General features: G+C 40.4%; 2 protein-coding genes across 4 annotated transcripts; one reads left to right on the top strand and one right to left on the bottom strand.

Annotated features, from left to right (window-relative positions):
• Window positions 1-20,694: 20,694 nt before the first annotated feature.
• On the bottom strand, window positions 20,695-68,483 carry nagpa (N-acetylglucosamine-1-phosphodiester alpha-N-acetylglucosaminidase). Of its 2 annotated transcripts, none has more exons than XM_060823691.1 (11): window positions 68,346-68,483; window positions 64,068-64,547; window positions 55,879-56,018; window positions 48,706-48,814; window positions 43,544-43,672; window positions 33,051-33,256; window positions 30,868-30,915; window positions 28,260-28,388; window positions 26,613-26,744; window positions 25,142-25,202; window positions 20,695-23,322 (listed from the first exon to the last, which is right to left on the bottom strand). In XM_060823691.1, exons 1-11 carry the CDS (start codon window positions 68,390-68,392, stop codon window positions 23,082-23,084), a joined length of 1,722 nt encoding a protein of 573 aa, XP_060679674.1. In that variant the 5' UTR covers window positions 68,393-68,483; the 3' UTR covers window positions 20,695-23,081. The 2 variants fall into 2 exon arrangements, with proteins under 2 accessions (XP_060679674.1, XP_060679672.1); XM_060823689.1 differs by having other exon boundaries at window positions 68,283-68,482.
• Window positions 68,484-68,695: 212 nt separating this feature from the next.
• Window positions 68,696-98,644, top strand: ndufaf6 (NADH:ubiquinone oxidoreductase complex assembly factor 6). Of its 2 annotated transcripts, XM_060824427.1 has the most exons (9): window positions 68,696-68,854; window positions 73,689-73,788; window positions 74,853-74,975; window positions 81,424-81,480; window positions 82,829-82,931; window positions 86,123-86,256; window positions 95,101-95,202; window positions 95,475-95,531; window positions 95,615-98,398. In XM_060824427.1, exons 3-9 carry the CDS (start codon window positions 74,889-74,891, stop codon window positions 95,741-95,743), a joined length of 669 nt encoding a protein of 222 aa, XP_060680410.1. In that variant the 5' UTR covers window positions 68,696-68,854; window positions 73,689-73,788; window positions 74,853-74,888; the 3' UTR covers window positions 95,744-98,398. The 2 variants fall into 2 exon arrangements, with proteins under 2 accessions (XP_060680410.1, XP_060680409.1); XM_060824426.1 differs by lacking the exons at window positions 68,696-68,854; window positions 95,615-98,398 and adding an exon at window positions 98,570-98,644 and having other exon boundaries at window positions 73,717-73,788.
• Window positions 98,645-144,179: the final 45,535 nt, after the last annotated feature.

Genomic DNA, 144,179 nt, shown 5'->3' on the forward strand with positions numbered 1-144,179 from the left:
AAGATTTGGATTTCATACTCTTAAGATTAAAAAACAGTTTGTAGTGCTCAGGGGTGTCTTCATCTTTATTGTATGGATGTCTGTGTAATGCTGTTACCCTTCAAAGGACCTCACATCACTTGGAACTGAAGCCCCACCACCCTCATTGAATGAAACACTTATCCTACCCACTCCCATTTTCAGCTCCATTGTACATTTGCTATTTACATCACGGTGGAAGGAAACACTACTTGCTTCTCATGCAGTGAGCCTCAGGTATAGACTCTTACTGCTGGTGAACCCCAAATGTATACATTCCCACTTGGTAGCCTATCCAATCAGCCTCTTCAGCCTTCAACTTCCCTAGTTCCCACTCAAGCCAGAAATATAACTGTTCACCTGCCCAGTTAACTCACGGCTTATTGAAAATACCACAAATAGACTTGCTCTGTCTATCTAGTGAAGACAAGGTTGTGCTGATGTCAGTCCCTTTCTCTCCCATATTCTATTGTCTTGCCCCTTATATGTGGAGTTACCCTGCCCAACACAATTGTAATCCTCTCTGCACCCCAGCCTCCAATCCCCAAAATTGAGTTTCTCAGCTTGCCTCTGATAGCAGCGGCCCACAATAAACCCCTTAACTTTTAATGGGACAGACCCCCTAAACTGACCATGGCTCACTCCATTGATCAACTTGGGATGGACATCCCCACCTGATGACAGACTAGACCCTGACTGATCTTTAAATCTCTCCAATAAAAACAAAATATTTTAGATGGTGGAATTCTGAAACAAATTTAGAGAATGCTGGAGAAACTCAACAGGTCTGACAGCACCTGTGGAGAAAGACACAGAGTTAATGTTCCGAGTTCAGTATGACTCTTCTTTAGAAGAGACTTGAAATATTCACGCTGTCGATCTCCCCATACTTACTGAATTTCTCTCTGCAGCACTCCGACTGATTTCCTGTGACTCCCTGGACTAGTTTCAGGTTTGACCATGGACTGCCGTGATATGCAGTCCCTGATCCTGATCATCCCAAGTGGTGAGTGACCACGTCCAAGCTTCTGGACTGATATCAGAAGCTGTGCTTAAGATACCGTGGACTGTAGGGTTCTGGTTTGTGATCAGTAATTTGCTGATTTTTAAGTGGTTCAAATCACCACCAGATCTCTAGTTCTAGACACTGGACTTATTTAGGGAATGTGATTTGAAGAAGACAGTCGACAGATATTTTAGGGCAAAAGAATGTCTGCATTAATTTACAATACAGAAAGCATGATATAAACAATAAAGGTAAATACAATAAAACAGTGAAATTGTCATAATCAACTGTACAGAGGACAATAATTGAACACACTATTAAACTAAATACAGGCTAAACATTATTAGAAACTAAATGCAGTTTTAGTCACATAAACTTTAATCAAGATTCCTACCCTTGGGGTCCCTGCAATGTCACCACCTGCCTTTCCCTCCCTGCTGGCTAAGTTGGAAACTTTGGGGTCTTGAGAGTTTCAGCTCACCACTGGGGAAAAATATAGGTTTAAAGTGCATCCTGAGGATCTTGCAATCGGTCCTCTTGGCTCAGAACAGGCCTTTGTCTGGAAGCTGTTGTTTGGATAGCACTTGGTTGGCATCCCCCCTCACAGATGTCTGTTGTTGCAATGATGCTCTTGATTTGTCCTCCTGATTCATCGTTTCTATTTGGCCTCTGTGGTTCTTGGTTCCAAAGCGGCTTGTTGAGGCTGGACTCTGGGGAAGCTGTTTCTATAGAAGCTTGTTGTTAACAGACTGTGTGCCCCATTATTTCCTCTCAAATCTGTGTTGTCTTTGTATTTCTGGTGTTCCCTTTGAGGTCAATTGGTGTCTTGATAGTTAAGAGTACATGTAAATGGATTCTGATTGAAATTGATTGCCCGATATTTTTGTGAATGAGATGGAGGTGCTGGTGTTGGACTGGGGTGGACAAGGTCAGAAGTCACACAGACACCAGGTTATAGTCCAACAGGTTTATTTGAAATCTTAAGCTTTCGGAGTACTTCATCAGGTATTTGAAGTTGAATGTCACACAGACACTAGGTTATAGTCCAACAGGTTTATTTGAAATCTTAAGCTTCCAGAGTGTTCATCAGGTATTTGAAGTTAAATGTCCGGCATTATTCGAAAATGTCTGTGTTGGGTAGCCTGAGGTGTAAAAGTTAAGTTTCAGTCTAACGTGTTAGGTCTGGTTGATTGTTTTCTTGGAATGGAGGTGTATATTAGAATTCCAGGGCAAACAATAGTCCAAGACCGAAATCATTCTGGCTATTTGTTATAGCCTGAGCTCAGGCTTTTGTCCAGTATTTTGGATATTAGGAAAGTCCCAGGTTCTGTCTAGTATTTTAGATGATGAAGATGTTTGCTCAATCTTGCAGACCTTTTGACTGAAAGGTGGCTTGACTGAGGACTACTCCCATTGACACATACAGTATCTTTGAGCAAACATGGCAGGCACAAGGTGCAGGTGAGAGATTGATATAGCCCAGTAGTGTACAGCAACATGTCTATCCCTTGACAGTTGACTACTGAAAACCATGACAAGCTGCCTGGCTTTGTGACTGTGCTAAAAGGCATGACTAGACAGAAAAATTGTGAGCTGTGAGACCTGGCTGAGGGGGCAAAATGCAAAAAGGCAAGATAAGGAGTGGATGCTGTGAGCAAAATGTGAGTAAGTGCTAAGTGAACAAATGAGGATCATAGAGATGCAGTCTGTTCCAATCCATGAGTTGGTTGTTAACCCAGCAAGTCCTGTCCTGGTAGTAGCACTTCAACGAAAAGTGCCAATGCATTCCAAAGTATAGCATTGAATTTGCAGAACAATCTTGCAAATAGATTGGACATGTGTCATGGGATACATTGAGACTGGTGCATGTGAGATGACAAGATATACAGATGTGTGCATCACAAGAACACTAATAAGCTTTTGTACTCTGCAAGAATAAGTGTCATCTTTCTACTTCACACTCACTATAACTCTGGGGTGTGGGGGCAGTGGCTGAAAGTGCATACACTCATGTTCTATGGAATATGTCCTGAGATGTTTCTGACCAGCGTCCAAGGGTGAAGTCTGGAGGAGCTAGTTGTGAGCTGCAGGCACCATTTTCATGATGGGAATTCTTGGTGTCTACCTTCTCTCTGGCTAATGGGAGAATGGGAAATTGCCAATAAATGAGGCAGGATTAACTAATAATAAAATATTGATGCTAATGCATGCAAATACGTCTGTTGCTGCTCACTAGTGAAAATCTTGTGGTTCTGTTCGCCGAGCTGGGAATTTGTTTTGCAGATGTTTTGTCCCCTGTCTAGGTGACATCCTCAGTGCTTGGGAGCCTCCTGTGAAGCACTTCTGTGTTGTTTCCTCCAGCGTTTATAGTGGTTTGTCTCTGTCGCTTCCGGTTGTCAGTTCCAGCTGTCCGCTGCAGTGGCCGGTATATTGGGTCCAGGTCGATGTGTTTGTTGATAGCATCTGTGGATGAGTGCCATGCCTCTAGGAATTCCCTGGCTGTTCTCTGTTTGGCTTGTCCTATAATAGTAATGTCCCAGTCGAACTCATGTTGCCTGTCATCTGTATGTGTGGCTACTAAGGATAACTGGTCGTGTTGTTTCGCTGTCTTATTTTGCTGTTCAACATTTGGTTTCTGTTAATCTCAAGAAGGTCCTCATGAACCTTCTCATGTGATTTCCCAACTTTCTTATCAGCTGTTCAGTTCCTGGGATGATTCCGCCCGTTTTGTTGAAAATCTTGCAATTACACAGCTGAACTCAATATTCTTAAATAAGAACATTTACATATAAAGCATAAGGTGCAAATTCAATGTTAATAATATATATCATTGTCTAAAACTCTAGTTTCCAGTAATCTGCACGATACATCAATAAATATGTTTCGTATTATGCACACTACCTGGCTACCTCAGAATAGCAAAATTTTATTGAATCGAAAGAAATTGTGAAACAGATGCTTATCCACACAGGCATTTCTCTTTGTGCAAAATATTGCACCTTGATTTCAAGTAAGTCGACATACAGGTTTTATTTGAAATTATCCATTGTTCCAAACAAGTGTTGAAATTTTCCAAAAATTTAGTTAAGTGTCAATTTTAGGGAGTTGCCTCTGTGAGGCCCAGCGACTTTTCCCATACAATTTTACACTGCTCATTGCAGTAAGTATGTACAATGCCACCACAATACGACTCTTTCACAATCTTGCACTAGGCAGTGACATCAGTATATGTTGGTATCAGGGCCTCTTGGTGTTTATGCTGCAGATGCCATATTTAAACTAAGCACCATTTTGAAAGCTGCCAGCCTGGTCTTAAGTAGTCACCCAGTTCAGTGCAGGATCCATGCTCTGACCAATTATGTTACAATTTTAATAAGCTTTTGCACTCTACAAGGGTAAGTGCCACCATTTTCTTTCTGCCTCACGGTCACTAACTCTGCTATTGCACCGAGCTTCTAAGACTCATGGTCCACCAGTCTCAACATTGTATGCAGTTGGATCAGTTCAGCTCAGTTGGCTGGATTGTTGGTTTACAGAGCAGTATGATGCCAACAGTGTAGGTTCAATTCCCATCACCAGTTTGAGGTTACCACGAAGGACTCTCCTTCTCAACCTCTTCCCTCGCCTGAGGTTTGGTGGCCCTCAGGTTTAAATCATTACCAGTTATAAAGCATAAGGTGAGACTATGGCAACACAACAATTGTGTGCAGAATCTTCCCTCAATGACTCTTATCCACCCCATTTCCTAAAACCATTAATCCTTCCTGCCTTTTGCGCCTCTAATTCACTCACTTGGGATACCTCACCTCCTTTTCTGACTGAGGACAGACCAGCTCCCTGACTGGCAATAATCCTCCTTGATTGGACTAAGGACTACTACGTTTAGACTTTCAGACATAGCCATTTTGTAGAAGCACATAAGACCATAAGACGTGAGAGCAGAAGTAGACCATTCAGCCTATAATCCTCAACTGTAGTTTCCAGCCTTTTTCCTTGATTCCCCATGTCTCTACGATCTGAGAAAAAAAATCCTCAACATTTCTGTTTTAAAAAGGTAGTACCTTGTTCTGAGGTTATCCCCATTGGTCCTGGACTCTCCTAATGGAGGAAACAAGCTCTCCACATCTGCCCTGTCAAGTCCCCTAAGACTCTTTAAGTACCTGTCCAAGGCCCCAGACAAACCTTCCAGGTGAGGCAGCCATTTCTCTGCACTTCATTCAATCTAGTCTACTGTATTTGCTGCTCACGGTATAGTCTCCTCCACGATGGAAGACAAAGCACAGACTAGGTTTGCCAATCACCTATGCTTTTTCTGTAAATATGACCCCAAACTTCCACTTGCTTGCCACTTCAACACATTATGCCAACATTTCTGTCTCAGGCATACTACAGTGCTTCACTGAGACTTAATGAAAACTGGAGGAACACCAATTCATCTTCCTAGCTACCTTGTAGCCTTCAGGATGCAACATTATGTTCAACAAATTAAAAATGTGAATACCTTTGTCTATATTGGTTATCTACTGCCATACTCCTAGGTTTGTTTTATATAGGTTGCTTCTTGTACAGCCAATCTATTTTCAATGATTTACATTTCTTGTTAGCCCTCCTCCCAGTATATCTCTCTCTTTTGGCTTCTTATCAGTAATTTCTTTATTTGCCTCTCTCTTTTTCTCTCAGTCTGGTTCTCTCTCTGGGCACTAACTACTCGATTCACTAATACCCCACTCCATCATCAGCATAAATACCACCCCTACCCAGCTATTTTCAGTTCTCTAATGCTTTCTGTTTTTGATTCAGGTTTCCAATATCCACAGTTCTGTTTTTATTCCTCTACAAATCAAGCATCATTCAACAAGGTTGCATTTCATTCTTCCAAACTCTAAAAAATACAGTCCCAATCCACTCAACCTCTCCTTATAAAGCAATCCCTCTATATCCAGGATCAGTCTGGTAAACCTTCTCTGGACTACCTTCAATACCAGTATATCCTACCTCCAATGAGGGGACTAAAACTGTTCACAGCATTCCAGCTGTGGATTCTGACTAGTACCTTGTATAGTTTGATCAAGACATCCTTATTTTTATATTCCATTCCCTTTGAAATAAAGGCCAACATTCCATTTATCTTCCCTATTACCTTCTGAACATAGATTCTAAATGTTTGTGATTTATACACGAGGACTCCTAAAGCCATCTGTTCTGCATATTTCATAGTTTAAATATTGTTCAGCACCTCTATTCTTCCTGACAAAATGTATCATCTCACAATTTCCCACATTATATTCCATCCAAAAAAAATTTCTGCACTTGCTTAACCTGCCGATATCCCTTTGCAGACTTGGTGACATCCTCACTAGTTGCCCTCCCTCCTATTTTTATATCATCAGCAAAGTGTAGATTTTCTGCCTGCAAGCTGCTGCCACCTACTGTTGGTGTGGCATTAAGGTATCTCAGAGTCAGAGAGCAACATATCCATCCCTTTGACTGTCCATTACTGGCAAACATGACAAACTTTCTGTCTGCGCTAATAGGCAAAGCAGACATGCTGTGAGCATCCAAGTAATTTGCAAATTGAGCGAGTGCTAAGAAAACAAGCTAAGAGCCCAAAAATGTATCCTATTCCATGTATGAGATGCATGCCTGTTCGATAGTGCAGCAATGAAGTGCTGATCTGTATCATTCCTTTGTCTGATGTGTGCCATGCTAATGCTGGTGCTTTGCCAATAATAATCTCTGTGGATGGAAAGTGCAAGTGTTCATTGCCCTTAGATGTTGAGGAATGCTGGCCAAGACAGATTTCTGGAGAAGATGCCAGTGAACTGCAGCCGCCAGGTAACCATTCTGACTCTCAAGCCACGAGTTGTTGTCATCTAGTTTTTCATGCATATCTGGAAAAATAGCAACCTGTGTATAAATGAGGTTAGAAATAATAAGATGTTAATGTATTCAAATTGGCAGCTTGCTGATCACTAGCAATATTGTCATCTAACCCTTGAAACCTTAAGCAGAATATCAGACATTTGTCTCTCCACAGAGAAAATCATTTCTCATTCTTGCCAATTTTTACCAACTGTTGCACCATTGCCCATATCATTCAGAGGCTTCAAAAATTCAGTCCATAGATATATTCAATAAATCAAGAGTTAACATTTGGAGTGTAGTGACTCTTCATCAGATCAGCAATTCTGATGAAGAGTAACCTGACTCAAAAAGTTAATTCTGCTTTCTTCCTATGAATGCTGCCAGACCTGCTGAGTCTCTCCAGCAATTTGTTTAATTATTAGGACATTGACTTGGAGAGCTATTTGAAGCCATATGAGAAAGTTACAAATCTACGTGCCATAAGTCTCCAGCTCACACAAATGAATCGAACTCAGAAATTATTCATTAATGGGCAGCATGGTGGCTCAGTGGTTAGCACTGCTGCCTCACAGTGCCAGGAACCCTGGTTCGATTCCAGTCTCGGGTGACTGTCTGGGTGGAGTTTGCACATTCTCACCGTGAGTATGCGTCTGAGTGGGTTTCCTCCGGGTGCCCCGGTTTCCTCCCACAGTCCAAAGATGTGCAAGTCAGGTGAATTGGCCATGCTAAATTGCCCATTGTGATAGGTGCATTAACCGGGGAATGGGTCTGGGTGGGTTACTCTTCGGAGGGCTGGTGTGGACTTGTTGGGCCAAAAGGGCCTGTTTCCGCACCGTAGGGAATCTAATCTAAAAAAGTGCCCTGACACTGAGTTCTAATTTTCCAGTGTCAGTCATACAATATTGTTTAAAAGCCAAAAGAACAGTGGATGCTGCAAATCAGAAATATAAACAGAAATGGCTGGAAAATCTCACCAGTTAACATTTCTCCATGATGCTACCGGATGTGCTGAGCTTTTCCAGCCATTTCTGTTTTCGATACAATCTTGTCTACTTGATCCACATTAGGACTTTCTTATCCCTTTCTGTCTCTAAAATAGGTAGTTGTTGGTTGATCACAATCCATGACTTTTATATAAGCTATGGTATATGTGCAGTAGAACAGAAAGCATAATAAAAGTTCACACATGCTGTATAATCCTTAAAATATGGCAGTGGTAAATATCCATTAAAACTCGCCTCAGCAAATTGCTTTAGTTCAAGCTCCCACCATGACACTATAAAGCTCTTAATTATTAGTTATACAATTGTGGTTCTCAGGTGTGGTCCATGGATTATGTTGAGGCTCCTCAAGATTTGGTTGAACAATGCCAAGATCGAAGCCTTCCATGAGAACAGATAGAAGTCTCACACCCACTATTTGCATGACACTACTCAATTTGACTGGTTCCATTGTGTGCTGCATGTGATCTTAAAAAAAAAGGTCTATGGGGTCTTCTAGGCAAACTAAATGGTCTGTGGTTGAAAAAGTGCCCTGAAATATGATGTGAAGACCTCAGTCTACTGAGCCAAAATTAAAGTTGAACTTCTGTTAAAGATTTTCTTGTTCTTAGTTAAAGGTTCAGTATGCCTTAAAGAAAGAAAAATCCGACATATTTACATGGCATCTTTCACACTTACTGGACATCTCCAAGCACTTTACAGTCAATTTAGTACTTCTGAAATATAGTCATTGCTGTAATGGAGGGAACATGCACACAATCAAACTGTACAGCAAACTCTCACAAACACCAATGCCATAAAAATAAATCAGACAATGTGCTTTTCAAAGGTTGATCTACAAATGAATATTGATCAGAGCACCAGAAATAACTCCCCTGCTTACTTGTATACATTTTAAAATTTATTTTTTGTAGGTCACTTCATTTCTAATTTTAAGAATTCAATATTTTGGAAATCATTCTGTAACCTAGGCAGATCCATATTTTTCCATGCTGTTTCTGAGTCAGTTCAGTAATATGTGTCAATGAACGCATACCATTGCAGCTCATGAGTCAATGTCAAAATGCCATTGAACAATCAGTCTTTCTACCTTCAAAAAGAGGTTTTTTTTTTACTCAGGAGACTCTGGTACTAACATGCCAAATTATAACTAAAACTCAAAATATTCTACCAAAGAAACAATGGTGAAAATACCAACAAATGGTGAAACAACAAATACAATGGCGTTGTTGTTATGAAAACCAGTTTGAAGTCAACACTTTATACCATTTTATGATCAAATCTAATCACTACAAATGTGGTGCAGTGTAACCACTTCCACTATCGAGAGTAGCCAGACCTAATCATATAATTTTTAATAACTTTGACTATCTTTCCCATTTGGTGAAAAATAAATAAATTTTCTCAAGTCAAAAACTTGTTTGATCAGTGTTATTCAGGCCCTGATCTTGTGTGTTACAAAACCAACCTTCCTTATGGTATCACAATGATTTGCCCTTATACCATCTGCTACAAGATAATACTGGGCCAAAGTATACTGCAAAAATAGTGGTGAAGCTTTCTGTATCTTATCGGCGCATTGAATATAATCCAACTTATGGTTGCTGGTTCAGTCACTGTGCAGTTTGCTGTTAGTTCTTCAATCTGATTGATTAGGGAGTGACAATATTTGAATGACACATGTGGTCTGCTCCACACTGGGGAGACGAAACGGAGGCTGAGCAACCACTTTGTAGAAACCGATGTTCTGTCTGCAAAAATGAATTTCTGGTCGCCTGCCATTTCAATATACCACCCTGTTCCCTGGCCAACATTTCTGTCTCAGACTCGCTACAGTGTTCCAGTGAAGCTCAGCACAAGCTGGAAGAACAACACCTAATTTTCTGCTTGGGAACCTACAGCCTTCAGGACTCAATATTGAGTTCAATAATTTTAGGGCCTGAGCACATTTTCCCATGTTCTTACCTCAACCCCCAAAACACGACTTTGCCACACATGGGCTGCCGTCACAGACAACCAATAGTCAGCCACAGCCAGTCCCCATTAGCAGCTATTAATTCTCCCAGACTGACCTTTAGCCATGCCTTTTTCTGCCCAATTGTTTTTTCTTTTTCCCTGGACTCCATTTCCACCTACCATTTACTCCTCTCCCCCAATTCTGCCCCAAGTTCAGAAAAAGGGTCAACGGATCCTAAATGAGAATTCTTTCTCTCCACAGATGCTGCCAGACCTGCTGGGTTTTTCCATCAATTTCTGTCTTTGAACACATTTGTTTGCACTGTTCACATTGGATACAGATGCTCTAAAGGGGATACTGTGTCATTTATATCACATGCTGCACTTCCTTAGCCTTCTGAAGAAGTAGTGGCACTGTTATGTTTTCTTGACTGTAGTGTTAGCATGGATAGACCACAATAGGTTGTTCGTGATATTTACTGCTTGGAACTTGAAGCTCTCGACCACCTCCACCGTCAGCACCGTTGATAGGGCCATGTCCTTTATTGCACTTCCTGAATCTGATGACCAGCTGTTTTATTTTGTCAACATTCAGGGAGAGATTGTTGTCTTTACACCATGCCACTAAGCTCTCTATCTCTTTCATGTAGTCTGTCTTGTCGTTGTTTAAGATCCGAGCCACTGCAGTGGTGCAATCAATAAATTTGTCAATGAAGTTACAGCAGAATTTGGCCATACAGTTGTGAGTGTATATGGAGTAAGGGCAGAGTATGCAGCCTTGCGAGGCACTGGTGTTGAACATTAGTGTGGAGGTGGTGTTGTCACCTATACTGACTGATTGCAGTCTGTGGATCAGGAAATTGAGGATCAAGTTACATGGAGGGAGCGGAGTCCTAGGTCTTGAGGTTTGGAGATGAGTATTTTGGAATTACGATGGTGAAAGCTGAGTTAAGGTCAATAAATAGAAGTCTGATGCAGGTGTCCTAGTTATCCAGATGTTACAGGGATGAGTGTAGGGCCAGGGAGGTGGCATCTGCCATGGACCTGTCGTGACAGTAGGCAAATTGTAGTAGATCAAGGCAATCTGGGTGGCTGCAGTTATACCAGACTAATGCCATTTACAAGTTCGCTGGTGACACCACCATAGTCAGCTGAATCTCAGATGGGGACAAAACACACTACAGACAGAAAATGGAAGACCTTGAAAAATGATGCACTGAGAACAACCTAGCTCTCAATGCTAGCAAAACCAAGGAACTCATTATTGACTTTTGGCGGGATGTTACTCATGCTCCCCTACACATTAACAGCAGAGGTGGAATGAGTGGAGAATATCAAGCTCCTGGGAGTAGTCATCCACAACAAGCTTTCTTGGACTCTGCATTTGTATGCACTGGTTAAAAAGGTCCAATATCTCTTCTTCCTGAGGCAGCTGCGGAAATTTGGCATGACAGCGAATACCCTTGCCAACTTTTATAGGTGCACTATCAAGAGCATCCTGTCTAGATGTATCACTACCTGGTACGGCAACTGTATCATTCAAGGTCAGAGACAGAGAGTGGTGAACTCGGCACAGACAATCACAAAGGCCAACCTCCCATCTGTAGAATCCATCTAACAGGCCTGTTGTGAAGGAAAGGCCACCAGCATTCTTAAAGATCCATCCATCCCATTCTGGCATTGTTTTTCTACAACCTCTACCATCGGGGAGAAGGTACAGAAGCCTGAACACACGCACCAGCCAGTTTCGTAACAGTTTCCACCCTACTGTTGTTAGAATACTGAATGGACTCACAAACTCTTAATACTCCCCTGTAGCTGTGTTTTTATTTTTGCTGCTGTTTATCTATTATTTACTTATCTACGCTACTTAACTATGTGATCTGTCTGTATTGCTCACAGGACAAAGCTTTTCACTGTGCCTTGGCATACGTGACAATAAATTAAATTTAATTCAATACAATTCAAGCCAGTGGGGAACCTTACATTGTAGTGGGAAGACATTGAAGAAGTCTGCAAATACGTCTATCAGCTGGTCCGCTGGGACTCCAAACAGGCCAGTCGCTTCCCGTGATTTCTCTCATGAGAAGGCCAATCTAACATCTAAGGCAGTGACTGTGGATACAATTGCACCCGAGGCTGTTGGGACAAGTTACATTGTTTCACTGACCTTCTGTTCAAAATGAGCATTGAATGCATTGAGCTCATCGGAGAGCATTGCAACAGTGAACAAACGTTTGGGGTTAGTCTGGGAGTCTAGTTTAGTCGGTGTTGTCTCTTGGCTTCCCTGATGGCTTTGTAAACATCATACCTAGATCTCCTGTATAGGTCAGGATCATCCAACTTGGGAGCGTCAGACCTCGGGGAACACTCACTTTCTTTGGCAAGCAGTCCTCTACCCATTTACTGATGAAGTCTGTGGTGGTATTGGCAGACTCATCTAATTTGGCCTCTGAGTTCCTGAATGTGGACCAGTCCATCAACTCCAAGCAGTCATATCGGAGATCATCCATTACCTCAGAATATCACTGTACAATTTTCTACATCAGATCATATGCTACATATGCTTCAGTTTCTGCTTGTAAGCCAGGAGAAGGAGCACAGCCTTATGGTATGATTTACCAAAATAAAGGCGGATAATGGAGAGGTAGGCATCTTTGTTGGTTATATTGCAATAGTTCAGGGTGATTGGGCCGCTGGTGGGACAGGAAACATGTCAATGATATTTTGGTAGTACATTTTTGAATTTGACCTGGTTGAAGTCACTGGCTATGATGAACAAGGCCTCAGGGTATTCCATCTCAAGGCTATTTATAGCGGTGCATATTTAATCAAGTACTCTCTTCACTTCCTCATGGAGTAGGACGTAAACTGCTGTCACGATAGCAGAAGCAAACTCCTGCGCAAGTAGTAGGGATAGCTCTTCACTGATATTGTAGATCTGCGGAGCAGTAAAAAAATACTAGGATCGTCATTTCCGAGCACCGAGAGGTGTTGATCAAAAGGCAGATTCCTCTGCCCTTTGACTTGCCCGAGGATGTTGTGTAGCCCTTACATGGATTGAGGAGCCTTCAGGTTGTAAAGCAGGAGTGAGCTATATCTCACAGAGTACACAGCAATCTCTTAATTCCCTTTGCTAAATGATTAGATTAGATTAGGATTCCCTACAGTGTGGAAACAGGCCCTTTGGCCCAACCAGTCCACACCGACTCCTCCGAAGAGTAACCCACCCACACCTATTTCCCTCTGACTAATGCACCTAGCACTATGGGCAACTTAGTATGGCCAATTCACCTGTGGGAGGAAACCGGAGACCCGGAGGAAACCCATGCAGACATGGGGAGAATGTGCAAACTCCACACGGACAGTCGCCCGAGGCTGGAATCGAACCTGGGACCCTGGTGCTGTGAGGCAGTACTGCTAACCAGGTCAGACGAGCTTTAAATTTGTCTGGCTTGTTTTCAATAGCTTGGACGTTGCCAGGAGAAGCTGCGAGGTGTCATCAACAGTACTTTTAGGCAGCACATTTTCAGTGGTTACTTGTTCACTGAGCCTTGGTTTGGATTCCACCAGGGCCACTCATTTCCTGACCTCATTACAGACTCAGTCCAAAGATAAACAAAAGAGCTGAACTGCAGTTGTCAATGACAATGACTACTCTTGACATCAAGGATATATTTAACTGATTGTGGCATCAAGGAGCGTGGCAAAACTGGATTCAATGGGAATCATATGGAAACTCTCTAATTGTTGGAGTTGTACCTAAAACAAAAGATCTTTGGAGGCCAATCAACTCATTCACAGGTTATTTATGTAGGAGTTCCTCAGGATGATGTCATAAGCCTAACCATCAGAACTAAGCTCAGAAATGGAGATGTTCAGTGATAACTGCACAACACTCAGCATCATTCACAATTTGTTGACTACTTCAGTATCTGACATCTATTTACAGCAAGACATGAACAACATTCCAGTTTTATGATTTGGAGATGCCGGTGTTGGACTGGGGTCTACCAAGTTAAAAATCACACAACACCAGGTTATAGTCCAACAGGTTTAATTGGAAGTACACTAGCTTTTGGAATGTCGCTCCTTCATCAGGTGATAGCGACGCTCCGAAAGCTAGTGTGCTTCCAATTAAACCTGTTAGACTATAACCTGGTGTTGTATAATTTTTAACTAATTCCAGTTTTAGGTCACTAAGTCACAAGTAACATTCACATCACACAAATTTCAGGCAATGGTCATCTCCATCAACAGACAAACCACCCATTCCCCCTTGACGTTCAATAAACTCCCATGCTAAATCTACTATTATCACCAACAGTGTTAACAGTAATCAAAAACTGAACTGAATCAGTCATATAAATGCTGTGGTTACAACAGCAGATCAAATACAAGAAATTCTAAGCCAGTAACTCACCTCCTGGCTCCACGAACTACAAGTAATGATCATGAGTGTGACTGAGTACTTTACAATTGCCTGGATGAGTGTAGCGCCAATAACATTCATAATACTTGACACCATTCAGGACAAATCAGCCCATTTAATTGTCACTCCATCTACCACTGACAGCATCAGCAGTGTGTACTATCTACAATATGCAGTGTAGTATCTCAGCAAGACGCTTTCAACAGCATTTTATAGACTCGTAGGGAAAGTTGAACAGGAGGAGCACTCAACAGATGGAGGGTGAGGCTGGGGTTTAGGAGTCATTAAGTATGTTGCGGCTCTATGCTTGGGGAATGTAAGGTGGAATATGAGAGGTGGATAAATGAAGATTTGGAGGAAGAATGTTGGTGAGATTATAGGAAGACAAGATCAGTTTGGAAGTACTTGCATGTTGCCCTCGATGGAGCCAAAGATACATTACTAAGCCCTAAATGCTGTCTAGTTCCAAAGAAATCACGTGGCAAATCAGGAAATTGGAAAAGATTAAAATGGGTGGCTTATTCAATAGCTATGGTGCAAGTCAAATTGATCCTCATAGAAATGAGTTTTGAATGTACAATCTGACACACAAGAATACTTACAATGTATAATTTCTTTTTTTACCAATTTTATAACAGCCATTGCTAAACGTTGCTTTTTTCAGTCCAAAACTCTTGTTTTTGAGTATTATCTATATTATATTGAACTTAATTACTTTATTGTTAATATTTACTGATTTTCTCCCACACATCAATTATTTCACTTTGTCAATATATTACTGCACAGGCGAAGGAATATTGAAAACTGCTGTAATTTGTAGTTTGTTTTCATTTGCAATATATTTCTACAATTCTTGATTAAGTTTTTTTTCTATGGCAGATGTTAAAGTGTTTAGTTGTCAATAACAATAATAGAGGGATAGCCAAAAGAATTTTTGTCCCTGCGATGGTTGATCATTTGCTGCTACCTGTGATGGCTTTGGCATATAGTATTGCTTCCTGGTCACAGCCAAAACGAGGATGCTTATGCTCATGTAGCTGTTTGGATGAAGTGGAGATGGAAATGGAGCAAACAATACTGGAGCACCAAAACATATCTGAAATAAATTACTCATATAATACTTGACTGTTAAAAAGGGTTTTAATGTTTCAACTAATTGATAATGTATAATGTAGTGAAGGAATATTAATAAATGAGAGGATTAACTCTACTGGTAGAAATACCTTGCAACCAGGAAGTGTGTAGGGGTTGATATGTTAATGTAATTTGTATATGGATGTGGGTTTATACTAATTAAAATTAATTCTGGGTCAGGTGGATAAAACAGGTGACAAAGAAGGAAATTTAACATTTTTAACTAAAAAAAAATGTCGTTAATCGCATTGGAAAGTCTGCTGCACTTTATGCAAATTCTTTCCCAGTTGCAATGCAAAACTAATGTGTACACACAAGATTGGTAAATATTCAGCACCTGTTCATTTTCCTGTTGATAGAATATGCTTTCCAGAACAATATTTTTAAGGGACATGTTAGAACGTATTATGGCTTGTTTCTATAACATGCTGTGACATGACAGGGACATGAGTTAAATCCAGCATGGTCTATACTTTTTAATGTGTCCCAGGATAGTTGTTGAGTGGGGATGGTTACTTTGTGAATCTATTTGGTAATGACACTCAAGAAAAACGACACCAGAAAAATTAAAGGATTGTACTAGGAAATTCATTGTCAATTTTAATTTTGATCCATTGTCATTTAATAAGCCAAAATGTTTGGTGACCTACACTTTCCAAGAAGGCACTGTAATATAAACTCTGCTGCTCTGTGCTAGGGACCTTGAAGAGTTTAATGTCAGTATTCATTGAGCAGCAGCTACAATTTCTCATGGGTGAATACAACTTTTGGTTCAATGTACGTATAGGTGTTGAGACGTTATGTTGCAGCTGTACAAGATATTGGTGAGGCTCCTTTTGGAATACTGCATACAATTCTGGTTGCCCTCCTATACAAAGAATGTTGTTCAACTGGAAAGGGTGCAGAAAAAAATGACAAGGATGTTGCCTGGACTGGAAGGTTTGAGTTATAAGGAGAGACTGGATAGGCTGGGATGTTTTTCTCTGGAACATCGGAGGCTGAGGACTGACCTTATAGGGGTTTATAAAAATTACCATACATACTCACATATAGGTAGAGTTTTGAAGACCTTTTCTTTTAAGGCTGAAATTAGAGGGTCGACTTATACACGAGGTATTGTTTTCAAGGGCATGAAATTCATATTTGGCGTGAGTCAAAAATGGAGAAACAAGAGCCAAATCTCTTTCTAAAATAAGAAACAAAAGGAAAAATAATTATGGCCATTATTTATTAAATACTTATCTACAGAATAACTGTCTCCATTCTGCCTGCTGTGGTAGAACAGTAGTTGTATTTCAGTTACCTGTACCATAAAGTGCATGTAAGACTACATATATGTAGAAAAGTTAATAGGCATACTAACAGGTGGTCAGGCCATCTACCGACACACTATTTATACAACACACAATTCACAAAATACACCAGAGGAGCAGTAAAAACAAAAAAAAAGCTTGATAGTATTTTATTAAGAAAAAAAGACTGCATAAAACTGTTAATAATACACGATAAACCCTTTACATTAAAAAACTGATATTCACAGCAAAAAACTCTTCTCACTGTATATCATAAATATTACGGGATAGCTACTTCAAAGAAAACTTACCGGTACATGCAAAAGTCCATTAGAATCCTTCAAATTCACTGCCCTCATCAGTTGCACCACTGGATAATTCATTCTAGTCGTCTGGGTCAAGCATATCATCGTATGGATCATCTTCAACTGCACTCTCAAAGGTGATCATCAATTGATTTGTCATCACTTCCATCTAACCACAAATAGTCATCCTCTGTACCATCTAAAGCATCAGAAATTTCACAATTTTTTAAGGCTTTCACAATTTAATTTTTCATTCCTTCCAGGACTCAACAATCCACTCACATACAGTTGCAAGTACAGGAGCATGTATGAAGCGTTTTTCCCCTTCTTGCATCTATGTATCCCATTTCTTCTGTACTAAGTCCTTAAAGGGTTTACTTATGCTAATATCCAGTGGCTGCACCATGCTTGTAAGGCCCCCCATGAATCATTGCAATGTCAGTCTTGTTCGTTCAAAATCACTTTTCACTCTGTGTGATTAGATTTCCTACAGTGCAGAAACAGGCCCTTTAGCCCAGCCAGTCCACATCGACCCTTCGAAGAGTAACCCACCCAGACCCATTTCCCTCCGACTAATATACCTAACACGATGGGCATTTTGGCATGGCCAATTCACCTGACCCACGTATCTTTGGACTGTGGGAGGAAACTGGAGCACCCGAAGGAAACCCATGCAGGCACAGGGAGAATGTGCAAACTCCACACAGACAGTCACCCGAGGCTGAAATTGAACCTGGGACCCTGGTGCTGTGAGGCGGCAGTGCTAACCACTGAGCCACCCCCTAAACTAAGAATACCAATCATTTATGAACAACAATTCCACACCGACCCGCCGAACAGCAACCCACCCAGACCCATTCCCCCCTTTACCTAACACTACAGGCAATTTAGCATGGCCAATTCACCTAACTTGCACATTTTTGGATTGTGGGAGGAAACCAGAGCATCCGGAGGAAACCCACACAGACACGAGAGAATGTGCAAACTCCACACAGACAACTGCCTGAGGCGTGAATCGAACCCGGGTCTCTGGCGCTGTGAGGCAGCAGTGCTAACCGCTGTGCCATCGTGCCGCCCTTAAACGTGATCTGAACATATCCCAAACCAGTAAGCTTTTTCCCTTTCTAAGTCTACCTGGTCGCATATTCCAGACCACCCTAATCCAAGTCTTGCAGCCACCTTCATCCATCTACCCTTTTTCATGGATAAGGACAACAACGCCTTTTGGAAATTTCTGTTTGGGCAGAGTGTTTTTCACATAAAAATCACCATAGGTTTTAACTTTGTTCCTTCTACCATACAACCAAGTACCACAGTGAATCAACTCTTTTCATGGCCATTATCCACAGTTCTGTTCCCTGGCATATCAAAGTTCATTGGGGTTTCGTCCAAATTGCTGATGCATAATAGCCTGTACCCGTTTTTCTTCCAGCTTCTAATTACAAAGCCATGGAACCCCAAGGGATCTCTATACTGCTGACAGTGAAGAGATGGTGATATGGTTCTGAGTCAGGATGGTATGTAGTTTGGAAGACAGCTTATAGGGGTTCCCATCTATCTGCTGTCTTTGTTCTTCTTGGTGGAAAAAGGCTGCACATTGGAAAGGTGGTATATTGAAGCCTTAGCGAGTTGCTGCAGTGCATTTTGTAGAAGTGTACACTGCTGCCACTAATGGCGGAGGGAGAGAGTTTTGAAAATGATGGTTGGGATGCCAATGACGTAGGCTGCCTTGTCTTGGGTGCTGTTAAGTGTGAGTATTGTCAGAACTGCACTAATCCAAGCAAGAAGGGAAACATTTCATCACACACCTGATTTATAGATGGAGATAAGCTTTGGGGAAGGAGGTGATGAATTATTTGCCACAGGATCCCTAACCTCTGACGTTCTCTTATGGCCACAATATTTAAGTGGCTGATCCTGTTCAGTTTCTGGTCAATAGTAACCCCACAATACTTTTAAGCAGTCAATTCAGCCATGGTAATAGCAATAAATTACCATCACTAGTTAGATTCCCTCTTGTTGGAAAAATGGTCATTGCTTGACACTTGTGACATGAATTCTAGCAGAATAGGTCTGGTGTGATTTGTCTAACAATTTTTCTAAAATGAGGAAATATCCATCATGTTATTGCATGATGTAAAACAGTAAAAGTAATTTTTGCGAAGGTTTGTAGCTCAGGTTGAGGTTTAGGGTGTAGGTTTGCTCACTGAGTTGTAGGTTTGATATCCAGGCATTTCATTACCTGGCTAGATAACATCATCAGTGGCAACCTCCAAGTGAAGTGAAGCTGTTGTCTCCTGCTTTCTATTTATAGGTTTGTCCTGGATGGGATTTCTGGGGTTTGCGGCGATGTCATTTCCAGTTCATTTTCTGAGGGGTTGATAGATGGTATCTAGATCTGTGTGTTTGTTTATGGCGTTGTGTTTGGAGTGCCAGGCCTCTAGGAATTCTCTGGCATGTCTTTGCTTAGCCTGTCCCAGGATAGATGTGTTCTCCCAGTCAAAATGGTGGGTTTTTTTCCTCGGTGTGTAGGGCTATGAGGGAGAGAGAGGGTCGTGTCTTTTTGTGGCTAGCTGGTGTTCGTGTATCCTGGTGGCTAACTTTCTTCCTGTTTGTCCTATGTAGTGTTTGTGGCAGTCCTTGCATGGAATTTTGTAGACGACATTGGTTTTGTCCATGTGTTGCACTGGGTCTTTTAAGTTTGTTAGTTTTTGTATAAGAGTGTTGGTGGGTTTCTGTGCTACTAGGATTCCAAAGGGTCTTAGTAGTCTGGCTGTCATTTCTGAAACCTCTTTGATGTATGGTAAGTTGGTTAGGGTTTCTGGCTGTGTTTGGTCTGCTTGTCGTGGTTTGTTCTTGAGGAATCTGCGGACTGTATTTTTTGAGTATTCGTTCTTCTTGAATAGGTTGCATAGGTGGTTCTCCTCTGTTTTCCGAAGTTCGTCTGTGCTGCAGTGTGAGGTTGGAATAGTGTTCTGATACAGCTTTGTTTGTGTGTGATGGGATGGTTGCTGGTGTAGTTAAGCATTTGGTCAGTGTTTGTCGGTTTTCTGTATACGCAGGCTTGTAGGTCTCCGTTGTCCTTTCTTTTGACTGTGACGTCCAGGAATGCGACTTTGTTGTCGGTTTCTACCTCCTTGGTGAACTTTATGCCTGTGAGGGTGTTGTTGATGATGTTAAATGTCTATCTTGTTTCGTTTTGTGATGACAAAGGTGTCATCTACGTAGCAGACCCAGATTTTTGGTTTGATGGTTGGTAGAGCTGTTTGTTCTAGTCTTTGCTTTACCGCTTCTGCTATGAATCCTGATAGCAGAGATCCATTGGGTGTCCCGTTGGTTTGTTTGTAGATTATGTTGTTGAAGGTGAAGTGGGTGGTGAGGCACAGGTCCACTAGCTTCATGATGTTTTCGTTGATAATGTGATTGATGGTTAGGGTGCGCGTGATGGTCTCTTCTAAAAGTGTGGTAAGTGATGGAGGTGAACAGTGCTGTTACGTTGAATGAGATCATTGTTTCACTGAGATCAAAGCAATATCTTTATTCGGGCATCTGGTAGATAACTTGCCAGATATTGCTTTAACTACAGAGCACACATCATCGTTTTAGTATTTAAACAAAATGCATTGAATATATGCTAAACAACATTTAAAGTTCAATATATTTTAATAAGTCTTTTGTAAGGAAGGTGTTTTGTGATCTTGTAATCTCAGTGGAGAGTGGTAAAGATTGGAATTTTAAAAGTAGAAATCAAGGACACGATCTCCTAATTTAAACAAATATTGTATTTGGGTATCTTTAAGAATAAAAAGAATCCACAACAATTCAAGTGGATAGGTTAACAAATTGGCTGAGTTGTGGATGTTATGAAAGCAAGATGGAGAATTTATGCCATCCATTCCATTAGATAAAAGTAGACAACCACGTTCCAAGTCAAATTCACCATGATTAGATTGCAGTTACAGCAATAATGTAAATTTCTCAACAGGCTCTATGAAACAGTCAGAACTTAGCACAAGAATTATTTAACAACATTTGAAAAAAATTACATTCCAGTCTGACAGATGAAAATCTAACATTTTAAAATTAAAACCAATAACTTGATAAATCCCAGCTGAGAACAATACTAAAGTGCATTATGAAATGCAGATCGATAGAAGACTTTTGTCATTCATAATCTGATACAAGGGCAACATCTTTTCAACCAACACATTGTTAATTTGACTTTTAAATCTATGCTGCCTCTCTACAGCTGACTCTAAAATTTATATAGCTGACTCAGCCAAAATGGCTCCATGATTTCACCTTAATCTCAATTAAGGCATAATTTAAGAAAAACTTCATTGGCATCCAGAGGAAGATTTAAATGGCAGTTAAATATTTGGCACTCTCAATCATCCATTGGCAACAAAATAATAGAATTTGAAGTGATGCCCACAATTGTGTGTGTAAATGTTACTCTCATGCAGCATCATAAGCCAAAGAACTGATGAGGTGATTCTTTGCAAAATGACAAGCACACCCAGCTTTGTTAGTCTCATTTATGGCATTATCATTTACAGAGCAGAACTAATGGAATCTTGGGAACCACTTATGCCAAGAATGCTGTACAATGTAAGAATATGCAATTAGCAGATAAAAATATTTTGAAAGCAAATGGACATGCAATGGTAAATATCAATTTTATTGTACCTTGTCCCATTGCATAGCCCAAGAACATTCAGTGTGAAGGAATTGTGTTTTGCAAAGAACAGTGTAAACATCTGGAAGCAAAGCAAGGGCACTGCATTTTGTTGACTCCAATCAGCAATACTTTGAGCAAGTTCTTAGATTGATGCCAATTGATCAGTTTTAAGTTGCCTTAAACTGCTGGAAGTCAAGACCCCATTCATCAGTACGTTCCAAGAACAGGCAATATAGAAAGAAGTTTAAACTTAATTTTAACGGTAATAAATATACAGTAAATACACCACAGAATCACAGATTCCTACAGCACGAAAATAGGCCCGTTGGCCCAAACTGCTCCATGCCAACCAAAATGTCCAGCCAGCTAACCCCACTTCCCTGCACTTAGCCCATATCCTTCCAAACCTTTTCCATCTATGTATTTCTCCAAACGCTTTTTAAAATGTTGTTAATGTGGGAATTTAGCTGTCCTTTGAGATGAAGAACAAATGCTGATGTAGAATTTGCCCAAACCACCAGTTTGGCAAATTGCATTCAGAATCAGCTGACATGCACGAGCAGTAGTCAAACCATACATTTAATTCTGATCCTCATGTCACAAGTACAGTATTGATTTAACAGGTAAAGCATCTCATTAATGTATGAATACCTGCGATTTATTAAAAACACTAAGAGGAGTAAGCCAGTTAATCCCTTTAATTTGTTCCAGTGAAATCAAAGGCTGATTTGTAATCTAACTCCATATACTCAAAATTTCCCTATATCCTTTTCTTAACAAAAATCAATTCAGACTTAAAATTAACAATTGATCTTGTATCAATTGTTATTTGTAGGCAAGACTTCCAAACCACAAGCATGGCATATGGAAATGCTTCCTAAATTTACCTGAAAGGTTTAGTTCTAAATTTTAGGCTATGCTCTCCTTGTTGGAGACGTCCCAATCAGCAGAAATAGTTTCTACTAATTAACCTGAACAATTCACCATATTATCTTGAAAAATTAGATCAAATCACCCTGAATATTTAACGTTTATGGAATATAAGTTAAGTTTGTGTATTTGGTCACATGAAACAAAATTAGGGTACAAAATAAAAGATGTGAAAGGAAACCATCTTGCCAAAAATATATCTTCAGATTTTATGACTGGAAACGTGGCAAATGAATTCTAGTGTGTTTTGATATTATTTCAAGTTACTCTCACATGCAGAAGTACATTTCTTTCACGGTGTTGCAATTCCTGAGGATGATGTCTAGATGACAACTGGCTGTAGATACAGTTCACAGGAAACCCATTCAGGTTCTCCTTATTCAAAACAAATTCAGCTGCTCTTTGTTAGAAACAAAACAAGGCAGCAGTAGAGATTGTATTCACATGCAAATATAAAGTTGTTAAAAATTCATAGGTTCTGAGCTTCTGTCTTCTTCAATAGATGTATTAGTCTGTTTCAATGGAATAATTTCAGGGAAGTCCATACAAGTTAATTGTCCATTAGATGCATTCAATCGTTGATAGGAGTACTCACTGCGGAATCCAGAACAACCATTTTTTTGACAATATTGAAAAATATTTCCTGCCATGCTCAGGATTAAAAGGACGAGAAAGGTGATCAATATGATTATCCAAGCTTTCCTATCAAAAGATTAGAGATATCATTTTAATGTTTCCTTAATCACCATGTAGTTGGTATAATTTCTCAAATACAATACAGAACAATATTAATCTGCAACAAGCAATAGTTCCCATGCTACATATTTGCTTGGTTAAAGGAAACTTTATTTTCATATATCTGACTTTCTACTGTTTGAAAGAATTCTTAAAAACAAGGCATCTAGTTTCAAACCATAAAGGGAAAGAAACTTTTCAAAGGTCCAAAACAGTGTAACATTCAGATCACTCAATAGCTACTTCAGTCACCAATGGGGCAGCTTTTGGCAGTCATTATGAAAAAAAGTTGCTAAAATAAGTGACTTAAATTTTTTGTATTCGGAGATAAGATGAAGACACTCAACTGAAATAGGAATATTTTATTAATTCAAAGCCTTGAATTAGATTTGTATCAATGATATTGAGGTTGACATAAGATTTGACCAATAATTTCTCTGCATTTGTAGCGAACATCCTAAACAAAAGAAGAGAAATATAACTAGCCACTCATCTAGGAAGCAAAATCTGTTCTGCTAAGTGCAAAGAGAAGGGAAGTCATTTGGCAAAAAAAAATCAGAGCATTGTTGAAATGGTATTTGAAGCTACCTGAAACAAAGGCTACTGAGCAAACAGGTTATGATACTGCTTGTCACAAGATAAATGAACCAAGATCAGTAGCTTAACTAATCAGCAAAGATACTCACTTTTCTGTTAGCACAATTTTGTCATCAGTCATCAAAATGGACTAATAAACCAGTTTAATGATGGAAGAGGATTCTATGCTCCATCTTCTAATAGTAGAGAAGCAGGTAATGACAATTCAATTCCAAATTCATTCCATTTATATACGAAAGTGGACACAATAGGTGTTTAGGAGAATGGCTCCAAGAATGATGGGCTCATTTCAGATTTGCCCTTTTCAGGTTGGACATATTTTGTCCATTTCCACCAAATTAGCACAAAATAGTACTGATGAATCTTGCTTGGACTAGTGGCTGAGGATCAAAGTTTGTAACTAATAGACATAATAGTTTTAATTTCAGATTTCCAGCATCTGCATGATTTTGCTATTATACACTTAGCTTAACTGGCCCACTAATCTCAGTGGCCCCTCTGGTCCTGGCCCATTGATTTATCACAGATGCAAATTTTACCTATATCATGATTTGGAGATGCCGGTGTTGGATTGGGGTGTACAAAATTAAAAATCACACAACACCAGGTTATAGTCCAACGGGTCTAATTGGAAGCACTAGCTTTTGGAGCACCAGTCAGATGGTTGATGAAGGAGCGGTGCTCCGAAAGCTAGTGCTTCCAATTAAACCTGTGTTGTGAGATTTTTAACTTTACCTATATCAATTTAGTTAATCTAGTTAAATAGTGCATTAACTTTGCTGAAGCAAGATTGACCTGCTCAGGAATTAGATAAATGGAATATGGCTCTATAGTCAGAGGCTATGTAAATCATAGTGGATATTTCTTAGCAGTTTGGAGATTTAAATGTAGTGATCAGACTTTGATCAAAAACCTTGGTTGGCTAAATGTACAAACACCAATCCAATTATCATGATATATTTTATACTAAATGAACAACTTAAAATGGCATGTTTTTAAGATGATCAGATTATATTCCTGGAACCTTTTTTTGCCATTTGAAAATATTGTGGAATTATGAACAAAAATGAAAAAGTAATCAGCTTGCTCAAACGAGAGATGCATTTCAATCATACATTGGTTATTGTTACAGATTAACGTCAATTCAAATCTGCATATTATGAGTTACACAAAACAAAAATATACAAACTCTTTAACTTCATGCTGGTTCTTCCACACTTCAGACATCTGTGATCTGAGGCACTGACGCACTGTAGAACAAATAATATGTTTTGTTTTCAGGACAGTGCCTAGATTTAAGCTGATATTTAAAGATTCCAAATTATTTAAAAAACACAAACCTACAAAAAGCATAACAGTGATATATAATCGATCGATCAGGCATGACTGCCTTCCTATGTATTTACATTTACAGATTCTTTCCAAAATTTATTCCTACTGGCAGTTTGCTTTAGTGTCAACATGTTCTACTAGTAATTTTTATGCACAAATTTATGATGGAAACTAAGTAAACATATCACAACACATACATTTTTCTCAGTGGTAGCACTGTATTGGTCGAGTTTTGCATTGCTAGCTTCCCAACTTTTAGTGCAGAGAAGCTCAATCCCAAATGTCTTAATGGCTGTTTTTGTATAAATATTCTAACTTAAGTATTATAAAAACTTAAGGGTCAAATGTGTTATTTTAAAATCGTGAATAAATAAACACTGTGGTTCAATTATTGTATAAAGCACAAGCCCTTCCCTTAATTTTACAGTTAACATGGACTGCTTAAAGGGTTGTGGTAGGTTTGAAGCAGAATACAGAGATATGGAAGGGTGAGAACACAGAGGGGCTGAGTAATATTACTTAACGAGTGATCCTGATGACCAATAATCTGAAGACATGTTCAAATACTGAGGTATTTGGGAAGTCAAATTAAATTATATCTGGATACACAATGTGGCAGATTCCAGGACAGCGGTCGAGTAGGACACGTCAGTTGGAGCTTGACTGCTTCACCCATTTCCTTTTAGTTTTCTTCTTGTGCTTTTTCCCTTCTTCTCCCAGCCTCGGATGCCTGACATGACAGGACGGCCTTCCGGGCCAGCTGGAATTGTGGACCAGAGGTGATTCCTCAAGTGTGGTCCTACTATAGCTAAGCGCTTCAGACATAGTGCGAACGTTTGAACTTTCAGCTTTATTTCTTTATTTTCTACTTAAAACCAGGAAGCGTAACTTTCAATTTTATTTTGTTTGTTTTATGCTATACTATAATTACCGCAAAATTTAACTTTTAATTTTATTCTTTCTATCTACACTGCTCTTAAGATTCTTGTATCTAGGTACCCTGTGTCGCGACATTATTATATACTTTTCACTGTACTCCTGTGTTACTTCAGTATGTGACAAAATAAAATCAAATAATATTTAATAAATAATGGTAAAGATATGCTTGAAGGAGGTATGAGCTAGACAGGAGGGAAACTGGAAAAACCAATGATTTCCAGACTATGAGGGGTAAACGTTTGAGGAACTTCGGCCTATTGCTGTGGAAGGGAGAAATTGAGCACAATCCACGTGCTGACAGCCCCATCTTGATTTGAACAGAAATGGAAACAAATTCTTTGATAGAATATTGGGTGTTTTGAAGAAAATAGTAACATTACTTTGAATACCTCTGTATAAGGTGTTACTAAACTTGGAGTCCTGTGTAACGTTACAACTTCCAGTCACTGGATGGCAGGAGCAAATCTTTGGACAATGACAAGCCTGTTGACAGCTCAATCCATACCGGCCCATGGGACACACTGTTGAGAATGAAATAACATTTAGAATAATGTAAACATATGTGCACATAAAGACATCTCATTTCTTCCAACAATTTATGTCCAACAATGTCAGTAAAATGAAAAGAGAGGATCCAATAAATCACGGTACTACTGATAATAGAAGAAACTTTGTATTTAAGTTTGCAATCACTTTGTATCTAAAGCCTTTGTATCCAAATGCACAAAGTAATCAGAATAAGGTCTCTTGTGGAACAACAGTAGTAGCTTACCCTGGACAAGGGAGTACGGGTTCAAGCCCACCTGCTCCAGTGGTGTGTAATAGCATCTCTGAAAAAGGCTGATTAGAAACATAGTAACATTTTTTAAAAAAGGGAGGTGAACTGATGGGAAATCAAGGTTACAAGGCCTTTAAACTGAGGGAGGGGAAGCGGTTGCAGTCAGGTCATATTCTTGAAGTTTCCAGAACAAAGGGAAACACTCAGGAATCTAACTGCAGAAACGGCAGATAAGGGCTAACAATCAGACAATGGTGGTATGCGATCAACATGGGACTGAGGTTGTTGTACTTAAAATGTAAACAGTATAAACAACAAGTTAACTGAGCACAGAATGTAACTAGCAGTTACAATGGTGTGGGCATCAGTAAGACATGGCTGCATGGGATCAGAGTTGGAAACTAAATACTCAAGGATATGCATCCTATCAAAATAACAGACAAATGGGCAGAGAGAGCTGGGTTGCCTTGTTAGTAAGAAATTGCAAATAAAAATCAATAGGAAGTGATACAAGATCCGAAGGTGCAGAATCTGTGTGGATAGTGTTGGGAACTGCAAAGGAATAAAGACCCTGACAGGAATTATGAACAGGTATACTAGCATAGTCAGGATGTGGAACAGAATATAAATCAGAAAGTGCACATAAGAAAGGCACTATTAAAATAATCATAGGGGACTTCAATATGCATGTGCAGAGGGAAAAAATAATAATAAAAATCAGGATGGTAGCAGATTCTAAGAAAAGGAAATTGTGGAAAGTTCACAAGATTTTTTTGAGTAGCTTGTGGAAGAGCCCATTAGCTCTATTTCTGGATTAGGTGATGTGAAGTAATGTGTATTAGGGAGTTAAGACAAAGATAGTCTCAGGGTGCAGTGACAATAACATGATAGGATTCACTGAAATTGAATTTGTAGTGATTACAACAAGGTCAGCCAGGTGGGTCTCATTGAATGAATTTCCCGATGGGAGCTGTTAATCTGGTCCAATCAAGAAGCCCTGGCTAACTGATAAAAAACAGGATTATCACCTGGGCTGAGAATAAAATGAGCAAAAGCGGATCAGAAACTTCCTCTGTGCACTCCTGATGAGGGCAAGGGATCTCTGCACCCTTCCCCCGTCCTCCCAGTAAGTGTATAAATTTTAATTGTAATCGTGGTGGTTGCAGAGCTGGCAGTTCATTCCACAAACAAACCACTCTGTGGTAACTATAGATTCCCGTAGTTGCATGCAGTTTCATTTTCAATTCTATAAAATCACCTTGTTCACAGAAGTCTCCATAATAACCAGATGGACAGGTACAAGTACCATGTATAGAATCACAAATCCCACCATTTATGCAGTGACATTTTTGGCTACACCCATCGCCATAGAAACGATCAGGACATACTGTTGAGAAAAGAAATCAACAAATGTGCTAGAAGTTCAATCAATGGTATTACAGGGAAATGTAAGAGATTTAGTATAAACTATACAGATATTGACATCTTGATATAGATACCTTTTAGTACATGGAACAATTTAGAAAAAGTTTCAGTAATACATAAAAATGAAACAAATTTAAATTGAATTGTCTGGGAATGAAATGAAAACTAGTTCATCCAATTCAAAATATTGTACCGATGTTAATGTAATGTATGTTCTAGTTCACGGTGTTTCAAAACAAGATTTCCAACATTTAGGCCTCAAATACTAGGAACATAGCCTTCCAAAAAAAAATTCACATTCAGTCTCAGTTGTACTTGCATCTGCTTTCTGAATTTACTTTTTATTTAGTGGGTCTACAGGACTGGACAAGTTGTTTCAGAGTTTCAAAATGGCTTCTTGGTAGCTGGTAGGGATACTGTTTATTTGGAGATCTCTCTGTAGCTATCTATTGATATTTCCCATCCCAAATTCTCTTTGCAAAGGTTTACATTTTGCAGATCTTGTATTTGGGCCCAAACTTTCAAGATAACTATTAGTTTTAACAGGTCTGTCCAGTAGTTCAAACCCAGTCCCAATCTTACCTTGAGCGCTTTCGATAAAAGATCTGAATTTACATATTTTTTGGCAAGCTTGCTTCAAATTCCTGGACCTCAAGGCACAAAGGCCATGTTTTGGTGCTGAACTCCACTGGAATAAAGCATAACTCCACAGCTGTCTCTAATCTGCACTTTTTCTTTGCTATGGGCGGCACGGTGGCACAGTGGTTAACACTGCTACCTCACAGCGCCAGAGACCTGGGTTCAATTCCTGCCTCAGGCGAGTGACTGTGTCGAGTTTGCGCATTCTCCCCGTGTCTGCATGGGTTTCCTCTGGGTGTTCCGGTTTCCTCCGGGTGCTCCGGTTTCCTCCCACAGTCCAAAGATGTGCAGGTCAGATGAACTGGCCATGCTAAATTGCCCGTAGTGTTAGGTGAAGGGGTATGGGTGGGTTGCGCTTCAGCGGGTTGGTGTGGACTTGTTGGGCTGAAGGGCCTGTTTCCACACTGTAGGTAGTCTAATCTAATCTAATCTATCAATTGTGGAGAAAATCTGGATTTTCTTGACATCAAATAAAGTTCTGCTTTAGTCTACTTTGGCTACCCTAAGGTCCAACTTCTGTCTTTGACCTGCTGGTCATCAGTATATATTTAAATAAAGTTTTAGTTTATATCCCTTTCTCAACCACTGCTGAATTTGGAGACATTGATTTTCACTGTGTCTATGCCTAATGATTCTAATCATTTTCAACTTCAGTCTGTTCCCTACCAGAAAATCATCAGTCCTTGCTGTGTGCCCCCATGAAAATACTACCAAGAATGCATCTTATGCACTACCCTCAAACAGGTTCTTGATTCCACCATTTTTATCCATCTTAAAACTGAATTTCTTGACGTTATGCTATCTCCAGTCTACCAAAATTACCTTTATTACCAGACTTCTGACCAACTATGAACTTCTTCCAACTGTCTCTTGTTTCCTATATTCTATTTACACAAGAATGAGATGAATGCACTTTATATTTTGAGTCCACTATCATTTAAGAAATGGCTCCCTTTAAAAACTTATTTTCCTTTCATCTTCTTAGACATCTCTTTTCCATCATTATGCCTCCTTTTACTACTACCCTCTCAATTAATTTGCCCACAACTCCTTTACCCAGTCTTTCAATCTTTTCAAACTGTACAGCTTTCTGCCTTCCTAGACTTTATTCTCTCGTAGTTACTCATTCAGGTGTTCATTGTAAGCAGCAGTCAATTCTCAAAATCAGTTCTGAAGAAGGGTCACTGGATCAGAAGCATTAATTTTGATTTCTCTCTGCAGATGCTGCCAAATTTGAACTTTTCTAGCAATTTCTGTTTTTGTTTCTGATTTCCAGCATCCGCAGTCTTTCAGTTTTCACTCAAAAATTCTTGTAAAGCAAGCCTGCCAACTCTGTGAGCACGGTTAGGTCAGCTTGTCAGAATGCCTGTTCTCATTTGTTTCGATTCAAAGTATTCCATGATACTGCCTCAAATGGTGGAGACAGAGTTCCAAAATTGAAAAATACTCAAATTTTCTTCCACCTCTTTTCTGTCCTGAAAGGATGATTACTAATTTTAAAATAGAGTGCCCTAATTCTAGACACACCTACTAGAGTAAATGTCCTTTCCACATCCATTTGGTCAAGGCCACTTAGGATCTTAGAAACTTCAATTAAATCATTCAGTCTTATAAACTCTAGTACCCTAATATACAATTATTGCTGAACTGCAAATGTGTCGTATGATAACATGCATTTTAATGCAACTTCTGCAGATTCTAAGTTTTAAAATTAAAAAAAGGAACTTCGTAACAAATATTAATGAAAATAAAATTTAAGCATATCCAGAATATGGAACATGCAAAAATAAAAATATGCTCACCATCACTACAATTGGGTCCCATCCACCCAGCATCACAAAGGCACCCATCTATATGATAAACAGCAAAGCCATGTAAATAACTAGCTTTCAAAATTTAAGTACTTCAAACATATTTAATATGTTTTTATATGCCAATATAAATTACATCATGCAACATTTATAATAGAACTATATTCACCTTCAACCTGATGAACAGATTTAGAAAATACAATGATGATAAAAATGTAGATCATTGAAAATATACCAGATATTATGAAGTTCTGGAAGTGAACATCAGAAAAGAAAAATCACAACATAGCTGTGAAAAACAAAATTGTGTGCTATTTAAGTGGTGATCATTTACATTCCACAAGTAATCTAGTTGATCTATTGTCTAGAGTATTTGGCTAGTGAAAACAGCATTAAGACCTTAACTAAAAAGGCACAAAATGAAACAATTAGGTAAAAGAATTGTTTTAAGGTAGATCAATTCAGAAAACCTTGTAGGGGACATAAAGAAACAGTAACTATAAAAATAAATTTTGAAAAGAAAGAGGAAAATGCTAATCAGTGAGCAGTGCAACATCTCAAACATTTAACTTTTGTGAATCTTTAATTGTAACAAAGAAACTTTAAAAACCATAAGATGGAAAGAAGAAATCATCACAAATTAAAGAAACAATTACAAAGTAAGAGTTAAAAAAATTCTGTGGACAATAAAGACTGCAGAGGGAGATCTTGTTATTTTGCACGTGAAAAAAAGAAATTGTGAGACAAATTGTATGATTTATGTTTCACTATCATTTATCTTGGAATTTTGAATTTTTTTATAAGTGACAATTTGTTTACAGAATGTTTATGAAAACAAATTAGAAGGTTTTGCATTAGGTCAAGATTAATGTTTTCTGTTGATTAGGGGCAACACCTATAGCTTGGAAAGAAAGCTTTTGTTTTAGTTTACACAATTTGCAAATGTCCTGGCTGAAGACGAATGTGCAGAGCTATTTGAGAGCTAAAGAGGTGGTTACTTCAGTGTAAGGAGTTTAATTTAAAAGTTCCAGACCTGAAGTGTTTGGTTAAAATACTGAAGGAGTTAATTCAAGCTGAAAAAGTCCAAGCTCAGCTGTATGAAAGCTCCAGGGACAGGATCAGATTCACAAGGCAAAAAAATTCAAACGACAATTAAATTATATCCAATAAAGATGATAAAGGAGGGAGTTCTTTTTGGTGTGTCCCCTCTAATGGGATTCTGTTGCAATTAATGGAATTATGTTTTTGTGCTTCAAAATCTTTAAGTTTGTGTTATAGGCAAACAGTTTGGTTTATTCTATTTCTAATTTCTTTTGAATAATAAATTTGCTGAAATGTCAAGCCGAAATATGAAGCACTGCATGCTCATGTTTCAGTGAGAAACCACCAACAAAAACAAAGTTCAGTCTGGGGTCTGACTTGTCTAGTAATAAAAGAATATTCTGTTATAATTTGAACTGATTAATCAAATCAAAGAAACAGATTGGGTGAAGAGATCAGGTGAGAACTAAAATGATAAATTATCACAATGACTTTCAATACACAGAATCATCGTTCTTAGTACTGTCGGTCACGTAGTCCATTATGGAGCAATTCATTCACCCTACCAACTCTACTCCTGGATCCTGACAAGTTAATTCGCTCAAGTGTTCATCTAATTATCCTTTGAAATCATGGGTCATCTTTGTTTCCATCACTCTTGTAAGTCAAGTGTTCCAGGTGATTACCAGTTGAGCCACAAAAATATTTTTTCTCTCATCCCCATTGTACCTCCTGTTCCAAATCTGTGTCTCATAGTTCTACTGTAATCAGCTAACGGGAAGATTTTTAAAAAAAAACCTTATTGAAACCCACTGGCTAAGCTGTTGAACTGAGGCCCCACTTGCCCTCTCATGCATGCAAAAGATTCTATTGCACCATTCTAACAAATAGGGAACTTATCCCTTGTGTCCTAAACAAAACTAACCTCAATCTTAAAACCAATCTAGTCATCAACAGATGCAGCTTGAGAAGCAATTTGTAACTCAGTTTCTGTGACTACGGCAACTATACTTCAGTAGTACTTCATTAGCTATAAAGTATATGGGAAGTCTCATGGTCATGAAAAGCAATTTATATTTGCAAGTGTTTATTTTTATCAATTTAAATCAACAAAAATAAAAATCAACACATACGCTCAGAACAGATTCCACGTTGTGAACAATTTGAAGGCCCACAGTTAAGGAGGTTACAAGCTGGGCCAGACCAAAAGCCTCTACAGTAACAATCTCCGAGTAAACAATCTCCATGGCTACTGCAGTCTGGAGGTGCACATTCAGGTTCATGAACACACATCACCGTGGAAACAGCCCGAGGGCAGCGCCACATTGGATCAGATGAACTGTTGAAGAAAATAATTGATTTGGAAGATGATCGTAATTAATTGACAGAAACAAGACATTAACATTCACTGGAACTTAATTTAGGTGTGCACAAATTGATTAAACTATAAAATTCAGAGTTTATAATTTAGAAAAAAACTTAAGATTATTTTTTATCGCACGCTTGCACTTACCAATTCCTACAGAGTAACTTGGCCTCCAGAGTTTTCTGTGGTCGAGAATTCCACAGGTTCACACCACCCTGTTATAATGGTGCCTCCTTTGGAACCAGAAGTTATATAGCAGGTAGGCAAATGGTGAATCTGAACAGGAATGCTTTATTGATGATGCACTGAAATTGTGCCACTTGCTTTGGTACATCTGATTTGCACAATATTTATGACTAAAGTGGAGTCACAGGTAGATAGGATAGTGAAGGCGGCATTTGGTATACCTTCCTTTATTGGTCAGAGCATTTCTGGAAGGAAGTTGTGAAACTTGAAAAGGGTTCAGAGAAGATTTACAAGGATGTTGCCAAAATTGCCAGGGTTTGAACTATAGAGAGGCTGAATAGGCTGGGGCTATTGTCCCTGGACCGTCGTAGGCTAAGGGATGACCTTATCGAGGTTTTTAAAATCATGTGGGGCGTGGATAGGGTAAATATACGAGGTCTTTTCCTTGGGGTGGGGGAGTCCAGAACAAGAGGGCATAGATTTAAGGTGAGAGGGGAATGATTTAAAAGTGGCCATCAGGGGCAACTTTTTCATGCAGAGGGTGGAACGTGCATAGAACGAGCTGCCAGAGGAAGTGGTGGAGATTGTTACAATTACAACATTTAAAAGGCATCTGGATAGGTATGTGAATTGTAAGGGTTTAGAGGGATATGGGCCAAGTGCTGGCAAATGGGACTAGATTAATTTAGGATAAATGGTCAGCATGGATGAGTTGGACTGAAGAGTCTGTTTCCTGCACTACCTTGCTGTGATTCCAAAAATCAAATATCCTTTTTTTATTGAAGATTATATGAGGTATTATTCTCTACTGCATTCCATCACCACAAACCAACCTCTCACAAAACATAATTTGTAATTTTTTAGTTTCCTCATCAGATGGCCTGGATGAGCTGACCCGTTAAACAATATTGTGGATAATTTCACCTACACATTGTCATCTCATCAGGCACCATGACGGGTATTTCTTCTACATAGCACCATGACTATTGACATATTTTATGTACTTTGGGCTACATTTCCATTCATCTTCACAGATCAACCCTGTAGATCCTGTTTACATAACAAGGGATCCTGGAGGCCTGAGTGACAGTGATCAGGATGCTACTCTACATGTAATTAAATGCACACCTTTTTAAAATAGATTATCTTTAGTGTTAGCTTCTACAGTCAACATTGTTGCTTTGCCTTATGGCAGACAATAAAGTGGTGATCAGGCATTAGATTCTTTACTACTCTATGTAAACAGCCTCACGACTGAGACAATAGTTGACTTTTGCGTAGCTTACAGAAAATGATAATTGGGAGTGTTTGCTTGCCATCAGTCTTGTTCCCAACTTAGGCCTCGTAGATCTGAAAAATTGTCTCAAATTTTAGACCATGCCATTTAGTTAAAAGGAAGCAGGAGAAATCTGGCAAGGCATAGAAATATGGTGGACCAATCACATGTAGATACTAGTTGTAGACTTTCTACCTATTGACAGGGGATCCCAACCTTAAAACCGATACCCTCTTTCTTCACCCTGATATACAGAGGCTGATGTATTGCATCATCAGCACTTGTCAACAAAGAAGATGGCAGTAACAAAACCAAACTGCCAGAAAAGCTCTGCAGGTCTGGCAGCATCTCAGAGTCATAGAGATGTATAGCATGGAAACAGACCCTTCAGTCCAACCCGACCAGATATCCCAACCCAATCTAGTCCCACCTGCCAGCACCTGACCCGTATCCCTCCAAACCCTTCCTATTCATGTACCCATCCAAATGCCTTTAAAATGTTGCAATTGTACCAGCCTCCACCACTTCCTCTGGCAGCTCATTCCATACACATACCACCCTCTGCCCTTACGTTTCTTTTATATCTTTCCACTCTCAGCCTAAACCTATGCTCTCTAGTTCTGGACTCCCTCACCTCAGGGAAAAGACTTTGTCTATTAATCCTATCCATGCCCCTCATGATTTTGTAAACCTGTAAGGTCACCCCTAAGCCTCTGACGCTCCAGGGAAAACAGCCCTAACCCATTCAACCTCTCCCTGTAGCTCAAATCCTCCAACCTTTGTAACAGCCTTGTAAATCTTTTCTGAATCCTTTCAAGTTTCACAACATCTTTCCAATAAGAAGGAGATCAGAATTGCACGCAATATGCCAAGTGTCCTTATAGCCGTAACATGACCTCCCATCTCCTGTAGTCAATACTCTGACCAATAAAGGAAAGCATACCAAATGCTGCCTTCACTATGCTATCTACCTGCGACTCCACCTTCAAGGAGCTATGAAACCTGCTTTCCAAGGTGTCTTTTATCAGCAACAATCCCTAGAACCTGACCATTAAGTATCCACTCCACCTCCACCCTCCCCCCCCCACCCCCCCGACCTATCACCTTCATCCCCTCCCCCACTCACCTATTGTACTCTATGCTACTTTCTCCCCACCCCACCCTCCTCTCACTTATCTCTCCACCCTTCATGCTCTCTGCCTGTATTCCTGATGAAGGGCTTTTGCCTGAAACGTCGATTTTACTGCTCCTTGGATGCTGCCTGAACTGCTGTGCTCTTCCAGAACCACTAATCCAGAATCTGGTTTCTAGCATCTGCAGTCATTGTTTTTACCCATTAAGTATACCGGTCCTGCTAACATTTGCTTTCCTAAAATGCAGCACCTCACATTTATTTAAATTAAACTCCATTTGCCACTTCTCAGCCCACTGGCCCATCTGATCAAGATCCCGTTTGCAATCTGAGACAACCTTCTTCGCTATCCACTACACCTCCAATTTTGGTGCCATATGCAAACTTACTAACTATACCTCTTATGCTCACATCCAAATCATTTATATAAATGACAAAAACTAGTGGACCCAGCACCGATCCTTGTGGCACTCCACTGGTGACAGGCCTCCAGTTTGAAAACCAACCCTCCACCACCAACCTCTGTCTTCTACCTTTAAGCCAGTTCTATATCCAAATGGCTAGTTCTCCCTGTATTCCATGAGATCTAACCTTGCTAACCAGTCTCCCATGGGGAATCTTGATGTACGCCTTACTGAAATCCATATAGATCACATCTACTGCTCTGCCCTCATAAATCCTCTGTTACTTTTTCAAAAAACTCAATCAAGTTTGAGAGACACGATTTCCCACACACAAAGCCATTTTGACTATCCCTAATCAGTCCTTACCTTTCCAAATACATGTATATCCTGTCCGTCAGGATTCCCTCCAACAACTTGCCCATCATCGACATCAGGCACACCAGTCTACAGTTCCCTGGCTTGTCCTTATCATCTTTCTTAAACAGTGGCACCAGGTTAGCCAACCTCCCATCTTCCGGCACCTCACCTGTGACCATTGATGATACAAATATCTCAGCAAGAAGCCCAGCAATCACTTCCCTAGCTTCCTAGACTTCTAGGGTACACCTGATCAGGTCATGGGGATTTATCCACCCGTTTCAAGACATCCAGCACTTTCTCCTCTGTAATATGACATTTTTCAAGATGTCACCATCTATTTCCCCACATTCTATATCTTTCATATCTTTTTCCACAGTAAATGCTGGTGCAAAATACTTGTTTCGTATCTCTCCACATCTCCTGCAGCTCCACACAAAGGTCACCTTGCTGATCTTTGAGAGGTCTTATTCTCTCCCTAATTACCCTTTTGTCCTTAATATATTTTAAAAAAACCCTTTGGATTCTCCTTAACTCTATTTCCCAAAGCTATCTCATGCCCCCTTTTTGCTCTCCTGATTTCCCTCTTAAATATACTCCTACTGCCCTTATACTCTTCCAAGGATTTCTCAATCTATCCTGTCTATACCTGACATATGCTTCCTTCTTTTTCCTAACCAAACTTTCAATTTCTTCAGTCATCCAGCATTCCCTATACCTACCAGCCTTTCCTTTCACCCTAACAGGAATACACTTTCTCTGGATTCTTGTTATCTTATTTCTGAAGGCTTCCCATTTTCCGGCCGTCCCTTTACCTGTGAACATCCGCCCCCAGCTTTTGAAAGTTCTTGCCTAATACCATCAAAATTGGCCTTCCTCCAATTTAGAACTTTAACTTTTAGATCTGGTCTATCATTTCCATCACTATTTTAAAACTAATAGAATAATGGTCGCTGGACCAAAGTGCTCCCCCACTGACATCTCAGTCACCTGCTCTGCCTTATTTCCTAAGTGTAGGTCAAGTTTTGCATGTTCTCTAGTAGGTACACCTGTGGAGAAAATTCAGAGTTAACGTTTCAGGTTGAGCCACCCTTCGTCAGAACCGTGTTCACCCGGAAACATTAACTGTAATTTCTCTCCACAAATGTTGCAGACCTGCTAAGCATTTCCAGCAATTTGTTTTTGTTGCTATTTTCACTGTCGACAGGTGCTGATGATATAATGTATCAGCCTCTGCTTTTGTTGTTTTTGTTTCTGATTTCCAGCATCCACAGTTCTTTCAGTTTTTTTTAAAAAAAGGTACATTGGTCAAAAGCCTTAAGTTTTTAAACTCTGGTTCAAGTACGGAAGGCTATAAAATTCTGGTACCAAAAATGTTGTTCCTTGAGTTTTCACTAGAACAGTGTAGGAAGATCAGGGTGGGAAGGGAATAAAGTAATTAACACTACAGATCCTCACTGCATCATCTATTTTTAAGATCAGTACAATGGGCATGGAACATTCACTGGTGGTTACTCATTTCAGTGCTCCCAGGCTTACCAGCCATTCCATGTCCATCTCCACTTTGGGCCAGATGACAGATGGTGTGATGTGCCTTCAGACTTCTACAAGATGCCTCTGGCTTCAGGTGTAATTTAGTTTCAACTCGTTTAGTTCCCCCCAGGGTACCTCTGAAGACATCTTTGTACTTGTCCAGGATCACTTGAAAATTCGCATTTGAGTCTGCCAGCCTATTAGCCACCCCCAGTTTAACCAAGAGTGTCCAAATAATGCCTTTTACTCTTTGGTAACAATCCTGCACTTTGGTCCCTTAATGGTACTTTCACCAGCGGCACCACTTGTTCCATGTGTGTCCGAAGTATAATCTTGGCAGGCTTCAAATGGTAGTACCTTCAACTTCTCTCTATAGACAGATTCAGAAATCAGGGACGCTGCTGTGTCCATACAAACTTCCATTTTTACTAATGTACATCCCCCCAAGTCTAATGGCTCGAGTTCCCTCAGTGAATGCTCCCAACGTAGTATGCTGCCTTACTGGCTACACTAGCATACTGTTCTTCCCTGGCGTCACCCATAGCCCAGGTCCCCTTGTGATTTCTCAGTGATGACTTTGGTAGATCCTGGTACATACTCTCTTTAGCCATTGGTAAGAAACTCCCATGACTGCCACTTTTGGCCCACTCCTCAGCGAGTACCTTCTTTCCTGGCGTTGACTACTTCCATCAACATTATCTCCTGATCCTGTGTCATTTTTGAAGGTAGGGAGACATCTCCTTGGAGAGAAAGAAGGCTTTTGCACTAAGTTCATGAACTGAATCTCATCTTTATGCTAGTGCTTCCTTGGAAACCAAGAATTATAAACAAATGACGAATCTGAAAAGAAACACTTTATCGCCGATGGTCACACCTCTATAACCAGTTCGAGACTGGACCCAAACTCTGTCCCCACAGGGTCACCTGACCAGCTCTCTTAAAAGGGCAGCACCCCCCGACTACATACATAACACTTCCAAATGAAGAAATTTCTCATTTCAGTTCAAAATGGCATAGTCTACATTCTGAGCTGACCACCTCATTATACTGGATTGTCAGCCAGTGAAAACATCATTATTGCATCCAGACTGTCCAGCCCTATCAAAATGTCATAACTTTCAGAGTCAGAATCAGAATCAGAATCAGACAGCATGGAAACAGACTCTTTTTGGTCCAACTAGTCCATGCCAACCTTGTTCCCAAACTGAACTTGTCCCAGTTGCCAGATTTTGCTCCATTTCTTTCCAAATCTTTTCTATTAATGTACTTATCCAAAGTTAGTTGAGAACTCACTTGGAGTTGGCTTGTGAATTCTGCCCGCCGTGGATATGGAAATTAATTAGCATTCAGTTTCTAAGAAAATGAGAGAAATAAGTGGGGGTATGAATTGAAATGGAGAGAGAGGGGAGTGAAGGACTGCATCAGGTTCAACTGCTTTCATCACAATTGGGACAAAGGCTCGGAACTGAGGGCTGCCTTCTAACCAGGCTGCTTCAGCACTCTTTTCCCTATTAGCTTAAGATCTGCTTTTGGGGTTGTCACCCCTCTCATTTTAAACAGCAGGTAGATTTTGGGAAATTTCCCAACTCAAACTACCTGCCTTAATAGTGAAAAGCTGACCCAGAGAAATTAGGAAGATGGAAGTTTGTTTACAGGAAACAGCATTTGATCAAGTTTTAAGCTCTAGGCACTGTCAAGGAAGCTTTGGGAAATAGCAGGCTTATAATTGGTCTTTAGACTTCTTACAGTGTGGAAACAGGCCCTTCGGCCCAACAGGTCTACACTGACCCTGTGATGAGTAACCCATCCCAGACCCATTTCCCTCTGACTAATGCACCTAACACTATGGGCAATTTAGCATGGCCAATTCACCTGACCTGCACATCTTTGGACCGTGGGAGGAAATTGGAGCATCCGTAGAAAACCCGCACAGACACGGAGAATATGCAAACTCCACACAGACAGTCACCCAAGGCTGGAATCGAACCTGGCTTCCTGGCGCTGTGAGGCAGCAGTGCTAATCACTGAGCCACCGTGCTGCCCCACATGATCTTATTGGACACCATGTGATGAAGCTTACTGCAGCCAGAAGTCTAAAGCATTGCTTGATGGAGGCTACTTTTCTACATATTTTCTGATCTTCACAATCAAAAGTTCAATAAACAGGACTAAAATTGCAGACAACTAGCTTGTGGACACAACTGCTAGCAACTTAAATTGAGTCATTGAACACATTCAAGTACAGTGCCTAATACTCAACGAAGAGCATTTAAACTTAGTAACCTGCTACTTTTGGACTCATGAAATAGGATGATGATTTCAAGGCAGGGATGAGGCAATGGAAGAGAAGGCTAGATGGTGTGAAGTTAATTTCTGTTGAAGAAGGCAAGAAAGTAAATTATTGGGAGCCAAACGTGAGCGAACAAGGGTGGTAATGGATGTGGCAAAACAAAAAGAGGGAAGTAAAAATAAATAATTGAAGAGTAGATTAGATTAGATTCCCTAGTGTGGAAACAGGCCCTTCAGCCCAACAAGTCAACATCGACCCTCCGAAGAGTAACCCACCCAGACCCATTTCCCTCTCACTAATGCATCTTACACGATGGCCAATTTAGCATGGCCAATTCATCTGAACTGCACAACTATGGACTGTAGAAGTACACCGAAGCACCTGGAGGAAATCCATGCAGACACGGGGAGAATGTGGAAACTCCACACAGACAATCACCAGAGGTTGGAATCGATCCTGGGTCCATGGTGCTGTGAGCTAAAAATGTGTTGCTGGAAAAGCGCAGCAGATCAGGCAGCATCCAAGGAGTAAACGTTTCGGGCATGAGCCCTTCTTCAGTAATAAATAAAGTGTGTCCAGCAGGCTAAGATAAAAGGTAGGGAGGAGGGACTTGGGGGAGGGGCATTGGAAATGCAATAGGTGGAAGGTGGTCAAGGTGAGGGTGATAGGCCAGAGTGGGGGGTGGGGGCGGAGAGGTCAGGAAGAAGATTGAAGGTTAAGAAGGCGGTGCTGAGTTCGAGGGATTTGACTCAGACATGGTGGGGGGAGGGGAAATGAGGAAACTGGAGAAATCTGGGTTCATCCCTTGTGGTTGGAGGGTTCCTAGGCGGCAGATGAGGCGCTCTTCCTCTAGCCGTCGTGTTGCTATGGTCTGGCGATGGAGGAGTCCAAGGACCTGCACATCCTTGGTGGAGTGGGAGGGGGAGTTGAGCCACGGGATGGTTGGGTTGGTTGGTCCGGGTGTCCCAGAGGTGTTCCCTGAAACGTTCCGCAAGTAGGCGGCCTGTCTCCCCAACATAGGGGAGGCCACATTAGGTGCAGCGGCTACAGTAAGTGATGTCTGTGGAGGTGCAGGTGAATTTGTGGCAGATATGGAAGGATCTCTTGGGGCCTTGGAGGTCAGTAAGGGGGGAGGTGTGGGCGCAAGTTTTGCATTTCTTGCGGTTGCAGGGGAAGGTGCCGGGAGTGGAGGTTGGGTTGGTGGGGGGTGTGGACCTGATGAGGGAGCGGTCATTTCAGAATGCTGATAGGGGAGGGGAGGGAAATATATTTCTGGTGGTGGGGTCCGTTTGGAGGTGGCAGAAATGACGACGGATGATATGATGTATGTGGAGGTTGGTGGGGTGGTAGGTGAGGACCTGTGGGGTTCTGTCCTGGTCCTCACCTACCACCCCACCAACCTCCACATACATCGTATCATCCGTTGTCATTTCTGCCACCTCCAAATGGACCCCACCACCAGAGATATATTTCCCTCCCCTCCCCTATCAGCGTTCCGAAATGACCATTCTCTCCGTGACTCCCTCGTCAGGTCCACATCCCCCACCAACCCAACCTCCACTCCCGGCACCTTCCCCTGCAACCGCAAGAAATGCAAAACTTGCGCCCATGCATCCACCCTTACTTACCTCCAAGGTCCCAAGGGATCCTTCCATATCCGCCACAAATTCACCTGCACCTCCACACACATCATTTACTGCATCCGCTGCATGCGATGTGGCCACCTCTATATTGGGGAGACAGGCTGCCTACTTGTGGAACGTTTCAGGGAACACCTCTAGGACACCCGGACCAACCAACCCAATCACTCCGTGGCTCAACACTTCAACTCCCCCTCCCACTCCACTAAGGATGTGCAGGTCCTTGGACTCCTCCATCACCAGACCATAGCAACACGACGGCTAGAGGAAGAGCGCCTCATCTTCCGCCTAGGAACCCTCCAACCACAAGGGATGAACCTAGATTTCTCCAGTTTCCTCATTTCTTCTCCCCCTACCTTGTCTCAGTCAAATCCTTCGAACTCAGCACCGCCTTCCTAACCTGCAATCTTCCTCCTGACCTCTCCGCCCCTGCCACCACCCCACTCCGGCCTATCACCCCTACCTTGACCTCCTTCCACCTATCGCATTTCCAATGCCCCTCCCCCAAGTCCCTCCTCCCTACCTTTTATCTTAGCCTGCTGACACACTTTCCTCATTCCTGAAGAAGGGCTCATGCCCGAAACATCGACTCTGCTGCTCCTTGGATGCTGCCTGACCTGCTGCGCTTTTCCAGCAACACATTTTCAGCTCTGATCTCCAGCATCTGCAGTCCTCACTTTCTCCATGGTGCTGTGAGGCAGCAATGCTAACCACTGAGCCACCGTGCCACCCTAATTGAGTAAATTGAGTGAAGTATCAAAGATATTAACAATTAAATAAAGAAGCCAGAGAAGGTATATTCTAAAGAGAGAATGGCTGAATGAGATGGCAGGTTTGTCTACATAAGTCACAATTACTTATGATTTATGAAGAACATTGAAACATCTAGACAAGATACATGCACATTCTCAATTTATGGTGTAAATTTTACTTCGGCTACTTTTTCTTCCCATGCTGGGCATTTGGAAATTAAATTCCTGATAAGAAAGCTGCTCTCTTGGTTCCTGTTTTAATGGCACATTTCCAATATCCACTTTTTCATGGGAGTCAAACCACTGAGTGAATTCTAACAGACTTAAAAAAGATACAGTACCAGAAAATAATTATTATTGATCAGTCAGTATCATCAATTACTTCAGGTCTTCCCAAATATAGGCATAAGTTGAAGAAAAATAATTATTTCACTGATCACAGTGTAAGCATTTTCAGTAACTTTGGTCCATTGACAGATAAAATTATTTAAAAATTTACATGATCAACATAATCCAAATAAAACAAAGCAAATAAAAATAAACTGCTACAGAAACACAGCAAGTCTGACAGCATCTGTGGACAGAAACCATAATCAAAATCCCAGGTCCAGTGACACTATCCAAATCATATTCTCCACAAACAAGTTCAACATTAGTTATATTACTTTACATGCTTAGCAATTTACATACCAGTGATCTGATGGATAATTTGCAAGTGATCCATTGAGTACCAAAGTAGCTGACCCTCCTCCATCCAAATTAATGGCATTAATAACTCCATGGTCCTTTAAAAACCTTGCAACCTCCCACAAACTCAGTCTGTAATGAAATTTTACTTCTATTAATTCAAACCTTTTTTTAAAATTGTACTACCAAATTTAATACAAATCATTATGTACAGGACTATCAATGAGGCTGGATCAACTTAAAATTCAAAATAGCAAAGGCCTGGGACTACATCAGCATCACCCTTTTTCATGATGGAATCCAAGCATATTTAATTAAGCTTGCCAAATAGAACGACTGCCTTCATACATGCTATACACTGTTGCTAAACATTTATCATCAGATTTTAGTCAGATTTCAAGGTTTGTGTTAAAAAAATTGATAAGGAATTGATCCTGTTTATTAGAAATCATGTATTTGACTAAATAATTTCACATTCTGTATTTTACATCTCACTGAGGTAAAGTGCTAGAAATCAAGCTCCATCCACTATTTCAGGAGTCATCAATAAAGTTCAAGATTTTTTAAAGAAGTGTACAGAACCCCTCCTAGTTTACCTAACTTCCAGACCCAGGTTGACAAAAAGCATTGGCCACGATTCTTACTTAAAAAAGCTATTTATTACAAATTGACTGTAGCTACAGGCAAGCAATTAAAAACTATCAGTATTTAACTCTACGAGATAAAATTTTTGAACCATTATAAATTCGCCTTTACACATTCAAACAAACAGGAAGAAATGGGTACTATGGCAGACGGAAAGACTGGCAACGCAACTCAATGGTTCCTTTTGCAGGATTTGCTGAGACAATTCTTGTGCTAATCAGAATACTCCTTCTCAATCTTATTTCTCTGAATATTTAACTTATTTGAAGTGGTTCACATTTATAATAAGTCTCTAACTCATTTCTTAAAAGTTACAGCTTACAGAAACTGTTGCAAGAAAAATAAAGTGGTTTTGTTCAAGTTTTAAGTTTTCTTTTACGACAGGTAACTGAGACAATGTCTGACCTAGTAGAGGTCTGATGGCTCCTCCTGCTCTTGTTCGCTGCCCCTCAGCTGTCCATTTAGCTGGGACCAAGCATACGGTTGTTGTTGGCAGGCAGAAGACCTTTGTCAACTATAACTGGTCATTAGCTCACAGACCAATCAGCTACTTGCTGCCACTAGATTCTCCATTTGCACACATCACTTGGTTCCAGTTCATCTGCAAATCATCTGCTTGAACCAGCAGCTAGCAAATTGTACTTCTATCAAGTGTCAAGTATTTTGCTTTCCAAAAATCTTTTTCAATTCCTCAATAATTCTTGGTTTTTAAACAGTTCTTACCCATTTCAGTCCACTGTTTCAAAAAAGACAAAATTAAGAAGTCTTTACAACGATTAATGTATTTTTTGGAAAAGCTGTAAGTTATATTTCTAAAAGGCAGCGAGGAATTAAGGGAACAGTGGCTTGGAAAAGCAGAATTTAATTCCTCTGGATCAAGGTGTTTACACAGTGTGCCACAAACTTCAGTCACCTCGCCCTCATTTTTTATTTACATGCTTAAACATTCAAAGTGGCATTTTTGACCAAAGTAGCAGTTTTATTTAATGCTTCGTTCCCCAAATTCATCTGTGCAAGCTTCAAATAGAAGCAATAAAGCTGCAGTGAACAAGAATGCGGAAGATGAATAGCAGCTGAAGTCAGGAAAGTATGTGTGAAGTACCAGCCACCAAAGAAATGGTAAAAAGTATCAACCACTGCTTGGTTACATTAAAATCAGATTGCTAATCAATGATTACTTTTGTTTTTATTTTGGTTGTCAATTAGAAATACTGTGTTTATTGAGATTCTTTCAATTTACTAAAGTTTAATTTATTTAATTTGTGAGAAATATAAATTTAGCTTAAGACTTGCGGGCATCTCTTGCATGTATCATATATACTTAAAGCCTTAAAGATTTATAACTGTAAAGTTAAACAGGTGAATGAATACTTCTGTTCTAAAGGGCAAAATGGAACCATTTAACCATGGCAAAGTCATGTTTATACCACAAAACAGTTTTATAGGGTTTCAAAGTAGAATATTGTTGAACATAGTGCATAATAATTACTGGATGAGATAGGATTAAATATACACAAGAATGACCTATTAGACAGCGGTGTGACAAGGTTATAGAGTCATAGGGATGTACAGCTTGGAAACAGACCCTTCGGTCCAACCCGTCCATGCCGACCAGATATCCAACCGTCCATGCTGACCAGATATCCTAACCCAATCTAGTCCCACCTGCCAGTACCCGGCCCATATCCCTCCAAACCCTTCCTATTCATATAACAATCCAAATGCCGCTTAAATGTTGTGATTGTACCAGCCACCATTTCCTCTGGCAGCTCGTTCCATACACGTACCACCCTCTGCATAAAAAGGTTGCCCTTAGGTCTCTTTTATATCTTTCCCCTCTCACTCTAAACCTATGCCCTCTAGTTCTGGACTTCCTGACCCCATGGAAAAGACTTTGTCTATTTATCCTATCCTTGCCCCTCATAATTTTGTAAACCTCTATAAGGTCACCCCTCAACCTCCGATGCTCCAGGAAAACAGCCCCAGCCTATTCAACTTCTCCCTATAGCTCAAAACCTCCAACCCTGGCAACATCCTTGCAAATCTTTTCTGAACCCTTTCAAGTTTTACAACATCTTTCCGATAGGAAGACCAGAATTGCACGCAATATTCCAAAAGCGGCCTAACCAGTGTCCTGTACAGCCGCAACATGACCTCCCAACTCCTGTACTCAATACTCTGAACAATAAAGGAAAGCATACCAAACACCTTCTTCATTATCCTATCTACCTGCGACTCCACTTTCGAGGAGCTATGAACCTGCACTCCAAAGTCTCTCTGTTCAGCAAAACTCCCTAAGACCTCACCATTAAGCGTATAAGTCCTGCTAAGATTTGCTTTCCCAATGCAGCACCTCACATTTATCGGAGTTAAACTTCATCTGCATGGATCAGACTTTGATCTTAAAAAAGTGTCAAGCAAGCCAATACCTAAAGCTGCAAGATGATAACTTTAAACTTCTAATACATTGACCAGAACACCCAAAACTCTTGCCTTTACAAGGTGCTTATAAGGGAACCATGTAGACCATATCTAAATTAAAATTCAATATTCTTGCCAGTTCGCTTATGTTTGGATGCTGAGCAATCTTTAGTGGACAAACCAAAATGAGAATTTGTTCCAAACCAGCTCTTGTGCCAAACCAAATAAAACGAAACCAAAAAAAAAAGCAAGAGAAACAAACAGGTTGAATTGAGTTGTTTGGACAAGTTTTGTAAAACGTGCAATACAATTTGAACACACTACCTTTAGAAAATTTATGACTACGTTAAACTGTCTACTTATTTTTCCATGTTTGGAAGTACCCCATTTTTGTGAATATTTGTTGCCTTTCTCAAGCTTCTGACTGACATTTCTGTAGCCAAGAAAAGGATTCATTGTTTTGAATATTTCTGAAGCCCACTGGTAGATTCAAAATAACTTACGATTCCCTCCCCAACAAAGAGTTGCTAAAATCAAAGCTGCAGAACCTTGGTCAGTATCTCCTCTCGCATTGCATTTCAGTTCAGAGCGTAAACTGAAGGAACAACATTCTTTGAAAGTCTTTTCTGAGGGTCGGAGTGAAGGGAAAGACAGAACTTTAACAGGCCTTGAAATTCGGAAATGCTAATGAGTAAAGCCTGTCCTTTAAGAGGTAGAAAATCAGACACCAAAGTCAACAATAAGATACTAATTCATAACTTCAACAATGAATCTTAGAAATGAAGATACCAGTTTCATTTCTTTTTTCATGCTCTTCATAAAGGAAATATGAAATTTGTTTCACATTTGGATTATAAGAATCAAAATCATAGCAATTGTTACTATGTAAACACTAGAATTTGGAGAGGCCAGCAATTTGGCCCATCAAGCCTGCTCCTTTATTCAACATCATAGTCAGCCCAATTGTAGTCTCACCTCCTGGCAACCCAACATAACCTTTGACTTATAGAGTCATAGAGATGTACAGCACGGAAACAGACCCTTCCGTCTAACCTGTTCATGCCGACCAGCTATCCCAACCCAATCTAGTCCCACCTGCCAGCACCTGGCCCATATCCCTCCAAACCCTTCCTATTCATGTACCCATCCAAATGCCTCTTAAATGTTGCAATTGTATCAGCCTCCACCACTTCCTCTGGCAGCTCATTCCACACACGTACCATCCTCTGTGTGAAAAAGTTGCCCTGTAGGTCTCTTTTATATCCTTCCCCTCTCACCCTAAACCTAAGCCGTCTAGTTCTGGACTCCCTGACCCCAGTGAAAAGACTTTGCCTATTTATCCTATACATGCCCCTCATAATTTTGTAAACCTCTATAAGGTCACCCCTCAACCTCCGACGCTCCAGGGAAAACAGCCCCAGCCTGTTCAGCCTCTCCCGATAGCTCAAATTCTCCAACCCTGGCAACATCCTTGTAAATCTTTTCTGAACCCTTTCAAGTTTCACAACATATTTCCGATAGGAAGGAGACCAAAATTGCACACGATATTCCAACAGAGGCCTAACCAATGTCCTGTACAGCCGCAACATGACCTCCCAACTCCTGTACTCTATACTCTGACCAATAAAGGAAAGCATACCAAAAGCCTTCTTCACTATCCTGTCTACCTGCGACTCCAAGGTCTCTTTGTTCAGCAACACTCCCCGGACCTTACCATTAAGTGTTTAAGTCCAGCTAAGTTTTGCTTTCCCAAAATGGAGCACCTCGCATTTATCTGAATTAAACTCCATCTGCCACTTCTCAGCCCATTTGCCCATCTGGTCAAGATCCCTTCCTTGATCAAAAATCTAACTCAGTGTTGAATATGTTTATGGAACCAAATAAACCTGTAGTGTATTTTTAATTGAATCAAGATTACTTTTTGATCTTCTATTGGAATACATTTACATACAAGATTTGAACAATGCCAAGAAAATCTAATATTTCAAAAAAGTGAAGAAATTTCTAATAATTAGTTAATCTATTCATCTTGATTACAAATGTAATTTATATAGCTGTATTAGGACAAGAGAATCATTAATCTGAAGCTTTTATCTTACCCTCTGAGGTCAGTTTGTCCATCGATTTGCAACAAAACAAGCCTCCCATATTTATCATGTCCTATAGAAGTTCGGGCAGACACCACATTAACAAATCTTTCAAAAGATCCTATTTAAAATAGAAGGCTTAGTAACTACTTTGCTTTATATTATATAATTGCAAACTGCATAAATTAATGTATTTTACTGTAAAATGGCCTAAGATACACAGGACAGTATTGGACAAATTTACATCAGATCAAAGGACAACACCATTGAGCAGGTGATCAAAGGTTTGCTTGAACAGCCAACTTAAAAGCATCTTACAGCAAGGAAAAAAGTTAGAAAACGTACATGGTGAGTTTCAGAGTTTAGGACTCAGGCAACTACAGAAACAACCATCAGCAGTAGGGTGAAGTAAATGGCCAGAAATAGAGGAACAGGGTTCTCAGTGTCAGCATTACTTTTACATTTCTAGATCTGCTTTGTGTTACAAATTCAATGTCTGCAGACTATTATTTTGCATGAGATTCAACAGTTACAACCTCCCAAAGTGCACTTCAAGCAAGGTATTCGGGACCAATTCTTCAATCTGAAAAGGTGGATGTGTCAAAAAAAAAATCAGTGTTCCTACCACTGGTCTAGTTGAGATGAATCAACTAAATTGAAAACCCGAGACCTTCTAATCTGCATCATTCAGCCATTGGAAGAACTCATTAACTCAAGTTATTCGACAAATTATAAAAAAAATTCAGGAATATTTTAGGATAATGGTTGAAGGATGTTTCAATATTTTAATTGTTTTATTGCATGTTTTATTTTTCTTTACTACTTTCACATTATGATGGGGAAGGGGAGTGACAATGCCAGGAGCGAAATCCAGAATTGATCCACAACCGCTGTTGAAGTCACTCTCCATTCATGGAGGATCAATATTGGTTTTCCCCTTGAACTGGTCACCTTGTACGCATCAAGGCAATTTGCAAGACAAAGCTTTGACAAAGTTATCTTTTGAAAGCAATATTTAAATTAACCATTGCATTCATTTCAAACAAGGAAACATTGCCAACAAACATTACTGAATCATCAAGAGTATATATACTTTATACAAAGAAAGAATGCCAAAAACATCAAAATAGAAAGGTTTCTGCAAGAACACATGCTTTAAATACTGGTGTTGATCCATCATATGCAAAATACAACTTACATTAATATCGAAGTTCACATAAAAACAGATTATTTACTGGGGGAACGTGATGTTAAGAATAAGGATAAAGGAGGTTTGAGATTTTAGAATAGGGAACGAATAGATGGGCAAAGAGGATAGTTTTAAAAAGATTTCTAAAAGCAGAAAAAGATGGATGGCAGCCATTCAAGGCAGCAGCTCACTACCACAGAATAACGAGGGATGGATAATAAATGGTGGCCCAGCTGTATTCGGTGAGTAAATAAAGTAAAATGGAGCAAGGCAGAGGGGAAAAAGGATAAGGGTGAGTTTATTGCCAACGCCTAACTGCACATGAGAAGGTAATGGTGGTGAGTTGCCTTCTTGAATTGCTTCATTCCAGTTACAGCCAGTAGAGAGGGAATTCCAGACTTTGACCCATGACAACGATGGAACAGCAATATATCTCCAAGTCAGGATGGTGAGTAGCTTGGAGGGGAACATCAATGTAGTGGTGTTCCCATGTATTTGTTGCCCTTGTCCTAATAGAAGGAGTCTAGATTAGAGTGGTGCTGGAAAAGCACAGCATCCGAGGAGCAGGAAAATCGACGTTTCGGGCAAAAGCCCTTCATCAGGAATGGAGGCAGGGAGCCTGCAGTGTGGAGAGATAAATGGGTGGGGGATATGGTCATCGGTTTGTAAGGTGCTATCTAAGCAATTGCCAACGGTGGAATTGGCAGAACAAAGGACGAGTGGTCTGTTACAAAATTACAGAAACCAGGTGGAGTTTTATAACTAGATAAGATGGAATATGATATACATAGAAACAGGCCATTTGCCCAATTCGTGCATGCCCCACTTGACCCTCCTCCCATCTTTCCGCAAATTGCTACCAACATAAGCCATTATAAATGGTTAAAATATAACTGAATAAACCCTTCTACATGTTCACTTGAATAAATCAATATTTGCTTCAGCTACTCTTTACTGGCAAGTTTGACATTTGCACCAATCTGGGTCATGTGTTAGGCATTTAGTCTTGAGGTCCTAGTATTTGACTGAATTGAATTTGGATTTGATGTTGAAATTGAATAGATTCTTTTCTTCGGTACAACATTTAGAAAACTCTAAGCTATGCACATGAATAGGAAAGGCATGGAGGGATGTGGGTCAGGCACAGGCAGGTGGAAGTAGTTTAGTTTCATACGTTCAGCATGGACTGACTGGATTGAAGGATGTGTTTCCATGCTGTATGACTTTATGATTATGACTATAATAAGATTTTTCTGCAGTTCCTATTTATTTCTGGTGTCTTTTTTAGGTTAATAGCCTCTGTACATTTGCTCTTCCCACAAGTGTAAAGACCTCTCTCTTTTTTAAAAAAATACAAATAAAATTCCTTTTAACTTTGAAGACCCCGACATGGTCACCCCTAAGCCTACTTTCATGAAAGCATCCCCCAGCTGTTCATCCTCTGATACATGACTTCCACAGTTTTGATTTTATTCTTGTCAATATTGTTAGCATCCTCTCCAGTACCACCACATTCTAAACAGGAAGAACCATCACAGACTCCTACTTATTCCATGTTGATTCCAACCAAAATTTTATCCTGTTCACTTTGGATCCAAATACAGATACAAATAAGTGTCCTCGAAACTCAGCTTAGCGACTCACTGTTTGTCAGATGCGAAGTCGTCAATCAGTTGAACTCCACTCACTTCCTCCAAATGAAAAAGGTATTCTTATGGGCCCTTGTATGACCCAGATATTGTGGGAGGTAAAGAACATTTCATTGTACCATTCCTGCACACTCATTAAGTTGCATTTTAACAGTATTTGATTGCAATCAGGGCTATTTTGTGCATTCTTCCTGAACTGGATATAGGTGAGTTTGTTTCTAACTTCCAACCTTTTTCCATTTATATGGTTGACTGCAGAATGTCCCATTTGCAGAAACATACTATTAACAAGTATTCATTACAAGCCTGCTGACTCCCATAGCAATCGTGACTGTGCTATCCAGCATTCTGTTTTGAAAGGATGTTATTCTTAGCCTGAATTTCTTTAAAATACTTTCAGATAATGTAACCTTACATACTAACACAAGCCAAAATGTATTTCTACTTCCTCAAAAAAGGATTCAAATCATCAGCCAACCCCTCTTGACTCAGCATGGTTGCTGGAGCTCATGAAAATACTACTTCTATTTCATGTACCTGCACTCACCACTTTCTCCACACCTTCTATCCAAACAGACTTCATGCTCAATGAACTATTTTCAACATCTTGTTCGAGAAATTGATGGGATTGAAGGCTGATAATCTACATTTCAGACTGCTCAAGGCAATGGCCCGAGAAATGATAGCTGTATTGATAGTCATCTTCCAAGATTCTTTAAACTCTGGAACAGTTCCTACAGAATGGAAATGTAATCCTAATTTACAAGAGAAGGTCGAAAGAAAACAGAGAAACTGTGGACCAGTGAGTCCGATGTCAATAGTGGGCAAGATGCTAAAGTCCATCAAGGATTTTATAGCAGAGCACTTAGAAAACAATGGCAGAATCAGACAAAGTTGGCATGAATTTACAGAAGGGAAATCATGCTTGACAAATTACTGGAACTCTTCCAGCGTGTAACTAGAAGAATTACTGGAGCCAGTAGATGTAGTTTAATTGGACTTTCAGTAGGCTTTTGACAAAATGCCACATAAAAGATTATGATGCAAAGTATATAGGTTTAGAGGTAATGTATTGAATTTTCTATCCATTTCATCAACAAACAGGGAAGAGTGTCAGAATAAATGCATCTTTTCTGAACAGCAGCTAGTGGGATACTGCAGGGATCAGTCTTAGAACCTCAGCTATTACAATATATTAATGATTTAGATGAGAGAATTAAATTTCTCAAAACTTTCAGATGACCCAAAGCTAGGTTAAAGGGTGAGCTGCAGAGAGGATTTTTATTTTCTTTATGCATGGGGTGAGGGAGTGACTGGCTAAGCAGCATTTATTATCCATCCCTAACTGTCCAAAGGTGAATAAAGAGTCAACCACATTGCTGTGGGTCTGTATTAACATGTAGGCAAGACAAGATAGGGATGGCGGTTTCCTTCCCTAAAGGACACTAGTGAATCAGATATATTTTTTCAACGATCAACAATGGAAGCATGGTCATTATTAACCTCTTAATTCCAGATTTTAAAAAGAATTGAATTCAACTTCCTTCGTTTGCCATGGCAGGATTGGAACCAGGGTCCCCAGAACATGACCCGGGTCTCTGGAATAAAAGTCCAGCAATAATACCACAAGGCCGTCAGACTGAGTGTGTGGACAAATGCATGGCAAATGCAGTATCATGTGAATAAGGTGAGATTTTTGCTATTTTTATGGTTCTACATAAGATGCTGTGCACAAATTCATCTCAGCTCCTGAGGTGACACCTTTCACACCCTGTCTTATGTAAAATGTCCATACTACAAAGGAGGAAGTGCTGGATGCCTTGAAATGCATAAAGGTTGATAAATTCCCTGGACCTGATCAGGTGTACCCTAGAACTCTGTGGGAAGCTAGGGAGGGGATTGCTCGGCCTCTTGCGGAGATATTTGTATCATTGATAGTCACAGGTGATGTGTCAGCAGACTGGAGGTTGGCTAACGTGGTGCCACTGTTCAAGAAAAGTGGTAAGGACAAGCCAGGGAACTATAGACCAGTGAGCCTGATGTCAATGATGGGCAAGTGGTTGGAGGGAATCCGGAGGGACAGGATGTACACTTATTTGGAAAGACAAGGACTGATTAGGGATAGTCAACATGGCTTTGTGCGTGGGAAATCATGTCTCACAAACGTGATTGAGTTTTTTGAAGTAACAAAGAGGATTGATGAAGGCAGAGCATAGATGTGATCTATATGGACTGCAGTAAGGCATTCAACAAGGTTCCCCATGGGAGACTGATTAGCAAGGTTAGATCTCATGGAATATAGGGAGAACTAGCCATTTGGATACAGAACTGGCTCAAAGGTAGAAGACAGAAGGTGGTGGTGTGGAGGGTTGTTTTTCATACTGGAGACCTGTGACCAGTGGAGTGCCACAAGGATCGGTGCTGGGTCCTCAACTTTTTGTCATTTACATAAATGATTTGGATGCGAGCATAGGAGGTACAGTTAGTAAATTTGCAGATGACACCAAAGTTAGAGGTGTAGTGGACAGTGAGGAGGGTTACCTCAGATTACAACAGGATCTTGACCAGACGGGCCAATGCGCTAAGAAGTGGCAGATGGAGTTTAATTCAGATAAATGCAATGTGCTGTATTTTGGGAAAGCAAATCTTAGCAGGACATATACACTTAATGATGAGTTCCTAGGAAGTTTTGCTGAACAAAGAGACTTGGATTGCAGGTTCATAGCTCCTTCAAAGTGGAGTCACAGGTAGATAGGATAGTGAAGTATGCTTTCCTTTATTGGTCAGAGTATTGAGTACAGGAGTTGGGAGGTCATGTTGTGGCTGTACAGGACATTGGTTAGGCTACTGTTGGAATATTGCGTGCAATTCTGATCTCCTTCCTATTGGAAAGATGTTGCGAAACTTGAAAAGGTTCAGAAAAGACTTACAGGGATGTTGCCAGGGTTGGAGGATTTGAGCGATAGGGAGAGGCTGAACAGGCTGGGGCTGTTTTCCCTGGAGCATCAGAGACTGAGGGGTGACCTTATAGAGGTTTACAAAATTATGAGGTGCATGGATAGGGTAGATAGACAAAGTCTTTTCCCTGGGGTCGGGGAGTCCAGAGCTAGAGGGCATAGGTTTAGGGCGAGAGGGAAAAGATATAAGAGAGACGTAAGGGCAACCTCTTTATGCAGAGGGTGGTACATGTATGGAATGAGCTGCCAGAGGAAGTGGTGGAGGCTGGTACAATTTCAACATTTAAACAGCATTTGGATGGGTATATGAATAGGAAGGGTTTGGAGGGATGGGGGGGGGGGGGGGGTGTGTGTGCTGGCAAGTGGTACTAGATTGGGTTGAGATATCTGGTCAGCATGGACGGGTTAGACTGAAGGATCTGTTTCCATGTCGTACATCTCTATGACTCTATAACTGCTTCCATATAGGACAAAAGCAAAAAATACCAACACCGGCAAATTCTCTTCTAAGTTACTCACCAGTTCTAACTTGTGATTTTTGTTAATAAGTCATCCCTTGTTGCTTTCTAAATTTTCTCACCTATCCAGAATCTTTACAGCAGTGCACGCAGAATCAAATTGTTACAGCAATGGAGATGGTTTTTTTTGGTATGTCACATCTGCACCAGTTTTGAAGAAGCAATTTGCCTAGTATCTTACCCATTTCCTCCTGCTGTCTCCTTTACAGAAAATACCTTTAAATTCTTTATTTGATTTCCTTCCACCACACTCAGCAATTTCAAATCCATACCATTCACTGCTCAAAAAAGTTCCTTTTCCTATCTTCTGCAAAATGCCTTAGATTTTGTCATCTTGTTCTGAATCATTGTATGAAGGAGAAGTTCCAATTTATTTACTCTTAAAATACTGAAGTCTTTTCTGTTCTCAACTGATATCAGCACAGACATCAATAAAGTTTTCAATTTTTGATTTCTTTTGCTCTGTGGACAGCAATTGACATGGACATCTCTGCTTATGATGAGAAACAGATGTGGCTGTAAAAACGGTTTTCAATAATTTTTGAAATAGAGACAATTTTCATCTTTAACACATACTTCTACTTGATCAATTGCAGCACCAGAATACTTGTATGTCATAACCCTGGTTAGAATGCATATTCTAAAAGCAAACAAATATTCTTTCAAAAATAAATAGTTAACAGTGCTTTGAAACTTGTACACATGAACAACATACAAAATGCTTGTAGGAAACAAAAACCAATCTGTACACATTTTTTGGCTTTTGGAACGAGAGAGAAAATTTGGATTTCAAAACACATTTTAAATACAGTTTTTAAATACTTCTGTAGCCTTTTCTTACTGAGTCACATGTTTTGGCTTTTGGACAGTACCTGTTTCCTGTGTCTCCGAACACTCAGCTGATTTGCTCTCATTAATATAAATAGTGCCATTTCGCAGAAGCCATATTACTCCAGTCACTAGTTGAACAAAGGGATTTTCCTTATTCATGACATCATCTTCTGACAGATATCTATCAATATTTAAGAATTATAATTATATTTCTAATTTTGCATAGTATATATCTTACTTAATCACGATTAATTAGGAAAAGTTTACTATCAAACAACTGTACTGGGATAACAGCAAAATGAAGTTTGACACAAGCACAGAAATAGGTTTCTGTAGCATGAGGGCATCAATAAAAGTATTGAAAGGTAATACATGCATTTTCAGATGGATGCAAAAGATCCCCTGGCACTACTCTGAAGGAGAGCAAAGGTGTAATGCCTAATGTCTTGACATATGTTTATTCTTCAATCATAAGTGCATTGAGACATTTGTGTCCCTGCATTGTGTTCTGTAATTTGATTAGACTTACAGTGTGGAAACAGGCCCTTCGGCCCAACAAGTCCACACCGACCCGCCGAAGCGAAACCCACCCATACCCCTACATTACCCCTTACCTAACACTACGGGCAATTTAGCATGGCCAATTCACCTGACCCGCACATCTTTGGACTGTGGGAGGAAACCGGAGCACCCGGAGGAAACCCACGCAGACACGGGGAGAACGTGCAAACTCCACACAGTCAGTCGCCTGAGTCGGGAATTGAACCCGGGTCTTCAGGCGCTGTGAGGCAGCAGTGCTAACCACTGTGCCACCGTGCCGCCCCGAATTTCACTCCTTTTTAAAAAACTACCTTTAAAAATGCCTTTGGCAATAATGTATTTATCTTTGCATTAATCTTGGCAAATTGAAGCAGAATATAATCTTATAACAACAGAGAACTAGGAAATGAATTAGGCATGAACGTGTGTGTGGAAGTAATGGTGAGGATAACAACATTCACTGTTCAAATCTAGACCAGCAACCACACAGGCACAGAAAACAAAACAAGACAATTAACAAATTTGAGTTCTTCTGCTCCCTGAGGAGTTGTGCAAGACTGTTAGCTCATTAATAATGGAGTTTTCAGTACTGTTGAAAAGAGAAATAAATGTTATTCAAACAATAATTGTGCCGAGCAGTCAGAATGATGTTTGGTAATGCTACTCCTTTTGGGGACAGTGCAACAATGTAGTACTGGGGAGAATGTTTCAGGCGTTCAGATGGCATATTTTCTGACATATTTAGAGGTGTGTCTCCAAACGTAGGTGTTTGCCTTTGGGATCTTGGAAATTGCAGTTTATCTGGGAAACAAAAATTGAAGATTGTCCCCCTCAGATTGTTCCCCATCTGGGAAGAAACAGATTTTAAAGTCATTTTCCAGAAGTTGGAGAACAGGTGAGTGAGGCAGGTCTTTCACAACAGATTCTTTCTCCTAACTGAAAATACAAACCATCTAGAAGCTTGCAAAACACTATTCAAACAGAACAGTAATAAAATCCAGTTGCAAAAAATGATCAGATATTTTCAGTAAAGTGATTTCAAGCAACCAAGACGCTCAGTTATCTGAATCCAGGTAGTTTCCAACTAATGCTAAAAACATTTTGAATACATCGTTTCATTGACCTCTTTAAAAAAAAAGTATCGCCCCAATTACTTCGTGCCCTGTTCACAGATTCATCAACATGAAGACAAGTGTTCTTAATTGCTTTACAGCATCCTGTTATCGCTTGGTGAGCCCAGATGTCCCTATCTTCTGCATTCCTTGAGATTCCCCCTTTTTCTGAGCCTTCCTGCCTGCCTATTTACTGCATTGGAAAATGTGTTCCATAATTCAGCATTACATTTTAGTCTAAATGTTTAAAGACAAGTTTTAAGGCTATAGACTCTCTCAATAAAGCCCAATCAGAGAGAGAGAAAAAAGTTGGACAAAGAAGTGGATAATGGTCAGCCGAGAAGAATGAATAGCTGCTAACAGGGATTATTAGGAGCTGACAATGGGTTGTGGGTGATATCTTCCCCTGCAACTGCAGGAAATGCAAAACTTGCGCCCACACCTCCTCCCTTACCTCTCTCCAAGGCCCCAAGGGATCCTTCCATATCCGCCACAAATTCACCTGCACCTCCACAAACATCATCTATTGCATCTGCTGCACCCGATGTGGCCTCCTCTATATTGGGGAGATGGGCCGCCTACTTGCGGAACGCTTCAGGGAACACCTCTGGGACGCCCGGACCAACCAACCCAACCACCCCGTGGCTCAACACTTTAACTCTCCCTCCCACTCCACCGAAGACATGCAGGTCCTTGGACTCCTCCATCGCCAGAACATACGACGGTTGGAGGAAGAGCGCCTCATCTTCCGCCTGGGAACCCTCCAACCACAAGGGATGAACTCAGATTTCTCCAGTTTCCTCATTTCCCCTCCCCCCACCTTGTCTCAGTCGATTCCCTTGAACTCAGCACCACCCTCCTAACCTGCAATCTTCTTCCTGACCTCTCCGCCCCTACCCTACTCCGGCCTATCACCCTCACCTTGACCTCCTTCCACCTATCACATCTCCATTGCCCCTCCCCCAAGTCCCTCCTCCCTACCTTTTATCTTAGCCTGCCTGGCACCCTCTCCTCATTCCCAATGAAGGGCTCTGGCCCGAAATGTCGAATTTCCTGTTCCTTGGATGCTGCCTGACCTGCTGTGCTTTAACCAGCAACACATTTTCAGCTGTGGGTGATATCAGCCCATGTGATAACTAGTATGTGGGGTTGAGAGAAGAGATGGGGAAAAGTGTTTAATATTGTTCAACAACTTTAGGGCTTAAATCTAGAAAGCTGCGGAGTTCGCAAAGTGCATATGAGGTGCACTGAATTTGCACTGAACTTCACTGGAGAACTATAGCAAGGCTGGGCCAGATGTTGGACAGGGAACATTGTGGTAATGAAGTGACAGGCAACTGGAAGCTCAGGACCTTTTTTGCAAACAAAACATAAAATGTTCTGCAATCTGGTCGCCCTATCTCTGCTTTGTTTCAATACTAGCATTGCCAGCAGCGAATACAGTAGACTGGATTAAGCTAAGTGCAGGTAAAAGGCGCTGTCTCACCTGGAAGCCATGTTTGGGACTTTGGATTCATAGGAAGGAAGTAAACGGGCAGGTATTATACCTTTAGTGACTGTAGGTGAAGGTGTCATAAGGATGTATTGAGAGTAAAGGAGGAGTGGATCAGGGTGTGCCAGAAGGAACGGCTGACAAGGAGGTGGTGGAAATGGCAACTAACGATCGCATGGATGTGGATGTTGGTGGGGTAGTAGGAGATAACAAGAGTGAACCCTAACACCGTTGTGGGAGGGAAGGGAGGGGGAGATGGCCAATGTGCAGAAGACGGGTTGGATCTATCATTTACAGTGCTCGGGACTCATCGTTTGAGGAAGGTGTACATTTTGGAGGCCCACTTGCTGAAGTTGAAAGTTAAAAAAAATCACAACACCAGGTTATAGTCCAACAAGTTTATTTGGAACCACTAACTTTCGGAGCGCTGCTCCTTAATTAGGGGTTGTGGAGAACACAACAACCTGAAGGAGCATCACTCTGAAAGCTAGTGCTTCCAAATAAACCTATTGGATTATAACCTGGTGTAGTGTGATTTTTGACTTTGTACTCCCCAGTCCAACACCGATGTCTACAAATCATGATTGTCAGAACAGATGCAACAGAGACGGTGGAACTTGGGAGAATGGAATAGTCTTTACAAGAAGCAGAGTGGAGGATGTATAGTCACTTAACTATGGGAGGTAGTGGGTTTATAGTGGATATTGCTGGTGGGCCTATCCCCAGAAATAGAAAGAGAGATGTCAAGGAAGGGAAAGGTGGAGTCAAAGATGGATCAGGTGAAGGTGAGACCTGGATGGAAATTAGAAGTGAAATAGATAACTTTTCCAATTCCAAACTAGAGGGGGAAGTAGCACCAATTTCATTATCGCTATGTGAAAAAATTTGAGAGTGGGGGTTGTAATAGTACTGGAACAAGGAACATACCACACACCCCACAAAAAGAGGCATTACTGAAGCCCATATGGATACCCACAGACACACCTTTGATCTGAAATTGGCATTTTACTGTGGTTAAAGGAAGTGAATACTCAAGATAATGGATGAAGTCCCAAGATAGGCTGAGATTAACCTTCAAGGACTCCTTGAAAGACTAACTTAATGGAGCATATCCACCATAGATAGGAAGAATAACGTAAGAGATAGAGCCATCACTGCACCATTAAGTGTGTTTAACTGTCACTTGCCCACGTGTATCTCGGATTATTGTGGGTGATAAAGTAGACAAGGGTTTCACAACTTGAGTGGCAAATCTAACATTGGTATTGCACCGGTTTAAAAGCAAGAGGTCCTGGAGTTGCTCAAAGGCTTGCTCACCAAAAAGGATACACCGATCACTAACTACCTCCACATCTAGAGGATAACCATTTATCTACATGATTATCTTAATTAGGGCTACGTTTGGAGCATTAATGCAATTTAAGAATCAATTTCACATTCATAGGCTGATTTATTTGCAACATCAGATCTTGAGGTGGCAGTGTTTTGGACTAGGTAATATGCATTTCGCTGGTTTCAGTAGCCTTATCTGTGGTGAACTTTATGATTGTAGTGCAGCACAGATATTCATGTTCCTCACTGCATTGTGGAGAAACTTCTTGTCCAGTTGTGGAATCTTACAGCCTCAAACTCCAATCATTCTTCCATGGCAACAAACCAGATCTGAGTATTATGCACTGAGACCTTGGATCTGTGGTTCAGGGAGCATCCAAGGCCACAATCTATGGATCCTTGAAGTACCCAAGCGACTTTTTTTTGTGTTTTTGTGGTAAAGTGTTTTTGTGGTAAAGGGTTTTCTTGAGGTTCAGATTTGGTTGAATTGGTAGATTCCTTTGGGTTGCAATATTATGAATTCTACAAACTAAGCAGTCCTTTAACATGCTGAAATGTGACCTGTATTATGTTCCACCGATTTATGGAGTCATACAGATGTACAGACCCTTTGATCCAACTCGTCCATGCCGAGCAGCTGTCCTAAATTAATCTAGTCCCATTTGGCAACACTTGGCCTATATCTCTCAATGTTTCCTATTCATATATCCATCCAGATGCCCTGTAAATGTTGTAATTATACCAGTCTCCACTACTTTCTCTAGCAGCTCATTCCATACACTCACCATCCTCTGTGTGAAAACATTGAAATGGGAGCTAAGGAGCAATCATTACCTGCTATTCTGGACTCCGCCATCCCAGGGAGAAAAAAAACTTGTCTGTTTATCCAATCCATGCCCTTCATGATTTTATATTTCTGTCAATCTGTTGAAAATTCAGCAACTGGATCCCCAGAAAGTCTATTGACAATGTCAAACAATTCTGCAGTATAACAGATGGCTTGATGCTCTTATGGTCCACTACCAAATCAGGGATTTTTGCTATAAAGAAAGGTTGGATAGCTTGAGTCATTTTCACTGGAAGGCAAGAAGTTGAACCTATTAGAAGTTTAAATGATTGCAAATAGCACGGATAGAGTGGAAAATATGAGGCTTTTCCCTAGGGTGGAGTCGTCGTTTACTCGGGGAAACAGGTTAAGGGGGTGTTTAAAAGGAGATGTGTGAGGCAAGGTTTTCACACACAGGTGAGAGTAGCTGAAACATGTTGGCAGGGGTGGTGGTAGAAGTACACAATAGCAGCATCCTAGAAACACTTGGATGAATACATGAATAGGATGGGAATAGAGGAATGTGGATCCCTACAAGTGAAAGCAGTTTTAATACAGATGAGCAAAATGTATCGGCACATTGGAGGACTTCTTTGTCCTATAAGTTCATCAGATGATTTTGGCTCCAGGCCTGCTGGGTAGGTTAAACAGGTTATGATGCAAAAGTCACTGCCACCCCACAAGTGGTCAACACAATGACTTTTTGTCAGTAATCCTCTTCTAATACTTCGGTAATGGTACTTAATTCCTTTCCTGTATTCTTTACTATTACGAGATATTCAAAATTTTCCCATCCATAAAACATGAAAAACATGTTTAACTCCTCTGTTTCTTTAAAATCTCAATTGTGATTAAAGGCACTTAAGCAGAATTAAAGTGTTACATAAAATTAGTTTGAATTAAAAGGAGTTCCACTCATTTTTCATATTTCATAATGAAAAATTACAGGCAATTCACATTTATTCTCCATAGCAAATCGGTTCAGAAGGATTCTCAGGCTTCAAAAGTCGTCTTAAAAGTCAACATCTATAGTATTATCTTTTTTGTGTAGCAAAAAACAATGGTCCAAAGGATGAACTTTGATAATTGGGAACTTTACAGCAAAACAACTAAACATATTTGACGATACAAATGGGCAGTTATGTTTCAGGTTACAAATGCCATTCATTGTCGTGTTTAGCTCTTCAGCATGCTCAAATGTACTTTCAGAAATGGATTAATACATGCAACAAGGAAACTATGCTCAGTGATGAGATGAAATATTAAGTGATGCTGCTGGTCAATGCAAGTTTGAGAAATTACACCAACAGAAATGTGAATAACAGCATTTAAAATCGAGCTCAGGTGGCTGCTTGGCAGCGTAAAACATTGAGACACAAACCTTCTCACAATGATGGAACAGTTATTGAAAGTCATCATGTTAGATTCTTGATCCAACTGCATTCTCTACCCCTAACTCCCCACCCTCCCGTTATCCCAAAGTGAATCTCTGCAGAGAGAAATATTTTCCTTTATTATACACACCCTTAGCAAAGGCAAGTTCAGCAAAACAGTTTCTCATGTATTACCTCCAGTCCCAAGGAGACCAAAATAAAACAAGTCTAAACAAACAGACATTTCAGCACCACTGACAACACCTCTCCACAAGAGAAATGGCACAGAACAAATCCCTTTAAAGCACAGTGCTATCACAATTTAATCACACGTGCCAGAGGCTTAATGACATTCCTGTCCTTTTACTTCTGAAGTTATTGAAGTAGATTTTATGATAAAAATAAAGTAAGCCAAATCATTCATTGTTACCTGTAAAAGCTAAAGTCAATGTTTTCATTACAAATATCTGTAAAACAATCAATTTTAAAAGATTTTATTTATTTCTGAGACTGGATGGTTTGACGGCCATAAAATAAATTAAAGCATATGCAGTTAGCTTCAATACCAAGACACTGGCATACAATCTGCCATGTCAGTTGCACACAAGAAAGAAAATTAGCATGGAAAGATTTTAACGGCAGTAAAGCTCTTTCACGTATATAAAGATTGCCCAATGTACTTAAATTCAGTTTATTGATAAGCATATTTAAGTACATAATATTAAACATAAAATTGTGTTGAAAAAGGCAGAATATCCTCTGTGCCACATTCAGGTGATCTTCAAAGCAGAAATAAAGCTGACACATCAACAAGAGATGGGAAACAACTGTCTAATGCCAGTGCAGGATTCAAAATTATATCCCAACCCAATTCAGCCATTGCCCCTTTTGAGCCAGGTTTCCAACTTCACCTCACTTCCCTGGTTCTCTCAGCAGTGGCACGTGCACTGGTGATGTTACTTCTCACTGAATGTGTCAGCACATACAGACACTTGGTGCAGCCTGTATTGATATTGCCAGGTGATATCTTCATAGAATCAGAATCCCTATAATGAGGGAGCAGGCCATTTGGCCCAGAGTCCACACCAACCCTCTGAAAAGCACTTCACCAGACCCACCCCATCCCTATAACACTGCATTTCCCATAGCTAATCACCCGGCCTACACATCCCTGGACATAACAGGCAATTTAGCCTGGCCAATCCACCTAACCTGTAGGAGGAAACCCACAAAGACAGGGAAAACGTGCAAACTCCACAGAGATAGTTGTCCAAGGGTAGAATCAAATCCACGTCCCTGGTGCTGTGAGCAGCAGTGCTAACCACTGAGCCATTATGCTACCCTAATGGTGTGGCAGCCATGTTGCATTATAGCTAATTACTGCATTAAAGAAATGCAAGAAGCTTGTAAGCAAGCCAGACATTCTAAATTGAATTTTAATTAGTTTACAAATGGGAAAGTCAAGTAAATTTTAATTCCACAAATTAGGACTAATTTCTTAGATATAATCATCACTGCAATATCACCAAGTATATATATTTATTTAGGTTCTTACCCAAATACTAATGTGCCATCCTTCTTAATCCCAAATTGTGCGTTTTGAATGCCTTTTCCATCTTGTACCAGTTTTCCATTACTCACTACTGCACCCAAGCAACGTCCTGTGTCCATGTCAAAAAATCCACCATTCTGAGCCACCAAACACGTTTTGGATTTTATAGTTTCCTGTACTGTTGCTCTATAAGACTCACTGCATCCACCTGATTTTAATGGTTCTAAAACTGAGACAGTTCTCAAAGGATTATTCACAAATGTGAGGTGGCCAGTAACAGCTTTAAGCTTTCCTCCATCAATTGGAAAGTTTGAAACAAACACAGTAGTTCTACTTATAGGGAGGTTTGTAGATTTATCAGCAGGCCAAGTTTCATGTGTCACATTTCCAAAAACTATAGGCTGACAATCTCTGACATATCTGTGAGTATGTTGAGATCCATGCTCCAAGGGATGGTATGGAAATAGATCATTTAAAGGTGGCCTGCAAAAGGAGCATACAAGATTGTCAAAAACCAGGAACAAAAACAAAATTAATTGAAAACAAATAAAGAGAAAAAGATAAAACACTACAACCTGTTATATTTTTAAAACAAGACATTTAGCATATAATGAAAAGATTTTTATTCCTGACTGGGTAAAGGGGCTCAAAACTTTGACAATGAGAAACTCTCAAACTTCCAATTTTATGAAAGATAGACAACTTTGCTAATCAGAGGCAGATTGGTGACAAACATTTTAAGGAGGCTCACATGCATAGTTTTCTTGGGCCTCAGGAAACAGGCAAACAGAATTAATTGTGTCTGAATGCTTCCAGAAAAATCTGTTTTCAGCATGGTTTTTGGGCCAGCATAAATAGGAATGCTACCCAGGAGCGCTAGCCAAACACATTCACCCACATAAGACCATCAGTTCAAAGTTTGGAGATTGCAAACATTTTGAACCCACATCCGAAAACTTGAAAGCCAGAATCTTTCCTGAGAAAGGCTCTGAATACTCTCAACATTTTCCATTTGACAGCAAGCCTCGTCTGTGGCCAATTGACAGACAGGAACCTGTTTGGAAGAAAATGGCAAAACATGCTGAGTTTGATACAGAACAATACTTCCAGTTTTCCTGTCTGCACATCCTCTAACCACATTCTTCTGACTTTGTTATTAGGCTCACCAAACTAGTAGTCATAGTAGCTCTTGAGTTATAAATTTTGATGTGGGAGGAAACCCATGCAGAAACAGAAAGAATATGCGAACTCCATACAGTCACCCAAGACTGGAATTGAACCTGGGTCCCTGACATTGAGAGGCAGCAGTGCTAAGCACTGAGCCACCATGCCATCCCAAAGGGATAGCTGGAAAATGGGAAACCTTTAGAAATCAGATAACGAGAGTCCAGAGAAAGCATATTCCTTAGGGTGAATTGAAAGGCTGGTAGATATAGGGAATGCTGGATGACTAAAGAAATGGAGTGTTTGGTTAAGAAAAAGAAGAAAGCAGATGTCAGGTATAAACAGGATAGATCGAGTGAATCCTTGGAAGAGTATAAAGTTAGTAGGAGTATACTTGAGAGAAATCAGGAGAACAAAAAAGGGACATGAGATCGCCTTGGCAAATAAGAGTTAAGGAAAATCCAAAGGGGTTTTACAAATACATTAAGAACAAAAGGGTAACATGTACACCCTGTCCCTCAGGATTACCCCTCAACAACGGTGAACCAGACTTCTGGTGAGAAGTTGTTGGGGGGTAATCCTGAGGGACAGGGTGTACATGTATTTGGAAAGGCAAGGACTAATTAGAACTAATCAACATGGCTTTGTGCGTGAGAAATCATGTCTCTCAAACTTGATTGAGTTTTTTGAAGAAATAAAGAATTGATGAGGGCGGGGGGTAGACATGATCCAGTTCTGGATATGGAACTGGCTCAAAGGTAGAAGACAGAGTGTGATAGTGGAGGGTTGTTTTTCAGACTGCAGGCCTGTGACCAGTGGAGTGCCACAAGGATCGGTGCTGGGTCCACTACTTTACATCATTTATATAAAGGATTTGGATGTAAGCATAAAAAAGTATAGTTAGTAAGTTTACAGTTGACACCAAAATTGGAGGTATAGTGGACAGTGAAGGTTGCCTCAGATTACAACAGGATCTTGTGGGCCAACGAGCTAAGTGGCAGATGGAGTTTTAATTTAGGTAGATGGGAGGTGCTGCATTTTGGGAAAGCAAATCTAGCAGAACTTATACACTTAATGGTAAGATCCGAGGGAGTGTTGCTGAACAAAGAGACCTTGGAGTGCAGGTTCATACTTCCTTGAAAGTGGAGTCGCAGGTAGATAGGATAGTGAAGGCAGCATTTGGTATGCTTTCCTTTATTGGTCAGAGTATTGAGTACAGGAGTTGGGAGGTCATGTTGCAGCTGTACAGGACATTGGAATATTGCATGCAATTCTGGTCTCCTTTCTATCAGAAGGATGTTGTGAAACTCAAAAGGGTTCAGAAATGATTTCCAAGGGTGTTGCTAGGGTTGGAGGATTTGAGCGATGGGGAGAGATTGAATAGGCTAGGACTGTTTTCCACAGAGCGTCAGAGGCTGAGTGGTGACGTTATAGAAGTTATGAAATCATGAGGCGTATGGATAGGATAAATAGACAAAGTCTTTTCCCAAGGGTGGGGGAGTCCAGAACTGGAGAGGTTTAGGATGAGAGGGGAAAGATAAGAGAGACCCAAGGGGCAACTTTTTCACACAGAGGGTGGTACATGTATGGAATGAGCTGTCAGAGGAAGTAAAAGCAACAGTTAAGCATCTGGATTGTTAAGAATAGGAAGAGTTTGGAGGGATATGGGCCAGATATTGGTAGGTGGGACTGGATTGGGTTCAGATATCTGGTCAGAATGGACAAGTTGGACTGAAGGGTCTGTTTCCGTGCTGTACATCTGACTCTAAAAATTATAAACACGCTTTTCAGCTGAGTACAGCCAGAACTCACAGGAACTCCAAAGAAACAAACAACCCAACTCACCATTAAGGTTTAAGAGTTGTACAACTGAGCGCAGCTTGTATGCGAATGGGATATAATTAGTTTTGAGATACTTAAGACCGTATAGGCACTAGCAAGTAATATCACCTTTTAAAGGGATCAAGCCTCAAGTATCAAGCCCCAAGAGATCCTTCCATATCCGCCACAAATTCACCTGCACCTCCACACACATCATTTACTGCATCCGCTGCACCCGATGTGGCCTCCTCTATATTGGGGATACAGGCCGCCTACTTGCGGAACGTTTCAGGGAACACCTCTGGGACACCCGGACCAACCAACCCAACCACCCTGTGGCTCAACTCCCCCTCCCACTCCACCAAGGATATGAAGGTCCTTGGACTCCTCCATCGCCAGACCATAGCAACACGACAGCTGGAGGAAGAACACCTCATCTTCTACCTAGGAACCCTCCAACCACAAGGGATGAACTAAGACTTCTCCAGTTTCTTCATTTCCCCTCCCCCCCAACCTTGTCTCAGTCTGAAACCTCAAACTCAGCACCATCTTCCTAACCTGCAATCTTCTTCCTGACCTCTCCACCCCCCCCCCACTCCGGCCTATCACACTCACCTTAACCTCCTTCCACCTATCGCATTTCCAATACCCCTCCCCCAAGTCCCTCCTCCCTACCTTTTAGCTTAGCCTGCTGGACACACTTTCCTCATTTGTGAAGATGGGCTCATGCCCAAAACATCGATTCTCCTGTTCCTTGGATGCTGCCTAACCTGCTGTGCTTTAACCAGCAACACATTTTCAGCTCTGATCTCCAGCATCTGCAGACCTCACTTTTTACTCACTTTCTCCTATCAAAGACTTGTAGAGGTACATGTCTCTGAACTAGTTGCTCAGGAAAAAAATTGAAGATTTCTCCAATCGCATCACGGACATTTGTACATCTGCCTTCCGTATAAGGAAGAATTTACCATCAGTTTTCAGCCCCTCCCAACTCGATACTCCAAAATGCCCCATTGCCCATGTTTATTATCTCAGAATCAGCATTTTCCCCGCCCCCCTCCCATACTTTTTCAACTTGAGCCAAAATATTAAATTTGAAGAAGCGAACTACTCGTTGTGGAACCGACTACCCCTCCGGGAACTTCAGCCGCAAAATGCAGCACTGACCCTTCCACTTCAGAAAAGTTAAAGAGATTAAGAAGGATCAAACAAAAAAGGCGGATAAGAACGTACCTACTACTAACAACCCCGCTGGACTGAAAAAACAACAGAAAACCGACAGTTAGCCTCACAGACCAGCCATAAATCCAGCGCCAGGCAACGCTGCGGCCACCAACCGCCATTCGCACGCCTCATGACCCCATCACCATCGTCCCCATGGTCACGTGAAACTAACCGTCCTCTCGCCTCACGGTCATGTGATCTCAACGCCCTGAAATCGAATTTAAAATCCTCCCTAAAACTTGACAGAAGAAAACCCAACGACCATTTCGTTTATAATACTAACTTTCAAAATCCGGGTGACGCTTTAAAAGCACCGATACTCTGGAAGGATTGGTCGTCAGGGTCGACTGGAGGGGACCGATTTCATTGGTGCACTCCTCCTAGCAGGAAGCGATGGGCGCATGCGCGGCTTTGGACATGGTGTCAGCTGCGGTGGCGGGTGCTCGATGCACGCGCGCCTTGAGGAATGCTTTACTCATAAAGGGTCACAATGTGCTTCTGGCGGAGAGGGTGCGCGCGGCTAACACTGGGATAACGGCCCCCGGCCATCACCATCAACAGTACTGCATACAGCTTGTCAGGTTAGTGTGTTAGGTGAAAGTGAGGACTGCAGATCAGAGTCAAGAGTGAGGTGCTGGAAAAGCACAGCAGGTCAGGCAGCATCCGAGGAGCAGGAGAGTCGACGTTTCGGGCAAAAGCCCGAAATGTTTGGACAGCTGCTGTCAACACTGCTGTGATTCAAATAGGATGGTGAATCACCGCCACCTTCTCAAGGGCAATTCAGAGTGGTAATGAATGGTAGCATATATATTGTACTACAACAACAAGAAACTCATCTGTAGTCTCCTTATCCACACTGCCCTGACAAATATCTTCATTACAGCCACACCTGCACTGCACTTGTGTATTGAGGTGTAAATGTGCTGAGGAAGTGTTGCCGGACCAAAAATGTTAACACTGATTTCTGTTCAGAGTGCTGCCAGACCTGCTGAGCTTTCCCAGCAACTTCTGTTTTTATTTGTAGTTGTAAATGTACTGGGACTGAGTGATCTGGCAAAACCTTTGTCAAAATGATGCTGCCACTTTTTAATTCATTTGCCATTTTAATGCTTACCCCTGATTGTCCAGAGGGCAGTTAAGAGTCACCCATATTGTTGTAGGTCTGGAGTCATGTGTAGGATAGGTGGGTGAACCCAGATTTTTTTTTTCTCTGATAATCAACAACAAATCTTAATTTTATTGAGGTCAAATTCTATCATCTGCAGTGGTAGGAACCAAAGCCAGGCCAATAGAACATTACCTAATCTCTGGATTAATAATTAAGAGGGTTGTTGCCTCTCCTGCATCCTGATTGTCTGTCTGTTTTAAACTCAACCCAGTATACATTACTTGAAACAGGTCTTTGTTATCTAGATTCACAACAAAATTCAGCACAAGAGATTGTTTAATCTACCTTCCTTTGCCCCTCCAGTGGAAACAGTTCCTGAAGACTTTACACGGTGATAGTATCTTTGCTATTGTAAGTGCTATCACCCAATGTTGTATCTTTCCATGTGTCCCCTGATTCTGCTCCACCATGCAATAGTGTCTGTTGATTTTTCATCTCAATCCTGCTTTCTTGACAGCTGTCCTGATCTCTTGATTCCTAGAAAGCTTAAAAACAATCTGTCTCGATGTTGACATCCTCAACAGTGAAGGGTCCACAACCTTTTGATAGAAAATTCCAAACATTTACTCTGTCAGTGAATACATCTGTTCTCATCTGCATTCTAAATGATTAGCCCCCTACACTGAGGCAGTGATTCTATGTTCAAGATTTCCCACCCTGTGGAAATAAGTTTTCAGACTCGATCTTGTCAAACCTCTTCAGAATCTTGGAAAGAAAAGTCATATTGCACTCAAAATGATCACTGTTTTTCCCCTATCCACAGATGCTGCCAAACATTCAGAATTTTGCATCTTTCAATAAGATCGCCTTTCGTTTTTCTAAAGTCCTCACAATATAGGCCCACAGGATAGAAAGTTGGAACAAAAAAATCAGTAGCTTCCTAGTGATGAAACAGACAGAGAGTAACATGAAAGCAAGGAAAGTGTATATGACAGATTGCAAATGCTTATACAATTGAGAACAAAGCTAAATAAAGAAGATTTGGAGGAAATAATTCACATCTTTGGATAATGTAAGAGACAGCAAATTGTTATATTTTTGGGATTGTGTGTATGTAGAGTTTAAATTTTCAAATATTGAGTGACAAACATTTGGCCTGTTTTGACAGACTGGAGCATAGAGGTGTTTGCAAGGCTGTAGTTTTTCCAGTGACAAATATGATTGTCAATCTTTTGCATGGATCCTTTTAAATTAACAGCTTAAAGGATCTTTAATGTATAAATAGGATACAATTTCAAAGCTTCCAGACAACAGTCTTGAAAATTTGGTTGAAGGATGAGGTAGATAGTATAACAAACCTTGTTTTGACTGCCACCTAATGACCGGCAGTTTTGATAAACCATCAAAAATTATATACCTGAAACACCAGAAGTTTACTGTATTATCATGATCTCCATGATGTTCAAGTAGTCAGCTGATGGTGGAGTGCGAAAGGTCTCTGCCAGCAAGTATTATTTAAGGCAAAGTTGCACTATTATTTAAATAATTTATGCTGTAAATAAAGTGTAACAGTGATGTATATACCCCCTGCATTATCTTTCTATTACTGATATGGTTTTTTAACATTGATTGTGTGGGCCTCTAGATCAACCAGAATATTTGATTAACCGGCCCACTGCTGGTCCCATAGGTGTCAGTATATTAAAGTTTTGCTGGAATGGATTCGAGAGACATAGAAGGCAGGCGTATGGCAGATGACATTTATTGCAAGGAATTGAGAAGCATTAGTACTGCATATTTATCAGGAAGATTGAAAGATGCAATACTAAATGGTAAAGTATGAGACTTGAATATATATGTGCATAAATCTTTGAGAATAGCATTCAAATTAAGGAGACTTTTAAAAATAAATACTGGATCCTTGTCCTTTAACAGTAAGTTTGAAGTGTCCAATGGGGTAATGTATTCAGTCTGTGCACTGCACTTTAGGAAGGATGCTGAATTGTTAAAATAGGTTTGTCATAAACTGCTTCAGAATGATGATCTTCACTTATGTGGAAAAACTGGAGAAGTTGAGATTGCCCTATTTGGAACTGGGAAAGTTAAAGGGACATTTGTTGCAGATGTTCAAAACTATGCAGGGTTTTTACAGAGTAAATAAGAAACCTGCTTCCAAGGGTGATGTTGATTAGCAGAGAGCACAATTACATGGTGATTGGCAAATTTAAAAAAAGAGACCCTTTGATGTTGAAAAGTTTCACCACTGCAGTCTTTTTCCCACTGAATCGCTGAGTTTATAACACTAAGCACGCACATTACAACTAACATTCACTAGTCATTCAATATCTACCTTTTTCTCATCAAATAAGAATGTGCTTGCATATGTACTTTGCACAGTGTTGTGAATAAATTTTATGTCACCAGTGTCACAGTTAAAGGATAATCATATGTGGAAACCTATGATTTCAGAGATCTATGTTTGCTATCTGGTACAGATTGTCAGGAATTGTTCAGAATGCAAAAAATGTCCAGGGCAAGATGGTGAAGCTTTAAGATAGCTTTAAAGGCAGTTTAGACTGGCAGAATAAATAACAGAAAATGGTTTAGTAATAATTGAAAACGCTGGAAATAACAGCTGAGTGAAAAGATATATGCTAAAATGTAATTAGTTATTTTGTTCTTTACTGCCACTGTCATGCAATCTCTATAGTGTGGAAACAAGTCCACACCAACCCTCCGAAGAGTAACCCACCCACACCCATTATTCGACATTTTACCCCTGACTAATGCACCTAACCTACACATCCTTGAACACTATAGGCAATTCAGCATGGCCAATTCACCTAACCTGCATACCTTTGGATTGTGGGAGGAAACCGGAGCACCCAGAGGAAACCCATGCAGACACGGGAAGAAAATGCAAACTCCACACAGACAATCACCCAAGGCTGGAATTGAACCCAGGTCTCTAGTGCAGTGAGGCAGTAGTGAGCTACTGTGCCACCATGGATTCATAATTTTGCTTAAATATTAAAATCTAGGCATTATGTGCAATTGATGATTGCCTGCTTCACTGTGCTACATGAGAGAAGTGTGAGAGATCCTTGAAATTTTAATTATATTGAAACAGATCTCCCAGTGAACAGGTGGCCAACTGAGGTTAGGATGCACAATTTACTTTTACAAATAAAATTGGTTCTTGGACAGTATAATTAATTATAGTCTGCATTTGATGAATAATTGCTCGAAAGTTGTTAATTGTCATTATTAATTTACTGGCTTATTTTTGTTCTGATCTGATTTACTTTTGAAGAAATTCTGAGAAACTTCATCAAATTGTAATTTTTTTCCCCACTTCTTGGATTTCGTAGAGAGAAAGATTGGGTTTGGAAATTTCAGTATTGTTTTGAAATGGAATAGCAGGTATGATCTTGATGACATTTTCTCATCCAAAGCCATAACATGATGTTCTCTTTAAATACTGTAGAGTATTTCAACTCTAGTATCGTTTTGTTTAGAATTTTCTGGCTTAGGATTTCTTAAATTGAATTTACATCTTATTGTAATATGAGCTGAGTTTTGCTCTGAAGCGTACAGAAATAGCCTGACCGGTGACAGTTTGGAACTTTTGGATATATTATTTCTCACTAGCAAATCTTGCGATCACATCATTAAAATTGACGACAGACTTAGACTTCTGGTCAAGTTAGTTCTGAAGAAGACTTCCATTTACTTGCAAGATAATGCATGGCTTAGAAAGGGTGGATGCTGGGAATTTCTTTCCATTCAGTGAGGAGACTAGGATCCATGGGCACAGCCTTAGAATTAGAGAGGGTCAAGTTAGAACGGAAATGAGCAGTCATTTCTTCAGCCAAAGAGTAATGGGCCTGTGGAATTCGTTGCATGGAGCGCAGTAGAGGCTGGGACGTTAAATGTCTTCAAGGCAGAGATTGATAAATTCTAGATCTCACAAGGAATTAAGGTTTATCTGGAGAGTGAGAGTAAGTGGAGTTGAAATGCCCATCAGCCATGATTAAATGGCGGAGTGAACTTGATGGGCCAAATGGCCTTACTTTCACTCCTCTGTCTTATGAACTTTATTTCTCTCTATTCAGATCTTACCAGACCTGCTACGTTTCTCCAGTACGTTCTGTTAATATTTCAAATTTCCAGAAGTTGCAGTACTTTGCTTTAATTTTATTCATCTCCTCAGGTATCTTGCTATGTTTTGGTGCAGCCAGTATTTATATTCTGAACGAAAATAAGCAAAGCCTGTCCTTATATGTCAGTGCTCTTCTTCCACACAGAAATCGAGATTATGAAGGTTTCCTGTCTTCTCTGCTGCTTCCTGCAGAATTCCGTAGCTCAGTGTTTGCATTAAGAGCATTCAATGTGGAATTGGCTCAGGTAAGTATTCTCATCGACAACTTACAAGTGTGGTTTGTAAATTAATGATTCTCACCTTTTTTTATTCACATTATGACATGAATTAGAAAATTCTGTCGTCATGTAAGCTGAATATCTCCAGATAATATGAAGTGCAACATATCTAAATATCCAACACTTCTGTTTTGAAATGATTATTGTGCATAAGTAAGGTTAACACCATTTTAACATTGACTATGCTTCAGATGTTCTTCTTAGATTGTATTGTGCTTTGGATAAGATATGGTCATGAAAGGCATTTTTCTTTATTTTCTTATATGAAGAATTTATCAGCAAATCGTCAGATTTTTGCCTACTTAACCAATCTATAACCTTCTGAAAACTCCTCTTTTCTTCCCAACATACTTTCCTACCTTTCTTGCTTTGTGATGACTTCAAATTTAACAACCATACCTTTTACCCCTCTTGATGTAAATTGTAAAGTTGTGACCCCAGCACAGATTCCTGTCGGACTCAACACAGCACATTCAGCTCATCAGAAAAATAATTTTCGATGTATTTCCCCCTATTTTCTGCTCACCAGCTAATTTTCTAACCATGCTAATATGTACTCCCTATACCATGAGCTTCTATTTTGTGCATTAACCTTTTATGTGGAACCTGATCAAGTGCCTTCTAGAAATCTAAGTTCAATGTAAGAATGTTATTGTAATTGAATGGTGCAGTTCAGAAATGAAATCGCCTTGCGAATTCAGATTAGAGCTATCCATTTTTTAAAATCTGAGCTGATTGTCAAATCATGCTTCAAGATCTCAACAACTTTTTCCATTTATTCACAGAAGTTAACTCTTTGTCCAGGCTGAGCTATTTTGTATGGACTTCGCATACCCATCCCTCTGCTTCAGCTTAATTATTCCTCGTCATCTTAGCTTTTTGAAGTGGATTGTACTTGATCTTGATATTGTGTGCAAAAGTATAGGAAATTATAATTCATTATAGTATGAGTCAAGAACATGGTTATTTTAGCTAATACATAATCTTAATTCTATTTTCTCTCTTTGTGCATTGGTTTTTTTTTATATAAGGTTCAAGATTTAGTATCTCAGAAGACAATAGGTCTGATGAGGATGCAGTTTTGGAGGCAAGTGATTGAAGATATTTACAGTGATAACCCTCCTCATCAACCCATTGCCATTGAACTGTGGAAGGTAAATCAGCTTTAAAAGATTACTTGATCTTCAGGCATCTGAATTATAATGTGGAAGTCATGAAAGTAAAGTTTCATGTAAAAATGTTCTTGCTAAATTCCACTGGAATCTGTGGCAGAGATTTTGGAGCAGGTTGTTCAGGAAATAAGCCATAAAGAAAGAAGAGTACTGAAGTATTCTCAGCAATATTGTTCCATGGGTACTGCTTATTCTTTGGCACCTTATTCAAATGGCCATTATCAATATGGTAACCTTAATGAATCAAATACTGGCAGAACTTTATATAATAGAAATTATCACTATTGAGTTCTTGTCCTCTACTGTCTTTGGCTATTCATATGCATATTTCCAACAGAAATCCCTTGGTACTGATCAAGAGTGGAAATCAAGATAACTTTTACCCCTCATTTTCCTTAATTTTGACACCAACTCTGCTATTGTGTTCTGCCAGCCAAGCTAAGAAACTGCTTAACAGCAGAGGTTGTCTTGGATTTTTTGAATTGGCTACTTGCTGGATACTCGCTGAACTTACTGAGTGGTTATTCTCAGTACAGTATTGACTTTAGAGAGTGCCAATAAGTGGGTTAAGCGTGACTTCATCCTCACTAGTCTATATGTTACAGATGCATTTGACCGTCATGCTAATCTTGTCACATTAAGGATACCCTTCATCATTCTATGTGATATTACACTCTGCTCCATTGCATAGATGTCAAATGAATCTAACAGCTCAAAACTGGGCATGCATGAGGTGCTGTGGGCCATCAGCTGTAGCAGAATTGCATTTAACACAATCTGTAGCCTCACATACATCCCTCACTTTGCCATTGCTATCGTCTGACAGAATTAATCATTGTTCCATGAAATGTATAGGAGGGCATACCAGGAGCATTAATAGGCATACCTAAAAATGAATTGTCAGCCTGGTAAAGTTACCAAATAGGAATATTTGCATGGCAAACAGCAAAAGGCAGCATGCAACAAACAGCTAAGATACACTCCACCAGTGAATGAAATCTAAACTCTACAGTTCTGTCTCATCCATTTGTGAATGGTGATGGACAATAAACAACTAAATAGAGGAAGTGATATCAAATAACCGCATCATAAATGATGGGAAGTCGACCTCTTCATTGCAAAACAGAAGGTTGAAGCATTGGAAACTGTATCCAGCCAGATGTGCCATGTGAGTGATCTATCTCAACATCCAAGGATGTCCCCAGCATTTCAGTTACCACAGTTCAATCACCACAGTTCAGCCATTCATTTCACACCATGTAAAGAAATAGCTGAAGGCACTGGATATCACAGACTATGGGCACTGACAACATTCTGACCATAATACTGAAAATGTCTGCTCAAGAATTAGCTGTGTCATTCACCAGGCTGTTCCAGTTCAGCTACCACATTGGAATCTACCTGATAATATGCAAACTTGCCCAGGAATGTCCAGTGCCTTCTCAGTCTGCTCTTAAATTATAAGCAAATTGATAGGACATTCTATTAAGTGAAACTTATTGATTAGTAAATTGCTTACTCACTTTTTTTTATTTGGTTCCCCCAGAGGAACACCACTTTGACCTCCATTGCAACCTCATTCCAAACATGGACAAAACATCTAAACTACAGAGTTGAGATAAAAATGACCACACTTGACCTCAAGGCATTAATTGTCTGGTTGGGCATCAAGGTTAGCAGCACTGAATTTGGTGAGAATCAGTGCAGGAATTTGAAATCATACCTAGCAGTGGACAAGAAGCTTGAGGTTATTGGAAGTCAATCACCTCAATCATTTTCAGCAGCTTCAGCAACAACTGTAAGGGCAAAAGTGAGAGCATTGGCTGATTCCTCTGTGTTTAATACAATTCAGTAACATTCATAACTCTCAGATATTGAAGGAGTTCATGTACATGTGCAGTCGCGATCAGTGTGCAGATATTATGGTTTGAACTGATAAATCATAAGTAACATTAGCTCTCAGGTGTCAGGCTATGATCAAAACCCATCAAACACTGATTGGGCACAAGTCAAGACTGTGTTAGGATATCCAGCACCTACCTGATAATAAGTGAGGCTGAGCAACATTGGTAACCTGCAACATTCACTCCCTTCACCATAGAAGTACAGTGACAGCATTTCCAAGATGTACTGCAGCAACTCACCAAGGTTCTTTCAACATCATTTTTCAAACTTTCACCTTTTCTAGCTGAAAAAGACGACAGCAGCAGCTGAATGGGAATATTGCTACATGAATGTTTCTGTTCTCGCTACTCATCATCCTCTTTTTTTTTTCTTTACTGTCACTGGGACAAAATACTGCAAATCATTTCCTATCAGTACTGTTGTATCTAACCAGCAATATGTGTGTATTTTCTGTTATTACTATAACAAGTGCATGCAGTGGATCAATTAACTCAGTTGATGGATGGATGGTTTGTGAGACAGTGATGCCAACACTGTAGGTTCAATTACTACACTGAGATCACCATGAAGGTCCAAGCTTTCTCAATCTCACCCCTGGTCTAAGACTTCTAAACTCAGCACCAGGAATTTCTCTCTAATTAGACAGCAGCTCTTTGGTCCCCTGGAACTATGGCAACTTTAGCTTTACATTATCATGCTGTGAATTACTACACTGCACATATTTCAGATTCATCTGAAATTTGAGCTGCTCTGCTTCAACACCACTTGTTGTTTTGCAAAAAAAAATGAACAGAACTTTAACCATTTATATTTCTTGTCGGACCAAAATGTGTTTTTTTTTGTGTATGGGTTAGCTAGAACTTAACATTAGAACATAAAAGATGGGAGCATTCTGTCAAACCTGCTTTGTCATTGAGTTGGATTATAGCTGATCTTGGGCTTTGACTGAACTTTTTCCTCTTGCTTTTCATTCCTTTGACTCCCTAAATCAAAGATGGATTAATCTCAGTTCAGTACGCTGACAGATCCAAAACATTCAGGGGTTGAATCCCACTTATCCTGGGCATCAAGAAACGCCGGTTCCAAGTTCAAAGTTTTCCAGTCATACTGGAAATACTATTGCTACTTGCTACTAAGGGGATAATGTTAATTTTCTGCTTCATTTCCCCTTGTTTTAACATTTTAACTTCAGCCTCGTTTATTTTCCACATTAATGATAAGAGGGATAAAACAAGCACTGGTAATAAGTTGACAGAAACTGTAGTGGGAAGTAGAAAAGCTGGTGAGTAAATGCTAGAATTTAGGCAAGTAGAAAGATAGTGCTTTAAACTTGAAACCACAAAACTTGACAGGATAAAAGCTTGTGAATATTACAGTCACAAAATTACTTCTGCAGTATTATCACTTTATGTGAATAAGCAGTGAACAAACAAGAAGTGTTGAAAATATATGGTTCGTTTTTCCAGTTCATTTACCCAGTGGGTAAATTGTGTCATTGTAGTGTGACAAATTAAATGTGTACAAAACATGTCAGCTGGAAAACAAATATACAACCTATTGGATTTAAACCAATTAAAATGGAATGAACAGAAGGAGGCATTTGGCTTTTTATGTCTGAGACAGCTCTCTGCAAGAGCAATTCAGCTCATACTATCCCTGCTTTTTCCCTGTATCCTTGCAATTGTTCTTTCCAAACGCAATCATCAAATTCCACTTTGAAAGTGACAATCAAATCCATATCCGTCACTTTATCTGAGAGTGTATTCCAGATCCTTAACCAACAGTTATCCTCATGAATTTTTAGCCTTTTACCAAATGCCTTCAATTATTGCCTCTGGTTCTTGAATTTTCTACCAAAGCAAACAGTTTCTCCCTATCTACTCTGTCCAGATCCCTTGTGATTTTGAAAACTTCAATCAAATCACTTCTTGACCTACTCTAGAGCAAATACTGACTTTTACAATCTATCCAAGTCCTTTTGATACCTCCACAGGCTACGTCCATTGACCAGAAACTGAACTGGACAAGCCATATAAATAATGTGACTACAAGAGCAGGTCAGAGGCTGAGAATTCAATGCTAGGAAACTCAGGTCCTAATTCCCCAATGCCTGTCTACCATCTATCTGGTACAAGTCAGAAGTGTGATGGAATACTGTTCGCTTGTCTAAATAGGTTCAGCTCCAGCAATGTTCAAGAAGCTTGAAACCATCCAGGACAAAACAGCCTACTTGATTAGCATGACATCTAATCCTTTCGCCGTTCACTCCCTTCATCACCAGCATAAATGACAACAGTGTGCACTTTCTACAAGATGCACAACATTAATATGTGATGGCATCTTTGACAGCACCTTCAAAACCTGTGACCTTTATAATCAAGAAGATCAAGTGCAGCAGGTGCACAGAAACATCACCAATGCAACTTCCCTTTCGAACCACACACCACCATTATTTGGGACTAAACTTCTGTTCCTTCACTTTCGCTGAGTGTAAATACTAGAACTGAACAACGCTGAGTATGCCTTCACCCTAAGGACTGCAATGGGTCAAGAAGGCAGCTTGCTACCACTTAGGAACATAGAGGAGTAGGACATTCAGCCCCTTGAGCATGTTCTACCATTCAATGAGATCATGGCTGCCTTTGGGCCTTAGCCCTTAATAACTTTGCTTAACAGAAGTTTATTTATCTTAAATTTAAATCTAAGAACGAATCTAGCAAATATTGCCATTTGAGGAACAGAGTTCTAAACCTCTGCCACACTTTGTATGCAGGAATGCTTTCCAACATTACTCCTAAATAGTTTGACCCCAATTTTTACATTAGTAATTCTCAAATCCCCAACTAGTGGAAATAATTTATCTTCATCAAGCATGACTTCTCCTTTTAATATCTTGAATATTTTAATCAGATCACCCCGTAACCTTCTAAATTCTAGAGAAAACAGGCCTAATCTGTATAATCTCCTTAAACCCCTGAAATCCAGGTATCATTCTTGTAAACCTATGTTGTGCTTCCACCAAGGTCGGAATATCCTTCCTAAGGTGTGGTAGCTAGATCTGCTCACCAAGTGGGGTCTAACCAGGGTTTTATATAACTGCAGCATAACTTCTGCATCCTTGTACTCCAGTCCTTTAGATGTAAAGGCAAGCATTCCATCAGATTTCTTGATTATTTTCTGCACTTGTTTATAGCATTTTAAAAATCTATGATCCTGCCCCCCCCAAAAAAAATGTCTGTTTGGACATCAATAGTATTTAACTTCATAGCATCTACAAAGTACCCTGATCTATCTTTTTTCAGTCCAAAATAGATAACCTCACATTTACATACATTGAACACCAACTGCCACAGATTTTCCCATTTAATTAGTCAATATCTCTTTGTAATTTTGTGCTATGATCTACATTGTCTACAATGCCACCTAACTTTGTGTCATCAGCAAGTTTGGATTTCTGACTTCTTGTGCTTTTATCCAAGTCATTAATAAATAATGTGAATAATTGAGGTCCTAACACAGATCAACTAAACACATCCAGCCAGTTCAAATATTGGCCATTATCCTTATTTTCTGTCACCTGCTACTCAACCAATTTCTCAGTCATGTCAGTAATTATGCATCCAGGGCAATAAGATATAGGTAATAAGTTTTGGCCTAGTTACTGATACCCAGTTCCCATGACCAAATGTTTTCAAAGTCCCTCATTCCAGCAACCATTCCTTTTAATCTTTTCCACATCCTCTGTAATGCTTTAATGTTCTTCTTAAAGTATAGTGTTCAGCACTGGGCACAATATTTCACTTGAGGCTAAATCAGCATCTTTTATATTTTTGCCATAACTTCCTTATATATGTTGTCTATTTTTAAAGTCTAGAATTATTTGTGATCCATGAACCACTTTCTTAACCTGCCTTACTAATCATTTGTATACATATATATATGCCCAGATCCCTCTGTTCCATCTTGCCTTTTAGAATCATATCTTTTACTTAATGTTGCCTCTCCTCATTCTGTCAAATTGTATCATTTTGCCCATCATTACATTTTATTTGCCACATGACCATACAGACCACACTAGCCTGTTTTATGATGTCTTGAAATCCATCACTATCCTGTTTGCAATTTACAATACAGTTTTGTGCAATCTACAAATTTTGAAATGGTGTTCTGAATGTCCAAGAGTTGGATATTACTGTAAATGTACATTAAGTAAAATAGTAGTCCTTATACTGACCCTGGAAAATTCCACAGTATTCCAGCCTGAAAAACAAGTGTTCCTTATTAATTTGTCACTCACCCAACTTTGTATCCATGCTGTGATTGTTGCTTTTACAGCAAGAGCTTTAATATTTTGTCAAATTCTTCAATTTTTTCGCACCAATTTAGTACCAATGCATAAGTTGCTTTTACAAAACTCTCAATCTTGTGCATGTATTTAAGTTGCAGTAGAACTTTCGGAAAATTTAAGTGAGCAAACAATTGTCTTTTTTTAATAATTTTTGTGAAATTCTGTTTCATCTAATAGGCAGTAAGAAAGTACAAGCTGACTAAGAGATGGTTTCTGCGTATTATTGAGGAACGGGTAAATATACTTTATTTAAGTATGTTGAAGCTAAGTTAATCCAAGACTGACCTTAGATAGTAACAGACCATTAGTTAGGCCCCTCCACGTTTGATTACATCTGTTTGATATGCCCATACACAGATCCTTTCTGCTTGCAGATAATCACAGCTGATGATGAAGAGACAAGCCCTATTTTGACATCAAGATTGCATGGTGCCTTGGGCACTACTTTCCAGGTTGCTGATACGGCAAATACTTTTGAATATGGAGCTATAGGAGGTCCAATATATTGACCAGTGAAGATAGGCTTGCAATAGATAGTAGTAGAGAATCCATTAGCAGAATGCACAACTAGCACATTCCAAAAAAAAGGGACCTTGCTAACTTATTTTCAAACAAGAATTTGAGTGCATGATGGAGGCCATTAAAGGCACATTAGTGCTAAACCATTCAGAACATCTCGCTATATATTAAGTAAGCTCACAAATGGGCCAAAGGGTAGCAGTTTCAGTGCTGAAAAGTTCCCAGTATACCTAAAATTCCCTTAGAAGGGAAAGCTGTATTTAAAATATAATGAACCACGAAAAATGAAGATAGTTGTTTTACGTTGCTACTATGCAGATGGGATGCTGCCAACAAGTCCAATTTGCATTCTGCCTACTGCATAAGTGAGTAATGTGGTGTATGAATTTCATTGCCAGTGAAATGCCAGGTATGTCAGCAACAATCCCAACAATTGGTGGATCCATTGTATGTCCCATTGGCTGTTTACAAAGAGGACTATCTGTATTCACCCTTGAAAACATGAAAACTTGACATTAGACATGATTCCTTGATTGAACAGTACTTATCGAACAGTGTTGAGCATGCTAAGAAATGCACGAACTATCTGTTTGATGTTATCAGTCAGGTTCCCAGTGTGAATGACCTACGTATTTTCAAATGCAAAACCCCATCCTATCCAAACAAAAATAAAATGTCCAGGCATTATGCCTCTTTCAGTTAAACAAAAGCTTAGGGGCAACTGTTTCCTACTCCATTCTACATGGCAACCAGTCAGAATATACTTACCAAACAATCTTTTTTTTTCTAATATAGTATAATTTCTTTTGATATTCTGAATGTCACAAGTTTGTATTACCAAGTGACAAAGCATAAAATAGTTTAGCAAAGCAATTTCCTTGTCACTGCAAATGGCTGATGCACCAAACTCCGAAGACTGACCGTAGAAACATATGGCATCAATATGCATCTTGTGTACATTAGAAAAATGTTTTTAAATTATTGCATTTTGCAGCAGTGTACTTTTCATTAAGACCAGCCAGAATTAACCAACTTGCGTCTATGCTAATATAATGAATTCCAGGAAAGGAATTTGAATGAGAAAGCATTTAGAAATATCCAAGAGCTGGAAGCTTACGCGGAAAATGCTCAGTCATCATTCATCTATCTCGTATTGGAAGTTTTAGGTAAGATTTATTTTCATAAATCATATATTTTATTTTTAATTGAAGAGTTGTTTCTTAAACTGAAGCAATCTAGATTGAATAGTTTGATTTTTCAGATGTTTTCCCATCAACACAAAATTGTCTTCTGCAACCTGATGAGATTTAGTTAGCTGAAGTACTCCACCTATATAAGCGCGAATAAGATTTTGTCAGCATACAATGTACAGTTTTGGGTTCCACATTTTGTGTTCAGCACATGTTCAATAAAATTGTACATATTGAGAAGAAAAACAAGAACAAAAATGAGGCTGCATTTTTGTTCAAGTATAGGAGGTTGAGAAATTTCATAGAAGCATATCAGTTATCAGAGGGTGAAATGACAATCTAAAATGGACTGTTCCCACTGATTGAAGGCTCTACAATATGTAGACATCGTTGATTAAACACAATATTTAAACAAGAAGATAAATGTTTTCAACAAAGGGTATGAAGCAGTGGATTGCACTTTGAGTTCATCAATTCAAAGTAGACATAATGTCAAAATTTTAAGATTAGGCTAAACACAAGATTAGGTGTTCCAGATTATACTGTGGCAACAAGAGCAGGTTAGAGGCGAGAAGTTCTGCAGAAGGTAACTCAACTCTTGATTCCCATAATGTCCACCATCTACAAGCCAGAAATGAATTAATTTTGACTTGCCCACATGAGTGCAATTCCAGCAACAGGTAGGAAGTTCAACACCATCCAGGACATGATTGGCCCCTCATCCACCTCCGAATATTCACTCTGTCCGCCATTAATGTGTAGCAGCTACAAAATGAACTGCAGCCACTCATTATAGTTTATTCAAGAGCAATTTCTAACCCCCCCCCCCCCCCCCCCCGGACTGCAATGGATCAAGAAAGCACTCTGTATTATTTCAAACTGTTAGGGGTGTTTATAAATTTTATATCTGCCTTGGTTATGTTGACACACAATTAGCTCGTGACATTCATGTCCTGTGAAAGAATGAAAAACGGGTAGACAGTTGAATGTGAAGGGAATAAAAGAATATTTTTAGAGTATATGTGTCTGGAATTGTGTTTACTGCTTCTGCAGAGGATGAATATTGATATGAAAACAACAAATTGCTGGAGATCACAGTGGGGTATGCAGCATCCATAAAGAGAGACAGCAAGCTAACATTTTGAGTCCAGATGACTCTTTAGAGCTGGAGATGTTAGAGTCGGTGAGAGGAGCAGAGAAATTGAGACGGCCGATGTCATGTTGGCAGTTTTTAATGAAGAGATTGGGAGCATGTGAGAGGCCAGGCGAGGGCGTCTAAGTGGAGGGTGAATACTGGAGGTGGGGACGAGGGGAGGATTCCTGCCCAAAGAAGTGAGTCTGGAGACGGAAGCAGCAGAGAAACAGCTCAACATTATGATGAGGCTGAAATTCATTAAGTGGGAGGTGTACAGATATGAAGTTGAGTCCTTTGAGAGTAATCGAGATATCGAAAACATGGCAAGGGCTGGGTTTGGGGTTAGTGCCCTCAAGGGGACAAAGTGACGGCATCTGAGGGCACTAACCCCAGGTGTTAGGGTGTGGGTGCTAAGGAACTGTCTGTGGGAGGGATGTTGGACTCGTTAAGTTGCTGGAGCTTGCATGCTTTGATGTTTGCAAGAAAGAGGAAAATGTCTTGTTGTGGTAAAGGATGAAGTGAAGCTGGGGAATGCTACTAGAATTGAAATGTTAGCTTGGTGTCTCTCCATGGATGCTGTTTGACCTATTATGATCTCCAGCATTTGTTTCCAGTACAGGTTCCAACATCTATAGTAATTTGCTTCTGAATATTGATGTGGATAGTTTGGCTGCAAAGTCTCTGATACAATTTTGATGTAATTCTTTTCACTGTCTTCACCTCCTTTCCATCAACAATCGGGCTGACTCAGACCATCCTTTGTTCAAAATGTTCTTTCCCTCCTCAAAAGTATATGTCTTGGTTCCTTTTTCAACTTGTATTGTAACCCTTATCTATGGCTTTGTCACTCCAGAGTTGGACATTTGAACTTGATTTGTTGATCTTCATCACCTGCCTTACATAAATCCTAGGTCATCCAACTGTTTTGGTGTTGATTGCTTTATTTGAAGTATTTTGAAAAAAATGTAACCGTCTTCAGTAACTCTTCATCTCAACATTATCAATGTTAATGTTCTTTATTTTGAGGAATATAACAATTTTATTTGAAAATGAGACAATCTTCGTTATTAGGAATGTAGTAAAATCGAACTTAGCTGTAGGCTTTGAGAAAGATGGACAGATTTTCAGTATTGAGATTGTTTAAGACCAATATCCATGTCATATTTCAATATGCTATTTCTATTATGATGCTAGATGAGAATGATTAACATCTCCATTTAAGAGGACAGTAAAAATTAATGTAGAGTGAAGTAAACTTGAATTGGTCTGGTTTTCCAGTGTGGAGATCTGTTGGACTTCATCCTGTGAATAAACCTACTAACAAAGAATTGTATATTTCTTTGTATTTCAACATCTCCACCTTGGATCAATTTCGCATAAGGCACTTCACAGCAATGTAATCATACACAAGTCAATGACAATCTATAAAAGACATCAGGAGGGAGCATTAATACCTTGATCAGGCAGGTCGGCTTTAAGGATCATTTGAAGGTGAACAAGCATTAAAGAGGTAATTCTCAAGTGTAGGATGAAGATAGTTGATAGCACAGCTAATTATGATGAGATAGAAAGTGTCAGTTCACAAGGAGCCAGAATGGGAGGTGAATTGAATTGTAGATCTGCACAAAATTACAAGGCTAGGCAAAGTCATGGCCAACAAGGGATTTGAGCACAAAGATTAAAATTTTGAGTCATTGGGAAATTTTGGTAATTTTAGTCAAAATTAAATTGTTTTCCATTGAACACATGCTGATTGCTAAGCAGGATGTGGTATTGGATAGGATATGGTAGCAAAGTTTTGCATGAATTGATATTAAGTGATTGGAAAGCTGGCTTGACAAGGAGTAGAAAATGCAGATCTGGGGGTGACTAAAACATGGATGAGACGTTCGTCTGAGAAAGCCATGCAGTGTAATTCACTATTTCTTTTATGTTCTGCTTGCACGTTGGTATATAACTGTCCATTATAATCTTTTTAACCTGTAATCCAAATTACTGTCTCTTATTAATATGTCATTGTTATTTTTAATAGGTGTAAAGGATATCCACGCAGATCATGCAGCAAGTCATATTGGAAAAGCTCAAGGAATAGTGACATGTCTACGTTCAACACCTTATCATTGTATGCGACGGAAGGTTTACCTTCCACTGGACCTCTGTGTACTGGTAATTTCAAATGATACACTTCACTCTTTGAAAAGTATTCACCACTGAAGTATGTTGCGAAAACTGATTAGGTGATGAATGTAACATTGAACACCCATGGAGCAGACTGAGCAGCAACCAGTAAATCAAAGTTTTGGAACAACACTAGGCAGGATGCTGTAGAAATCAAGTGTACTGGGAGACCGTACGAGTGATGCTTGGTATAGATGTATCTGATGGTGTGTGAAATTTTCTGTGGGAAAAGACTCCTCTGTGCAAAAGCAGTATTTTACATTTGTATTGTGCTTTTATGGCTCTTCAGAGCAGTGCCAAGGGTTCTTATTGCAGACAAGGCCTCTGTTTACTGTCTCATTAGAAAATAGATATCTCTGATGTTCAGACTTCTTTCTCAGTACTACACTGAATTGTCAGCCTTTATTTTTGTGCTCACGTCGTGGAGTGGGAGTTGAAGTCACAACCGTGCCAAGGATGTTATTGACTGAGCTGAGGCTGACATTTGAGTTCTGGATTAATCTAACTGAGTAAAGAATAGGAAACTGCTGACAAGTTAATTCAATAAATCAATTCTGGGCATGATTAGGTTTTTTGCTGCTTAGAAAGATGATTGGAGACAAAAAAAACTGCGGATGCTGGAATCCAACGTAGACATAGACACGCAGGAGGCTGGAAGAAAACATTACTTGAATGCCCCAAACTCACCACTCTTTATTTTGATGTCTCATTCTCTCTGTAACTTACAATAGTATAAACCTGAATTGTTTGGATTGGCATTTTCTTTCCACAGAAATTTTATATCTGCCTTGGTTATGTTGACACACAGACTAACATCTTCATTCCACCAATATGTGTGTGGTTAATCCTCGCTAAACCAGGCTTGACCTGATATTGAAAAAAAAACTTGTAAATGGCAATAATCCAGAAGTGAATGTTGAAAATTTCAAGTGATGGGGTTAAATTACTATTTACCTTTGCAACTTGTTCCATGGTAACATTGTCCTTGGGAAATATTGTTGATATGGTCTGAGAAGCTAGTGTTCTTTGTAGTTGTGTGTGGATGACTACCTCAAGTTTTGTCATTGCTTGAGGGGGAAAGAGGAAAAGATGCGTGTGGACAATGGTATAATTTTTTTATTTTGTTTCTTTGTTCTTTTCCCTTTTGTGGTCTCAGGCCTTATAGGCTTGGTATTGGTTTGGTATAAAAGCTGCTTTGTTTTATATTATATCCATTTGGTAGTTATCTGTTATTTTACAGTTCTGTTTTTCTAAGTGAGAGGTGGTTACTTCTTTGGTGTAAAAATGTGTGGCGTTGAGATGTGGAGGGGGAGGCGAGAGCATCCATTGTTAACTTGCAGGAGTGTAAACAACATGTTTTTTTTTCTATTGCTTGGGTTTGGGTCATGGCCTTAAGGAAGGTGCCAGGCCGGCTGTAAGATTGGGAGTGAATACCCAGTATGGGCGAGGGGGGAAATCTCTGGAGATTTGTGGTTTGTGTTTTTGAGCAAGTTAGGAGTAGTGGTTAGTTTCTTAGTTTTAGTGTTTGTAGGAACAGTTTTTAGATTTGATACCACGGGCACACATTGCATGAGCTTCTTCCACTCAGGGAACCATGGGCTGGAGTGTGCGTTCATCGCTAGCAATCTGTTCAGGTGGAGCACCTGGAATAAAAGGGTGACCATTCCCCCATTAAAACAAAAAAGGTGCTTTCAAATCTTAAGGGAAAGGTTGACATTGCTCTGTAGCAAGAGACACATTTAACCGATAGGGAACATCTGAAGTTACAGCAGGGGGGATATGATAGGGTATTCTTCTCCTCCTTCAACTCCAAAAGCAGAGGAATGGCCATACTGGTACGAAGGAACCTCCCAGTTCAGGTGATAGATCAAAGCAAGGATAAGTATGGACGGTTCATCATTCTTGAGGCTCAGGTACACTGAGAAGAGTATGGCCTCCAGAATGTTTACTGTCTCCCGGCATACCCTCTCAAGTTTTTAGTTGACACTTTCTCTAAATTAATGGCTGTTGAGATGCACCATACAATTATAGGAGGAGACCTTAATCATCCCATGGACCCTGGGGTAGACATGATGCCAAGGAGTCTGTTGGATGCACCTCTGCAGTCTAGACAGTTAGTTGTCATGTGCAAGGAGTTGGGGCTAGTGGATGTGTGGAGGTGAGTCCACTCTAATGGGAGGGATTTTACCTTTTACTCCAACTTGCAGAAGTGCTACACAAGAATTGATGTGTTCTTTATTCTGTCAGTTTGTTTGGACTTGGTGTTGGCCTGCAGGATTGGGAACATAACTATTTTGGACCATGTGGCAGTATTTTTGGCTGTTAAGACCAAGGGTAGTGGAATGGACACGCAGCACTGGCATCTGGATCATTTCTATTGAGGGATGGCAACTTTGTACAGTACATTACAAGGAGGCTCAGAGCTTTTTGGGACATCAGTTAGGGTATGGCCAGTAATCCATCAATGCTTTGGGAGACCACCAAGGTGCATTTAAGCGGTCTGATTATTTCATACTCAACAACAAGAAAAAGGCAAGAGAGGAGAACAGCAGCTGATGCTTGAGGCCCGGCTGAAAGCAGCTGAGTTGGCATATTATACCAGACCATCTGTGGTTAAGTTACAGCGGGTCACGGCTCTCCGGGCTGCTCCGGACTCAATGCTCAAAAGGGTCTCCTTTGCAAAGCAAAGGCTGTTCGAATATTGGGATATGCCAGGTAGATACTTGGCTTACCTGGCTAGGAAGAAAAGTGCTCCGCAGTCCAATATGTCTTTTAGGAAAAGAACTGGCAACATCACTTGTGAGCTAAAAAAGTTTAATGCCAGACTTCAGGAATTCCTATGCAGAGTTATATCGGTCGGAGCGCTGTGGGGATGGCGTAGCCAGAATAGAATCCTTTTTTGAAAACCTGGACTTCCCTGCTATAAATGCTGAGCAGGTCTCCCTTTTAAATGCACCTCTGACAGTACCAGAAGCGCAAGAAGTGGTAAGGCAGCACCAAGGTGGTAAGGCAACCGGTCCAGACAGGTTCCTGAGTAACTTTTACAAGGAATTTATACCTACATTAGCTGAACCACTCCTGGAGATGTATAGTCATTGGCATAGCCAGGACGTCCTTCTGCCTTCTCTTAGGGAGGTCAATATCTCCCTTATTTTAAAGAAAGTTAAAGACCCTGAGGATTGAGAGTTGTATAGACTTATCTCGTTATCTCTTTAAAAAATCTTATCAAAGGTGCTGGCTGTGAGGTTGGAAAAGATGTTGCCCGTTATTATAAAAGAGGACCAGACTGGTTTTATCAAGGGCCGCAGCTCTTCCAATAATATTAGGAAGGTATTGAATAAAGTGCAAGTATGTTAGCAGAGATTGATTCCAGGCTTGGTGGTCTTCCTAGATGCAGAAAAGGCTTTTGATTGGGTGGAATGATTGTATCTCTTTGATGTTCTAGATCGCTTTGGTCTAATGGGGGCCTTTGCCAGGTGAGTGGCAGTGTCATATAGAGACCCCAAGTTGGCGGTTATCACAAATGGTGTCAAATTGAGCAATTTTAGTGTGGGGAGAGGCAGCCGACAGGGATATCCTCTCTCACCACTGCTACTTACCTTGGTAATTGGGCCATTGGTGGAGGCCATCTGAAAGGACCCTGAAATAGTGGCACCAAAGTGGGAATCGGGGAACTCAAAGTTACTCTTTATGCGGATGATGTCCTTCTGTTTTTGGCTAACCTGGAAAAGTCCATACCCTGGCTAATGCAAAATATTAAATTACTTGGCAATTTCCGGCATACAGGAAAAATATTGCAAATTCGGAAGTCATTTCCATGGGAGGATTGGAAGTACCGAAGCTGGAGGACGGAATGGGATTTCCTTTTAGGTGGTTACAGAAGGGTTTTCTCTATCTTCCGTTACCTCAGTTAATTTAGTGCAATTCTGTGAGAGAATAAAGCAGGACTTGCAGCAGTGGAAGGGGCTACCTATATCATGACTAGGCTGTACAGCCTTGATTAAAATTAATGTTCTTCTTCGGTTATTATATCCTATGAGGGTGCTCCTGTTGTTACCCAGACAGGTGTTGCGGAGGTTGCCAGTTAGCTTGGATCATTTATCTGCCCCCTAATTAAATTTACTGAGCTACAACCTCTGTGGGATATAAGGAAGGGGTGAGGTGGACTTCCCAGATCTGAGGAGATACCAAATAGGTGCTCTGCTGTCATATGTGGGTGAATGGGTGCGTTAAGGACTCTAGGTCGATATGGCTTGATGCTGAGGCCTAGCAGGCAAAATGTCCCCTAACCTCTTATTGCTTACGGACAAGAAGAGATCTGTGACTCAGCACTGAGAGCCCGATTATCATAAATACAGTGAAGGCATGGAGGATAATGCAGCAGGGTGAAGGCAATTTGCTTAAGACTTTGCCGTTCACCCCGTTAGTGGGAGCCACAGGATTTAAACTGGGGTCAATGGACTCCGGCTTTAGAGCATGGGAGGGTAAGGGAATCTCCTGTTTGGGAGATTTTTCAAGGCAGAGATCTTGACGTCTATCAAATAATTAAATCAGAAATACCAGATTCCTAATACTTCCAGGTTACGGATTATATACAGAAGAAGATCACACTCTTGGCTCAGCCCTACAGGTCAGATATAGAAAGAAGAGTGTTCTGATGTGAGGGCACTCTCTCGGTTATATCATTTGCAGAGAGGGAGCACCTTGGGGGATATGGAGAGACTCCATAGGATCTGGAATAAGGAAGTAGGGGAAGAATACTCCTCGGAACATGGAAGGATATATGGGGGAATGTAAAGAAAATTTAAATATGCAATAAAGCACAAGCTATGCAATTGAGATCCTTCACTGGGCCCATGTGGCACCAGCGAGGTCAGCAAAGTTTAAGAAAGGGTCTTCTCTGAAGTGTCCCAAATGTAAAATCAGCATAGGAACCCTCACACATTGCTTTTGATCCTGCTACAAGGTTTGTGGATAATGGGGTGCCACAGACAATGAGCTGGAGAAGGTTCTGGGAATTGAAGTTAAGGAGGATTTGATATCCCTCCTTTTGGAACTACTGCATCTGCCCTGTCTGGGTGAGCACAGGAAGAGGTTATTTAACATTCTTACACACTGAGGAAGAACATTCTAATGAATTGGATATTAGAAAAACCTCCAGGTCTTGTGGGGTTGCACGGACTTGTGATGGAGCAAGATTATCTGACAAGTATGGTGTGCCATGGAACAGAGCAATTTTATGAAACATGGTGGCCCTTTCTAAATTATGTAGACATGGACCTATCGGCGGTACTGTTTAGGGCCTTTATATTGCCACAAGGGCCATTTATGGTGGTCCAGGGAGCCGAGTAAATATTAATATAACAACTTTGCTCCCATGGATGGGAGCTTCGGCGGAGGTGCAGTCAGTGGAGTAATAATTTGAGTTTATTTTAATCTAGTTTAAGTAAATATGAGACAATTGTATCTTGAAGAGTAGTAGGTAGTTTATTGTAAACATTACTGTAATATAATGTGGTGTGATATTATTTCTAACTTTCTGTACTTTTATAAGTTTTCATTTTTTTGTAACAGTAAAAATTGTTAAATGTATATTTTTTTAAAAAGTCAACCACATTGCTGTGGGTCTGGAGTCACAGGTATGGATGGTAGTTTTTTTTCCATAAAGGGCATTAGTGAAATAGATGGGTTTTTTCAAACAATTGACAGTGGATTGATGGTTCTCAGTAGATTCTTAATTCCAGATTTCTTTTTTCCCCTTTTGAATCCAGTTCCACCATTGCCATGGCAGGATTTGAACCCTGGTTCAAATTATCTGGGTCTCTAGATTAACAGTCCAAGCAATAATACCACGAGGCCATTGCCTCCCCATCTGTGCAGTGCAGTTGAAGTTTTAGCCCAAATACTTGTTCAGTCATTTGTTGTTTGATTATAACACTAGATGGCAGCAATATTAAATAAATTCGAGCAAATCACATTGGATGTGTGAAAAGCAGAACATTTAAGTCGGTTTTTGCTGTGCAGAAGTTTAAAGTTTCTCTCTATAATACAATTTTCTTTGAAGAAATTAATCTACTTTTGAGTGGCCTAAAATATATGACCAAATGCCAGGGAGAATTAAAAAACTGGTGAGACTATGTCACCGCCATTGTTATACAGGATCGTTTCATGAGTTTAGCCAAGGTGACCTCTGATATGACATGGTAGAAACCAGACTGCAGACGTTTGAATAGGGAGCTTCAGGATATATGGGCATAAAGTTAGAAAGTCAAAATGTAGGACTTGGGCCAAAGGAAATGGGACATTAGAAGAGGATAGACTAAAGGGGGCCAATGTTGCTAAAATGATAATGCTACTTTTAAATGAAAGTATGATGATTCTGACATCATCAAAGCAAGAGATGTTTTACCAGGGCAGAAATGGCAATCACAAGATGATTGGAGGAAAGTTTAGGAGAAATGTCAGAGGTAGGTCCTTCACACAGAAAATGGTGGGCGCAAGGAATGCACTGCCGGCAGTGGTCGTAGAGTCAGATACATTGGGGACATTTAAGCGACTCTTGGATAGGCACATGGAAGATAGTACAAGGAAGGATATGTAGGTTAGTCTGATCTTAGAGTAAGATAAAAGGCCGGCACAACATCGCAGGCCGAAGGGCCTGTGCTGTGCTGTACTGTTCTGTGTTCTCTGGGGACTGACAGCATCTGTTTATCTTTGCAGCAATTTATGGCATGTTACAGTTGCTGACATTTATCATCCTTAAATAGCTGATGGTGAGTTGTCCAATTGAAATTGTAGTCTACGTGGAGTAGATACTCTTGTATTGCCATTAGTTAGGGCTTTTCATGACTACCAATCAACCACAGTGAAAAAAACTGTTATATTTCTAAGTCAGGAATGATCCATGACTTGGAGGGGAGCTTTCAGATGGTAGTGTTCCTATGTTCCTTTTGCTCTTGTTCTTGGTGGTTGAGCTTACAAAGTTAGAATGAACAGGTGAAGAAGCCTTGGTGAAATACAAAATCCCTGTTCTTGATGGTCAGTAAAGCACAGGTGGCAGAGGTGATGCCAATTGAGTGGGTTGCTTTGTTCTGCATGTGTCAAACATTGAGTTTTATTCAAGTTTACTCAACAAGGTAAATGTATCATATTTTATCACACTCTTGACCTGTGCTTTGGAAATGCTGGAAAGACTATAGGAATCTGGAAATGAGATACTCCCCTTAGAGTACACAGTCCATGACCTGTTCTTGTTGACATAATTTTGAAATGGCATTCTCTTCTTGGAGAATGATAGACCTTGCCATTTATCAGCCTAAGCCTGAATATGATGCACGCCTTGCTATATGTAATTTGGATCAGGAATTGAGTGGGTTAGAATTTAGGGAACTGGAAATAAGAGAAGTAAAGACAAACCGCATAGTGAGCAACCAGTGAAGAAATGGGCGGCACGATAGCACAGTGGTTAGCACTGCTGCCTCGCAGCGCCAGAGACCTGGGTTCAATTCCCGCCTCAGGCGACTGTGTGGAGTTTGCATGTTCTCCCTGTGTCTGCGTGGGTTTCCGCCGGGTGCTCCGGTTTCCTCCCACAGTCCAAAGATGTGGGGGTCAGGTGAATTGGCCATGCTAAATTGCCCACCGTGTTAAATATGGGGTAAATGTAGGGGTATGGGTGGGTTGTGCTTTGGCGGATCAGTGTGGACTTGTTGGGCCAAAGGGCCTATTTCCACACAGTAAGTAATCTTAAAAAAAAAATGGTTGGAGTGAGATCTCAGAGTTGATAACTCTTAGAAGAGAAAACATTCTCTGGTTTCTTTGCATTTGCTATTGGAGGCAGGAGAAAGGTTTTTGAGGAGACAGTTACTCATTTGGAAGAGGAGATTATTCTTGCCCGTCATATGTATGTGAAACATAGGAATTGTGAAAACTATGCGTGGGTTTCCTCCCACAGTCCAAAGATGTGCAGGTTAGGTGAATTGGCTGTACTAAATTGCCCATAGTGTTAAGTGTATTGGGGAAAGGACATTCTGGCTATTGAGGGAGTGCAGCGTAGGTTCATGAGGTGAATTCCTGGAATGGTGGGACTATCATATGTTGAAAGATTGGAGTGACTGGGCTTGTATACACTTGAGTTTAGAAGGATGAGAGGGATTCTGGTTGAAACTTATAAGATTATTAAATGAGTGAACACTCTGGAGGCAGGAAGCATGTTTCTGCTGATGGGTGAGTCCAGAACCAGAGGGCACCCTTTAAAAGTAAGGGATAGGCCATTTAGAACAGAGTTGAGAAGAAACTTCTTCATCCAGAGAGTATTGGGTGTATGGAATGCTCTGCCCCAGAAGGCAGTGGAGGCCAAGTCTCTGGATACTTTCAAGAAAGAGATGCATAGAGCTTTTAAAGATCGTGGAATCAAGGGTTATGGGTTTAAGACAGGAACAGGTTACTGATTGTGGCTGATCAGCCATGATCATAATGAATGGTGGTGCTGGCTCAAAGGGCCGAATGGCTTATTTGTGTACCTATTGTCTATTGTGTATTAGTCAGAGGGTAATGGGTGTGGGTGGGTTACTCTTTGGAGGGTTGGTGTGGACGTCTTGGGCTGAAGGGCCTGTTTCACGCTGGAGGGAATCTAATCTAAAAGAGAGATATGAAAAATCATACTATAAATTCAGAATGTGGAAATGTACACCTCTTACCTGTGAGTAGAACAGTATTACTACTCTGTAACTTAATATTCTGTGCTATTAGTTAATGATTCATTCTATAGTTTGACTTCATTTGAAGTGAGTTGCATTGGTTGAAGTTAATTTACTGTGTTTTTATCGTTTTTAGCATGGTGTGTCACAAGAAGATTTTATTCGAGCAAATCATGGAAAAAACGTGAGGGATGTCGTTTTTGATGTAGCAAGTCAGGCACATGTTCATCTTGAGCATGTATGTATTTCTGCTTTCAACAGAATTAGCAATATGTCTGTGGCCTCATTTTTCTCTCAATCTCTGATTCTGAGGTAATATTACCACCTGAATCTTTCTGGCTCTGTCACCTGACTCCTATATTTCCCCCAGTCAGGTTTGACTCCCACCATTTTTTTTTTCTTCATACTACTCCTCTCTGTTTTCTTTCCGTACTTTTATTACTCATTTGTTTTCATGAATCTAATTGTTATTACCAGATGAAGTGTGCTACCTACTATGTTTTTCCCTAGGCCCGATCATTCTGTGGAAATGTTCCTTCAAAAGCCTACCCAGCTTTTTTGCAAACGGTAAGCTTCTATTCTATTCTTTTTGTTTTTTGAAACGTTGCGTTGTTTTATTTTTAACCTTTGTTGAACTTGTTTACTTGTAGGTTGTTCTTGATGACTATTTGGGCAGAATCCGTAAAGTTGATTTCGATGTGTTTCATCCTAGTCTGCAGAAGAGAAATACCATGCTTCCTTTCTACTTGTATATACGTTCTTGGAGGAAAATCTATTAAAAGTCAATCAGGGTTACAGTAGCAAAGTTTAATAATAGTGCTTGATTCTTTAAAAAGTAAATATTATATAAGATTGATAAGGACAGTGTTCTGTCCTTTTTATCCTTCATGAACTGGGCTCAAATTTAGAGCGGACTGACGGTTTGGAAGTCCATTCAATGACAACTTGATGGGTCCCACAAGAAACGATTTGGAATAGACAATCATTTCTATTGAAAAGCATAAAATGGCTTGCAGTTCAGCACCAATGTGCTATAAGGTGATCGAAGATTTTTGACCAAGAAATGTTGAAAATACTTACTATATTTTACCAGAATTGCATCTCGTCTGGAAGTACATTGATGATAGAGGTAGAGGAACATGTTCCACTCTTAGGTGGAGAATGGAACATTAATACCAGTTAGCTTTAACATCTATGACACGAACACAAATCCTTAAGTTTTTTTTTACAGTTCTGGTTAAAGCAAATAATAGTAACTTTAAATAACACTTTTTTAATGTGGCTTGACATTATAAGGCACTTCACAAGAGTGTTAGAATATTTGACATGAGTCACATACTGCAATACTAGGGTAGATGACCAAAAGCTTGGTGCAAGAACTAGATTTTACAAGAATATCTTAAAAGCTATTTGGAGAGGAGTAAAGTGGGATTTTCAAAGCTTTGGAGCTTGGCAGTTGAATACACAGCCAGCAGTGATTGAAGAATTAAAATTGGAAATGCGCAAGAGGCCAGAATTAGAGGCATACAGATGTCTTGGGAGTTGGAAGCGTTGTGGAGTTGACGAAAATTTTAGAACTAAGGTGGTGACATGCTGGGATTTGAAAACAATATGAGCCTTAATGTGTAGGTGTTGCTTAATCTGGACTTCATATGGTCACTAGGATCAGGATGATGGTGAATGGGATGCACTGGGAGCTAAGGACACAAGCAGCAGAGTTTTTGATTTCCTCAAGTTTTCAAAAATAGGACATGGGAGGCTGACCTAGGGTACGTTGAAAGAGTCAAGTCAAGATGTAACAAAGGCATGAATAAGGGTTTTAGCATCAATTAAGATGAGGTGGGGGACAGAGTTGAGTGTTGTTGCTGAAGGGAAATCAGCATTCTTGATGATGGCAGGGAAATGTGATTGGAAGCTCACTTCATGGTTCACTAATAACAGGAATTTGTGAATTAATATTATTTATTCAACCACCTGTATTTATTTTTCTGTCTTCCTTTCAAGTGAGTTCTTCCATCTAAAACTAATCAGAGTTTCCATGAATTATGCTTATCTGGAGGTCTTCAAGGAGGGTATTAAAATTATGCTGTTTTTATTTTGGGTATAAGACCACTAATAGGAAAGTTCTAGAGGCTTTTGAATGTAACCTTTTGAATTTTCTAAAAAACTGACTACTGTACACCGATATAACTACCAGATGGTTCCGCATAGTTTTCTCAAGTTATTGTCATTTTAAAAGAGCAATGCTCAGATGGTGGAGTGCACTGATTTTTAAAACCTTAATTTCGTAGTACATTCCGTTGTTTAATTAAACTGTGAACGTTACTATACTTAAGAATATAAAGGAATACTTGTCAAACAAAACATTTTTTAGAATCATGGTTATGGAACTGGAGGAGAAAGTGAGGTCTGCAGATGCTGGAAATCAGAGCTGAAAATGTGTTGCTGGAAAAGCGCAGCAGGTCAGGCAGCATCCAAGGAACAGGAGATTTGACGTTTTGGGCATGAGCCCTTCTATGGAAGTGGAGACAGCCATTCAGCTCATCACATACACACTGGTCAAAAGTTCTAAAGTGCTGTTCAGCCATCCTGGTTTATGGTAGATTTTATAGCCCATGTATAGTCTTATTACAATTTAACAGGACAAAGTTAAAAATCACACAACACCAGGTTATTTGAAAATCTGGTAGGAAAGTAACTCTACCATAATTACCCGGTCTCACTTGCAGATTACCCCAGATCCACAGCAATGTGGTTGAGCTTTGACATCTTCAACTTTGAAACACTGCTTTAGTGTTCTAACCAAACACATCTGGTCTGGAACTTTCATATTAAAATCCCTACACTAAGGGAGCCTATTTCCTAACACTTCTCATCTATCCCCTTTCTTCAGGAGAAAGTGGTTCACACTAAACTCTGTGAACTGAACCATAAGCTTTCTAAGTAATAAATATTTCCCCGAAGTAAATTTAAAAAAGTGACCAATCCTTCTAAACTGAAAGCAAACAATTGTTCCTTAATATTTACTCTGACTGCACATTAAACCCTGTAACTGCAAACAAATTCCTGTTATCATTCCAGGAAATCACTGGTTCAAAGAACATCATGACTCCAGACATACTTACAAATTAATTATAAAATCTCCTCATAGTCACAGAACAAAACTCACATTCCAAGAGTTTGAAGTAAAAATTTTAAAGCAAAAGATCAGTCTATAAATATATGTAAATCATACATGTTCCAGAACACCGATAGTGCCTGTCCAACGAAAGATATTTCAGAGATGTGGTGATGCATGTATTAAGGATTAGTTTATTGCTAGTTATCTGAATGGATAGACTAAGTTGAGGTTTACCATTTTGGCAAACTGGTTCAGATGTGCTAATTTGAGATTGGTTAAATTACTGTTTTGGTGATAATAAAATGGCATTGTTTTCTTCCTCCTGATTTTTGCTTTCTTCCTTTCAATAAAGTTATGTTTCTTATTTCCTTTTATATTATCACTCATATTACTTACAATAATTTTATCACACTTATAAAGTATTCAATGATTGTTGCTTTAACACATTATCTCGTATTGCTACTCATTTCTGTTCCATCCACAGTACCATTCCAAAAGTAAATGAGACTTCACAGAGATAAAATTGTTGCAAACTTGCTGAAGCCAAAATCAACTAGCCAATCAGCATCTTATTGATCTCATGTTGTGTCTGTACTATTAACTGTTGTGTCATAATCTGCAGCAGCGAATGTGATTAAAATAAATTTCAGTAAGGCATTAAAGAATGCTCTGCTTGGTAGACTGGTTTGCAAGGTTAGATCACGTGGAATGTAAGGAGAACTAGCTATTTGGATACAGAACTGGCTCAAAGGTAGGAGATAGAGGGGGAGGTAGAGGGTTGTTTTTCAGACTGGAGGCCTATTACCAGTAGTGTGCTGCAAAGATTGATGTTGGGTCTACTATTTTTTATCATTTATATAATTGATTTGGATATGAATGTAGGAGGTGTGGTTGGTAAGTTTGCAAAAGACATGTAAATTGGACGTTTAGTGGACAGCAAAGAAGATTACCTCAGAGTACAAAAACGTCTTGAACAAATGGGCTGATGAGCTAAGCTGTGGTAGAAGGAGTTTAGACAAATGTGAGATGCTGCAGTTTGGAAAGGCAAATGAGAGCAGGACTTATACACTTAACGCTAAAGTCCTGTGAAATGTTGCTGAACAAAGATCTTAGAGTGCACTTCCATAGTTCCTTTAAAGTGGAGTGGCAAGTAGATAGGATAGTGAAGAAGGTATTTATGCTTGCCTTTATTGGACAGGAGCACTGAGAATAGGAGTTGGGAGGTCATGTTGAGGCTATACAAGACATTGGTTAGGCCATTTTTGGAATACTGCATTCAGTTCTGGTCTCCTTGCCATAGGAAGAATGTTGTGAAACTTGAAAGGGTTCAGAAAATATTTACAAGGACGTTGCCTAGGTTGGAGGGTTTGAACTAGCAAGAGGCTGAATAGACTAGGGCTATTTTCCCTTGAACATCGGAGACTGAAGGGTGTCATTATGAAGGTTTATAAGATAATGGGCATGAATAGGGTGAATAGCCAAATTACTTTCCCCAGGGTAGCGGAGTCCAAAACTAGAGGCATAGGTTTAAGGTGAGTGGGAAAGATCTAAAAGGAACCTAAATGGCAACTTTTTTCAAAAGAGGGTGGTATGTGTATGGAATGAGCTGCTAGAGGAAGTAATGGAGGCTGGTACAATTACAACATTTAAAGGGCATCTGGATGGGTACATGAATGGGAAGGGTTTAAGGGGATATGGCCAAATGTTAGAAAATGGTTCTAGATTAATTTAGGATATCTGGTCAGCATAGATGACTTGGATTGAAGGGTATGTTTCCATATCATACAGCTCTATGACTCTGTGACGCTATGACACAACAACAGGGGTCTTTAAGGGGAAAAAAATCCTGATGAGAACTATTGCCATCCTGTAAGAAAATGGTGGAAGAGCTGAATGTTCCAGAGCACAAGATAAGGCTGAAGTATTCACAGCAATCTTCAGCCAGACATGCTGAGTGGATGATCCATTTTGGCATCCTCCAGTGGTCCGTCAAATTACAGATACCAATCTTCAGCCAATTCAATTCATTTGTGATATCAGGATATTGCAAAGGCTAGGGCCCTGACAACATTCTATCAATAGTATTGAAGACTTGTTCCAGAACTTGCAGCTCTCCTAGCCAAGTTCTTCCAATACAGTTACAATACTGGCATGTAGCCACCTGGACATAAATAGCAGGATAAATCCACCCCATCCAATTATTGCTCCATCAGTCTACTCTCAATCATCAATAAAGTGATGAAAGGTGTCTTCAGCAGTGCTATCAAACGACACCTGCTCAGTGAGACAGTTTGGGTTCTGCCAGAGCCACTCAGCTCCTGCCCTCATTATGACCTTGGCACAAATATGGATGAAGGAATTTCATTTTCGAGGTGAGATGAGAGTGACAACCCGCACGATAAAGGCTGCATTCGACCAAATGTGGCATCAAGGAGCCTGAGCAAAACTGGAATAAATGGATATCAAGGCAAATGTTCCACAGGTTGGTGTTATACTGGCACATAGGAAAATAGTCATGGTTGTTGGAGGTCAGTCGTCTCAGCTCCAGGGCATCTCTGAAGGAGTTCCTCATGGTAGCATCCTAGGCCCAACCATCCTCAGCTGCTTCATCAATGATCTTCCTTCCATCGTAAGGTCAGAAGTGGAGATGTTCACTGATGAATGCACATGTTCAGCACCATTTGTGACTCCTCAGATGCTGAAGCAATCCATGTTCAAATGCAACAATATCCAGGCTTGGGCTGACAAGTGGCAAGTAACATGCCACACAAATGCCAGGCAATGACCATCACTAATGAGAGATAATCTAACCACCACCCTTGACATCCAATGGTGTTACCATCACTGAATCCTCCATTATCAACATCCTGTGTGGGGAGGGGAGGGGAGATGATGTTTACCATTGATCAGAAACTCATTTGGACTCTCCACACAAACACAGTTGCTATGAGAACAGGTCAGAGGCTGTGAATACTGCAGAGATTTACTTACTTCCTGACTCCCCAGAATCTGTCCACAAGTAAGGAGTGTAATGGAATACTCCACACGTTTCTGGATGAGTGCAACTCCAACAATACTCAAGAAGCTTGATATCATCCAGCGTGAAGCAGCCCACGTGATTGGCAAAATATCCACAAGCATCCACGCCTTCCAGCACTGACACTCAGTAGCAGCAGTGTGTCCTTTCTACTGGATGCTCTGCAGAAATTCACCGAAGATGCTCAGTCAGCACCTTTCCAAACCTATGACTACTTCCATCTAGAATGACAAGGGTAGCAGATACATGGGAACACAACCACCTGTAAGTTCCCCTCCAAGCCACTCATCATCCAGTCTTAGAAATCTATCAAAATCTCATCACTGTCGCCTGACCAAAATCCTGGAGTTCCCTCCCTAAGGGCATTGTGTATCGACTCACAGCAGGTGAACTACCGCAGTTCAAGAAAGCAGCTCATCACCATCATCTCAAGGGCATCTGGGATGGACAATAAATGCTGGCCAGCCAATGATGTCCACATCATACAAATAAATTTTAAAGAAGTTAATGAATTTATACTTGCCCTCTGACAATGTCATTGTCAATTTGTTATCCACAATGTAAGTCCTTATCTTGATAGTTACTATTTCACCCTGCCTCCCAGGACGATTATTCACATGATTCCCACAATACCAAACCCAAATTTTTTTTACATTACAACATGTTTCAATGTTTGAAATAGTGGCTAGTTAATAAGACAAAGCTGTTCCAAATAACATCAACAAATGACATCAGAAGTCCTGGCTATGGACCACAAAAAAGAGCCTTTGGCCTGTAAAACTAACCAACAATCTGTAATTAAAGAAATTTCTAGAGAAACTCAGAAAGTCTGGTGCCATCACTTCTTGATGTGTGTTAGTGCTTTCTGCACAGATCTTCACAAATACTTCAAACAGACCTTTAAAGAGTGAAATGGTCTCTAAGGAAATGCTCTCAGAAAGGAATTCCAAACTATTACCTCCAAATTTGAGCTTTTGGACTCCATCTTAATAGAGAGAACCGTGTTAGGGAACTGGAGCTGGTTTGTTGCCTGTGCCATGTGCTAGTGAAGTGAGGAACAGGAGAGAGCAGAGCTGAACACATGGCTGCAGGAATGATACAGGAGGGAAGGCTTTGGATTCTTGGATAACTGGAGCTCTTTCTGGGGAAGGTAGAACCTCTACAAACAGGATGGTCTTCACCTACACCAGAGGAGTACCAATATACCAATATCCTTGGGGTGGGATGTTTGCTAATGTTCTTCGGGAGGGGTTTGAACTAATGCAGCAGGGGATGGGAACCTGAATTGTAGTTCCAGTGTACAAAAAGTTGAGGGTAGTGAGGTCAGGGATAGGTTTACAAGGTTGCCAGAGGGCACCAGCAATCAGGTTTCCAATGTGTGTACTTCAATGCTAGGACCATCTGGAATAAGGTGGATGAACTTGCAGCTTGGGTTGGTACCTGAGATTTTGATGCTTTGGCCATTTCAGAGACATGGCTAGAGGAGGGACAGGAATGGTTGTTGCAGATTCCGGGATTTAGATGTTTCCAGAAATTCAGAGAAGATGGTAAAAGAGGCAGGGGTGGCATTGTTAACCAAGAGTAGTATTACAGAAGCTGAGATAGCATTTGACGACTCATCCACTGAAGTAGTTTGGGCTGAGGTTAGAAACAGGAAAGAAGAGGTCACCATGTTGAGAGTTTTCTCTAGGCCTCCGAATTGTTCCAGGGATGTAGAGGAAAGGATAGCAAAGATGATTCTCAATAGGAGCGAGAGTAACAAAATAGTTGTTATGAGGAACTTTAACTTATCCAATATTGACAGGGAATGCTATAGTTTAAGTAGTTTAGATGGGTCAGTTTTGTTCACAGTATGTAGACAGGCCAATAAGGGGAAATGCCATATTGGATTTGGTACTGGGGAATGAACCCGGCCAGCTGTTAGATTTGGAGGTTGGTGAGCACTTTGCCGATAGTGACCATAATTTGGTGATGTTTACAATAGCAATGGGCAGGGATAGGTATACACCACAGGGTACGTAACTGGGGGAAAGGCAATTATGATGTGATTAGGCAAGATTTAGGATGCAGAGGATGGGGAAAGAAACTGCAGGATATGGACACTCTTGAAACATGGAGCTTATTCAAGGAATATCGACTGTGGACCCTGGATAAGTACAGAGGAAACTCAATTATACGAATACCAATTATCCGAAAATCAGATTATCCGAAGGAGATCTCGAGGTCCCGATAGAAACTTTACATCAAAGACGTGTTTCTAACAGTGACCATGTCTTTTGTTTACAGTGATTAAATAGGTACCATCTCCAAATGACTGATCTCCCGTGCCCTCTCTCTCTCTCTCTCTCTCCCCACACGTTCCCTGGTGTTCTATAGAGGAGTGTACCCTAAACCCACCGCCTCCTTCCTTTTCCCAGATAGTCTGACCAACATTGTCCTGTACAGGGCAGAGGTGGAACCTATCAAAACATTACAGTAAAAAGTGTGTCTCTCTATGTGCGCACTATTTGGAGACTTACCCCATGAAGGCAGCTGCAGCAGCAGTCTTGTTTTTGGTGTCCAGTCCAGCTGACCCGGAGATGGGCGGGATCAGTGTTGGACAGTGATGGGGGGGCAGGAGCCGTGTTGGAAGGGGATGGGGAGGGTGGGGCAGTGCTGGACCGGGGTGGGATTCGGGGGCAGTGTTGGGTGGGAATGGGGGCAGGGGGGTGGTGGGCCGTGTTGGGGACGGGGTGTCAGTGTTGCTGCAGTCTCCTGAAGGGGGAGCAGACTTTAAAAACTCCAAGCCCCAGAGCAAAGGCGTTTAATCGATTAACCAAATAATCGATTATCCGAAAGAAATAGTGCCCGCCCATCACATTTAGATGATTGAGGTTCCGCTGTATACCTATCAGGCAGGGAGGTAGTTGTCAAGAGAGGGAGCCATGGTTTACTGAAAAAGTTGAAGCTTTTGTCAAGAGGAAGAGGAAGGTTTATGCGAGGATGAGGCATGAGGGCTTAGTTAGGGTGCTTTAGAGTTATAAGTTAGCCAGAAAAGATCTAAAGAGAGGGCTAAGAAGAGCCAGGAAGGGACATGAGAAGTTGTTGATAGATAGGATCAAGGAAAACCCTAAAGCCTCATATAGGTATATCTGGAATAAAAGAATGACTAGCATAAGATTCAAAGATAGTTGTGTGGAATCTGAGGACATCGGGGAAGCACTTAATGAACACTTTTCATCAGTATTTACAATGGAAAAAGGGCAATGTTAGTGAGAATCCAGAGATACAGGCTACAAGATTAGATGGGATTGAAGTTGACAAAGAGGAGATTTTAGCAATTTTGGAAGATCTGAAAATAGATAAGATCCCAGGGCCGGATGGGATTTATTCTTGGATTCTCTGGGAAGCCAGGGAGGAGATTGCAGAGCCTTTGGCTTTGTTCTTTATGTCTTCATTGTCGATAGGAATAGTGCCAGAAGACTGGAGGATAACAAATGTTGTTCTCTTGTTTAAGAGGGGAGTCAGGACAACCCTAGTAATTATAGACCAGTGAGCTTTACTTCGGTTGTGGGTAAGGTGTTGGAAAAGGTTATAAGGCATAGGATTCATAATCATCTGGAAAGGAATAATTTGATTAGGGATAGTCAACATGGCTTCGTGAAGGGCAGGTCGTGCCTCACTAACTATTGAGTTCTTCGAGAGGTGACAAAGCAGGTCTATAAAGATAAGGCAGTTGATGTGGTGTATATGGACTTCAGTAAGGTGTTTGATTAGGTTCCACGTGGTACATTATTGCACAAAATAAGGAGTTTTGGGATTGAAGGTGATTTAGCAGTTTGGATTGGAAATTGGCTAGCTGAAAGAAGACAGAGGGTGGTGGCAGATGGAAATGTTTATCCCGGAGCACATGATTTGGAGATGCTGATGTTGGACTGGTGTGTACAAAGTTAAAAATCACACAACACTAGGTTATAGTCCAACAGGTTTATTTGGAAGCACTAGCTTTCGGACCGCTGGTCATTCATCAGGTGGTTGTGGAGTATAAGATTGTAAGACACAGAATTTATAGCAAGTTTAGTGTGATGTAACTGAAATTAAATATTGAAAAAGACCTGGATTGTTTGTTAAATCTCTCATCTTTTAGAATGAACACATTGGTTTCAGTTTTTCATATGTAAATCGCAGCACTTTAACAATTGGTGTCATGTCGGCCCAGATAAGGTGTGAGGTGCCCTGTGTCACGCTATCTGTGCCACAATGTTCAGACTGATTCTAATCTAAAAAACAGATTTACAGAATCTTACATGGATTCATGCAGTTCTTGAGCAAAGTAAAATGTAATTCTGCAAGTACAAATTCACCCCACAAACTTATATGTGTGTGTATGTGTGCATGTGGGTGTGTGTTTGTGGGGGGGTATGAGTGTCTGTTAGAGAGTGTGTGTGAGCATGAGTGTAAAGCAGTATAAGTCTGTGAGAGGGTGTGAGTGTAGGAATGTATGTCGAGTGTGTATTGCTAGAAAAGCACAGCAGGTCAGGCTGATTCCTGATAAAGGGCTCCAGTTGAAAATGTCGATTTTCCTGCACCTCGAATGCTGCCTGACCTGCTGTGCTTTTCCAGCAACACATTCTCAACTCTGATCTCCAGCATCTGCAGGCCTCACTTTCTCCCTGTGTAGGAGTGTACGTCTGAGCGTATAGGAGAGACCTTGTATATGAGAAAGGGTCTGCATGAGTGTATGGGTCTGTAGGAATATGTGTGTGTCTGTAGGAGTGTGTGTGTAGGAGTTTCTGTGTGTAAGAGTGTTTGTGTGTCTGTCTGTGAGTGTGCACCTGCCTGTGTGTGTATGTCTGTCTGTGTGTGTTCATCTGTGTGTGTGTGTGTGTGTGTGTGTGTGTGTGTGTGTAGTGCAGTGGGGTCACCTGTAGTGTGAGCTTGAACCCAAGGTCCTGCTAGAGGCTATCCCCACGGGTACTGAACTTGGCTATCAGCCTCTGCTTGTCCACTTTGCATTGTTGTATGTCCCGAAGTCCGCCTTGGAGGACGGTCACCTGAAAGCCCACGGTCGAATGTCTCAGACAGCTGATGTGTTCTCCGACTGGGAGGGAACACTCCTGTCTGTTGATTGTTATGTGGTGTCCATTCATCCATTGCCATAGCCTCTGCTCAGTCTCGCCAATGTACCATGCCTCAGGGCATCCTTGCTTGCAACAAATGAGATAGACAACGTTGGCTGAGTCACATGAATACACAGTATCACCACGTGTAATGGTGGTATCCGTGTCCACACTCTGACACGTCTTGCAGCATCTTCTGTGACATGGTTGTTTGGTATTGTCCGTAAAGCCGAGCGGTTTGCTACTAACAATGGTCTGGTTGAGGTTTAGTGGTTGTTTAAAGACAAGAAGTGGAGGCGTGGGGAAGGTCTTGGCGAGGTGCTCATCCTCATTGATAATGTGTTGCAGGCCGTGAAGAACATGGCATAGTTTTCAGCTCCTGGAAAGTACTGGACAACGAAGGGTACCCTGTCGGTTGCAGCTCGTGTCTGTCTCCTGAAGAGGTCATTACAGTTTCTCGCTGTGGCACGTCGGAACTGGCGGCCGATGAGTTGAACATCATACTCCATTCTTATGAGGGCATTCCTGAGTACTTTCAAGTGCCCGTCATATTCCTCCTCATCTGAACAGATCCTGTGTATGTGTAAGGCTTGTCCATAGCAGATGGCTGTTTTCATATGTCTTGGGTGGAAGCTGGAGAAATGTAGCATCGTGAGTTTGTCTGTGGGTTTGCAGTTGAGTGAGGTGCTGAGGTGCCCATCCTTGATGGAGATGCATGTGTCCAAGAATGAGACAGATAGTAGGGAGTTGTCCATAGTGAGATGGTGGGATGAAACTTGTTGACATCACTGTATAGTTTTTTCAGTGACTCCTCGCCATGGGTCCAAAGGAAGATTATGCGACCCAGCCAATGTTGTCTATCTCATACACTGCAGGCAAGGATGCCCTGAGATATGGTGCATTGATGAGACCAAGCACAGGCTACAGCAACTGATGAATGGACACTGCACAATAATCAACAAACGGGAGTGTTCCCTCCCAGTCAGAGAACACTTCAGCGCCATTCAACCTTGGACTTTCGTGTGACCATCCTCCAAGGCAGACTTTGGGGCAGACAACGACGCAAAGTGGCTGAGCAGAGGCTGATACCAAGTTCGGCACCCATGGGAATGGCCTCAACTGGGACCTTAGGTTCATGTCACACGACAGGTAATCCCACTGCACTACACACATACACACACACACTCCTACAGACACACACTCCTACAGACCCATGCACTCACGTAGACCCTCCCTCATACACAAGCTCTCTATCTAAGGCTCACCCGTACACTCCCAAATTAACACCCACACATGCACCCTCTCACAGACTTATACCCCTTTACACTCTCACAGATACTCATAACCCCACCAACACACACACACACACACACACACACGTTTGTGGGGTGAACTTGAACTTGCAGAATTACATTTTATTTTGCTCAAAAACTGCATGAATCCATGTAAGGTTCTGTAAATCCCTTTTTAAGATTAGAATCAGTTTGAACATTGTGGCACAGACATCGTCACACTGGGCACCACACACCTTAAATGCATTACCTGGGCCAACATGACACCCATTGTTAAAGTTCATTGAGATTGTAACTTTTAAAAAGTGCTGCGATTTACATCTGAAAAAACTGAAACCAACATGTTCATTCTAAAAGATGAGAGACTTAACAAACAATCCAGGTCTTTTTCAATATATAATTTCAGTTCCATCACACTGTAAAATTATGCTATAAATTCTGTGTCTTACGATCTTATACTCCCCAACCATCTGATGAAAGAGCAGCGCTCCGAAAGCTAGTGCTGCCAAATAAAACTGTTAGACTATAACCTGGTGTTGTGTAATTTTTAATCCTGGAGCTCAGTTACTAGTGGTGTGCCGCAAGGATCTGCTTTGGGACCATTTTTATAAATGATCTGGAGGTATGCATTGAAGGATGACTTAGTAAATTTGCGGATGACACTAAGGTAGGTAGAGTTGTGAATAGTGCTGAAGGATTTGTGGGTTTCAGAGGGACATGGATGAGATGCAGAGCGGGGCTGAGAAGTGGCAAATGGAGTTTAATGCGGAAGAGTGTGAAGTGGTTCACTTTGGAAGAAGTAACAGGAATGCAGAGTACTGAGCTAATGGTAAAATTCTTGGCAGTGTAGATGAACAGAGAGATCTTGGTATCCAGGTGCATAAATACCCGAATGTTGCTGCCCAGGTTGATGGGATTGTTAAGAAGGCATATGATGTGTTGCCGTTTATTGGTAGGGGGATTAAGTTTCAGAGCCACGGGGTCATGCTTCAGCTGTACGAGACACTGGTAAGACCGCACCTGAAGTATTGCGTGCAGTTCTGGTCACTATTATTGGAAGAATGAGGAAGCTTTGGAAAGGATTCAGAGAAGATTTACTAGGATGTTGCCTGGTATGGAAGGAAGGTCTTACAGGGAAAGGCTGAGGGAACTGAGGCTGTTTTTGTTGAGAGACAAAGGTTGAGAGGTGACTTAATCGAGACGTATGAAATAATTATAAAGTTAGATAGGGTGGACCATGAGAGCCGTTTTCCCCCGATGGTCAAGGCTAACACGAGAGGACATAGCTTTTAATCGGTGGTGGTGGGGGGGGGGTGATAGATTTAGGATAGATATCAGGGTAGTTTCTTTACTCGGAGAATAGTAGGGGCATGGAACAGCCTGCCTGCAACAGTAGTAGACTAGCCAACATTAAGGGCATTTAAATGGGCATTGGACATACATATGGATAATAATGGAACAGTGTAGGTTAGATGGGCATCAAATTAATTTCGCAGGTCGGTGCAACTTTGAGGGCTGGAGGGCCTGTACTGTGCTGTAGCATTCTATGTTCTATGTTCTATAAGCAGGGACACTGGTATCCCTCAGTTGTTCTGGACTTTCATTCCTCATTCTATTACCTCTGTACCCTTTCCAATTCTATTGCTTTCCTTCTATATTTGTGAGCATACCTTGCCTCCACACCTAAGAGTGTGAAACAAACCGTCGTTCTAGTTTACTTATACAACATTCTTGACACGGTTCTTACAAGGTCCAGAGTTCAGAAGCAGACAACATGGTGGAAATACACCCACACTGTTTAAAATAAGCAAACTTAAATTATAATCTGCTTATGGATAGGTGGTGAGAAGAGAGGGAGGGATTGATTTTAAAACTAGCAAGTTGTCCATAACAACAGTGTTTGATTTTCTTCTCCCTGCATACTTATATACCTTTACCTTAAATACATAATCCTTGTCAGCCATTTCTCTCCTGGATTCATGATTTGGTTTATCAGTCTTATTTTATTATGCCTCTTCTAGAATTCCCTGCAAGTGGAAACATCCTCTTTGCCTCTACTCTATGAAATACTTTCATAATATTGAAGGACTCTATTACGTCACCCCTCAATATTTTCTTTTATAGACTTAGGAGCCCCACTATGATCAATCTTTGCTCCTAATCTGTATGAGAACTGAGGCTGTGGTTCTCTATTCTCCATCTCTCTTCTTTCTTTTTACATTGACAGTTGGCGTTTTCAGGATCCAATCGGTATATCAATGTTTGGTGATTAAAGTAAGATAGCTCTGTTTTCATCCTTGTTCGTATAGGGGCATTGTTGGTCATATATTGAACCAAATCCTTTTCACCTCAATCTTTTTCCTAAAACTAAAAGTACTAATTTGAACATCTAGACATGTTTGACAGGAAATTTGAAAGTGTATATTTACATGGATTTCTGCACATAATACTCAGACACTGAAATTGCTGCCCTCTCTAACTTCAGATCTATTCACATTATATTCCTTCTGCCAGACTCTAGCCTATTCACTTAACCAATTTAAACCCACATGAAGCTTTCTTGTATTGTACTTATAACTATGTTCAGACCCATGTAATGTTGTCAGTGAATTTCGAAATATTACAACTGGTCTTCACATTCATTTATGCAGGTTGTGAACATTTGTTGAACTAGCTCTGATCCTTCCTGTACCCTGCTGGTCACAGCTTTCCATCCTGAGAATGATCCATTTATTTCTACTTCCTGCCTGTTAACCAATTTGTAATCCATGCAAAGATATTATCCCAAATTCAATGTGTTCTAATTTAAATTACTAAGTGCCTATGAAAAATCTTATCAAAAGCCTTCTGAAAATTGTAATAAGCCACACGTACTGATTCTCATTTATCAATGTTACAAGTAATATCCTGGAACAAACTCTAGGTTTGTCAAAACTGATTTCCTTTCTTATTAATTCATGTTGACTCTGCCTAATTTTACAATTCTTTTCTCAACATCCAGTCAATACTTCTTTTGTCAGTTTCAAACATTTACCATAATACTGACGTCCTACTAACAGGCTAATAGAGAAACAGAAATTATTGGAGAAGCTTAGTCTGGCAGCATTTGTGGAGAGAAAGAATCAACATTTCAGATCCAGTGACTCTTTTTCAGGTCACTCTGCTCTCTTTCCACGAGGCTGACAAAGTGGCTGAGTTTCTCCAACAATTTCTGTCTTTGTTTCAGATTTTCAGCAGCTGGAGTTATTGGCTTCATATTAACAGGGCTGTAGTTCTCTATTCTCCATCTCCCTTCTTTCTTAAATCATGGGGTAACATTTTCTGTTTTCCAGGAACATTTCCAGAATGTATTGAATTTTGAGAGATATTCACCGTTACCTCTTTAGCCATCCCTTTTAATACTCTGGGATGAAGCTTATCAGACACAACATAACTGTTTAGTTTGTCTGCCATGTTTCTGTTCTCTACTCGAAAATTCTCCTATTACCACCTGCAATGGGCCCACATTTGTCAGAGCTAATGTTTTCCTTTTCATTTTCTGAAATAAACTTTTATAGTCCACCTTGATGTTCCCTGCTAGTTTGTATTTGCCTTCTCCTTTCCCTTTCATTACCCTCCTTTGCTGGGTTCCAAATTGCTCCCAATCCTCAAGGTTAACACCTTATCAGGCTTACTTATAATCCACTTTCTGTCGTCTAATGGAATCTTTAACTTATTTTCTTTGCTACAGTTCATTTTCCTTTTCTGTTTGTGCCCTCAATGAACATATATATGTCATTTCCTTAAGCATTAACCATCACTTATCTTTTATAAAATCTTTAACATATAGAACATAGAATAGTACAGCACAGGAGCGGCCCTTCAGTCAACGATGTTGTGCCGAACATGATATCAAATTAGACAACACTAATTCCTTCTGCATGCACTTCATCCTTATCCCTCCATTCCTTGTATTTTCATGTGCCTATCTAAAAGTCCCTTAAAGGCCTCTGCGTATCTGCCTCCACCACTACCCCTGGCAGCACGCTCCAGACTCCTACCACTCTCTGTGTAAAAAAACTTGCTCTTCACATCTCCTTTAAACTTCCCCCCACCTTAAATGCATTTATTTGAATAATTTTAATGATATGTAAATATATTTAAATTAAATAATATTTAATAATATGGTGGCACAGTGCCAGTGATTAACACTGCTGCCTCACAGTGCCAGGGACCTGTGTCCAATTCCAGCCTCAGGCAACTGTTTGTGTGGAGTTTGCACATTCTCCATGTGTCTGCATGGGTTTCCTCCAGGTGCTCCAGTTTCCTTCCACAGTCCAAAGATGTGCAAGTTAGGCCATACCAAATTGCCCATAGTATCCAGGGATGTGCAAGCTAGGTGGATTAGTGATGAGAAATGCAGGGTTGCAGGGATGTGTCTGAGTGGGATACTGTTTGGAGGGTCAGTGTGGACTCAATGGGCAAATGGCTACTTCCACACTGTAGGGATTCATCCATAGTCAACTTTCCCCTCATATCTTTGTCATGAGATGGAATTTGACAGCTTCTGTCATGTCAAGAACACAATAGCCATCAAGAGAAATGTTGATAGTAAGCTGATGAGTGTTTCTTCATTGAATCCATTTAGGATTTGGTCAAAGTGTTCACACTATTTTTTTGAGAAAGTAGGCTTTTTTTCTGTGAGTAGTATCGGCACCAGGAATTATGGTTGAAACCCTGTAGACTGGGATCTGTTCAGCACTGGTTCTACTGGAGTTAATGAAGAGGAGAGTGAAGGAGGTAGAAGCTGAATATGGTGCTGTCAGGTGGGTGAAAGTGACTGCTATCCTTAATTGACAGAAGGTTTGGGAGAAAGTATGTCAGCATCAGTTAATTGGAAAGTATTTGAAATAATAAAAGAATGGAATAACTTTCATTTATATGTCCATCCATAACCTGAGGACATCCCAAATTGTTTCATAGCAACTTAAGAATCCTTGAAGATCCTTGAATACAACAGCAAATATTCACCCAGTAAGATCCCTTACTGTGATATGATGATGGTTTAATTTGTTTTAGTAATTTTGGTTGACAGTAAGATAAAGGTCATGACATTGTGAGAATATGTGAGAAGGTAAATTAATCTCAAGCTGGTGATAAAGACACAAGGTTACATCTGTGAATAGAGTTCCTGGATAAATTATGAAAAAGTGCAATTTTAATTGCAAAATGAAGTGCATAGGCATTTCATTGTGGGTGAAAGGCTTCCATGTAAAAGAGTGGTTAGTAATGCAACATTTGAGAACATGATGATATAGTTAATGTGTTGAAGATTCAAGGTATTTATTTTCCACATTTATCACAAAAGTTGTCACTTTTAAAATTAAGACAAATTTCAACATAAAAATTTAACATTTTTCAAAGGAGCATATGTGCACGAAAAGTATAAAATTTTATGACTTCAACATTTAAAGTTCTTTATTAGACATTCATATACTTGCCCTCCAATGCAGGCAAGGCAATGTTGTGTATATTTAAAACACCTGTGTTTGTTTTCACTTTCCATAAGCTTACAATGGAGGCTGTTGTCAAATTTTAAGGTGTGGTGACAGCTATTTTGACCGTTTGTTCGCTTAGTTTGTGAGATTAAGTGACATTTGGATTTATTTATTTTCAACAGATACACCAAACTATCTCCTCTCATAAAGTTTCTGAAACAAAACACTCCTATCACAGAATTGTCAACTTCACTGAACCATTTGATATAATTTTACCATGCCTTTGTGGTCCCAGTTACAGTTCTCCCTGGTGCTGCTGTTTTATTCTAGAAACAAACTACTGCCGGCAATCTATTGTGAAAGTTGTAACCCCTCAGCTGCATACCACTGGACAGACAGGACCCCAAAGCAGCAAATGAACATAAGTTTGAGAAATTTATTATCCCAGTAATAGACAAAGTATTGGATTTGAAACTACTGGGCACACCTGGTTACATTCCTGTTTATAAATAAATTAAATGAGTTGTGAATACTGTAGGCAAGAGATTTATTTTCGTAGAGATTAGCCGCATCCCTCTTGAAAATTTGATTTTTTAAAATGTTATTTGATAGAATTTCTACTGTTTTAACTTGTCTTATTGAGCATCATGAATTAAGGGAGGATTATCAACACTTTAAGCAGTAAAGTTAGGACTATAACATTACTTTATCTCACCCAAAATTTTAATTGGGAAGTTCAGACAAATGATGTGTGCCAGAAAAATTGATTACTTGTGAAAGTAATATTTCCAGTCCACGTCAGATCAAGTTTCAAAGATAGAGCAAGTACAGCTCTGAGGAAAGCTGTGCCCATGTATAATTAAACCTGAGAGATCATGCAACAGTGAAGCTGCAGTCAGTAGCACTGTTCATAGCAGGTGGGGTTCACAATGCCTCTGCACAATCCAGCACAAAGAGAATCAAGCAAATGATTGCCTAGGTTGAGAGAATATTGATTTATTTATTTTACAGTTTTAGAACAAGGTTATAATAGTAGGGGATTTAACTTTCCTAGCATCAAATAGGACTACTATAGTGTTAAGGGCTTGGATGAAGAGAAATTTGTTAAGTGTGTTCAGGAAGAGTTTCTCATATATTATGTAGCTGGCCCTACTAAAGAAGGGGCAAAACGACCTCCTCTTGGGAAATTAGACAAGCCCATGTGACAAAAGTGCTAGCACTGTGTGATCGATAACTATAATTCCATTAGTTTGAAAATAGGTATGGAAAAGGATAGATCTGGTTTACAAGTTAAAGTTCCAAATTTGGGTAAGGCCAATTTTGATGCTCTCAGATAGGAATTTTCAAAAGTTGACTAGGGAGGCTATTTATTGGCAAAGGGACATCTGGTAAGTGGAAGCTCTTATAAGTGAGTTAATGAGGGTTCAGAGTCAGCATGTTCCATTAGAGTGAACAGTAAGGCTGGCAGGAGTAGGGATCCCTGGATGTCTCGAGTTATTGAGGCCATGGTCTTGAGAAAGGAGGTATATGACACACATAGGCAGCTGGGATCAAGTGAATTCCTTGAGGAGTGTCAGAGTACACTTAAGAGGGAAATTAGGACACCTAAAAGGGGACACGAGATGACATTTGCAGATAAGGTAAAGGAGAATCCAAACAGATTCTGCAAGTACATGAAGGGCAAAATATTAACTAGGTAGAGAATAGGGTTTCTTCAAGATCCACAAGGTCATCAAGTTGAGGAGCCACAAGCGATGGATGAGATTCTAAATGAATATTTCTCGTCAGCAATAATCATTGAGAAAGGTGTAGATTCTAAGGAACATGGGAAAATAAATTGTGACGTCTTGAAAAGTGTCCATAATACAGAGGAGGAGGTGCTGCAAGTCTTAAATGGCATTAAGACTGGGGGTCCTGATGAAGTATATCCCAAGACTTTGTGGGAGGCTAGGAAGGAAATTGCAGTGCTCCTAGCAGTGATGTTTGTATCTCTGCCATGGGTGAAGTGCCCAAAGATTGGAGAGTGGCTAATGTTGTGCCATTATTTAAGAAAGGCTGCAGGGAAATGCCTGGGAACTACAGCCTTACATCCGTAGTGAGTAAGCTGTACGAGGGGATTCTGAAAGATGGGATCTACAGGCATTTGAAGATGCAAGGACTGATTTGGGATCGACAGCATGGCTGTGAGTGTGGGAAATCGTGTGTCATGAATTTGATTGAGTTTTTTGAAGGGGTGACCAAGAAAATAGATGAGGGCAATGTGGTAGATGTTGATTACATGGACTTTAGCAAGGCCTTTGACAAGGCACCACATAGTAGGTTGTTGTTTAAGGTTAAATCTCATGGGATCCAGAGAGAGCTAGCTAAAATTGGCTTGATGGTAGAAGGGACAAAGTAGTAGTACAGGACTATTATTCAGATTAGAAGCCTGTGACCAATAGTGTACCACAGGGATCAGTTTTGAGTGCATTGCTATTCATTATTTATATAAATGATCTGGATGAGAATTTAGGAGGTATGATTAGTAAGTTTGCAAATGACATCAAGATTGGTGGTGTAGTGGACAGCGACGAAGGTTATCTGGGAATGCAGTGAGATTTTGATCAACTGGGACAGTGAGCTGAGGAATGACAAATGGAGTTTAAGTTAGATAAATGCAAAGTGTTGCATTTTGATAAAGCAAACCAGGGTAGAACTTACACTGTCAATGGTCTTCCACTGGGGAGTGTTATAGAACAAAGAGATCTAGGGGTACAGATTCATAACTCCTTGAAAATGGAGTCATAGACAGGCAGGGCAGTGAAGAAGCCTCTCACAATGCTAGCTTTATTCGGTCAGAGCATTGAGTATAGGAGATGAGACATCTAGTTGCAACTGTACAAGATATTGGTGAGGCCACATTTGGAGTACTGTGTGCAGTTCTGGTCACCCAACTATAGAAGAAATATTACTAAATTAGAAAGTTTTCAAAAAAAGACTTACCAGGATGCTACCTGGACTTGAAGGTTTGTATCATAAGAAGTTGGATAGGCAGGGACTGTTTTCCCTGGAGCATAGCAGACTGAGGGATGACCTTCCAGAGGTAAATAAAATCATGAGAGGCATAGATAAAATAGACAGCAGACAGACAATGGTAGGGGAGTCTAAAACTAGAGGGCATTAGATTAAGGTGAGGGGGTGAGATAAAAGGTTCAGAGAGGTAATTGTTTCATACAGATGGTGATGAGTATCTGGAATGGGCTGCCAAAGGTACTAGTGGAAGTGAGTACAGTTTCATAATTCAAGAAACATTTAGACAGGAACATGGATGGGATAGGTATCGTGGGATATGGACCAAACACGGGACTAGTTCAAATTGTGAAAACTGGTAGCCTGGGCAAGTTGGGCCTCTATGACTAATATCTTGATATACCGTCAGGAGAAATAATTATGAATCAATAACATCCAAATAAAATGGTCAAATTAAGTTAATTAATTAAGTTAATTTTTTTCCATTTAATGGACCAATTTGTTCTGCATTTCAATGACTCAGCACATCGTCTTGTCTATGTTGGACTAAACAAACAAAATTTTGGCAACACTCAGCAAATATAGCAGCATCCGTGGAGAGAAAGGCAGAGTTAATGGGGCAATTTTGACCTAAGCAGCCTGTCAGTGTGCCCACTAGCTGAGGTGAACCAGATGGTTACCAGAGATGGGAAGGCTTGGGAAGAAGCAAGACTGCCAGCTTTTAAAAAACTGAAACTGAAAGCCAGGTGAATTTGTATTGATGTGGCTGATGTGGCTAAATGTGAAGTTATAAACTTGTGTGAGAAACAGAGAGGAGCGTTGTTTAAATTGTGATCTATTGGAAAGTGTAGATTTACAATGGGATCTGAGCGTCCTTGAATACCAGGTAGACAGGCAAGTGCAGCAAGTTATTGGGTAAGTAAATGGTATATTGGTCTTCATTGCAAGGTAATTTGAGTTCAGAATTGGGGATGTCTTAGTGCAGTTATACAGGGCCTTAGTGAGCCACACCTGGAGTATGGTATGCAGTTTTGGTCTCCCTGCCTAAGAAAGGATATTTGCAATGCAGTGGTGGTTCAATAGGCAGATACCAGGGATGTTAGGATCGTCTTATGAGGAAAGATTGGTTTGACTGGGCCTGTGTTCACTAGTGTTGAGAAAGATGAGAGGAAATCTGATAGAAACATAAAATTCAACTAGGCTGAACAGACTAGATGCAGGAAGGATATTTTCCCTGGATGGGTATCTAGAAACGGGGGACGGTCTCAGTATATGGAATAGATCAATTAGGACTGAGATGAGGTAAATTTCCTTCACTCAAAGGATACTGAAGCTGTGGAATTCTCGACCACAGAAGGCTGTGGAGGAAAGAAACTTAAGATGTTCAAGAAAGAGATAGATAATGTTTTAGATTTTAAAAGTATTTAGGAGTACAGGGAGATGCAGAAATGTGACATTGAGATCAGCCATGATCATATTGAATGATAGAGTAGGCTTAAAAGGCTGATGGCCTACTCTGCCTATTTTCCCTGTTTGTGTGTTACAATGTTGAACCTTTGAATTAAAATTTGTAACATGCAGAGCTGCCAATGTATATTCAGTTGCTTGACAAAATAAGACATTGTAATATTTTTCTTTAGAGATCTTCTATATTCAAGATTTTGATTATCATGGTTTCTGCAATAACAATTTTTTTGGAAGTACTTTGGAATTTACAAATCTTTCAGATTTTTAAAAAAGTTATTGCACCATGTTAATTTGCAGTTTCCCACTTGGAACTTTTGTTCCACATTTTTTCAAAAGTGTTTCAAATCCCTACACAATGTTGAATCAGTGATTAAACATGAAGAGAACCAGCGAGGATTCCTCACTCAAAGTAAGGGAGACAGGATTACTTGCTATTAAAATCATGAAATCAATACCTTTCAATTATAATTCAGAATTCATCATAGACAAAGAAATTGAGTTTAGCATTGCAAATATTTTGAAATGGCAGTACAAGGCCAGATAATGGTCTACATTGTGAGGCTCTCGAAAAGGAAAAGCTAAGTGAAAGTATTAGAGCAGTTTCAGATATCAAAGATATACTAGCCATTTGTATGTTTGACAGCAATGATTGGTAAACAATTGGAGAATTAATGCATTTAGCAACTTGCTCTAATTTGGGTTATAAAGCAAAAGATGCTGCATGAGAAGTTGTCACTGACAATGCAAGTTGTCATAGAATCTCCACAGTGTAGAAATAGGCCATTTGGCCCAACAAGTCAACACCGACCATCCGAAGAGCAACCTATCCAGACCCATTCCCCTTCTCTATTATTTTAGATATACCCCTGATTAATACGCCCAACCTACACATCCCTGAACACTATGAGCAATTTAGTATGACCAATTCACCTAACCTGCACATCTTTAGATTATAGGAGGAAACCGGAACACCCACAGGAAACCCACGCAGACACAGGAGAATGTGCAAACTCAACAGAGAGTCACCTGTATCCTTGGCACTGTGAGGCAACGGTGCTAACCATTGAGCCACTGTGCCTCAAAGCACTGGTTTAAAATGACTAGACATTTGATTAAGACATCAGCACTAATTTGACTTGTTCAGTGATAGTTCAAGTGTTTTTCAATTGTATATTTGAATGTTCCATGTGATTTAAAAAGATTGTGAGTATTTGTTTATCTGTATCTCTCCTGAAGTCCAAATTTCTAGTACTTAACTAAATGGTTTCACTAGGAGTACTTGTGAAGCTAGTAGCCTTGATTTCCTATCAGGCTGCATACCTATGTCAAAAAAGGATGTGGTAGGAAACAGCAGCTTCCTACAAATTTTCAACTCTCCCTTCAAACTGATTTTGCACACCAGCACACATATCCTGGGATCTTGACTTGCAGTCATGCAAAACACGGTGAGGAGCCCATTAGTTTTGGCAGATGTGGAGTGCGGGTATGACTTTTTCCATTATGCATGCAATATGGGAATGGCAGAACAGGTAGAAGACCTTAACAAGCTGTTAGGACAATAGTTCAGAAGGTGTTGCATTCCCCAAGGTCAGTCATAATGCTTAGTAAGTCACTGCAGCCAGTCACCTTTTGAAGAGTCTGGGACCTCACACAGTTATAAGCTCATGATTACACGTGGAACGTCATTATCAAAAATACGTCCTACAGAAATACTTGGGCCTTCTGTGCCTGATTCTGTTACAAACAGTGAGAGGGAAATAGAAGCCCTTTAAATGAAGTAATCAATGAATTAATGATTGAAATTAACCTAAACAGAACTTAACATTTCAAGTTTCTTATCTATTCTACGAGAAAAAGAATCATGGTACTTGAAGTGCTAATTTTGTTTCTCTCTCCACAGATACTGACAGGCCTGAATTTTCCAACACAATGTTTTTATTAATATTTTTATTTTATGCTTTCACCAGCTTCTGGGCTATTTTACTTTCATAAGATATAGCATTCAGTTCAAAGTTACTATACTAAAGGAAATCCTTTTGATTTGGTTGTCATACAAGATTACATCCCACAACAGGATCATAATGAATAGAAATATGTATTGTGAGATCCCAGCGTGGTATGATAAAGTTAAGGCTTAAATTCTAAAACTGGTGAAAAAACATCAGGAAAGCATGTTGGTGAATATCCCCTTGGATTAAGGCATGAAAGAGAAGAACAACTAATACAGATTTATCAAGAAAATGGTCTGATAGCAGCAAAAGTCATCTTTAAGCAATCCAAAAAGAAGAGTATGCATTTGGAGAAAACCAGGCAATTTGTTTGGAAATCAAAAAGATTATATGATGATGAAACAACATTTTAAAAACTGTGTAAGGAACATTCATATGTTTCCTAGTGTGGCTTTAAAATTGAATCATTGTCTCCTTGTGGAAAAAAATAAATTTAAACCAAAAGGGAAATAGATGGTGACATCTTGCAAAATGTACAGATTACAGAGGAGGAAGTGCTGGATGTCTTGAAACAGGTAAAGGTGGATAAATCCCCAGGACCTGATCACGTGTACCCAAGAACTCTGTGGGAAGCTAGAGAAGTGATTGCGGGGCCTCTTGCTAAGATATTTGTATCATCGATAGTCACAGGTGAGGTGTCGGAAGACTGGAGGTTGGCTAACGTAGTGCCACTGTTTAAGAAGGGTGGTAAGGACAAGCCAGGGAACTATAGACCAGTGAGCCTGATGTCAGTAGTGGGCAAATTGTGAGTGGGAAATCATGTCTCACAACTTGATTGAGTTTTTTAAGGAAGTAACAAAGAGGATTGATGAGGGCAGAGTGGTAGATGTGATCTATATGGACTTCAGTAAGGCGTTTGACAAGGTTCCCCATGAAAGACTGATCTCTATGACTCTATGACTAAGAGCTAAAAGCCACAGAGGTCTCTTATAGAAGTCTAAGTGCAAGGCAGATGAAATAGGCTTGATCTCAACATACAGATAAAACAGATATCACATTGTGTTGGCAAATAAACTTCTGCCCTCACTTCTTCCTCCCAGTACAATGATAGGGTTCCTCATATCTTCACTTTCTATCGCAGTTGTCTCTGTATTCAAAGGATCATTCTCAACCATTTTAACCACCTAGAGCAGGATGCTGCCTCCAAATACATCTTCACTTCTCCTCCATTATGTGCATTCTGCAGTGACCATTTTCTCTGGTTCACTTGTCTATCAGTCCGAACATTTCTTCACCACCTTCACCTCCACCCCCATGGCCCCTTCTTATGCAATTGTAGCAAGTGTAACATTTGCCAATTCACCTCCTCCTTCCTCACTGTCAAAGGTCTCAAAACACACCTTCCAGGTGAAGCAGAGTTTCATTTCTACTTCTTTCAGAGTAGTCTATCATTGCTCACAATACGTCTCCTTTATACTTGTGACACCAAAGATTATCAAAGTTCTCATCTTTCTCACCAATTAGTAGCTCATTTAAAATTCTCAAGTTCCCCAGTTCATATACAACACTTGATCCAACAAATAAGAACAACTTCTAATTTCATTGATGAAATTTGATTTTCTTGTGTAAAATGCAAACAAGTTGATTCATGGATTAAAGTACTGACCGTCAGCTTCAAACATTTAAAGCGGTCATGAGTGGTTTGAGAGTCTCTTTGTTCTGAAGCTTTAGAAAGTTGTTGTGTTAGAAAGGTTTTCTTATTACTTTTAAGTTAAGAAATCTCTTATCTCCAGTTTGATGTCCTGCCTGTGCATAAAGAGACATCTCAACTCTGAGTAACTAACATAAAGAGTACATTTAAATTATTTCCAATTGGTGCAGCACACAAATAATTCATCTAGTTTCATGTTTGGAACTGTATAAAGCTTTTGAATTAATGAGTAAATGTGTTTTCTAACTCGTGCACCCCAAACCACTATAATTGCCATAACTTGTTACATCTTCAGCCTAATGTATTCTTAAATGCATTGTAAGGAAAATAGGGTATAATTTATTTATTTTACATTAGCTCATTAAGATAAGTCAGAATGTGCATCATTACTGAAAAATAGACATCAATTTGAAGCTCTTTCTCTTGTACTCATTAGGACTGGAATGGAAGAAACAAACTGAGCAATGTATTTCCCCACATAGAATCATAAAGTCTCACAGCACAGAAGGGTATTCTGCCCTCCCTGCCTTGTCAGGCCAATGGAAAAGCTTTCCAATTAGAGAGAAATTGCTCTTTGCCCATCGCCGTTCAAGTTCATCTTTTTCACACACAATTGAAACTGAAAGTTAGTACCGAATTAGCTTAGACGCATTTGTTCAATCTCTCATTTGATAAATTTTGTCACTTGTGGTAAATATATGTCATTTCTTTACCACTTTCCTTGCCAGCGAAAACTGTTACCAGGTACTCTTCTGATTAACATACTGAAATTTCTGGATTATTTTGAGTGTGTGGAAAGATGGTAGGTGAATATTAATGAGGCAAGATGCAGCATTAATAAATTGAACAAGCTAAATTAGCAATTCACACTGCCTAGCAAAGAAGTCACCTTGCTACTTGGGAAATAACAGATCAAAATGTAGCAAGATACTCCCAATGTTGAGATAAGCCTTGTAAGAATTCTTTTCTGATTCTACCACTAATCTCACCATAACCCACACTGACCGTATTTGTGTAAGATTCTGCCCTATGTATTTGATCACAAAAACCTGTAAGAATAAGCTCAGCAATTGCAGGCAACTGCCAACATATCTTTGGTGGTGTTTGGGTGCTACAGTTTAGAAAGGATATGATTGCATTGGAGAGACTGCAGCAGAGGTTTTCAAGAATTATTTGGGGATGATAAATATCAGTTATGAGGATTGATTAGAGAAGTTGGATTCTTCTTACAGACTAGAAGGCTATGATATTTGGTCCAAAGTTTCAAAACTATGAGAGATCTGGACAGAGTTCAGACAGATAATAAAAACTGTCCCTTCCCATAAAAAGTTCAGATATAAAGGGTTGCAGATTTAAAGTGATTTGCAAAGGAAGTAAATGCGATGTGACACAAAATGTTTTCACATAGCAAGCAGTTTGGGCCTGGAATGTACTGCTTGACTATAGTATTGGAGTCACGTTCGAAAGGGCATGAGATGATTGCTTAAATAGAAATAATGTGCAGAGTGTGGTGGGATGGCTGATAGAATGACACAAAATCAGAATGCTAATTTGAAGCACCAGTGCAAATATGATGAGCCTAAAGGACAGCTACAGGAGTCACTTTCGCATAATTTAAACCTCATCACTGTGAACTTACTAAAACTCAGCTAACAAGTACCTTACCTAAGTACAGCAAAATAGAGAAAAATGAAAATAACCACCTAAACTATTCATTGAAGCCAAGTTCAAAATTATAAATGTACAAAACTCTGTTGCCTATTTTAAATTACAAAACTAGGACTTAGCTGCATCCTCAAACCTAAGGGTGTTTTCACTTCAAACAACTTCATATTTGTCTTGTGATAAATGAAAGCATAAACACGGTCTATTTCAGCATTTGTTTATTTTGACTCGAGGGCAAATGACACCTTCAATTTAACAGGCAGAAAAGCACACAGACAAAAATTAAATTTTGTGACAACACAGTAATTCACTGACCACAGGTGAACAAAATATAATTCCGCCCTCACTGAATCCAATCAAAATAATAAAACCATAACTAATTAATTAAAAATTTAAATTGAATTCTACAGTAACAAAGGCACAATTTAAGAGTTTCAGCCACAGAAAGGAGCATGTAGGAAGGTAGAAATATAGTAATGGCATGAGAATGCAGTTGCAGACTCATCTCAGGGTCAAATATGACACAACAATTGTGTGAACAAACTTGTTTATTCTCATATTATTACCAGGTAGAGGGATGGAGACAGTAGATTGGGCATGACATTTGAAATTGTCTGAAAACATTTTCAGTAATCATAATATTCAACTGGAGGAGATCTCGATTCATCCAGTTATGGATGTTGAATAGGAAGTCTAATTTGTCAACAGTGGAGCAGTCAAGTAGCGGTGAGGGAAAGCTGTGTTACGACCATCCATATAAAATCTGACCACATGCTTTGAGATAATGTAACTCAGGAGCAGCATGTAAATGGTAAATGGGAGGAGGCATGTACAGAACCTTGCGAGATGCCAGAAGGAAATTGAAAGTGGTACTATTGTTAACATTGGACAGCATGCAATCAGATGAGACTGAACAACTGGATGATAATGGAGAAATGTTGAAAAAGAATGGTGTGAAGAATATGAAAGGCAGTGTAGTGGTTGGAACCAGATGGATCTAATTGACTATGACAGGTGTGGGGAACCTTTTTACATTGGAAGGCCACATTGTATTCAACTGAGATCCCAATTGGCTGTATGCTGAGAATTTAACATATACAATATCATATTTTTGTCAACATATTTATTAATTTTAATTATAGCCTATTATATGAGGACTCTAAACAAATAAGAATTCAACAAAGACACATTTATTTGTTTCTCAAAGTTGACAATAGAACTAATAATAAGTCAAAAACTTTTTTGTGTTGCTTAATGCGAGATAAGAATCAGATGTTTGATTCTAGCATCGTTAGAACACCGTACCTTTATTTAGTCCGCCAGGTGAATATCCATCATCTGAGAACTTAAGCATGTTTTAATTTAATATGAAAACGTTGATTCACAACAGTAGGTTGTGCCAAAACAAGGCAGCATTTAAAAGCATGTTGATGTGGATGTGGGTACTCAATAGCAGTTTTTCATATTTCAGTGGGATCCTTAGCATCAAATAGAGACTTCAGAATATTATTTCCTGAGAGCTCAATCAATACCACCTGGAAGTCATCAGGTACTTCGGAGGGATTAACCAGGTGTGGTTGAAAAGCTCATTTCAGTGTGAGAACATGTTCCTCAAAATCTGCAAACATTCCAGTGTATTCTTCAATCAGGGAGTCTGGAACAGTTATGTATTCTTTCACGTTGAATTTCCCTAATGATTTGCTTTTATTCTGTTCATTAATTACCTTTGCCAGTTCATGAAAGTGTTCAGCTGAAAGTTCTGATCGGATAAGGAGAGTTTTGACAAAGCTCAGCTTTTTTGAAATGCCTGGATTTTTAGGCCACATATCATATATAGATTTAGTTTTACCTTGCAAAAAAAATTCAGATAATTTTGCTTTGACATTATCTCACATAAAAATGCAGCATTTCTGCAGAACTCATCTTTTGACAATTCACATGGTTCATTCAGTTTCTCAAAAATACTTGTGCTTTGTTTTCACAAAGATAAAAGTTTTTCAGGTATTTGTCCTTGTGACAACCAGCACACTTTAGAATGATATGGCAGATCCATACTGAATGTTTCATCAAGCTGAAGCATGTTGCAAAATTGGTGATGCCTTGAAGCATTTGCTCCAAAATAGTTTACAATACCTTTTAACTTTCTTTAATGTGTCACGTAAACAGTAGATGTGGCACGGAGATTCTGTTGATGCAACAGACAGTGAAAGGAAATCATAGGCTTGGATCTGGCAATTCTTTTTGTAGTAATGCAACAAATCCTTCACATTTTCCTTGTACGGAAGGTGTACTGTTTGTGCATACACTTATAAATTCCACTAATTCAGTTTTGCTTCATAGCATTTTTCTTTGAGGATAGTAAAGATGTCAATTCCAAGTCTTCTTACTGTAAGGGTATCCCATGGCAATGACAATCCTCAGTTACAATACAAAAACAAACCTGTGTTAAGTCAGTAATGTCAGTGGATTCAAAATAATAAATGTCTTCACTTTGGCATATTGTATGAAGTTGTTCTGTTACATTAAGGGCTAATTCATGTTGCCAATCAACTATAGTCCTTCTTGAAAGAGGTAGTGTTTGTACTTATTAACCTTATCTGAACTTAAACATCCTACAACTTCAACAATGCATTCTTATATGGTTTCCACATCACTAAATGGCTTACCTCTTCTTCCAAGTATATATCTTACTTTTAAGTTGCTTCAGTTGTCAGTCCCTTGCCCTGACATCGTTCTAAATACTTGCTGCTGCTGCTTTGATCTTTCATTTCCTTAAGTGCAGACTTTTGGGGTTCTCCTTCCAGTTTAGCATATTTGTAGTCTTTATAAGTTGCACAATGCTGATAAGCATTGTATTTCTTCACTGTTACAATCGTGGCATTGTCGAGCAAACATGTAATTTTATCTTTCACAGCAATCATGTAATATTGCAATTCCCATTCTTCATTGAATACTCTGTTCTCTTCCTCTAATGTTCTTTTCTTATTTTTTGACATGACTGGGTTACCAGTAAACATTTTTTTAAAGGGAACTGATTTAAAAAGATGGATTTTGTATTTGCAGACAAATGAGCAGAAGGCCACAACTAATACCTCAGAAGGCCACATGTTCCTCACTCCTGCACTAAGAAATCCATAATTTAGTTTGTTAACCTGAGTCAATCAGGAAGCCCTAGCTGACCAATATAAAGAATGATTCAGAATCTCCTCACTTCAGGGATTGACTCTGAGCTAACTGGCCACAGCCACGTACTATGCAATATGTAAATAAAGGGGGACTTGGTGACAGGATATCAGCCTTTATGCAGTTATTCAGGCAGCAGACAGGTAGAGAAGGAGGAGGAGGATAACTTACCCATTTACAGACAGACATTATAGTTGTAATAATAGCTGTTTTGGTGGTGTAGAATATTCAACAGTGAGAACTCTGCACAACTCTGTAGATAGCAAGCAAAAGAAATGTATGATGGAAAAATTATTAAATATAAATGGAATACTATGTAGCCATTTTTAGTTGTAAAAACCCATCTGTTTCATTCATGTCCTTTCTGGAAGGGAAATCTGTTGTTCTTACTAGTCTGACCTCCAAGTGATCTACATCTACAACAATGTGGTTGACTCTTGGCTACTCACTTGTGTCCAATCACTACAAAGTCTGATAAAAAAATGAAATCAGACAGATCACCTGCTATCAACTAAGATACCAAAAATGACAACAATATATATAAAACTGTCAACTCTGAAAAGCCTTTCTTATTGACATGTGCAGATTATACCATAATTTGAATAGTTGTCCTACAGACGAGTCAACCAACAACCTGCCATTGCTTATAAGCTATAATTCTGTGAAAATGACTATGTCTTCGACATCAATACCACCATCCTTGGGTATGTCCTGACAGACCTACCAGAGGTGGCAGTCAGGAGGAAGCTTCCCTGGGAATCCTCAACATTGATTTTGGACCATGAAGTTTCAGTGAAACAGGTCAGAAATGGATAAGGAAACCACCTGTTTATTACCACTTAACACCCTACCTTTGTTGTTGAATCAGTACTTCTCTATGTTGAAGAACACATGGAGGAAGTGCTGACAATGGCAAATGCACAGAATATAGTCTGGTTAGGGGACTTCAATATTAATCACTACAAGTGACTTAACAGTTCCACTACTGACTGAACTGGTCCAGTCCCAAACGACTCAGTTGCTTGACTGGGTCTGCAATAGATGGTGAGGGAATTAATAAGGAGGAGAAATATGCTGAACTCATCCTCACCAAGCAACCTAAAGCAGGTGCATGAAAAGTGACCATTGCAGAGTCCTTGTGGAGACAAGTCCCATTTTTACAGTGAAGATATCCTTTATCATACTATGTGGCAATACCATTGTGTTGAATAGGATAGATTATGAACAGATCTAACAAGACAGACCAAGAGCAGGAGATGTTGCAGATCTTACCAAAGACCCTCCAACAGCAAACCTCCGCACAGACATTGATTTTGAGTAGACGTTGAAGGAAAAGATTGAAGCAGAAAGGTGATGTTTTTCCAGCTGTGGGACAAAAGCTAATCCATGCAGTTCAGGTACAACTTAATGAGTCCCTCAAGACATTTCAGCGTTAAAGACTTCATCTTTTCAGAGACTGACATTCTGCATTCATACAGGAAGGTGAAGTTAAGATTATAAGAAAAGGTATAGGCTACTTAGCCTCTTGAAATTGTTCCTCCCATTCAATAAGATCATGGTTCATCTGTGAAGTACTCATTACAGTATAACAGCATTTGCCTTGTGTCACTTTGCCTATTTCTTAATACCTTCAATTATTAAAAAAAGCCTACCAATCCCAGTTTTAAAATTAACAATCAATCACCATTTGTGGAAGAATATGACATTTCTCCTGCATCTCTCATGTCGAAATGTTTTCTGGTTTCATTCCTGAAAGTTTTTTTTTCTGTCCACCATCTCTGTTCCCCTTAATATTTTCAAACTTCAGTCAAATTGCTGCTTAATTTTTCAATTAAATCCATGGACTCCCGTATCTTGGAAATCAGCTCTGTGACCTCTCAAAGACCAGTATATTGTTCTCAAAGTGTTACTGTAGGCTTAACTGTCCAGGGCTTTTCTATTCCTCATGTTTATCCAAAAGAAAATGATTCCTGACTGGTCTGCCACTGATGTTCCAAGTACAGGATATACAACAAAGATTGCACAAAGCAATGCTCCTCTAATCAGTGTCCATTTCTCTTCATATTTGCTGCTGATATCCACTTGCTGCTCTTCCCAGCAGAGCCTAGTTGAATAATTTTAGTTAGTCCAAAGTGTTATAATGGGAGTGGAGATGGTCAGTTTGCTTGGAATATGGGACAGGGGCTACAGTGAAGGGGTGGCGTTGGAGGCGAGAAGAGAATCTAGGTTGGGGGAGGACAAGATCCTCTCTTTCCCATGCAGGTGTCAGCCTCCTGAAGGACAAAAGTCGATATTAGTGGAGCAAGCTTCTGAATGCAGTGGGTCCTGAGGAATGCAGTGGAGCTGAGAGAAAAAGAGTTGAAAGACTGAGTGAGAGTACATGAGAAGGAGACAAGGATGGAGAGGGCATACATGTGTGGGACAAGAATCTGTGGACTGTGAGACCAATCCCATAGACATAGACACACTCCAAACACCTCCCTTTATCCACACCCTGGTATTTTCCCCAACCCCTCCATCTCTACCACCTCATCTACTTTCCACCAAAAACAAAAATACCAAAATAGTCAAAAAACTTGCCACTGGATACTTCAAAGTCTATAGGCCCTGACAATATTCTAGCAATAGTAATGAAAACTTTGGTTCAGAGTGTTGCGAGTTGTACAGCCAAGCTGTTCCAGTACATTCAGTTTGGGTTCTGCCAGGCCCATTTAAATTCCACCCTATTACAACCTTAAATGGGCAATAAGCTAAACTCAAGAAGTAAAATAAGGGTGACTGCCTCTGACATCAAGGCAGTATTTGACTTACTGAATCCAGTTTTGCTGGGGCTCCTTGATGCCACAATCGAAATTGGGTTTCAAATGCACCCAAAACAACCAGATTGTTATCCACACCTTTGTCGTCCAACTGTTCTTCTCTCTCTTTGGGTTCTACCCTCACCTATCATTTACTTTTTACCCCTTCCACCCACCCTATCTTCTGTATAAAAACATTTTCCTAGCTACCATCAGTTCTGAGGACCTGAAACACTAACTCTGATTTCTCTTCACAGATGCTGCTAGTCTGCTGATTTCTTCCAGCAATTTCTGTTTTTGTTGTTGCAGCATCCAGAGCAACATCAGTGTTGAGAAGTAAATGGAGGACAGTGTAAAGCTGCAAAAGGACATGAAGAAGTTGGTGGAGTGGGTAGATCTGTGGCAGATCAAGTTCAATGTGGAGAAGTGAGGTGCTGCATTTTGGTAGGAAGAATATGGACAGACAATAGAAAATGGTGAAGGACAATACTTAAGGGGCTGCATGAGCAGACAGGCCTGGGTGTAGATGTGCTTTGATTACTAACAGTGGCAAGACAGAAGCAGAGAATATTTAATAATATATACAGTATCCTGGACCTTATTAATCAGAGCATAGAGTCCAAGAGGAAGGTGATTATGCTAGACTTATACATAATAATTTCAGCTGGAGTATTGTGTGCAGCTCTGGTGTCATATGATAGGAAGGATATAAATACATCAGAGACAGTGCAGAAGAGACTTACATCAATGGTTCCAGGCATGAGAAAAAGTTGAGAATAGAGTAGACTTACTGGGAGTATTCTCTTTGAAGAAAATGAGGCTAAAAGGAGATCTGTTAGAAGTTATCAAAATCATGACAAGCCTGAGAGAGGAGAAACTGTTTGAGAAGGTTTGAGAACATGAGGGCATGGATTTAAACTGACTTAAACACAAAGGGTGATAAGAATGAGAAAGCAGCAGTTTGAACTTGGAATGCACTGCTTATAGATGTGGTATAGGAATGCTCAAGTTAAGAACTCAAGAGGGCATCAGATGGATATTTGAACAGAAACTAATGAAAATGGTACAGGAAAAAGGCAAAGAGAAAGACACTCACTCCGTCATAATGCTCTTTGGAGAGCCAGTGGAATCATTATGGATTGGGTGGCCTTCTATTGCATTGACATGGAAGTGCTGGTGTGGGACTGGGGTGGATAAAGTTTAAAAAATCACACAACACCAGGTTTATTTGAAAGTACAAGCTTTCAGAATGCTACTCCTTCACCAGGCAGCTAGTGGGAATTCTGGTCAATTTACCTTTGTCAAGGGTATATTTATGGGATGCTGCTATATTGGAACAGTTGATGAATAGCAGTTAAAAATATACTATTTAGATTTCAATAGAGTTAGAATCATGCCAATCCTTTCTTATGTGTGTTTTAACTGTGGAGTAAGAAAAACGTGTGTTTTGTTTAAAATAAGATAAAAGTTAGGGCCCAGACTATCTCCTTGTTATATTTTGAGGGGATTTGGACGGATCCATAACAAATGAAAGTTGTTTGTTGTTGTGTTACCATAGTCTTACCAGACCATACCTCTGCTCTCTCATTAGAGAGAAGTGACTGGTGATGATTTAACCTCAGGGCAGCCAGATCTCAAGCAAGGGAAAAGGTTGAGAAGGAGAGTCCTTTAAAGTAACCTCAAACTGGTGATGGGAAGTGAACCCTTATAATTGGCATCACACTACTCTGTAAACCAAAAACCAGCCAACTGAGCTAAACCAATTTCCAAAATGGAAGCGCATCTTTGCAAGATCAATTGTTTATTTCACAATGATTCTGGTGGATGCATATGCTGCATTGTCGAGCAGTTTAGCATCAGCCTGAGTATTGTGAATTAGAGTCATTAGCTACGCCTTCTGGGAATACTCCTTGTCACCTATGAGCCAGACCTACAGATAAAATTGGGGAGTGAACATTGAGGACACTGGGAATATAAGCATCATATCAGCTCCCTGGATAGTGGACACAGTGGTGTTCCAGTTCTGTAGTTACTCAACAGTTACACTAAGATTTTTTCAAGAATTCCAGTTTAACACCAGGTAAGTGCATCACAATTATTCAAAGCCTCAAATGTAACACAGTCAGAGACATTTGTGAAAGGTCTTGGAGAATAGGGGAATTGCCTGTCAGAAGTTGACATTTCTTGGTCAATTCCTGTGGAGGTCAGTTTTTTGGGACATCTTCAGTCTCCCACCATCCATTTTGAGTCATGTATCTAGCCACTGATGATCCAGAGATCACAAGATAGATTTAAAAGTACGTAAATTAGCAGAAAAATCTGATTATTTTTCTTGAATTTGCTTGAGGAAAAAGCATTCAGTGTGTCACCAGGAGAAAGTTCTGCTTTGTGGTGTACTGACAGGTTATTTAAATTCTGCTTTAGTTGGGAGATGTTGTCACAATTATATTGTATCCAAATATGGCAATGTGGGACAAATATTGCACAGAAATGACACAATGCTATCAGCAATTGTCATATGGAAGTAGCATGCAATAGCCATGGCTCAACAATCATGCAAAAGGGAACAGAATTTGAACAGATCTAGTGACTCAAAATTGAGCTCCCATGAGGTGCTGTGGAACATCAGCAGAATTTTATTCAATTAGAATCTGTAATTTTATAGGCCAAAGTATTCTCTATTCTTCCACTACTATCAATCCAGGAGATCAACTCTGGTTTGATAAAGCTTGCAGGAGGGCATGCCCGGAACAGCACCAGGCATACCTAAAAATGAGGTGACAACCTATAAAGCTACAAAACAGGACAAAGTATCTTCTTGATTGGTACTTATCTTGGTCCCCACCTTCAACAGTCATTTCCTCCACTACATTAGCAGTTGGTGTACTATCTACAAGATGTACTGCAGTAACTCACTAAGCCTCCACATTCCACATCTACAACTTCTATCATCTAGAAGGGGCAAGAGCAGCAGATTCAGGAGAACAGTCCACCTGATAATTCCCTTGTATGAAAACATACACTGACCTGTCTTGGAAATATATTGCCATTTCTTAATGTGTCTGAGTTAAAACTGTACAATTTTCTTCCTATCAGCACTATGGGTTTCCCTAAATCCCAAAGTCAGTAGTGATTCAAGAGGGCTGGGCACTAAATATTTGGCTTAATCAAGGGAGTCTTTCCTGTTGCTCTGGCTAATAGGTATCTCTTAACCACCATCACTAAAACAGATGATCTGGTTATTTTGCAATTTCTATTCATGAGACTCAACTGTGCGCAAATTTTCTGGAACAAAACATTCCATCAGTGATGAAACTTCACAATTACCTAATCGGTGAAGAAATATCTTCACACATCCTGAGGTTGTGAAAGGTGCAAGTTCTTTCTTTTACCACAGTTATGTAGTTGAGCAGGCACTAAAGACTGGCGAGATCAAAAATTCATGCATGAATCTAATTTAAACAAGTGTGGTGTCAACATGCTTACATTATACTTCAAACTTCAGCCTGGATCTTCTGGTCAGTGGCAATGAGGACATATGTGTTGAATAAAAAGATCATTGCAATCAACCCTTTTGCAACTTGTAACTGCGTATTCTGTCTCAGCTGCAGCAGTGATCCCTCAGCACATCCATCCTTGTGATCAGGTGGCATCTGTTAGTCTCTTGAGACCGTGGATTTGTGCCTAGAGAGTCTTGCTTCAATCTTTGTTGGCAGAGCAGCATCTGTTGTGACTGTAAAGGCCCACATGGGAGTTGCAGTCTGAGCTGCAGTGATTGCACTTGAAGGCACTGTCCTCTGGTGTTGTCTTGGTACTGTGTCTTCGGTAGGTGTGCTTTTCTGCAGCAGCAGGGCTCAGTTTCTGTTCTTCTCTTTTTAGAGCTCTGCATAATTCTGGCCTCCAGCGAGAGTAATTGCTTGCAATGTCCTCCCATCTCTTGACATTCACATTCAGTGACTTCATGTCTCTCTTGCAGACGTCTTTGAAATGAAGATGGGACCGCCCTTGTGCTCTCTTGCTGGAGGCCAGTTCTCCGCATAGCAGGTCTTTCGAGCTCCTCCCATCTGACATGTGGTATACGTGGTCCAGCCAGTGGAAATGGCGTTGCTGGAGCAGGGTGAAGAGGTTGGGTATCTGGGCGCCGGCCGGGACCTTATTGTTGGTGACTTGGTCAGTCCACTTAATGTCCAGGGTGCGGCTCAAGCCGCAAAGGTGGAAGGCATTGAGACACCGCTCTTGTCTAGAGTAGAGGCTCCAGGTCTCGCTGTTGTAAAGCAGTGTGCTGAGGACGCAGGCCCTGTAGACTGCAACCTTGGTGTACATTGTCAGCCTTCTGTTCTCCCAGACTCTCTTTTTCAGCTTGACAAATGTTGAGTCTGCTCAACCGATCCCCCTGTTTATCTCAGAAGTCTAGGGAGAGACTGTCCGTGATGGTGGAGCCAAGGTATGAAAACTCGTGGACTACCTCCAGCTTGTAGTTGTTGATGGTAATGGCAGGGAGGTGCTTAATGCCTTGACCCAACATGATGGTCTTCTTCAGGCTCATGGTCAAGCTGAAGTCCAGGCAGGCTCTTGAGAAGCTGTCCATGAGGCGTTGCAGTTGCTATTCCAAGTGTGTTGCCAGTGCCACATCGTCTGCAAACAGTATGTCCCTGATGAGTACTTCACAAACCTTGGTTTCTACCCTCAGCTGGGACAGAGTGAACAGCCTCCCGTCCAATCTTGTGTGGAGGTAGACATCATCAGTTGATGTTCTAAAGGCGTGCTTCACCATGAGTGCAAAGGAGATGCCGAATAGGGTTGGGGCAAGCACACAGCCCTGCAAATGATGCAGGCTTCCAAAGATGAGCCGTCAACCTGGACAACGCCCTTCATGTCTGTGTGAAATGACTGAACTATCCTGAGGAGCCTAAGTGGACAAACCAATCCTGGTTAGGATTGTGAACAGGCCATCTTTGCTCACTAGGTCGCAGGCCTTTGTGAGATCAATGAAGGTGATGTAGAATGGTTGTCTTTGCTCTCTGCATTTCTGTTGTAGCTGTCAAAGGAAGAAGATCATGTTGATTGTGGAGCCTTCTGACCTGAAATCACACTGAGACTTGGGATATACCCTCTTGGCAATTTTGTGCAGTCTGTTCAGGACTATGCAGGTAAAGACCTTCCCAATGATGTTCATCAAAGAGATTCCCCTGTAGTTGTTACAGTCACTTCTGTCCTTTTGTCTTATATAGGGTGACAATGTTGCAGTCTCTCAAGTCTTGCAGCACTGCTCCCTCTTTCCAACACTGGTGCAGTAGTTCATGCCAGGTGGTTTAGCAGCATGCCCTTTGCACAATTGATGGCCTCTGGTGGAATGCCATCCAATCCTGGTGCTTTCCCAGTGGGCAGGCTGTCAATTGCTTTATTTAGCTCTTCGGTAGTCAGCAATGCATCCAATTCCACGGTGTCTAGCTCGCTGTCTGAGATGCTGTTTTCTCTGGAGTAGAGCTTGGAGTAATGCTCCACAATCTCTCCATCCGCTTGCCTTTGACTTTGATGGTCTCGCCTGTTATGGTTTTCAGTGGTGCTGTCTTACTCTGAGTTGGACCAATGGTTTTCGTGATCCCCTCATACACTCCGGAATATTGCCTGTGTCAAATGATGACTGAATGCTTTTGCATAGTTGTAGCCAGTAATCATTTGTGTAGCGTCTAGCTGTTTTCTAGGCCTTGTGTCTTGCTGTGCTTAGCGCTTGCAGTGTTGCGTGGGTTGGGTGGCATTTGTGCTCTAATAGTGCAACACGCTTTGTCTTGATGACAGCGATGAGCTTACTTCAGCTCGCTTCAAACCAGTCCTGTGCCTTTCCCTGTTTCTTCCCGAAGGCCTTGAGTGCAGTGCTGTGGATAGTGTCCTTGAGAGAGTCCCATCTCTGCCGAGCATCTCCTTCTGGTGGGTCTGCAAGGAGTGCATCTTCCAGTGACTTGATGAACTCTGCCACTTTGTTTGGGTGTTGGATCTTATTAGCATCGATGTGCTGCTTGCCTGGAGGTTTGGCATGGCGCATCTTCTTTGACCAAAGTCTGATCTTGCAGCAAACCAAAGAATAATCCATGTAGCAATCGACACTCTGAAAGGAGGGAATCATGAGCACGTTTCTCAGGTGGTGGCGTCTGGTGATTATCAGGTCTATCTGGTGCCAGTGTTTGGAGCAGGGATGTCACCAAGACACTTTGTGCTGAGCTTTGGTCTGGAAGTAGGTGTTGATGACACATAATTCATGAAATGTGCAAAGTTCAAGCAGTTGTTGCTCATTGACATTCAAACTGCCAATCCCTTACCAACCCAGACAGCTTGGCTAGGAGTCATGGTTGGTGCCCACTCTGGCGCTGAAGTCGCCAAATAGCAGAGACTGTTCCTATTTGGGATCCCCTGTATTATCATTGAATTCTTCTTTTTGCACCTTGTGTAGAGTAGTGGGTTGGGGCATAGATGCTGACAAGGTTGATAGGCCCGTTGGATGTAAGGAGTCGAAGTGAGAAGATCCACTCCATCACGTTCACCCAAGGCGTTACCACCTTCAGTAGTGAGTTTTTCATGGCAAAGCCAACACCTTACTCTCTGGTCTCTTGAAGCATTGTGATGTCCACTTAGATTTTCAGCAGTTCATTGTTAATCACTTGCTGTCTTGCGTGTGTTGCTGATCTCCCGAAGACCATCTGATATGCTAGTGATCATGGTCTGTATATACCAGCATCCTAGTCTGAGTGCTGACTTCTTTCCTTGTCTTCTTGTTGTGCTTGGTGTAGTGTTTACAGTCTGCAGTTTGGGCTACTTGTATCCCTAAGCCCCATGCACCCAGTGGAGTGGGCGGACTGTGGTGGGACAGCATCTAATTGGCTGAGGGCTGCCCAGCTTGAGGCAGGCAGTAGCTGTCCAGAGAGGCATGATGGCCCCTCCCTCCATCGAAAGCAACCCCTGCGCCTTGCTCTATGCCAATAGAGTGCAGGGATATAACCAGTAGACTGCAGCTTTCCGTGTTATGCCTTCGCGATAAGGTGATGCTAGAGTGGCCTCTCCAGGGCACAGGCCTGGCCAAGGCTGTATGGATGACAGGCAGTTGCCATGCAGCAGGTCTCCCCTCTCCACGTCACTGATGTTGTCCAAGGTAAGGGCAAGGGCCGATACAGCTTGGCACCAGAGTCATCGCAGGAGTTGCCAGAACAATGTTGTAGACAATGTCAGACTGCCTTAGGGACTCCAGCTCTGGATCTGTCCTCAGGGTTTATTCCCGAAGCCTTTCCCATGAGTGGGTATGGCTGCAAGGCAGTGGGGTCTTGTGATGAGTGGTGAAGGATACACATCTTTTTCAAACATTAGCTGCTGTTTTCAGAGAAGGTTTTAAAGGTCCAATGGAATTAGTGAGTAGGAGTGGATTGGTGGTTAAGGAAGGGGCGGGTAAGTGTTTGGGAATCTGACTATGGGTGGTTGAGGAATTGCTACTCAGGACAGCAGTCAGGACAGTAGGCTAGTCAGGTTAAGGGTGGGCAGTCAGGCTGCCCAGTCAGGTCAGGGAGATGGGCAGTCATTCTCATGAGTGGTCAGTAAATGAAAGCTATGGGATGGTGGGAGTGGGATGGGGAGTATCTTTGGTGGAGCAGGCTGCATTATACTGTTAATCACTGAGTTACATCTGAAATTAAACAGCGAAACAATACTAGGTAAGTATCCAGGTAAATATCACGCATCTAAATCTCTGACTGTGGACTCAGGCAATTCAAATCATTCAGTCATAGAGTCCTAGAGCTGTACAGCATGGAAACAGACCCTTCAGTCCAATTCATCCACCCCAATCAGATATCCTGAATTAACCTTGTCCCATTTGCCAGCATTTGGTCCATATACCCCTGAGCCCTTCTTATTCATTTACCCATTCAGATGCCTTATAAATGTTGACTCCAGTTCTATGAGCTCCCCCACACAGGTTTCTCCAAGGTCAGCTGTGAATTTCATTGCTTGTGTATTTTTCTTAGAACTAACTCCAGCTCCAGAGATACTTGTTACTAAACAGCAGAGGCAGTAAGCAATGAAGGATCCCTGCTGGGTCAGACAGGTTTAGTGCTCTTTGTTTCACTTACCCTGTGGTATCTGCTCCACCTCTCTTTCTCGTTTTTTTAAAGTGTTTTTTTGATCGTTTTATTCCAAAGTTCGAAAACAATGCAACAGCTTATAAAACAGTAATTACTGTTCCAAAGATTCGAGGAAATCAGCCTCAACACTGATAATACCTCAAGAGAGGAAAAGCTCCTGAGGGCCACATTTTCTTTTCGTTCTCCATCTTGGATTACCCAGAACCCCCATCAGAAGTTTTTACTTCCCAAACAATGATTATACATGTGCATATCTCAGGATTTCTGATGGGCCCTAAAGCACACCAGTACCAGAATTCTCAACATTTCACTGCTGTTGACATTGGAAAATCTGACCTAAGTTTGACAACTTGGCTTTAATAAGAGAGACCATAATTGCATGTACACCCAGGGACCAGGTCCCTTGTAGATTCCCCATTGACTAAATTTTGAGCAGAAAACTCAAAATTTGGACAAAATACAAATGAAAATAGTGCGGACATGATTAGTCAGCCGTTCACTGCAATGCTTGCACTGAACGTAGCATCTGGCTCTTGCAGAAAAATATAGAAAACCAAATGGAAAATCCTTGTAACAGTCAACGTCGAAAAAAAACACAGAAGAGTCATCGAAACGTTAACTTGCTCACTCTCCATGGATGCTGCTTGAGCCGCTACCATCACCAATCTTTTGTTTGGTTTCAGAAGGAAGTCGTTTCCGTGCGGGCGGGCGGTAGCTGTCCATGGTACTTGTGTGTAATTAGCTCAAGTTCTGTTGCTGCCCCTGATGGCAATGGTTTTAATTTTTTTCTGTTTAGAGAGAGATCTGATTTATTCAGGACTCTACAGTCAGCGGGTGAATGTTTGTGATATTAGAAGACAGCGATAGAACAGCGCATTCAGTTTTCAGTCTTTTTTATTTAAAAAAAATGTCAACATTGGTTTGACAGCCTTATCTACCTGTTGGATGAAGCTACCAAGGAGTTAAGCCAACATCTTGAGAAATATTTAATTGTCTAATGCAATATATTTGATAAAGATATATTTGTTAAAGGTAAGATTAGGTATTCCTTAATTTTGTCTGGACAAGGCATTATCCCTCGCAGACTGTAACCATGCAAGTTCCGGATTTGAACAACACCAAATGCAACTAAAACTGACACAGTGTTAGGTGGGTAAAGTTCCATTACAGATTAATAAAACATTTCTCTTCACATTATCGGCCTTGTTGTATCAAGTAGACCATGCTGGGTTTGATAAACAGGAACAGGACATCTGCCATTTTTTAATTGAAAGGAAGGTCATGACCATTGGTCTCCTTACAGCATTCGTGAGAAATTACGCTGACAGCGTTGTGAAACCATTCAGTCTAACTGTAGGGGAAGATGTTGACGCGAAGATTGACCTAACAATGTCAGTACGTGTGTAGTTTGTGCTGAAATCAATGTAAATTGGGCCAGTGTTTTTGCTCTCATCCATTTGAAGACTGCCATAAGCTCCAATTGTCTGGGATTCCTGATTCCTAATCCTGGCAATGATCACATTCCAGCAACTGGTTGGAGCCAGGATCCAAAGTAAAAGACAAACGGCACCATTCTTAAAACCCTCAAGAATTGCGAGTACCGTAAATCGGGAACAAATACAGAGGTTGCTGGAAAAACTCAGCAAGTCTGGCATCAGTTGTGAGGAAGAGCTGTTGAGCTTTTCCAGGAAATTCTGTTTTTTTTTGTTTTGCAGCATTGTTAACCCAGAGTGTTCTCCAGCACGAACTGGGCGAGGGGACTGAAGCCACAACCGTGAGACCCAGAGTCGATGTCGCTCGGGTTATTGCAGCCTGGCAGCGGAAGACTTCCTGCTTTTCGACAGGGGTTTCCTTTGTTTGGAATATTGCCGGATGCTGAAGGAGGGATGACACGCGAAAAATCAAACGCTGGCAAAAGCAACAGAATTGTTAGCCACGCAGCGGTAACCTCCCAGACATTAAAGCGGTAACCTCCCAGACACCAATGCGAAGTTACACGTCAGACTGCACGGGTTGTGGACTGGAGCTGAACAGCACAGGAACCAGGAAAGAACTAGAAGGGCAGCCGATGCTGTTGACAGACCTGATCTTGGTGATGACTGTCTCTTGGCGAGGGGACTTCAGACACGTTGTCTCAGTGCTCAGCATAGAGGAGAGCACAGTGCAGCCAGTGAAGACTGTCTCAGTCACCGGGCAGAGATGGAAACCGCCGCCTCGTAAAAGATGCTGCGGAGAACTGTCTCAGCATGAGGAATATCTCCATGTGGACAGAGACTGAGATCACCCCAACAGCCAGATCCGTGACAGCCGGAGAAGCCTTCAGATAACCCTGAGGCATGCAGAGGTGCCCTGAGTCTAACAGCATAACCAGGGTCAACGAGTTGCCAATAAGCATGGAGAAAGTCAGCCAGACCATAAGGACTAACAGCAACAGAGTTGATACAACTGATTCCGCCGACTGGGTTCAATCAAGAGGTTTGGCTGCGTGTGCTTTTCCAGCACCACTCTACTCCAGAATCTGGTCTCCAGCATCTGCAGTGATTGTTTTTACCTGCGTGATGAACTATTTCATTCCCATCATTTCCTAGAAGAAAATCATTAATTACAGTAATATTTTATTTTCAAAAATCGTGTTCAAAGCGAGACATTTCCCTATTGGTGTGAGATTTAAATATGTTCCTATGTCATACACAGAGGGTCATTGTATTTTACATTTAGCAGCCAGTGCTTTAAGGCAATAGACAATAGGTGCAGGAGTAGGCCAATCTGCCCTTCGAGCCTGACCACCATTCATTATGATCATGGCTGATCATCCTCAATCAGTATCCTGTTCCTGCCTTATCTCCATAACCCTTGATTCCACTATCCTTGAGAGCTCTATCCAACTCTTTCTTAAACGAATCCAGAGACTGGGCCTCCACTGCCTTCTGGGGCAGAGCATTCCACACACCCACCACTCTCTGGGTGAAGAAGTTTCTCCTCATCTCTGTCCTAAATGGTCTACCCCTTATTTTTAAGCTGTGCCCTCTGGTTCGGCACTCACCCATCAGCGGAAACATGTTTCCTGCCTCCCGAGTGTCCCATTCTTTAATAATTTTATACGTCTCAATCAGATCCCCTCTCAGTCTTCTAAACTCAAGGGTATAGAAGCCCAGTCGCTCCAATCTTTCAACATAAGATAGTCCTGCCATTCCAGGAATTGACCTCATGAACCTATGCTGCACTCCCTCAATAGCCAGAATGTCTTTCCTCAAATTTGGAGACCAGAACTGCACACAATATTCCAGGTGTGGTCTCACCAGGACCCTGTACAGCTGCAGAAGAACCTCTTTGCTTCTATATTCAATCCCTCTTGTTATGAAGGCCAGCATTCTATTAGCTTTCTTCATTCCTGCTGTACCTGCATGCTTGCCTTCATTGACTGGTGTACAAGAACACCTAGATCTTGTCGTACTGCCCCTTTACCTAACTTGACTCCACTTAGGTAGTAATCTGCCTTCCTGTTCTTGCCACCACAGTGGATAACCATCCATTTATCCACATTAAACTAATCTGCCATACATCTGTCCACTCACCTAACCTGTCCTGGTCACCCTGTAATCTCCTAACATCCTCCTCACATTTCACCCTGCCACCCAGCTTTGTATCATCAGCAAATTTGCTACTGTTACTATTAATACCATCTTCTACATCATTAATATATATTGTAAAAAGCTGCAGTTCCAGCACTGATCCCTGCAGTACCCCACTGGTCACCGCCTGCCATTCTGAAAGGGAGCCGTTTATAACTACTCTTTGTTTCCTGTCAGCCAACCAATTTTCAATCCAAGTCAGTACTTTGCCCCCAATACCATGCACCCTAATTTTGCTCACTAACCTCCTATGTGGGACTTTATAAAAGGCTTTCTGAAAGTCCAGGTACACTACATCCACTGGATCTCCCTTGTCCATGTTCAGAGTTACATCCTCAAAAAATTCCAGAAGATTAGTCAAGCATGATTTCCCCTTCATAAATCCATGCTGACTCTGACCTATCCTGTTACTGCCATCCAGATGTGTCATAATTGCATCCTTTATAATTGACTCCAGCATCTTTCCCACCACTGAGGTCAGACTAACTGGTCTATAATTTCCTGCTTTCTCTCTCGCTCCTTTCTTAAAAAGTGGTACAACATTAGCCACCCTCCAATCCATGGGAACTGATCCTAAATTTATCAAACTCTGGAAAATAATCACCAACGCATCGACGATTTCTCGAGCCACCTCCTTCAGTACCCTGGGATGTAGACCATCAGGCCCAGGGACTTATTAACCTTCAGACCTAACAGTGTCTCCAACACCAATTCCTGGCAAATATAAATTCCCTTCAGTTCAGGTCCTTCAGCCACTGTTACCTCAGGGAGGTTGCTTGTGTCTTCCCCAGTGAACACAGATCTGAAGTACCAATTCAACTCTTCTGCCATTTCTTTGTTTCCCCATAATATATTCCCCTGTTTCTGTCTTCAAGGGCCCAATTTTAGTCTTAACCATTTTTTTGCCTTTCACATACCTAAAAACGCTTTTACATATACATTTACAAATATAAACCCTCCTTTATATTTTTGGCCAGTTTACCTTCGTACCTCATTTTTTCTTTGCGTATTTCCTTTTTAGTAATCCTCTGTTGTTCTTTAAAAGCTTCCTAGTCCTCCATTTTTCCACTCATCTTTGCTATGTTATACTTTTTCTCTTTTAACTTTATATGTTTCTTAACTTCACTCGTCAGCCACGACCACCTCTGCCTCCTCATAGGATCTTTCTTCATTTTTGGAATGCACTGATCCTGCATCTTCTGCATTATACCCAGAAATATCCACCATTGTTCCTCCACTGTCATCCCTGCTAAGATATTGCACCATTGAACTTTGGCCAACTTCTCCCTCATAGCTCCATAGTTCCCTTTATTCAAATGAAATATTGTCACTACCGATTGTGCCCTCTCCCTTTCAAATTGCAGATTGAAGCTTATTGTATTATGGTCATTACCTCCTAATGGCTCCTTCACTTCGAAAAGTACTGGAGTCACAGCATCGTAAATGAGATCCTACTCCCCACCAGAATGACACCAATTGATGCTCCTAACAGCTTCATGATTTTGCTCCATAACAATGATCACTTGGAACTAAACTGTGCGCAGTTTCATATTTGAGTCTGAACCAACCCAGTTGATGATGCTCCAAATCATCCTCACTGTCAACGAACAGAAAGCGTCCCACACCTGATGTGTTTGGGTTGGTCTCTTCCTCAACCCTGATCAGAAGAAGTCCCAATAGCAACAGCAAAATAAAACAGAGCTTGCCCAAGGAGCCAGTGGAGTGCAAGAATTCATTGTGTCAGTGGATGTTCCATCCTGAGCACAAGGAGGAAGATTTTTTGCTGCTATTTTCAGGAGCTGCAGTTGTGATGAACCTACTGGGGCAGTGGTGCCATTCCAAGGTGCAATTGAGAGCTGATGTGCTGGTGGAGAATTATTTTCCCCTTTACTCCTGCTCATTGTCGAGAACGATGGGGATAACCTTAATAGATTAAATTGCAGAGTTGAGGACTGAATGAGGAATGCACTTTTGGATTGATTGGGAATTATGTGAACTTTAAGGATAACTTGGATGGGTCGTTGTAAGAAAGAGTATTGAAGGGTAATAAGAGATATTGAGTATTATTGCTCTCGTCAAATATGGACACAAGCGCTTAGCTAAATGATCCGTTACCCAATTTCTGATAAGGGCAGGACTTATACAATTAATGGAAAGGCGCTAGAACAGAGGGACTTATGGGTTAAGGTACATAATTCTTTGAAATTTAAGGCACATGTAGTCAAGCTGGTTTAGAAGGCTTTTAGTACACTTGCCTTCATTGCTCAAATCCTTGAGTTAGGAGTCATGTTGAGGCTGAACAGAATGTTGGTGAGGCCTCATCTGGAGTACTGTGTACAGTTCTGGTCACCCTGTTATAAGATATTATTAAATTGGAGAGATTCAGATAAGATTTACTAGGATTTTGCAAGAAATGGAAAGTTTAAGTTTTATAGATAGGCTGGACAGGCTGGGATCTTTTTCAGTGCAGCATAAGAGATTGAGGGGTGACCTTATTGAGGTTTATAAAATCAGGAGGGGCAGAGATAAGGTGAATAATAAGAATATTTTCCATAGTGTGGGGAGTTCAAAACTAGAGGGCACATTTTTAAGGTGAGAGGAGAACAAGTTAAAAAAGACAGATGGCAACTTTTTTACACAGAGGCTTGTTCGTATATGGAATGAATTGCCAGAGAAAGTGCATTTCAAAGACATTTAGGTAAATACATGAATAGGAAAGGTTTTGACGGATATGGGCCAAATACAGGCAGGTGGAACTTGTTTGATTTGGGAATATGGTTGGTGTGTATGAATTGGACTGAAGGATCTATTTCCATGCTGTATGAGTCTATGAAAGTGTAATTTGATTAAATGGATGGTCTCTGAATACTCGTTGGTTATTTCAAGTTTTTTTTCTTTACGGACAATCAAACAATCTCTTTAATAGTAGTTGCAGCCTTTACTGAATACTGTTTCCGTGAGTAGCTGCATTGACATAGAACATAGAGCATAGAACAATACAACGCAGTACAGACCCTTCTGCCCTCAATGTTGCGCTGACCTGTGAAACTGATCTGAAGTCCATCTAACCTCCACTATTCCATTATCATCCATATATTTAACCAATGACCAGACTTTTGTACAGCTGCAACATGACCTCATGACTCTGAAACTCAAACCCTTTACCAATAAAAGCTAACACACCATACACCTTCTTAACAAATCTATCAATCTGGGTGGCAAATTTCAGGGATCCTATGCACGAGGACACCAAGATATCTCTGGTCATCCACACTACCATGAATCTTACCGTTAGTCCAGTACTCAGTATTCCCCTGTTACTCCCTCCAAAGTGAATTGCTTCACACTTTTCTGCATTAAACTCCATTTGCAATCTCTCAGCCCAGTTCTGCAGCTTATCTATGTTCCTCTGTAACCTACAATATCCTTCTGCACTATCCACAACTCCACTAACTTTAGTGCCATTCACAAATTTAATAACCCATCCTTCTATGCCCTCATCTAGGTCATTTATAAAAATGACAAACAGCAATGGCCCCAAAGCAGATCCTTGCAGTACACCACTGTAACTGAATTCCAGGATGATGAACATTTCCCATCAACCGCCACCCTCTGTCTTCTTTCAGCTAGCCAATTTCTGATGCAAACA

The sequence above is a fragment of the Hemiscyllium ocellatum genome, chromosome 4 (genome assembly GCF_020745735.1).
Source record: "Hemiscyllium ocellatum isolate sHemOce1 chromosome 4, sHemOce1.pat.X.cur, whole genome shotgun sequence".
Lineage (NCBI taxonomy): Eukaryota > Metazoa > Chordata > Chondrichthyes > Orectolobiformes > Hemiscylliidae > Hemiscyllium > Hemiscyllium ocellatum.

What these genes read in the sequence shown, in the direction of transcription:
- nagpa (XM_060823689.1), bottom strand. Translation starts at nt 68,392, where the DNA reads ATGGCGGTTGGTGGCCGCAGCGTTGCCTGGCGCTGGATTTATGGCTGG. An exon ending in GATGGCACATTAGTATTTGG is followed by an intron (nt 56,019 to 64,067) that starts GTAAGAACCTAA and finishes AAATATTGATAG; the next exon opens with ATATCTGTCAGAAGATGATG. An exon ending in ACGTGGAATCTGTTCTGAGC is followed by an intron (nt 30,916 to 33,050) that starts GTATGTGTTGAT and finishes TTTATCATATAG; the next exon opens with ATGGGTGCCTTTGTGATGCT.
- ndufaf6 (XM_060824427.1), top strand. Translation starts at nt 74,889, where the DNA reads ATGAGGATGCAGTTTTGGAGGCAAGTGATTGAAGATATTTACAGTGAT. An exon ending in TTGCCATTGAACTGTGGAAG is followed by an intron (nt 74,976 to 81,423) that starts GTAAATCAGCTT and finishes TTCATCTAATAG; the next exon opens with GCAGTAAGAAAGTACAAGCT. An exon ending in CACATGTTCATCTTGAGCAT is followed by an intron (nt 95,203 to 95,474) that starts GTATGTATTTCT and finishes GTTTTTCCCTAG; the next exon opens with GCCCGATCATTCTGTGGAAA.